The 120,142-nt window shown below is 42.7% G+C and overlaps 55 non-coding genes and 5 pseudogenes across 55 annotated transcripts; 37 read left to right on the top strand and 23 right to left on the bottom strand.

Moving 5' to 3' along the window:
* Nucleotides 1-1,290: 1,290 nt before the first annotated feature.
* Nucleotides 1,291-1,454, top strand: LOC135017724 (U1 spliceosomal RNA). The gene has a single exon (XR_010215517.1). It is a non-coding gene; the product is annotated as a U1 spliceosomal RNA (small nuclear RNA).
* A 152-nt stretch (nucleotides 1,455-1,606) lies between these two features.
* On the top strand, nucleotides 1,607-1,769 carry LOC135017885 (U1 spliceosomal RNA). Its single transcript, XR_010215664.1, has one exon. It is a non-coding gene; the product is annotated as a U1 spliceosomal RNA (small nuclear RNA).
* Nucleotides 1,770-2,424: 655 nt separating this feature from the next.
* Nucleotides 2,425-2,588, top strand: LOC135017702 (U1 spliceosomal RNA). Its single transcript, XR_010215495.1, has one exon. It is a non-coding gene; the product is annotated as a U1 spliceosomal RNA (small nuclear RNA).
* A 9,744-nt stretch (nucleotides 2,589-12,332) lies between these two features.
* On the bottom strand, nucleotides 12,333-12,495 carry LOC135017921 (U1 spliceosomal RNA). Its single transcript, XR_010215699.1, has one exon. It is a non-coding gene; the product is annotated as a U1 spliceosomal RNA (small nuclear RNA).
* Nucleotides 12,496-12,647: 152 nt separating this feature from the next.
* On the bottom strand, nucleotides 12,648-12,811 carry LOC135017774 (U1 spliceosomal RNA). The gene has a single exon (XR_010215563.1). It is a non-coding gene; the product is annotated as a U1 spliceosomal RNA (small nuclear RNA).
* A 675-nt stretch (nucleotides 12,812-13,486) lies between these two features.
* Nucleotides 13,487-13,649, bottom strand: LOC135017856 (U1 spliceosomal RNA). Its single transcript, XR_010215642.1, has one exon. It is a non-coding gene; the product is annotated as a U1 spliceosomal RNA (small nuclear RNA).
* A 152-nt stretch (nucleotides 13,650-13,801) lies between these two features.
* LOC135017728 (U1 spliceosomal RNA) lies at nucleotides 13,802-13,965 on the bottom strand. Its single transcript, XR_010215520.1, has one exon. It is a non-coding gene; the product is annotated as a U1 spliceosomal RNA (small nuclear RNA).
* Nucleotides 13,966-14,558: 593 nt separating this feature from the next.
* LOC135017986 (U1 spliceosomal RNA) lies at nucleotides 14,559-14,686 on the bottom strand (annotated as a pseudogene).
* Nucleotides 14,687-14,830: 144 nt separating this feature from the next.
* Nucleotides 14,831-14,946, top strand: LOC135018031 (U5 spliceosomal RNA). Its single transcript, XR_010215789.1, has one exon. It is a non-coding gene; the product is annotated as a U5 spliceosomal RNA (small nuclear RNA).
* Nucleotides 14,947-15,216: 270 nt separating this feature from the next.
* Nucleotides 15,217-15,332, top strand: LOC135018049 (U5 spliceosomal RNA). The gene has a single exon (XR_010215807.1). It is a non-coding gene; the product is annotated as a U5 spliceosomal RNA (small nuclear RNA).
* Nucleotides 15,333-15,596: 264 nt separating this feature from the next.
* On the top strand, nucleotides 15,597-15,712 carry LOC135018013 (U5 spliceosomal RNA). Its single transcript, XR_010215771.1, has one exon. It is a non-coding gene; the product is annotated as a U5 spliceosomal RNA (small nuclear RNA).
* A 274-nt stretch (nucleotides 15,713-15,986) lies between these two features.
* Nucleotides 15,987-16,102, top strand: LOC135018019 (U5 spliceosomal RNA). Its single transcript, XR_010215777.1, has one exon. It is a non-coding gene; the product is annotated as a U5 spliceosomal RNA (small nuclear RNA).
* Nucleotides 16,103-16,377: 275 nt separating this feature from the next.
* Nucleotides 16,378-16,493, top strand: LOC135018037 (U5 spliceosomal RNA). Its single transcript, XR_010215795.1, has one exon. It is a non-coding gene; the product is annotated as a U5 spliceosomal RNA (small nuclear RNA).
* Nucleotides 16,494-16,767: 274 nt separating this feature from the next.
* On the top strand, nucleotides 16,768-16,883 carry LOC135018063 (U5 spliceosomal RNA). The gene has a single exon (XR_010215822.1). It is a non-coding gene; the product is annotated as a U5 spliceosomal RNA (small nuclear RNA).
* Nucleotides 16,884-23,632: 6,749 nt separating this feature from the next.
* On the top strand, nucleotides 23,633-23,796 carry LOC135017956 (U1 spliceosomal RNA). Its single transcript, XR_010215728.1, has one exon. It is a non-coding gene; the product is annotated as a U1 spliceosomal RNA (small nuclear RNA).
* Nucleotides 23,797-23,948: 152 nt separating this feature from the next.
* On the top strand, nucleotides 23,949-24,090 carry LOC135017865 (U1 spliceosomal RNA; annotated as a pseudogene).
* A 692-nt stretch (nucleotides 24,091-24,782) lies between these two features.
* On the top strand, nucleotides 24,783-24,946 carry LOC135017901 (U1 spliceosomal RNA). Its single transcript, XR_010215680.1, has one exon. It is a non-coding gene; the product is annotated as a U1 spliceosomal RNA (small nuclear RNA).
* Nucleotides 24,947-25,098: 152 nt separating this feature from the next.
* LOC135017864 (U1 spliceosomal RNA) lies at nucleotides 25,099-25,240 on the top strand (annotated as a pseudogene).
* Nucleotides 25,241-25,932: 692 nt separating this feature from the next.
* On the top strand, nucleotides 25,933-26,096 carry LOC135017687 (U1 spliceosomal RNA). The gene has a single exon (XR_010215481.1). It is a non-coding gene; the product is annotated as a U1 spliceosomal RNA (small nuclear RNA).
* A 3,306-nt stretch (nucleotides 26,097-29,402) lies between these two features.
* On the bottom strand, nucleotides 29,403-29,565 carry LOC135017944 (U1 spliceosomal RNA). The gene has a single exon (XR_010215718.1). It is a non-coding gene; the product is annotated as a U1 spliceosomal RNA (small nuclear RNA).
* Nucleotides 29,566-29,717: 152 nt separating this feature from the next.
* Nucleotides 29,718-29,881, bottom strand: LOC135017800 (U1 spliceosomal RNA). The gene has a single exon (XR_010215589.1). It is a non-coding gene; the product is annotated as a U1 spliceosomal RNA (small nuclear RNA).
* Nucleotides 29,882-30,555: 674 nt separating this feature from the next.
* LOC135017992 (U1 spliceosomal RNA) lies at nucleotides 30,556-30,711 on the bottom strand. Its single transcript, XR_010215751.1, has one exon. It is a non-coding gene; the product is annotated as a U1 spliceosomal RNA (small nuclear RNA).
* A 2,361-nt stretch (nucleotides 30,712-33,072) lies between these two features.
* On the top strand, nucleotides 33,073-33,236 carry LOC135017694 (U1 spliceosomal RNA). Its single transcript, XR_010215488.1, has one exon. It is a non-coding gene; the product is annotated as a U1 spliceosomal RNA (small nuclear RNA).
* A 152-nt stretch (nucleotides 33,237-33,388) lies between these two features.
* On the top strand, nucleotides 33,389-33,523 carry LOC135017955 (U1 spliceosomal RNA; annotated as a pseudogene).
* Nucleotides 33,524-34,225: 702 nt separating this feature from the next.
* LOC135017782 (U1 spliceosomal RNA) lies at nucleotides 34,226-34,390 on the top strand. The gene has a single exon (XR_010215571.1). It is a non-coding gene; the product is annotated as a U1 spliceosomal RNA (small nuclear RNA).
* A 152-nt stretch (nucleotides 34,391-34,542) lies between these two features.
* LOC135017933 (U1 spliceosomal RNA) lies at nucleotides 34,543-34,705 on the top strand. Its single transcript, XR_010215707.1, has one exon. It is a non-coding gene; the product is annotated as a U1 spliceosomal RNA (small nuclear RNA).
* A 670-nt stretch (nucleotides 34,706-35,375) lies between these two features.
* LOC135017674 (U1 spliceosomal RNA) lies at nucleotides 35,376-35,539 on the top strand. Its single transcript, XR_010215468.1, has one exon. It is a non-coding gene; the product is annotated as a U1 spliceosomal RNA (small nuclear RNA).
* A 152-nt stretch (nucleotides 35,540-35,691) lies between these two features.
* On the top strand, nucleotides 35,692-35,855 carry LOC135017914 (U1 spliceosomal RNA). Its single transcript, XR_010215692.1, has one exon. It is a non-coding gene; the product is annotated as a U1 spliceosomal RNA (small nuclear RNA).
* Nucleotides 35,856-36,523: 668 nt separating this feature from the next.
* On the top strand, nucleotides 36,524-36,687 carry LOC135017750 (U1 spliceosomal RNA). The gene has a single exon (XR_010215540.1). It is a non-coding gene; the product is annotated as a U1 spliceosomal RNA (small nuclear RNA).
* Nucleotides 36,688-36,839: 152 nt separating this feature from the next.
* Nucleotides 36,840-37,002, top strand: LOC135017973 (U1 spliceosomal RNA). The gene has a single exon (XR_010215738.1). It is a non-coding gene; the product is annotated as a U1 spliceosomal RNA (small nuclear RNA).
* Nucleotides 37,003-37,673: 671 nt separating this feature from the next.
* Nucleotides 37,674-37,837, top strand: LOC135017664 (U1 spliceosomal RNA). The gene has a single exon (XR_010215458.1). It is a non-coding gene; the product is annotated as a U1 spliceosomal RNA (small nuclear RNA).
* A 6,628-nt stretch (nucleotides 37,838-44,465) lies between these two features.
* Nucleotides 44,466-44,581, bottom strand: LOC135018062 (U5 spliceosomal RNA). Its single transcript, XR_010215821.1, has one exon. It is a non-coding gene; the product is annotated as a U5 spliceosomal RNA (small nuclear RNA).
* Nucleotides 44,582-44,856: 275 nt separating this feature from the next.
* LOC135018009 (U5 spliceosomal RNA) lies at nucleotides 44,857-44,972 on the bottom strand. The gene has a single exon (XR_010215767.1). It is a non-coding gene; the product is annotated as a U5 spliceosomal RNA (small nuclear RNA).
* Nucleotides 44,973-45,258: 286 nt separating this feature from the next.
* On the bottom strand, nucleotides 45,259-45,374 carry LOC135018055 (U5 spliceosomal RNA). The gene has a single exon (XR_010215814.1). It is a non-coding gene; the product is annotated as a U5 spliceosomal RNA (small nuclear RNA).
* Nucleotides 45,375-45,644: 270 nt separating this feature from the next.
* Nucleotides 45,645-45,760, bottom strand: LOC135018022 (U5 spliceosomal RNA). The gene has a single exon (XR_010215780.1). It is a non-coding gene; the product is annotated as a U5 spliceosomal RNA (small nuclear RNA).
* Nucleotides 45,761-45,904: 144 nt separating this feature from the next.
* LOC135018014 (U1 spliceosomal RNA) lies at nucleotides 45,905-46,067 on the top strand. The gene has a single exon (XR_010215772.1). It is a non-coding gene; the product is annotated as a U1 spliceosomal RNA (small nuclear RNA).
* Nucleotides 46,068-50,880: 4,813 nt separating this feature from the next.
* On the bottom strand, nucleotides 50,881-50,993 carry LOC135018074 (U5 spliceosomal RNA). Its single transcript, XR_010215833.1, has one exon. It is a non-coding gene; the product is annotated as a U5 spliceosomal RNA (small nuclear RNA).
* Nucleotides 50,994-51,279: 286 nt separating this feature from the next.
* LOC135018080 (U5 spliceosomal RNA) lies at nucleotides 51,280-51,396 on the bottom strand. The gene has a single exon (XR_010215838.1). It is a non-coding gene; the product is annotated as a U5 spliceosomal RNA (small nuclear RNA).
* Nucleotides 51,397-51,666: 270 nt separating this feature from the next.
* LOC135018024 (U5 spliceosomal RNA) lies at nucleotides 51,667-51,782 on the bottom strand. Its single transcript, XR_010215782.1, has one exon. It is a non-coding gene; the product is annotated as a U5 spliceosomal RNA (small nuclear RNA).
* A 144-nt stretch (nucleotides 51,783-51,926) lies between these two features.
* Nucleotides 51,927-52,090, top strand: LOC135017701 (U1 spliceosomal RNA). Its single transcript, XR_010215494.1, has one exon. It is a non-coding gene; the product is annotated as a U1 spliceosomal RNA (small nuclear RNA).
* Nucleotides 52,091-52,242: 152 nt separating this feature from the next.
* On the top strand, nucleotides 52,243-52,405 carry LOC135017938 (U1 spliceosomal RNA). Its single transcript, XR_010215712.1, has one exon. It is a non-coding gene; the product is annotated as a U1 spliceosomal RNA (small nuclear RNA).
* Nucleotides 52,406-53,079: 674 nt separating this feature from the next.
* On the top strand, nucleotides 53,080-53,242 carry LOC135017720 (U1 spliceosomal RNA). The gene has a single exon (XR_010215513.1). It is a non-coding gene; the product is annotated as a U1 spliceosomal RNA (small nuclear RNA).
* A 972-nt stretch (nucleotides 53,243-54,214) lies between these two features.
* Nucleotides 54,215-54,378, top strand: LOC135017725 (U1 spliceosomal RNA). The gene has a single exon (XR_010215518.1). It is a non-coding gene; the product is annotated as a U1 spliceosomal RNA (small nuclear RNA).
* Nucleotides 54,379-54,530: 152 nt separating this feature from the next.
* Nucleotides 54,531-54,693, top strand: LOC135017805 (U1 spliceosomal RNA). Its single transcript, XR_010215594.1, has one exon. It is a non-coding gene; the product is annotated as a U1 spliceosomal RNA (small nuclear RNA).
* Nucleotides 54,694-55,363: 670 nt separating this feature from the next.
* LOC135017848 (U1 spliceosomal RNA) lies at nucleotides 55,364-55,528 on the top strand. Its single transcript, XR_010215634.1, has one exon. It is a non-coding gene; the product is annotated as a U1 spliceosomal RNA (small nuclear RNA).
* A 149-nt stretch (nucleotides 55,529-55,677) lies between these two features.
* On the top strand, nucleotides 55,678-55,840 carry LOC135017838 (U1 spliceosomal RNA). Its single transcript, XR_010215624.1, has one exon. It is a non-coding gene; the product is annotated as a U1 spliceosomal RNA (small nuclear RNA).
* Nucleotides 55,841-56,514: 674 nt separating this feature from the next.
* On the top strand, nucleotides 56,515-56,678 carry LOC135017734 (U1 spliceosomal RNA). Its single transcript, XR_010215525.1, has one exon. It is a non-coding gene; the product is annotated as a U1 spliceosomal RNA (small nuclear RNA).
* Nucleotides 56,679-56,830: 152 nt separating this feature from the next.
* On the top strand, nucleotides 56,831-56,993 carry LOC135017847 (U1 spliceosomal RNA). Its single transcript, XR_010215633.1, has one exon. It is a non-coding gene; the product is annotated as a U1 spliceosomal RNA (small nuclear RNA).
* Nucleotides 56,994-57,667: 674 nt separating this feature from the next.
* Nucleotides 57,668-57,831, top strand: LOC135017733 (U1 spliceosomal RNA). Its single transcript, XR_010215524.1, has one exon. It is a non-coding gene; the product is annotated as a U1 spliceosomal RNA (small nuclear RNA).
* Nucleotides 57,832-57,983: 152 nt separating this feature from the next.
* On the top strand, nucleotides 57,984-58,146 carry LOC135017825 (U1 spliceosomal RNA). The gene has a single exon (XR_010215612.1). It is a non-coding gene; the product is annotated as a U1 spliceosomal RNA (small nuclear RNA).
* Nucleotides 58,147-58,820: 674 nt separating this feature from the next.
* LOC135017791 (U1 spliceosomal RNA) lies at nucleotides 58,821-58,984 on the top strand. Its single transcript, XR_010215580.1, has one exon. It is a non-coding gene; the product is annotated as a U1 spliceosomal RNA (small nuclear RNA).
* A 152-nt stretch (nucleotides 58,985-59,136) lies between these two features.
* On the top strand, nucleotides 59,137-59,278 carry LOC135017950 (U1 spliceosomal RNA; annotated as a pseudogene).
* Nucleotides 59,279-100,136: 40,858 nt separating this feature from the next.
* Nucleotides 100,137-100,300, bottom strand: LOC135017819 (U1 spliceosomal RNA). The gene has a single exon (XR_010215606.1). It is a non-coding gene; the product is annotated as a U1 spliceosomal RNA (small nuclear RNA).
* Nucleotides 100,301-100,451: 151 nt separating this feature from the next.
* Nucleotides 100,452-100,615, bottom strand: LOC135017714 (U1 spliceosomal RNA). Its single transcript, XR_010215507.1, has one exon. It is a non-coding gene; the product is annotated as a U1 spliceosomal RNA (small nuclear RNA).
* Nucleotides 100,616-101,289: 674 nt separating this feature from the next.
* LOC135017919 (U1 spliceosomal RNA) lies at nucleotides 101,290-101,452 on the bottom strand. Its single transcript, XR_010215697.1, has one exon. It is a non-coding gene; the product is annotated as a U1 spliceosomal RNA (small nuclear RNA).
* A 152-nt stretch (nucleotides 101,453-101,604) lies between these two features.
* On the bottom strand, nucleotides 101,605-101,768 carry LOC135017678 (U1 spliceosomal RNA). Its single transcript, XR_010215472.1, has one exon. It is a non-coding gene; the product is annotated as a U1 spliceosomal RNA (small nuclear RNA).
* A 9,821-nt stretch (nucleotides 101,769-111,589) lies between these two features.
* LOC135017818 (U1 spliceosomal RNA) lies at nucleotides 111,590-111,753 on the bottom strand. The gene has a single exon (XR_010215605.1). It is a non-coding gene; the product is annotated as a U1 spliceosomal RNA (small nuclear RNA).
* Nucleotides 111,754-111,903: 150 nt separating this feature from the next.
* Nucleotides 111,904-112,067, bottom strand: LOC135017722 (U1 spliceosomal RNA). Its single transcript, XR_010215515.1, has one exon. It is a non-coding gene; the product is annotated as a U1 spliceosomal RNA (small nuclear RNA).
* Nucleotides 112,068-112,741: 674 nt separating this feature from the next.
* Nucleotides 112,742-112,904, bottom strand: LOC135017903 (U1 spliceosomal RNA). The gene has a single exon (XR_010215682.1). It is a non-coding gene; the product is annotated as a U1 spliceosomal RNA (small nuclear RNA).
* A 152-nt stretch (nucleotides 112,905-113,056) lies between these two features.
* LOC135018071 (U1 spliceosomal RNA) lies at nucleotides 113,057-113,220 on the bottom strand. The gene has a single exon (XR_010215830.1). It is a non-coding gene; the product is annotated as a U1 spliceosomal RNA (small nuclear RNA).
* Nucleotides 113,221-120,142: the final 6,922 nt, after the last annotated feature.

Below are 120,142 nucleotides of genomic sequence, written 5' to 3'. Positions count from 1 at the left end.
CGTCATGTGCTGTTTGGGGAGTGTTTTTTGGAAGGGCCATCATGCGTGACACTGCAGTGCCACTCCTAGATGGGCCAGGTGTTTGTGTCGGCCACTTGGGTCACTGAGCTTAGTCATCCAGCGACCTCGGTGCAAATTTTAGGACTAAAAATAATATTGTGAGGTGTGAGGTGTTAAGAATAGACTGAAAATTAGTGGAAATTATGGTTATTGAGGTTAATAATACTTTGGGATCAAAATGACTCCCAAATTCTATGATTTAAGCTGTTTTTTAGGGTTTTTTGAAAAAAACACCCGAATCCAAAACACACCCGAATCCGACAAAAAAAATTCGGTGAGGTTTAGCCAAAACGCGTTCGAACCCAAAACACGGCCGCGGAACCGAACCCAAAACCAAAACACAAAACCCGAAAAATTTCCGGTGCACATCTCTAGTGGCCATGCCATGTCACTGTGCAGGAGCCAGCACCGCTCACACACTAGTCCCCGGTGCAGCCCCCAACCCCCGGGACACCCGGAGCAACAAAATGTAGATTCAGGCCACCAGGCCACGCCCCTACCTATGAAACCATGCCTCCTTTTTACCATTGCGCTGCTTATCTGCGCGCACTGCATTACAATCTCCCTCGCCACCTCTCTGGGTGTCACCAGTGATAGTGACACCTCTGCCATGCTTGTAGCAGCTGGTCCTAAGATCTACACCTCAAGCCCTGAGTGTTTGCCCTTGTGACTTGTTGATCATCATAGCAAAGCAGATGCTTACAGAAAACTGCAGGGGCTTAGATTGAAAATAAAAAAAATTGATGGGTATAAGGTAGAGAGGAGCGGGTTCGGTTCTCCGAGAACCGAATTCCCCACGAACCCCACGAACTCCTCCTCCGAGGCAGGCTCGGTTGTTCCCGCCTGACTCGGAAAACCTGAACAAGGGAAAATGTCATCATCCCGCTGTCGGATTCTCGCGAGATTCGGATTTCATATAAAGAGTGCAAGCATTCCTGGGGGAAGGCCTGCAGCAGATGGATTTGCATATGGTGATGTCATCCAAGCAGTGGGTCAAAGTTGGCTTCAGAAACAAACAGGAATGCTTGCACTAGTTGTTGCATTTGGTTTGTTGTTTGGGGGTGCTTCAGTATTAGGCAGCCTTCTGCCCTCCCATGGTCATCTGAAAATATGTGTTCTCCCTGCAGTTGTTGTCCCCAGATGAGAGTTCCCTTGTGCTGCCTCAGTTGAATCTCCTTTACTTGACAGAGATGTGCCTGAGCAGCGGCCCTCCCAGCCCTATCCCAAATCATACTTATTTTGCATAGGAGATACCATGGTCATGAAGATTATTCTCCCAGGGTGAGGTTCATTCATTGCATTCTGGGTATGCTGACCCCTGTGATTTCCCCAAATGTGGGTAACTCAACTGCATTATTTGTGGTAGTGGGGGACTGTGTTTGTGTTTTCCTCTGGTCAGCTCTGGTAAAAGTCAGATTTCTTTGTTTCAGATCTTCCTCTAGCCTTGTTCTTCTTTCGAGAGTTCCCTTGTGCTGCCTCAGTTGGATCTCCTTCACTTGACAGGGGGGTGCCCGAGCAGCGACCCTCCCCAGCTCAAGCCCAACTCCTACTTACCTGCCAGGTGAGATACTATGATCATGAAGGTGCTTCTTCCAGGGCAAGGCTCACCCATTGCACTCTGGGTGTGCTGCCCCTGCGATTTCCCCAAATGTGGGAAACTTGACTGCATAATTTGTGTTTCCCCTGGTCGGCTCTCGTATAATTCAGATCTCTTTGTCTCAGGTCTCTCTCCAGCCTAGTTTGCTGTCTGTTTCCACTTCTTTTTTCTTGAGCCCCTCCCTTTTATACCCTTGTGCACTATCCTGACTTCTCCTCCTGTCTGCTTACTTTGTGCCTTCCAATGCACAATGCAAACTACACACCCTTTTACTTGCCTTACAGAGCAGCTCTGGAGCTGTTACAGTGCCAAGCTGCTGTAAGAAATCAGCTTGAATGCTTCAGGGGCTGGGGCATTGTCAACATGAGCCCCACACCGAAGGAGGGTGGGGGTGTTTAATGCGAACTAAGGGTCATCCAAGCGCCGCAAAAGGCCGCCATGCCCTGCATACCCCTTTTCTCTTTTCATATGCAGATGAGGGATCCAGCCAACTTTGGCCCACTGCTTGGATGACATCACCGTATGCAAATCCGTCTTCTGCAGAACTTCCCCCAGGAATGCTTGTACTAGTTGTTGCATTTGGTTTGTTGTTTGGGGGTGCTTCAGTATTAGGCAGCCTTCTGCCCTCCCATGTTCATCTGAAAATATGTGTTCTCCCTGCAGTTGTTGTCCCCAGATGAGAGTTCCCTTGTGCTGCCTCAGTTGAATCTCCTTTACTTGACAGAGATGTGCCTGAGCAGCGGCCCTCCCCAGCCCTATCCCAAATCATACTTATTTTGCATAGGCGATACCATGGTCATGAAGATTGTTCTCCCAGGGTGAGGTTCATTCATTGCATTCTGGGTATGCTGACCCCTGTGATTTCCCCAAATGTGGGAAACTCGACTGCATTATTTGTGGTAGTGGGGGACTGTGTTTGTGCTTTCCTCTGGTCAGCTCTGGTAAAAGTCAGATTTCTTTGTCTCAGATCTTCCTCTAGCCTTGTTCTTCTTTCGAGAGTTCCCTTGTGCTGCCTCAGTTGGATCTCCTTCATTTGACAGGGGGTGCCCGAGCAGCAATCCTCCACAGCTCTGGCCCAACTCCTACTTACCTGCCAGGTGAGATACTATGATCTTCACTGTTAGGGCAATCAGGATGTGGAATTCCCTGCCAGGGAAGGTGGTAATGGCGGACTCTGTAATTGGATTTAAAAAAGGAATGGATACATTTCTGAATGAAAAAGCTATCCAAGGTTATAATACTTAAAATATCAACATGGTTAATCCGGGGGTAACATGAGTTGTAGTAGCTAACTAGTCATAAAACATTATTCAGCAAGTATGTAGAATCATCACAACTTAAAACAGGTTGAACACGATGGGCAATTTGCCTCTATTCAACCTCAAAAACTATGTTACTATATGTTACTATATTACTATGTTACTGTAGTATACAGAACACCACAATGCAATGAGCAGTGATAGTGAGCACTGATGAGGATACTAGAACTGACACTGAGCAGCAAGATGCAGCACTGGACTATTAGTAATGTACTGTAGTATGCTGAGCACAACAATGCAGCACAAGACAATGAGCAGTGATACTGAGCACTGATGAGGATACTACTGAGAACTGACACTGAGCAGGAGAGACACACTACTAGTATTACTGAGCAGCAATAAGTATCCACTGATACTGAGCACTGATATTGAGATTTCCACTGAGAGAACATAGCCACGTCCTCTCCGCTCTCTCTTCAATGCACGAGTAAAAATGGCGGCAACGCGCAGCTCTTTATATGGAATCCGAATCTCGCGAGAATCCGACAGCGGGATGATGACATTTTCCCTTGTTCAGGTTTTCCGAGTCAGGCGGGAACAACCGAGCCTGCCTCGGAGGAGGAGTTCGTGGGGTTCGTGGGGAATTCGGTTCTCGGAGAACCGAACCCGCTCCTCTCTACCTTATACCCATCAATTTTTTTTATTTTCAATCTAAGCCCCTGCAGTTTTCTGTAAGCATCTGCTTTGCTATGATGATCAACAAGTCACAAGGGCAAACACTCAGGGCTTGAGGTGTAGATCTTAGGACCAGCTGCTACAAGCATGGCAGAGGTGTCACTATCACTGGTGACACCCAGAGAGGTGGCGAGGGAGATTGTAATGCAGTGCGCGCAGATAAGCAGCGCAATGGTAAAAAGGAGGCATGGTTTCATAGGTAGGGGCGTGGCCTGGTGGCCTGAATCTACATTTTGTTGCTCCGGGTGTCCCGGGGGTTGGGGGCTGCACCGGGGACTAGTGTGTGAGCGGTGCTGGCTCCTGCACAGTGACATGGCATGGCCACTAGAGATGTGCACCGGAAATTTTTCGGGTTTTGTGTTTTGGTTTTGGGTTCGGTTCCGCGGCCGTGTTTTGGGTTTGAACGCGTTTTGGCTAAACCTCACCGAATTTTTTTTGTCGGATTCGGGTGTGTTTTGGATTCGGGTGTTTTTTTCAAAAAACCCTAAAAAACAGCTTAAATCATAGAATTTGGGAGTCATTTTGATCCCAAAGTATTATTAACCTCAATAACCATAATTTCCACTAATTTTCAGTCTATTCTTAACACCTCACACCTCACAATATTATTTTTAGTCCTAAAATTTGCACCGAGGTCGCTGGATGACTAAGCTCAGTGACCCAAGTGGCCGACACAAACACCTGGCCCATCTAGGAGTGGCACTGCAGTGTCACGCATGATGGCCCTTCCAAAAAACACTCCCCAAACAGCACATGACGCAAAGAAAAAAAGAGGCGCAATGAGGTAGCTGTGTGACTAAGCTCAGCGACCCAAGTGGCCGACACAAACACCTGGCCCATCTAGGAGTGGCACTGCAGTGTCACGCAGGATGGCCCTTCCAAAAAACACTCCCCAAACAGCACATGACGCAAAGAAAAAAAGAGGCGCAATGAGGTAGCTGTGTGACTAAGCTCAGCGACCCAAGTGGCCGACACAAACACCTGGCCCATCTAGGAGTGGCACTGCAGTGTCACGCAGGATGGCCCTTCCAGAAACACTCCCCAAACAGCACATGACGCAAAGAAAAAAAGAGGCGCAATGAGGTAGCTGTGTGACTAAGCTCAGCGACCCAAGTGGCCGACACAAACACCTGGCCCATCTAGGAGTGGCACTCCAGTGTCACGCAGGATGGCCCTTCCAAAAAACACTCCCCAAACAGCACATGACGCAAAGAAAAAAAGTGGCGCAATGAGGTAGCTGTGTGACTAAGCTCAGCGACCCAAGTGGACGACACAAACACCTGGCCCATCTAGGAGTGTCACTGCAGTGTCACGCAGGATGGCCCTTCCAAAAAACACTCCCCAAACAGCACATGACGCAAAGAAAAAAAGAGGCGCAATGAGGTAGCTGTGTGACTAAGCTCAGCGACCCAAGTGGCCGACACAAACACCTGGCCCATCTAGGAGTGGCACTGCAGTGTCACGCAGGATGGCCCTTCCAAAAAACACTCCCCAAACAGCACATGACGCAAAGAAAAATAAAGGAAAAAAGAGGTGCAAGGTGGAATTGCCTTGGGCCCTCCCACCCACCCTTATGTTGTATAAACAGGACATGCACACTTTAACCAACCCATCATTTCAGTGACAGGGTCTGCCACACGACTGTGACTGAAATGACGGGTTGGTTTGGACCCCCACCAAAAAAGAAGCAATAAATCTCTCCTTGCACAAACTGGCTCTATAGAGGCAAGATGTCCACCTCATCATCATCCTCCGATTCATCACCGTGTACATTCCCCTCCTCACAGATTATCAATTCGTCCCCACTGGAATCCACCATCTCAGCTCCCTGTATACTTTGTGGAGGCAATTGCTGCTGGTCAATGTCTCCACGGAGCAATTGATTATAATTCATTTTAATGAACATCATCTTCTCCACATTTTCTGGAAGTAACCTCGTACGCCGATTGCTGACAAGGTGAGCGGCGGCACTAAACACTCTTTCGGAGTACACACTTGTGGGAGGGCAACTTAGGTAGAATAAAGCCAGTTTGTGCAAGGGCCTCCAAATTGCCTCTTTTTCCTGCCAGTATACGTACGGACTGTCTGACGTGCCTACTTGGATGCGGTCACTCATATAATCCTCCACCATTCTTTCAATGGTGAGAGAATCATATGCAGTGACAGTAGACGACATGTCCGTAATCGTTGGCAGGTCCTTCAGTCCGGACCAGATGTCAGCATCAGCAGTCGCTCCAGACTGCCCTGCATCACCGCCAGCGGGTGGGCTCGGAATTCTGAGCCTTTTCCTCGCACCCCCAATTGCGGGAGACTGTGAAGGAGGAGCTGTTGACCGATCAAGTTCCGCTTGACTTGATAATTTTCTCACCAGCAGGTCTTTGAACCCCTGCAGACTTGTGTCTGCCGGAAAGAGAGATACAACGTAGGTTTTAAATCTAGGATCGAGCACGGTGGCCAAAATGTAGTGCTCTGATTTCAACAGATTGACCACCCGTGAATCCTGGTTAAGCGAATGAAGGGCTCCATCCACAAGTCCCACATGCCTAGCGGAATCGCTCTGTCTTAGCTCCTCCTTCAATGTCTCCAGCTTCTTCTGCAAAAGCCTGATGACGGGAATGACCTGACTCAGGCTGGCAGTGTCTGAACTGACTTCACGTGTGGCAAGTTCAAAAGGTTGCAGAACCTTGCACAACGTTGAAATCATTCTCCACTGCGCTTGAGACAGGTGCATTCCACCTCCTATATCGTGGTCAGATGTATAGGCTTGAATGGCCTTTTGCTGCTCCTCCATCCTCTGAAGCATATAGAGGGTTGAATTCCACCTCGTTTCCACTTCTTGCTTCAGATGATGGCAGGGCAGGTTCAGGCGTTTTTGGTGTTGCTCCAGTCTTCTGTACGTGGTGCCTGTACGCCGAAAGTGTCCCGCAATTCTTGTGGCCACCGACAGCATCTCTTGCACGCCCCTGTCGTTTTTTAAATAATTCTGCACCACCAAATTCAAGGTATGTGCAAAACATGGGACGTGCTGGAATTTGCCCAGATATAATGCACGCACAATATTGCTGGCGTTGTCCGATGCCACAAATCCACAGGAGAGTCCAATTGGGGTAAGCCATTCTGTGATGATCTTCCTCAGTTGCCGTAAGAGGTTTTCATCTGTGTGCGTATTCTGGAAAGCGGTGATACAAAGCGTAGCCTGCCTAGGAAAGAGTTGGCGTTTGCGAGATGCTGCTACTGGTGCCGCCGCTGCTGTTCTTGCGGCGGGAGTCAATACATCTACCCAGTGGGCTGTCACAGTCATATAGTCCTGAGTCTGCCCTGCTCCACTTGTCCACATGTCCGTGGTTAAGTGGACATTGGGTACAACTGCATTTTTTAGGACACTGGTGAGTCTTTTTCTGAGGTCTGTGTACATTTTCGGTATCGCCTGCCTAGAGAAATGGAACCTAGATAGTATTTGGTACCGGGGACACAGTACCTCAATCAAGTCTATAGTTGGCTCTGAAGTAATGATGGATACCGGAATCACGTTTCTCACTGCCCAGGATGCCAAGGCCTCAGTTATCCGCTTTGCAGCAGGATGACTGCTGTGATATTTCATCTTCCTCGCAAAGGACTGTTGGACAGTCAATTGCTTGGTGGAAGTAGTAAAAGTGGTCTTACGACTTCCCCTCTGGGATGACCATCGACTCCCAGCAGCAACAACAGCAGCGCCAGCAGCAGTAGGCGTTACACTCAAGGATGCATCGGAGGAATCCCAGGCAGGAGAGAACTCGTCAGAATTGCCAGTGACATGGCCTGCAGGACTATTGGCATTCCTGGGGAAGGAGGAAATTGACACTGAGGGAGTTGGTGGGGTGGTTTGCGTGAGCTTGGTTACAAGAGGAAGGGATTTACTGGTCAGTGGACTGCTTCCGCTGTCGCCCAAAGTTTTTGAACTTGTCACTGACTTATGATGAATGCGCTGCAGGTGACGTATAAGGGAGGATGTTCCGAGGTGGTTAACGTCCTTACCCCTACTTATTACAGCTTGACAAAGGCAACACACGGCTTGACACCTGTTGTCCGCATTTCTGTTGAAATACTTCCACACCGAAGAGCTGATTTTTTTGGTATTTTCACCAGGCATGTCAATGGCCATATTCCTCCCACGGACAACAGGTGTCTCGCCGGGTGCCTGACTTAAACAAACCACCTCACCATCAGAATCCTCCTTGTCAATTTCCTCCCCAGTGCCAGCAACACCCATATTCTCCTCATCCTGGTGTACTTCAACACTGACATCTTCAATCTGACTATCAGGAACTGGACTGCGGGTGCTCCTTCCAGCACTTGCAGGGGGCATGCAAATGGTGGAAGGTGCATGCTCTTCACGTCCAGTGTTGGGAAGGTCAGGCATCGCAACCGACACAATTGGACTCTCCTTGTGGATTTGTGATTTTGAAGAACGCACAGTTCTTTGCTGTGCTTTTGCCAGCTTAAGTCTTTTCATTTTTCTAGCGAGAGGCTGAGTGCTTCCATCCTCATGTGAAGCTGAACCACTAGCCATGAAGATAGGCCAGGGCCTCAGCCGTTCCTTGCCACTCCGTGTGGTAAATGGCATATTGGCAAGTTTACGCTTCTCCTCCGACGATTTTTATTTAGATTTTTGAGTCATTTTTTTACTGATCTTTTGTGTTTTGGATTTTACATGCTCTGTACTATGACATTGGGCATCGGCCTTGGCAGACGACGTTGATGGAATTTCATCGTCTCGGCCATGACTAGTGGCAGCAGCTTCAGCACGAGGTGGAAGTGGATCTTGATCTTTCCCTATTTTTGGAACCTCAACATTTTTGTTCTCCATATTTTAATAGGCACAACTAAAAGGCACCTCAGGTAAACAATGGAGATGGATGGATACTAGTATACTTATGGATGACGAGTGACTGACGACACAGAGGTAGCTACAGCCGTGGACTACCGTACTGCGTCTGCTAGTATAGAGATGATAATTAATGATATAAAAAAATATATATATATAACTACTGTAGGTATATATAATATAATGACGGACCTGGTGGACACTGTCAGCAGACTGCTAAACTACTAGTATGAAGAAGATAGAAAAAAACTTCCACCACAGGTAGGTAGGTATACAATTATGGACGAGCACTGACGACACAGAGATAGCCACAGCCGTGGCCTACCGTACTGCGTCTGCTAGTATAGAGATGATAATTAATGATATAAAAAAAAATATATATAACTACTGTAGGTATATATAATATAATGACGGACCTGGTGGACACTGTCAGCAGACTGCTAAACTACTAGTATGAAGAAGATAGAAAAAAAAAACCACCACAGTTAGGTATACAATTATGGACGAGTGACGACACAGAGGTAGGTACAGCCGTGGACTACCGTACTGCGTCTGCTAGTATAGATAATATACTAAATATATTACTACTGTAGGTATATAATATAATGACGGACCTGGTGGACACTGTCAGCAGACTCCTAAACTACTAGTATGAAGAAGATAGAAAAAAAAACCCCACCACAGGTAGGTATACAATTATGGACGAGCACTGACGACACAGAGGTAGGTACAGCCGTGGACTACCGTACTGCATCTGCTAGTATAGATAATATAATAAATATATTACTACTGTAGGTATATAATATAATGACGGACCTGGTGGACACTGTCAGCAGACTGCTAAACTACTAGTATGAAGAAGATAAAAAAAAAAACCCACCACAGGTAGGTAGGTATACAATTATGGACGAGCACTGACGACACAGAGATAGCCACAGCCGTGGACTACCGTACTGCGTCTGCTAGTATAGATAATATAATAAATATATTACTACTGTAGGTATATAATATAATGATGGACCTGGTGGACACTGTCAGTAGACTCCTAAACTACTAGTATGAAGAAGATAGAAAAAAAAAAACCACCACAGGTAGGTAGGTATACAATTATGGACGAGCACTGACGACACAGAGATAGCCACAGCCGTGGACTACCGTACTGCGTCTGCTAATATAGAGATGATAAAGATGAAAAAAAAAATATAACACTACTGCAGGTAAATATTTATATAATATATGTATGACGGACCTGCTGGACACTGTCAGCAGAATGCATTTATAGAATAAAAAAAAAACACCACAGGAGTGTTTAACTTTTTCAGGCAGACAATATACTGGTGGTCACACTGGCAGCAAAAGTGTGCACTGTACTCCTGCTATAACTGCTCCCCAGTCTCCCCCACAATTAAGCTGTGTGAGCAGTGAGCACTCAGCACAGTCAGATATACATAGATGATATATCATGCAGCACACTGAGGCTGAGCACAGATATGGTATGTGTATCGTTTTTTTTCAGGCAGAGAACGGATTATAAATAATAAAACTGGTGGTCACTATCAGCAAAACTCTGCACTACTGAGTACTCCTGACAAGTTCAACTGCTCCCCAAATTAGTAGTAAATCAAATGTCACTCGTCTCTATCTTCTAATCTAAACGGAGAGGACGCCAGCCACGTCCTCTCCCTATCAATCTCAATGCACGTGTGAAAATGGCGGCGACGCGCGGCTCCTTATATAGAATCCAAGTCTCGTGAGAATCCGACAGCGGGATGATGACGTTCGGGCGCGCTCGGGTTAACCGAGCAAGGCGAGAGGATCCGAGTCTGCTCGGACCCGAGCAAAAAAGGGTGAAGTTCGGGCGGGTTCGGATTCCGAGGAACCGAACCCGCTCATCTCTTATGGCCACCCAGCATGACGCCTCCCTTCTTGACCATGCTGTAATTGCAGTCGCACTGCAGTTCAGCGTGATCATAAAAAATGGTGTAGCCTCCTGCTGGTGCAGACTGTATGTGCGCGCAGGAAGCCGCCACCATTTTTGTGATCACAGCGGCTGAATGTGATGTCATACAGCTGCTGTGACCACGCCCCCTGTGTCTCCTCCATTGCAGACCCCATTTTGAAGCCTTGCCCCCGCACCGCTCCATCCCTGACTTGGAAATGGAGTGTTGCTGACCCCCCTCTCCCCCCCTGCCCCGATTGACAGGCAGAGGCGATCGCATTCTCTGCGGGGTGCCGCAGAAAATGCAGGCACATGCGTATGCTCTTAGCAATTTTTGCAGTTGGATCACTTATTGTGATTGCAATCCAACCTGAATCAGGCCCTATTACCTATCACAATGCGCTGCGGGCAGTACAAAATTGGTTTAATATAGGAGAAAAACCCCCAGACCTGTGCTCCTTAACTGTACCTGGTGGCTAGTGGAGCGGCTGCCCAGTAATCAGTGTCCACGCCAGTGCGCACACGGTCCACCCCCTACGGCCACGCTCCCCTTCATCAGCGGCCTCGTGATCCGGAAGGGCGGTGTGTGTGTGACTGACCTTAGGAAGAAACCGGAGCCTCCGCTGCAGTGACCCAGCAACCAGGGCACGGGAGTATACAGCGCCGCTGGGAGTGATGAAGCTGCAGTAAAGATGTCTATTAGACCTAGCCTGCTGCAGCCCTTGTAGATTCTCATAAAACAAGTTCTTCTTTTCTTGTCAAAATGAATAGCTAAGAATTGGCTTCCTGAGGCAGGCCCCTGTTAAGTGGCCTGCTACTGAAGGCACCAACTACAAACTGAGCTCCCTGTTCATGGAAGCGGGGTTATAGAGGAGGATGCGCTGAGCATCTTGGGAACAGTCAAAAGCTTTGAGTCGGTTGGTGCCTCAGATCAAGATCCTACTCTACACCCCAATGTGAATCCTTGTGGAGTCCTGTGTACCCCACAGAAGAAATTAATGTGTCACACCCATTGGCAGCAACCTTAGAATAGCTGCTGATGGGCACAATTGAGAAAGGAAGGGGGGGGGGACATTTGAATCCAGCACATATATGCAATTCAAATATGTAATTTGTACCTTCCTATTTTAAAATATAATGGATGAACTTCACCCTGTGAGAACAATCTTCATGATCAAGAGATCTCATATGCAAAATAAGTATGAGTTGGGATAGGGCTGGGGAGGGTGGCTGCTCGGGCAGCCCCTCCCCCATCAAGTTAAGGAGATTCAACTGAGGAAGCACAAGGGAACTCTCGTCTGGGGACAACAACTGCAGGGAGACCACATCTTTTCAGATGAACATGGGAGGGCGGAAGGCTGCCTAATACTGAAGCACCATCAAATATCAAACCATATGCAACAACTAGTACAAGCATTCCTGGGGGAAGGTCTGCAGCAGACGGATTTGCATACGGTGATGTCATCCAAGCAGTGGGCCAAAGTTGGCTGGAACCCTCATCTGCATATGAAAAGAGAAAAGGGGCATGCAGGGCATGGCGGCCTTTTGCGGTGCTTGGATGACCCCTAGTTCGCATTAAACACCCCCACCCTCCTTTGGTGTGGGGCTCATGTTGGCTATGCCCCAGCCCCTGAAGCATTCAAGCTGATTTCTTGCAGCAGCTGGGCACTGTAACAGCTCCAGAGCTGCTCTGTAAGGCAACTAAAAGGGTGTGGGCCCTGCAGCACTACCTGTAGTTCGCATTGTGCGTTGGAAGGCACAAAGTAAGCAGACGGGAGAAGTCAGGATAGTGCGCAAGGGCATAGAAGGGAGTGGCTCCAGAAAAGAGAAGTGGAAACAGACAGCAAACTAGGCTGGAGAGAGACCTGAGACAAAGAGATCTGAATTATACGAGAGCCGACCAGGGGAAACACAAATTATGCAATCAAGTTTCCCACATTTGGGGAAATCACAGGAGCAGCACACCCAGAGTGCAATGGGTGAGCCTTGCCCTGGGAGAAGCACCTTCATGATCATAGTATCTCACCTGGCAGGTAAGTAGGAGTTGGGCTAGAGCTGGGGAGGGTCACTGCTCGGGCACCCCCCTGTCAAGTGAAGGAGATCCAACTGAGGCAGCACAAGGGAACTCTCGAAAGAAGAACAAGGCTAGAGGAATATATGAGACAAAGAAATCTGACTTTTACCAGAGCTGACCAGAGGAAAACACAAACACAGTCCCCCACTACCACAAAAAATGCAGGCGAGTTTCCCACATTTGGGGAAATCACAGGGGTCAGCATACCCAGAATGCAATGAATGAACCTCACCCTGGGTGAACAATCTTCATGACCATGGTGTCTCCTATGCAAAATAAGTATGATTTGGGATAGGGCTGGGAGGGCCGCTGCTCAGGCACATCTCTGTCAAGTAAAGGAGATTCAACTGAGGCAGCACAAGGGAACTCTCATCTGGGGACAACAACTGCAGGGAGAACACATATTTTCAGATGAACATGGGAGGGCAGAAGGCTGCCTAATACTGAAGCACCCCCAAACAACAAACCAAATGCAACAACTAGTGCAAGCATTCCTGGGGCAAGGCCTGCAGCAGATGGATTTGCATATGGTGATGTCATCCAAGCAGTGGGTCAAAGTTGGCTTCAACCCTCATCTGCATATGAAAAGAGAAAAGGGGCGTGCAGGGCATGGCGGCCTTTTGCGGTGCTTGGATTACCCCTAGTTCGCATTAAACACCCCCACCCACCTTTGGTGTGGGGCTCATGTTGGCCATGCCCCATCCCCTGAAGCATTCAAGCTGATTTCTTGCAGCAGCTGGGCACTGTAACAGCTCCAGAGCTGCTCTTTAAGGCAAGTAAAAGATTGTGTGGGCCCTGCAGCACTACCTGTAGTTTGCATTGTGCATTGGAAGGCACAAAGTAAGCAGACGGGAGGAGAAGTCAGGATAGTGCACAAGGGTATAGAAGGGAGGGGCTCAAGATAAAAGAAGTGGAAACAGACAGCAAACTAGGCTGGAGAAAGACATGAGACAAAGAGATCTGAATTATACGAGAGCCGACCAGAGGAAACACAAATTATGCAGTCAAGTGTCCCACATTTGGGGAAATCGTAGGAGCAGCACACCCAGAGTGCAATGGGTGAGCCTTGCCCTGGGAGAAGCACCTTCCTGATCATAGTATCTCACCTGGCAGGTAAGTAGGAGTTGGGCTAGAGCTGGGGAGGGTTGCTGCTCGGGCACCCCCCTGTCAAGTGAAGGAGATCCACCTGAGGCAGCACAAGGGAACTCTCGAAAGAAGAACAAGGCTAGAGGAAAATCTGAGACAAAGAAATCTGAGTTTTAACAGAGCTGACCAGAGGAAAGCACAAACACAGTCCCCCACTACCACAAATAATGCAGTCGAGTTTCCCACATTTGGGTAAATCACAGGGGTCAGCATACCCAAAATGCAATGAATGAACCTCACCCTGGGAGAACAATCTTCATGACCATGGTATCTCCTATGCAAAATAAGTATGATTTGGGATAGGGCTGGGGAGGGCCGCTGCTCATGCACATCTCTGTCAAGTAAAGGAGATTCAACTGAGGCAGCACAAGGGAACTCTCATCTGGGGACAACAACTGCAGGGAGAACACATATTTTCAGATGAACATGGGAGGGCAGAAGGCTGCCTAATACTGAAGCACCCCCAAACAACAAACCAAATGCAACAACTAGTGCAAGCATTCCTGGGGGAAGTTCTGCAGAAGACGGATTTGCATACGGTGATGTCATCCAAGCAGTGGGCCAAAGTTGGCTGGAACCCTCATCTGCATATGAAAAGAGAAAAGGGGTATGCAGGGCATGGCGGCCTTTTGCGGCGCTTGGATGACCCTTAGTTCGCATTAAACACCCCCACCCTCCTTCGGTGTGGGGCTCATGTTGGCCATGCCCCATCCCCTGAAGCATTCAAGCTGATTTCTTGCAGCAGCTTGGCACTGTATCAGCTCCTGAGCTGCTCTGTAAGGCAAGTAAAAGGGTGTGGGCCCTGCAGCACTACCTGTAGTTTGCATTGTGCATTGGAAGGCACAAAGTAAGCAGACAGGAGGAGAAGTCAGGATAGTGCACAAGGGTATAAAAGCGAGTTTCCCACATTTGGGAAAATCACAGGGGTCAGCATACCCAGAATGCAATGAATGAACCTCACCCTGGGAGAACAATCTTCATGACCATGGTATCTCCTATGCAAAATAAGTATGATTTGGGATAGGGCTGGGGAGGGCCGCTGCTCAGGCACATCTCTGTCAAGTAAAGGAGATTCAACTGAGGCAGCACAAGGGAACTCTCATCTGGGGACAACAACTGCAGGGAGAACACATATTTTCAGATAAAAATCTTGGTCATGCTCTGGTTTCTCTTCAGAACGAACAAATCTTTCGCCTTTTATTAAAGATTTCCGTGGAGAGGAGCAAAACCGAGTTTTATCTCAATTTTTGCATGCCCCATCTTTTTGGGGTTTCTTTTATCGGTTTAAAGATAGAATGAGTGTGCTTTAATGTTAGCTCATTTGCATAGAAATGACAGTAAATGTTTGTTTCTTTTCAAACAGAACTTTCTTGACCATGCTACTTGCTTGAAAGATCTGGGAGCACATGGAATACAGTACAAACCATGCTTATAGCAAGGAGAAGCCAGGTGAGAAATCTGCTTACTTTCAAGTTGGGCGCTCACTTTGATCTGAATGAGGACTGCTGGCACAGCATTTAGGCGACAGGTGGAATCTTGGTCATGCTCTGGTTTCTCTTCAGAACGAACAAATCTTTCGCCTTTTATTAAAGATTTCTGTGGAGAGGAGCAAAACTGAGTTTTATCTCAATTTTTGCATGCCCCATATTATTGGGGTTTCTTTTATCAGTTTCTTGTTAGCTTTAATGTAAGTTTATTTGCATAACAATGACTATAAATGTCTGTTTCTTTTCAAGCAGAACTTTCTTGACCATTCTAATTGCTTGAAAGATCTGGGAGCACATGGAAAAGAGTACAAACCATGCTTATAGCAAGGGGAAGCCTGGTGAGAAATCTGCTTTCTTTCTTTCAAATTGGGTGCTCACTTTGCGCTGAATGAGGACTGCTGGCATGGCACTCAGGCGACAGGTGGAATCTTAGTCATACTCTGGTTTCTCTTCAAAACGAACAGATCTTTCGCCTTTTACTAAAGATTTCCGTGGAGAGGAGCAAAACTGAGTTTTATCTCAATTTTTGCATGCTCCGTCTTATTGGGGTTTCTTTTATCGGTTTAAAGATAGAACGAGTGTGCTTTAATGTAAGCTCATTTGCATAGAAATGACAGTAAATGTTTGTTTCTTTTCAAACAGAACTTTCTTGACTATACTAAATGCTTGAAAGATCTGGGAGCACATGGAAAAGAGTACAAACCATGTTTATAGCAAGGGGAAGCCTGGTGAGAAATCTGCTTTCTTTCTTTCAAATTGGGTGCTCACTTTGAGCTGAATGAGGACTGCTGGCATGGCACTCAGGCGACAGGTGGAATCTTGGTCATGTTCTGGTTTCTCTTCAGAACGAACAAATCTTTCGCCTTTTACTAAAGATTTCCGTGGAGAGAAGCAAAACTGAGTTTTATCTCAATTTTTGCATGCCCCATCTTATTGGGATTTTATTTTATCGGTTTAAAGATAGAACGAGTGTGCTTTAATGTAAGCTCATTTGCATAGAAATGACAGTAAATGTTTGTTTCTTTTCAAACAGAACTTTCTTGACCACACTAATTGCTTGAAAGATCTGGGAGCACATGGAAAAGAGTACAAACCATGTTTATAGCAAGGGGAAGCCTGGTGAGAAATCTGCTTTCTTTCTTTCAAATTGGGTGCTCACTTTGAGCTGAATGAGGATTGCTGGCATGGCACTCAGGCGACAGGTGGAATCTTGGTCATGCTCTGGTTTCTCTTCAAAACGAACAGATCTTTCGCCTTTTACTAAAGATTTCCGTGGAGAGGAGCAAAACTGAGTTTTATCTCAATTTTTGCATGCTCCGTCTTATTGGGGTTTCTTTTATCGGTTTAAAGATAGAACGAGTGTGCTTTAATGTAAGCTCATTTGCATAGAAATGACAGTAAATGTTTGTTTCTTTTCAAACAGAACTTTCTTGACTATACTAATTGCTTGAAAGATCTGGGAGCACATGGAAAAGAGTACAAACCATGTTTATAGCAAGGGGAAGCCTGGTGAGAAATCTGCTTTCTTTCATTCAAATTGGGTGCTCACTTTCAGCTGAATGAGAACTGCTGGCATGGCACTCAGGCGACAGGTGGAATCTTGGTCATGCTCTGGTTTCTCTTCAGAACTAACAAATATTTCGCCTTTTATTAAAGATTTCCGTGGAGAGGAGCAAAACTGAGTTTTATCTCAATTTTTGCATGCCCCATATTATTGGGGTTTCTTTTATCAGTTTAAAGACAGAACGAGTGTGCTTTCTTGTTAGCTTTAATGTAAGTTTATTTGCATAACAATGACAGTAAATGTTGTTTCTTTTCAAACAGAACTTTCTTGACCATGCTACTTGCTTAAAGGTCTGGGAGCACATGGAAAACAGTACAAACCATGCAGTATCACAAGAGCCTTTATTTGATCTTTCATGAAGATAGAGCAGAATTGAGGACACGTCAACAATTTCTGCCGAAGGTGGTTCATCTTTCCACATGGTGCCTTTGGCCACTGACACCTTCGTTGAGTCAAAGTCTCTGGCTGTGGTCAGAACTTTGAAAATGTATGTCACCAGAACGGTTCAGATTAGGAAAACAGAGGCTCTGTTTGTCCTGTATGCTCCCAACAGGATTTGGTGTCCTGCTTCCATGCAGACCATTATGCGCTGGATCTGTGGTAAGATTCAGCATGCTCGTTCCACGGCAGGATTGCCGTTACTGAAGTAGGTGAAGACCCATTCTACTAGAAAGGTGGGTTCATCCTTGGCAGCTGGTCGGGGAGTCTCGGCATTGCAACTTTGCCGAGCAGCTATTTAGTAAACACTTTTGCTAAGTTTTACAAGTTTGATACCTTGGCTGATGATAACCTTAAGTTGGGTCATTCGGTGCTGCAGAGTCGTACGCACTCTCCCACCCGTTCAAGAGCTTTGGTATAACCCCATGGTTCTTAATGTGACCCCAGCATCCTCTAGGTCGTATGAGAAAATAGGATTTTAATACCTACCGGTAAATCCTTTTCTCTTAGTCTGTAGAGGATGCTGGGCACCCGTCCCAGTCCATACTGTGTCTGCAGTTATTACTTGTGGTTATACACATGTTGTGTTATGGTTCTGGTCAGCTTTTTGCTGCAATTGTTCATGCCGTTGGCTTGTGTTCTGTTGAATGCCACGTTCTGCGGCATGTTTAAGGTGTGAGCTGGTAAGATGCTCACCTTAGTTTAACAATAAATCCTTTCCTCGAAATGTCCGTCTCCCTGGGCACAGTTCCTATAACTGGAGTCTGGAGGAGGGGCATAGAGGGAGGAGCCAGTTCACACCCTTTGAAAGTCTTAAAGTGCCCATGTCTCTTGCGGATCCCGTCTATACCCCATGGTTCTTAATGTGACCCCAGCATCCTCTACGGACTAAGAGAAAAGAATGCCCTTGCGCACTATCCTGACTTCTCCTCCCGTCTGCTTACTTTGTGCCTTCCAACGCACAATGCGAACTACAGGTGGTGCTGCAGGGCCCACACCCTTTTACTTGCCTTACAGAACAGCTCTGGAGCTGTTACAGTGCCCAGCTGCTGCAAGAAATCAGCTTGAATGCTTCAGGGGATGGGGCATGGCCAACATGAGCCCCACACCAAAGGAGGGTGGGGGTGTTTAATGTGAACTAGGGGTCATCCAAGCACTGCAAAAGGCCGCCATGCCCTGCATGCCCCTTTTCTCTTTTCATATGCAGATGAGGGTTCCAGTCAACTTTGGCCCACTGCTTGGATAACATCACCGTATGCAAATCCGTCTGCTGCAGACCTTCCCCCAGGAATGCTTGTACTAGTTGTTGCATATGGTGCTTCAGTATTAGGCAGCCTTCCGCCCTCCCATGTTCATCTGAAAAGATGTGGTCTCCCTGCAGTTGTTGTCCCCAGACGAGAGTTCCCTTGTGCTTCCTCAGTTGAATCTCCTTAACTTGACGGGGGAGGTGCTGCCCGAGCAGCCCTCCCCAGCCCTATCCCAACTCATATTTATTTTGCATATGAGATCTCTTGATCATGAAGATTGTTCTCACAGGGTGAGGTTCATCCATTATATTTTAAAATAGGAAGGTACGAATTACATATTTGAATTGCATCTATGTGCTGGATTCAAATGTCCCCCCCCCCCCCCCTTCCTTTCTCAATTGTGCCCGTCAGCAGCTATTCTAAGGTTGCTGCCAATGGGTGTGACACATTAATTTCTTCTGTGGGGTACACTGGACTCCACAAGGATTCACATTGGGGTGTAGAGTAGGATCTTGATCTGAGGCACCAACCGGCTCAAAGCTTTTGACTGTTCCCAAGAAGCTCAGTGCATTCTCCTCTATAACCCCGCTTCCATGAACAGGGAGCTCAGTTTGTAGTTGGTGCCTTCAGTAGCAGGCCAATTAACAGGGGCCTGCCTCAGGCAGCCTATTCTTAGCTATTAATTTTGACAAGAAAAGAAGAACTTGTTTTATGAGAATCTACAAGGGCTGCAGCAGGCTAGGTCTAATAGACATCTTTACTGCAGCTTCATCACTCCCAGCGGCGCTGTATACTCCCGTGCCCTGGTTGCTGGGTCACTGCAGCGGAGGCTCCGGTTTCATCCTAAGGTCAGTCACACACACACCACCCTTCCGGATCACGAGGCCGCTGCTGAAGGGGAGCGAGGCCGTAGGGGGTGGGCCGTGTGCGCACTGCGGTGGACACTGATTACTGGGCAGCCGCTCCACTAGCCACCAGGTACAGTTAAGGAGCACAGGTCTGGGGGTTTTTCTCCTATATTAACCCAATTTTGTACTGCCCGCAGCGCATTGTGATAGGTAATAGGGCCTGATTCAGGTTGGATTGCAATCACAATAAGCGATCCAACTGCAAAAATTGCTAAGAGCATACGCATGTGCCTGCATTTTCTGCGGCACCCCGCAGAGAATGTGATCGCCTCTGCCTGTCAATCGGGGCGGGGAAGGGGGGGAGAGGTGGGTCAGCAACACTCCATTTCCAAGTCAGGGATGGAGCGGTGCGGGGGCAAGGCTTCAAAATGGGGTCTGCAACGGAGGAGACACAGGGGGCGTGGTCACAGCGACTGTATGACATCACATTCAGCCGCTGTGATCACAAAAATGGTGGCGGCTTCCTGCGCGCACATACAGTCTGCACCAGCAGGAGCCTACACCATTTTTTATGATCACGCTGAACTGCAGTGCGACTGCAATTACAGCATGGTCAAGAAGGGAGGCGTCATGCTGGGTGGCCATGCCCTGTCACTTTGCAGGAGCCAGCACCGCTCACACACTAGTCCCCGGGTGCAGCCCCCAACCCCCGGGACACCCGGAGCAACAAAATGTAGATTCAGGCCACCAGGCCACGCCCCTACCTATGAAACCATGCCTCCTTTTTACCATTGCACTGCTTATCTGCGCGCACTGCATTACAATCTCCCTCGCCACCTCTCTGGGTGTCACCAGTGATAGTGACACCTCTGCCATGCTTGTAGCAGCTGGTCCTAAGATCTACGCCTCAAACCCTGAGTGTTTGCCCTTGTGACTTGTTGATCATCATAGCGAAGCAGATGCTTACAGAAAACTGCAGGGGCTTAGATTGAAAATAAAAAAATTGATAGGGTATAAGGTAGAGAGGAGCGGGTTCGGTTCTCCGAGAACCGAATTCCCCACGAACTCCACGTGGTTTACACTGGTCCGAGGCAGGCTCGGTTGTTCCCGCCTGACTCGGAAAACCTGAACAAGGGAAAATGTCATCATCCCGCTGTCGGATTCTCGCGAGATTCGGATTCCATATAAAGAGCTGCGCGTTGCTGCCATTTTTACTCGTGCATTGAAGAGAGAGCGGAGAGGACGTGGCTATGTTCTCTCAGTGGAAATCTCAATATCAGTGCTCAGTATCAGTGGTTACTTATTGCTGCTCAGTAATACTAGTAGTGTGTCTCTCCTGCTCAGTGTCAGTTCTCAGTAGTATCCTCATCAGTGCTCAGTATCACTGTTCATTGTCTTGTGCTGCATTGTGTTGCTCAGCATAATACAGTACATTACTAATAGTCCAGTGCTGCATCTTGCTGCTCAGTGTCAGTTCTAGTATCCTCATCAGTGCTCACTATCACTGCTCATTGCATTGTGGTGTTCTGTATACTACAATAACATAGTAATATAGTAACATAGTTTTTGAGGTTGAATAGAGGCAAATTGCCCATCGTGTTCAACCTGTTTTAAGTTGTGATGATTCTACATACTTGCTGAATAATGTTTTATGACTAGTTAGCTACTATAACTCATGTTACCCCCGGATTAACCATGTTGATATTTTAAGTATTATAACCTTGGATAGCTTTTTCATTCAGAAATGTATCCATTCCTTTTTTAAATCCAATTACAGAGTCCGCCATTACCACCTTCCCTGGCAGGGAATTCCACATCCTGATTGCCCTAACAGTGAAGAAACCTTTCCTCCATTGCGTTCTGAACTTTCCTCCAGTCGCAGCGAGTGACCACGTGTTCTTTTAATAAATAATTCCTCTGATAACTCTTTGTTATGTATCTTTACATATTTGAAGATATTAATAATATCTCCTCTTAGGCACCTCTTTTCTAGTGTATAAATATTCAGCCTAGTAAGTCTTTCCTTATAGTCCAGTACTTTAAGGCCTTTAATCAATTTAGTCTTCAGGATCTCTGACACTTCCATGAGCAGCAGAGTAGTGCAATGGAAGCATGCTGGGCCCATAACCCAGAGGTCGATTGATCGAAACTATCCTCTGCTATGTGCATTTTTTTTTTTTATAATTAAAGTAATCAAAAACTGGGATTGATATTTTGGCACTTTTATTTTTACTTAAAGTACAATAACTTTTATCATTTTAATTTGTTTTAATAGTATATTGACAGCATTGTTTTCTTTCAAAAATCCACTTAATTTTCTTTACCCTATTACTGAAATGGTAATTGACAAAAACAAACTACATTGTCACCAGAAGAGCAATGCAAAATGTACAAGTGATATATGAAAATCATCTTCCATCTTGAATTTCAATGATGCATTGGGACAACAATTTGTGAGAAACATCTTCACCCATAAAGAAAGATTTTCTTAATTCCTTACCTGTGTGCTGATTAGATATCACCTTGTTTTCACATTAAACAGACTTCCCCATGAGGAAGCAGCAAGGATGCAGTGACGTTTCCTGGTGTCAACCTGTATTATTTCAGTAGACATTGAAATGAGGATGCATCTTTGATGCCTTTCCAATGAAGCAAGTTTAATTCAGTAATAGGTGAAAAACCATTCCTACAAAGGTGTTAATCAGAGACTTGGCTTTGTGGACACTTTTCAGAGAGCAAATTTGTTAGCATAAACATAAAATCAGAAAATGAAGAGCTGTTTAATCACTCAATTGGACTTTTCTGCCAGCATAATTTTTTTTCTCTGCAACTCACTGCTAAATTGTGCTTCCTAGCTGTTTTTTTATAAAATCCCTTAATCAAATCTAACTCTGATTACATCAGAGAAGGCCAGGTACCCTACACCATAAGGGGGGTTTTTGAAATTTTGACTTGTCTACTTAAAGATCACCAAAATCTGATTACAAGGTCAATTACATCCCTGGGTGGGATTGAACCACCAACCTTTTGGTTAATAGCCAAACATGCTAACCGATTGCGCCACAGAGACACCTTGCGAAAGTCAATACTGACAAAGGCTAATAAGCATTCATCTAGAACGTTTCCTAGAAAAACTTTAAAATGTCAATAATCTGGAGAATTTTTGTAAGAAACACATTGGTACTTTCCCATGATGAGTGAGTGCTTCAGGATTTCTTGCACTTACATGGGCTATTAACCAAAAGGTTGGTGGTTCAATCCCACCCAGGGATGTAATTGACCTTGTCATCAGATTTTGGTGATCTTTAAGTAGACAAGTCAAAATTTCAAACCCCCTCTTATGGTGTAGGGTACCTGGCCTTCTCTGACGTAATCAGAGTTAGATTTAATTAAGTGATTTTATAAAAAACAGCTAGGAAGCACAATTTAGCAGTGGGTTGCAGAGAAAAAAATAACATTTTAAACCTACCGGTAATTTTTTTTTCTCGTAGTCCGTAGAGGATGATGGGGACTCCGTAAGGACCATGGGGGATAGACGGGCTCCGCAGCAGACATGGGCACTTTAAGAAAGACTTTAGATCTGGGTGTGCACTGGCTCCTCCCTCTATGCCCCTCCTCCATACCTCAGTTAGAGAAACTGTGCCCAGAGGAGACGGACAGTACGAGGAAAGGATTTTTGTTAATCCAAGGTCAAGATTCATACCAGCCACACCAATCACACCGTATAACTTGTGATATACTACCCAGTTAACAGTATGAAAACAACATAGCATCAGTCCAAGACCGATGAAAACTAACATATAACCCTTATGTAAGCAATAACTATATACAAGTCTTGCAGAAGTAGACCGCACTTGGGACGGGCACCCAGCATCCTCTACGGACTACGAGAAAAAGATTTACCGGTAGGTTTAAAATCTTATTTTCTCTTACGTCCTAGAGGATGCTGGGGACTCCGTAAGGACCATGGGGATTATACCAAAGCTCCCAAACGGGCAGGAGAGTGCGGATGACTTTGCAGCACCGATTGAGCAAATAGGAGGTCCTCCTCAGCCAGGGTATCAAACTTATAGAACTTTGCAAAGGTGTTTGAACCAACTTTGACCCACTGCTTGGATGACATCACCATATGCAAATCCATCTGCGGCAGGCCTTCCCCCAGGAATGCTTGCACTAGTTGTTGCATTTGGTTTGTTGTTTGGGGGTGCTTCAGTTTTAGGCAGCCTTCTGCCCTCCCATGTTCATCTGAAAATATGTGTTCTCCCTGCAGTTGTTGTCCCCAGATGAGAGTTCCCTTGTGCTGCCTCAGTTGAATCTCCTTTACTTGACAGAGATGTGCCTGAGCAGCGGCCCTCCCCAGCCCTATCCCAAATCATACTTATTTTGCATAGGAGATACCATGGTCATGAAGATTGTTCTCCCAGGGTTAGGTTAATTCATTGCATTCTGGGTATGCTGACCCCTGTGATTTCCCCAAATGTGGGAAACTCAACTGCATTATTTGTGGTAGTGGGGGACTGTGTTTGTGCTTTCCTCTGGTCAGCTCTGGTAAAAGTCAGATTTCTTTGTCTCAGATCTTCCTCTAGCCTTGTTCTTCTTTCGAGAGTTCCCTTGTGCTGCCTCAGTTGGATCTCCTTCACTTGACAGGGGGGTGCCCGAGCAGCGACCCTCCCCAGCTCTAGCCCAACTCCTACTTACCTGCCAGGTGAGATACTATGATCATGAAGATGCTTCTCCCAGGGCAAGGCTCACCCATTGCACTCTGGGTGTGCTGCCCCTGCGATTTCCCCAAATGTGGGAAACTTGACTGCATAATTTGTGTTTCCCCTGGTCGGCTCTCATATAATTCAGATCTCTTTGTCTCAGGTCTCTCTCCAGCCTAGTTTGCTGTCTGTTTCCACTTCTTTTTTCTTGAGCCCCTCCCTTCTATACCCTTGTGCACTATCCTGACTTCTCCCGTCTGCTTACTTTGTGCCTTCCAACGCACAATACAAACTACAGGTAGTGCTGCAGGGCCCACACCCTTTTACTTGCTTTACAGAGCAGCTCTGGAGCTGTTACAGTGCCCAGCTGCTGCAAGAAATCAGCTTGAATGCTTCAGGGGCTGGGGCATAGCCAACATGAGCCCCACACCGAAGGAGGGTGGAGGTGTTTAATGCGAACTAGGGGTCATCCAAGCGCCGCAAAAGGCCGCCATGCCCTGCACACCCCTTTATTCTTTTCATATGCAGACGAGGGTTGAAGCCAACTTTGACCCACTGCTTGGATGACATCACCATATTCAAATCCATCTGCTGCAGGCCTTCCCCCAGGAATGCTTGCACTAGTTGTTGCATTTGGTTTGTTGTTTGGGGGTGCTTCAGTATTAGGCAGCCTTCTGCCCTCCCATGTTCATCTGAAAATATGTGTTCTCCCTGCAGTTGTTGTCCCCAGATGAGAGTTCCCTTGTGCTGCCTCAGTTGAATCTCCTTTACTTGACAGAGATGTGCCTGAGCAGCGGCCCTCCCCAGCCCTATCCCAAATCATACTTATTTTGCATAGGAGATACCATGGTCATGAAGATTGTTCTCCCAGGGTTAGGTTCATTCATTGCATTCTGGGTATGCTGACCCCTGTGATTTCCCCAAATGTGGGAAACTCAACTGCATTATTTGTGGTAGTGGGGGACTGTGTTTGTGCTTTCCTCTGGTCAGCTCTGGTAAAAGTCAGATTTCTTTGTCTCAGATCTTCCTCTAGCCTTGTTCTTCTTTCGAGAGTTCCCTTGTGCTGCCTCAGTTGGATCTCCTTCACTTGACAGGGGGGTGCCCGAGCAGCGACCCTCCCCAGCTCTAGCCCAACTCCTACTTACCTGCCAGGTGAGATACTATGATCATGAAGATGCTTCTCCCAGGGCAAGGCTCACCCATTGCACTCTGGGTGTGCTGCCCCTGCGATTTCCCCAAATGTGGGAAACTTGACTGCATAATTTGTGTTTCCCCTGGTCGGCTCTCATATAATTCAGATCTCTTTGTCTCAGGTCTCTCTCCAGCCTAGTTTGCTGTCTGTTTCCACTTCTTTTTTCTTGAGCCCCTCCCTTCTATACCCTTGTGCACTATCCTGACTTCTCCCATCTGCTTACTTTGTGCCTTCCAACGCACAATGCAAACTACAGGTAGTGCTGCAGGGCCCACACCCTTTTACTTGCTTTACAGAGCAGCTCTGGAGCTGTTACAGTGCCCAGCTGCTGCAAGAAATCAGCTTGAATGCTTCAGGGGCTGGGGCATAGCCAACATGAGCCCCACACCGAAGGAGGGTGGAGGTGTTTAATGCGAACTAGGGGTCATCCAAGCGCCGCAAAAGGCCGCCATGCCCTGCACACCCCTTTTTTCTTTTCATATGCAGACGAGGGTTGAAGCCAACTTTGACCCACTGCTTGGATGACATCACCATATGCAAATCCATCTGCTGCAGGCCTTCCCCCAGGAATGCTTGCACTAGTAGTTGCATTTGGTTCGTTGTTTGGGGGTGCTTCAGTTTTAGGCAGCCTTCTGCCCTCCCATGTTCATCTGAAAATATGTGTTCTCCCTGCAGTTGTTGTCCCCAGATGAGAGTTCCCTTGTGCTGCCTCAGTTGAATCTCCTTTACTTGACAGAGATGTGCCTGAGCAGCGGCCCTCCCCAGCCCTATCCCAAATCATACTTATTTTGCATAGGAGATACCTTGGTCATGAAGATTGTTCTCCCAGGGTGAGGTTCATTCATTGCATTCTGGGTATGCTGACCCCTGTGATTTCCCCAAATGTGGGAAACTCGACTGCATTATTTGTGGTAGTGGGGGACTGTGTTTGTGCTTTCCTCTGGTCAGCTCTGGTAAAAGTCAGATTTCTTTGTCTCAGATCTTCCTCTAGCCTTGTTCTTCTTTCGAGAGTTCCCTTGTGCTGCCTCAGTTGGATCTCCTTCACTTGACAGGGGGTGCCCAAGCAGCAATCCTCCACAGCTCTAGCCTAACTCCTACTTACCTGCCAGGTGAGATACTATGATCTTCACTGTTAGGGCAATCAGGATGTGGAATTCCCTGCCAGGGAAGGTGGTAATGGCGGACTCTGTAATTGGATTTAAAAAAGGAATGGATACATTTCTGAATGAAAAAGCTATCCAAGGTTATAATACTTAAAATATCAACATGGTTAATCCGGGGGTAACATGAGTTGTAGTAGTTAACTAGTCATAAAACATTATTCAGCAAGTATGTAGAATCATCACAACTTAAAACAGGTTGAACACGATGGGCAATTTGCCTCTTTTCAACCTCAAAAACTATATTACTATATGTTACTATATTACTATGTTACTGTAGTATACAGAACACCACAATGTAATGAGCAGTGATAGTGAGCACTGATGATGATACTAGAACTGACACTGAGCAGCAAGATGCAGCACTGGACTATTAGTAATGTACTGTAGTATGCTGAGCACCACAATGCAGCACAAGACAATGAGCAGTGATACTGAGCACTGATGAGGATACTACTGAGAACTGACACTGAGCAGGAGAGACACACTACTAGTATTACTGAGCAGCAATAAGTAACCACTGATACTGAGCACTGATATTGAGATTTCCACTGAGAGAACATAGCCACGTCCTCTCCGCTCCCTCTTCAATGCACGAGTAAAAATGGCGGCAACGCGCAGCTCTTTATATGAAATCCGAATCTCGCGAGAATCCGACAGCGGGATGATGACATTTTCCCTTGTTCAGGTTTTCCGAGTCAGGCGGGAACAACCGAGCCTGCCTCGGACCAGTGTAAACCACGTGGAGTTCGTGGGGAATTCGGTTCTCGGAGAACCGAACCCGCTCCTCTCTACCTTATACCCATATATTTTTTTATTTTCAATCTAAGCCCCTGCAGTTTTCTGTAAGCATCTGCTTCGCTATGATGATCAACAAGTCACAAGGGCAAACACTCAGGGCTTGAGGCGTAGATCTTAGGACCAGCTGCTACAAGCATGGCAGAGGTGTCACTATCACTGGTGACACCCAGAGAGGTGGCGAAGGAGATTGTAATGCAGTGCGCGCAGATAAGCAGCGCAATGGTAAAAAGGAGGCATGGTTTCATAGGTAGGGGCGTGGCCTGGTGGCCTGAATCTACATTTTGTTGCTCCGGGTGTCCCGGGGGTTGGGGGCTGCACCCGGGGACTAGTGTGTGAGCGGTGCTGGCTCCTGCACAGTGACAGGACATGGCCACCCAGCATGACGCCTCCCTTCTTGACCAATCTGTAATTGCAGTCGCACTGCAGTTCAGCGTGATCATAAAAAATGGTGTAGCCTCCTGCTGGTGCAGACTGTATGTGCGCGCAGGAAGCCGCCACCATTTTTGTGATCACAGCGGCTGAATGTGATGTCATACAGCCGCTGTGACCACGCCCCCTGTGTCTCCTCCGTTGCAGACCCCATTTTGAAGCCTTGCCCCCGCACCGCTCCATCCCTGACTTGGAAATGGAGTGTTGCTGACCCCCCTCTCCCCCCCCTGCCCCGATTGACAGGCAGAGGCGATCGCATTCTCTGCGGGGTGCCGCAGAAAATGCAGGCACATGCGTATGCTCTTAGCAATTTTTGCAGTTGGATCGCTTACTGTGATTGCAATCCAACCTGAATCAGGCCCTATTACCTATCACAATGCGCTGCGGGCAGTACAAAATTGGTTTAATATGGGAGAAAAAACCCCAGACCTGTGCTCCTTAACTGTACCTGGTGGCTCGTGGAGCGGCTGCCCAGTAATCAGTGTCCACGCCAGTGCGCACACGGTCCACCCCCTACGGCCACGCTCCCCTTTATCAGCGGCCTCGTGATCCGGAAGGGCGGTGCGTGTGTGACTGACCTTAGGAAGAAACCGGAGCCTCCGCTGCAGTGACCCAGCAACCAGGGCACGGGAGTATACAGCGCCGCTGGGAGTGATGAAGCTGCAGTAAAGATGTCTATTAGACCTAGCCTGCTGCAGCCCTTGTAGATTCTCATAAAAAAAGTTCTTATTTTCTTGTCAAAATTAATAGCTAAGAATAGGCTGCCTGAGGCAGGCCCCTGTTAAGTGGCCTGCTACTGAAGGCACCAACTACAAACTGAGCTCCCTGTTCATGGAAGCGGGGTTATAGAGGAGAATGCGCTGAGCATCTTGGGAACAGTCAAAAGCTTTGAGCCGGTTGGTGCCTCAGATCAAGATCCTACTCTACACCCCAATGTGAATCCTTGTGGAGTCCAGTGTACCCCACAGAAGAAATTAATGTGTCACACCCATTGGCAGCAACCTTAGAATAGCTGCTGACGGGCACAATTGAGAAAGGAAGGGGGGGGGGGACATTTGAATCCAGCACATAGATGCAATTCAAATATGTAATTTGAACCTTCCTATTTTAAAATATAATGGATGAACTTCACCCTGTGATAACAATCTTCATGATATAGAGATCTCATATGCAAAATAAGTATGAGTTGGGATAGGGCTGGGGAGGGTGGCTGCTCGGGCAAGCCCCTTCCCCGTCAAGTTAAGGAGATTCAACTGAGGAAGCACAAGGGAACTCTCGTCTGGGGACAACAACTGCAGGGAGACCACATTTTTTCAGATGAACATGGGAGGGCGGAAGGCTGCCTAATACTGAAGCACCATCAAATATCAAACCATATGCAATAACTAGTACAAGCATTCCTGGGGGAAGGTCTGCAGGAGACGAATTTGCATACGGTGATGTCATCCAAGCAGTGGGCCAAAGTTGGCTGGAACCCTCATCTGCATATGAAAAGAGAAAAGGGTTATGCAGGGCATGGCGGCCTTTTGCGGCGCTTGGATGACCCCTAGTTCGCATTAAACACCTCCACCCTCCTTCGGTGTGGGGCTCATGTTGGCTATGCCCCAGCCCCTGAAGCATTCAAGCTGATTTCTTGCAGCAGCTGGGCACTGTAACAGCTCCAGAGCTGCTCTGTAAGGCAAATAAAAGGGTGTGGGCCCTGCAGCACTACCTGTAGTTCGCATTGTGCGTTGGAAGGCACAAAGTAAGCAGACGGGAGAAGTCAGGATAGTGCGCAAGGGCATAGAAGGGAGCGGCTCAAGAAAAGAGAAGTGGAAACAGACAGCAAACTAGGCTGGAGAGAGACCTGAGACAAAGAGATCTGAATTATACGAGAGCCGACCAGGGGAAACACAAATTATGCAGTCAAGTTTCCCATATTTGGGGAAATCGCAGGGGCAGCACACCCAGAGTGCAATGGTTGAGCCTTGCCCTGGGAGAAGCACCTTCAAGATCATAGTATCTCACCTGGCAGGTAAGTAGGAGTTGGGCTAGAGCTGGGGAGGGTCGCTGCTCGGGCACCCCCCTGTCAAGTGAAGGAGATCCAACTGAGGCAGCACAATGGAACTCTCGAAAGAAGAACAAGGCTAGAGGAAGATCTGAGACAAAGAAATCTGACTTTTACCAGAGCTGACCAGCGGAAAACACAAACACAGTCCCCAACTACCACAAATAATGCAGGCGAGTTTCCCACATTTGGGTAAATCACAGGGGTCAGCATACCCAGAATGCAATGAATGAACCTCACCCTGGGTGAACAATTTTCATGACCATGGTGTCTCCTATGCAAAATAAGTATGATTTGGGATAGGGCTGGGGAGGGCCGCTGCTCAGGCACATCTCTGTCAAGTAAAGGAGATTCAACTGAGGCAGCACAAGGGAACTCTCATATGGGGACAACAACTGCAGGGAGAACACATATTTTCAGATGAACATGGGAGGGCAGAAGGCTGCCTAATACTGAAGCACCCCCAAACAACAAACCAAATGCAACAACTAGTGCAAGCATTCCTGGGGGAAGGCCTGCAGCAGATGGATTTGCATATGGTGATGTTATCCAAGCAGTGGGTCAAAGTTGGCTTCAACCCTCATCTGCATATGAAAAGAGAAAAGGGGCGTGCAGGGCATGGCGGCCTTTTGCGGTGCTTGGATGACCCCTAGATCGCATTAAACACCCCCACCCTCCTTTGGTGTGGGGCTCATGTTGGCCATGCCCCATCCCATGAAGCATTCAAGCTGATTTATTGCAGCAGCTGGGCACTGTAACAGCTCCAGAGCTGCTCTGTAAGGCAAGTAAAAGGGTGTGGGCCCTGCAGCACTACCTGTAGTTTGCATTGTGCATTGGAAGGCACAAAGTAAGCAGACGGGAGGAGAAGTCAGGATAGTCCACAAGGGTATAGAAGGGAGGGGCTCAAGAAAAAAGAAGTGGAAACAGAGAGCAAACTAGGCTGGAGAGAGACCTGAGACAAAGAGATCTGAATTATACGAGAGCCGACCAGAGGAAACACAAATTATGCAGTCAAGTGTCCCACATTTGGGGAAATCGTAGGAGCAGCACACCCAGTGTGCAATGGGTGAGCCTTGCCCTGGGAGAAGCACCTTCCTGATTATAGTATCTCACCTGGGTGTGCTGCCCCTGCGATTTCCCCAAATGTGGGAAACTTGACTGCATAATTTGTGTTTCCCCTGGTCGGCTCTCATATAATTCAGATCTCTTTGTCTCAGGTCTCTCTCCAGCCTAGTTTGCTGTCTGTTTCCACTTCTTTTTTCTTGAGCCCCTCCCTTCTATACCCTTGTGGACTATCCTGAATTCTCCTCCTGTCTGCTTACTTTGTGCCTTCCAATGCACAATGCAAACTACAGGTAGTGCTGCAGGGCCCACACCCTTTTACTTGCCTTACAGAGCAGCTCTGGAGCTGTTACAGTGCCAAGCTGCTGCAAGAAATCAGCTTGAATGCTTCAGGGGCTGGGGCATGGCCAACATGAGCCCCACACCGAAGGAGGGTGGGGGTGTTTAATGCGAACTAAGGGTCATCCAAGCGCCGCAAAAGGCCGCCATGCCCTGCATACCCCTTTTCTCTTTTCATATGCAGATGAGGGTTCCAGCCAACTTTGGCCCACTGCTTGGATGACATCACTATATGCATATCCGTCTTCTGCAGACCTTCCCCCAGGAATGCTTGTACTAGTTGTTGCATTTGGTTTGTTGTTTGGGGGTGCTTCAGTATTAGGCAGCCTTCTGCCCTCCCATGTTCATCTGAAAATATGTGTTCTCACTGCAGTTGTTGTCCCCAGATGAGAGTTCCCTTGTGCTGCCTCAGTTGAATCTCCTTTACTCTAAAACTTGTAAAACTTAGCAAAAGTGTTTACTAAATAGCTGCTCGGCAAAGTTGCAATGCCGAGACTCCCCGACCAGCTGCCCAGGATGAACCCACCTTTCTAGTAGAATGGGTCTTCACCTAATTCAGTAACGGCAATCCTGCCGTGGAATGAGCATGCTGAATCTTACCACAGATCCAGCGCATAATTGTCTACATGGAAGCAGGACACCCAATCCTGTTGGGAGCATACAGGACAAACAGAGCCTCTGTTTTCCTAATCTGAACCGTTCTGGTGACATAAATTTTCAAAGTTCTGACCACAGCCAGAGACTTTGACTCAACGAAGGTGTCAGTGGCCAAAGGCACCATGTGGAAAGATGAACCACCTTCGGCAGAAATAGTTGACGTGTCCTCAATTCTGCTCTATCTTCATGAAATATCAAATAAAGGCTCTTGTGATACTGCATGGTTTGTACTGTTTTCCATGTGCTCCCAGATCTTTCAAGCAAGAAGCATGGTCAAGAAAGTTCTGTTTGAAAAGAAACAACATTTACTGTCATTGTTATAGAATTTGGGAGAAAATACAAGAAGAAATCTGCACTGTTGACGCACTGGACAGAATGAATGAATCATAAAATATAACCTTTATTAAGTATGTATTAAAATTGGATAAATATTAATATTATTATCCCAAACTGCAGTGAAACATAAAGGTTAAAATCACAGAACTAACATACATGTGCATAAGAAGAATAAAGAGATGTGAAAAAAAGGTTTAAAAAGCGTGTCCGTGTGTGATTATTTTTGAAGGCACAACCCTGGCGGGGTTGTTTATATAGATTTATATGTTGCTAATAATCACTTTCTAGCGTAATGTTATTAAATAGCTGTTAGTATCTATGTCGTCAGGTACCACTGGGTCGTATCCTATATACTCCTGTGGGAAACTTGACTGCATAATTTGTGTTTCCCCTGGTCGGCTCTCGTATAATTCAGATCTCTTTGTCTCAGGTCTCTCTCCAGCCTAGTTTGCTGTCTGTTTCCACTTCTCTTTTCTTGAGCCGCTGCCTTCTATGCCCTTGTGCACTCTCCAGACTTCTCCTGTCTGCTTACTTTGTGCCTTCCAACGCACAATGCAAACTACAGGTAGTGCTGCAGGGCCCACACCCTTTTACTTGCCTTACAGAGCAGCTCTGGAGCTGTTACAGTGCCCAGCTGCAGCAAGAAATCAGCTTGAATGCTTCAGGGGCTGGGGCATAGCCAACATGAGCCCCACACCGTCGGAGGGTGGAGGTGTTTAATGCAAACTAGGGGTCAGCCAAGCGCCGCAAAAGGCCGCCATGCCCTGCATGCCCCTTTTCTCTTTTCATATGCAGACGAGGGTTGAAGCCAACTTTGACCCACTGCTTGGATGACATCACCATATGCAAATCCATCTGCGGCAGGCCTTCCCCCAGGAATGCTTGCACTAGTTGTTGCATTTGGTTTGTTGTTTGGGGGTGCTTCAGTATTAGGCAGCCTTCTGCCCTCCCATGTTCATCTGAAAATATGTGTTCTCCCTGCAGTTGTTGTCCCCAGATGAGAGTTCCCTTGTGCTGCCTCAGTTGAATCTCCTTTACTTGACAGAGATGTGCCTGAGCAGCGGCCCTCCCCAGCCCTATCCCAAATCATACTTATTTTGCATAGGAGATACCATGGTCATGAAGATTGTTCTCCCAGGGTTAGGTTCATTCATTGCGTTCTGGGTATGCTGACCTCTGTGATTTCCCCAAATGTGGGAAACTCAAATGCATTATTTGTGGTAGTGGGGGACTGTGTTTGTGCTTTCCTCTGGTCAGCTCTGGTAAAAGTCAGATTTCTTTGTCTCAGATCTTCCTCTAGCCTTGTTCTTCTTTCAAGAGTTCCCTTGTGCTGCCTCAGTTGGATCTCCTTCACTTGACAGGGGGGTGCCCGAGCAGCGACCCTCCCCAGCTCTAGCCCAACTCCTACTTACCTGCCAGGTGAGATACTATGATCATGAAGTTGCTTCTCCCAGGGCAAGGCTCACCCATTGCACTCTGGGTGTGCTGCCCCTGCGATTTCCCCAAATATGGGAAACTTGATTGCATAATTTGTGTTTCCCCTAGTCGGCTCTCATATAATTCAGATCTCTTTGTCTCAGGTCTCTCTCCAGCCTAGTTTGCTGTCTGTTTCCACTTCTTTTTTCTTGAGCCCCTCCCTTCTATACCCTTGTGCACTATCCTGACTTCTCCTCCTGTCTGCTTACTTTGTGCCTTCCGATGCACAATGCAAACTACAGGTAGTGCTGCAGGGCCCACACCCTTTTACTTGCCTTACAGAGCAGCTCTGGAGCTGTTACAGTGCCAAGCTGCTGCAAGAAATCAGCTTGAATGCTTCAGGGGCTGGGGCATGGCCAACATGAGCCCCACACCGAAGTAGGGTGGGGGTGTTTAATGCGAACTAAGGGTCATCCAAGCGCCGCAAAAGGCCGCCATGCCCTGCATACCCCTTTTCTCTTTTCATATGCAGATGAGGGTTCCAGCCAACTTTGGCCCACTGCTTGGATGACATCACTGTATGCAAATCCGTCTTCTGCAGACCTTCCCCCAGGAATGCTTGTACTAGTTGTTGCATTTGGTTTGTTGTTTGGGGGTGCTTCAGTATTAGGCAGCCTTCTGCCCTCCCATGTTCATCTGAAAATATGTGTTCTCCCGGCAGTTGTTGTCCCCAGATGAGAGTTCCCTTGTGCTGCCTCAGTTGAATCTCCTTTACTTGACAGAGATGTGCCTGAGCAGCGGCCCTCCCCAGCCCTATCCCAAATCATACTTATTTTGCATAGGAGATACCATGGTCATAAAGATTGTTCTCCCAGGGTGAGGTTCATTTAATTGCATTCTGGGTATGCTGACCCCTGTGATTTCCCCAAATGTGGGAAACTCAACTGCATTATTTGTGGTAGTGGGGGACTGTGTTTGTGTTTTCCTCTGGTCAGCTCTGGTAAAAGTCAGATTTCTTTGTCTCAGATCTTCCTCTAGCCTTGTTCTTCTTTCGAGAGTTCCATTGTGCTGCCTCAGTTTGATCTCCTTCACTTGACAGGGGGGTACCCGAGCAGCGACCCTCCCCAGCTCTAGCCCAACTCCTACATAACTGCCAGGTGAGATACTATGATCATGAAGGTGCTTCTCCCAGGGCAAGGCTCACCCATTGCACTCTGGGTGTGCTGCTCCTGCGATTTCCCCAAATGTGGGAAACTTGACTGCATAATTTGTGTTTCCCCTGGTCGGCTCTCGTATAATTCAGATCTCTTTGTCTCAGGTCTCTCTCCAGCCTAGTTTGCTGTCTGTTTCCACTTCTCTTTTCTTGAGCCGCTGCCTTCTATGCCCTTGTGCACTCTCCTGACTTCTCCTGTCTGCTTACTTTGTGCCTTCCAACGCACAATGCAAACTACAGGTAGTGCTGCAGGGCCCACACCCTTTTACTTGCCTTTCAGAGCAGCTCTGGAGCTGTTACAGTGCCCAGCTGCTGCAAGAAATCAGCTTGAATGCTTCAGGGGCTGGGGCATAGCCAACATGAGCCCCACACCGACGGAGGGTGGAGGTGTTTAATGCGAACTAAGGGTCATCCAAGCGCCGCAAAAGGCCGCCATGCCCTGCATACCCCTTTTCTCTTTTCATATGCAGATGAGGGTTCCAGCCAACTTTGGCCCACTGCTTGGATGACATCACCGTATGCAAATACGTCTTCTGCAGACCTTCCCCCAGGAATGCTTGTACTAGTTGTTGCATTTGGTTTGTTGTTTGGGGTGCTTCAGTATTAGGCAGCCTTCTGCTCTCCCATGTTCATCTGAAAATATGTGTTCTCCCTGCAGTTGTTGTCCCCAGATGAGAGTTCTCTTCTGCTGCCTCAGTTGAATCTCCTTTACTTGACAGAGATGTGCCTGAGCAGCGGCCCTCCCCAGCCCTATCCCAAATCATACTTATTTTGCATAGGAGATACCATGGTCATGAAGATTGTTCTTCCAGGGTGAGGTTCATTCATTGCATTCTGGGTATGCTGACCCCTGTGATTTCCCCAAATGTGGGAAACTCGACTGCATTATTTGTGGTAGTGGGGGACTGTGTTTGTGCTTTCCTCTGGTCAGCTCTGGTAAAAGTCAGATTTCTTTGTCTCAGATCTTCCTCTAGCCTTGTTCTTTTTTTGAGAGTTTCCTTGTGCTGCCTCAGTTGGATTTCCTTCACTTGACAGGGGGGTGCCCGAGCAGCGACCCTCCCCAGCTCTAGCCCAACTCCTACTTACCTGCCAGGTGAGATACTATGATCAGGAAGGTGCTTCTCCCAGGGCAAGGCTCACCCATTGCACTCTGGGTGTGCTGCTCCTACGATTTCCCCAAATGTGGGACACTTGACTACATAATTTGTGTTTCCTCTGGTCGGCTACTCGTATAATTCAGATCTCTTTGTCTCAGGTCTCTCTCCAGCCTAGTTTGCTGTCTGTTTCCACTTCTCTTTTCTTGAGCCCCTGCCCTTGCCCTTGTGCACTCTCCTGACTTCTCCTGTCTGCTTACTTTGTGCCTTCCAACGCACAATGCAAACTACAGGTAGTGCTGCAGGGCCAACACCCTTTTACTTGCCTTACAGAGCAGCTCTGGAGCTGTTACAGTGCCCAGCTGCTGCAAAAAATCAGCTTGAATGCTTCAGGGGCTGGGGCATAGCCAACATGAGCCCCACACCGACGGAGGGTGGAGGTGTTTAATGCGAACTAAGGGTCATCCAAACGCCGCAAAAGGCCGCCATGCCCTGCATACCCCTTTTCTCTTTTCATATGCAGATGAGGGTTCCAGCCAACTTTGGCCCACTGCTTGGATGACATCACCGTATGCAAATCCGTCTTCTGCAGACCTTTTCCCAGGAATGCTTGTACTAGTTGTTGCATTTGGTTTGTTGTTTGGGGGTGCTTCAGTATTAGGCAGCCTTCTGCTCTCCCATGTTCATCTGAAAATATGTGTTCTCCCTGCAGTTGTTGTCCCCAGATGAGAGTTCCCTTGTGCTGCCTCAGTTGAATCTCCTTTACTTGACAGAGATGTGCCTGAGCAGCGGCCCTCCCCAGCCCTATCCCAAATCATACTTATTTTGCATAGGAGATACCATTGTCATGAAGATTGTTCTCCCAGGGTGAGGTTCATTCATTGCATTCTGGGTATGCTGACCCCTGTCATTTCCCCAAATGTGGGAAACTCGACTGCATTATTTGTGGTAGTGGGGGACTGTGTTTGTGCTTTCCTCTGGTCAGCTCTGGTAAAAGTCAGATTTCTTTGTCTCAGATCTTCCTCTAGCCTTGTTCTTTTTTCGAGAGTTTCCTTGTGCTGCCTCAGTTGGATCTCCTTCACTTGACAGGGGGGTGCCCGAACAGCGACCCTCCCCAGCTCTAGCCCAACTCCTACTTACCTGCCAGGTGAGATACTATGATCAGGAAGGTGCTTCTCCCAGGGCAAGGCTCACCCAATGCACTCTGGGTGTGCTGCTCCTACGATTTCCCCAAATGTGGGACACTTGATTACATAATTTGTGTTTCCTCTGGTCGGCTCTCGTATAATTCAGATCTCTTTGTCTCAGGTCTCTCTCCAGCCTAGTTTGCTGTCTGTTTCCACTTCTCTTTTCTTGAGCCGCTCCCTTCTATGCCCTTGTGCACTATCCTGACTTCTCCCGTCTGCTTACTTTGTGCCTTCCAACGCACAATGCAAACTACAGGTAGTGCTGCAGGGCCCACACCCTTTTACTTGCTTTACAGAGCAGCTCTGGAGCTGTTACAGTGCCCAGCTGCTGCAAGAAATCAGCTTGAATGCTTCAGGGGCTGGGGCATAGCCAACATGAGCCCCACACCGAAGGAAGGTGGAGGTGTTTAATGCAAACTAGGGGTCATCCAAGCGCCGCAAAAGGCCGCCATGCCCTGCACACCCCTTTTTTATTTTCATATGCAGACGAGGGTTGAAGCCAACTTTGACCCACTGCTTGGATGACATCACCATATGCAAATCCATCTGCTGCAGGCCTTCCCCCAGGAATGCTTGCACTAGTAGTTGCATTTGGTTTGTTGTTTGGGGGTGCTTCAGTGTTAGGCAGCCTTCTGCCCTCCCATGTTCATCTGAAAATATGTGTTCTCCCTGCAGTTGTTGTCCCCAGATGAGAGTTCCCTTGTGTTGCCTCAGTTGAATCTCCTTTACTTGACAGAGATGTGCCTGAGCAGCGGCCCTCCCCAGCCCTATCCCAAATCATACTTATTTTGCATAGGAGATACCATGGTCATGAAGATTGTTCTCCCAGGGTGAGGTTCATTCATTGCACTCTGGGTATGCTGACCCCTGTGATTTCCCCAAATGTGGGAAACTCGACTGCATTATTTGTGGTAGTGGGGGACTGCGTTTGTGCTTTCCTCTGGTCAGCTCTGGTAAAAGTCAGATTTCTTTGTCTCAGATCTTCCTCTAGCCTTGTTCTTCTTTCGAGAGTTCCCTTGTGCTGCCTCAGTTGGATCTCCTTCACTTGACAGGGGGTGCCCGAGCAGCAATCCTCCACAGCTCTAGCCCAACTCCTACTTACCTGCCAGGTGAGATACTATGATGTTCACTGTTAGGGCAATCAGGATGTGGAATTCCCTGCCAGGGAAGGTGGTAATGGCGGACTCTGTAATTGGATTTAAAAAAGGAATGGATACATTTCTGAATGAAAAAGCTATCCAATGTTATAATACTTAAAATATCAACATGGTTAATCCGGGGGTAACATGAGTTATAGTAGCTAACTAGTCATAAAACATTATTCAGCAAGTATGTAGAATCATCACAACTTAAAACAGGTTGAACACGATGGGCAATTTGCCTCTATTCAACCTCAAAAACTATGTTACTATATGTTACTATATTACTATGTTACTGTAGTATACAGAACACCACAATGTAATGAGCAGTGATAGTGAGCACTGATGAGGATACTAGAACTGACACTGAGCAGCAAGATGCAGCACTGGACTATTAGTAATGTACTGTAGTATGCTGAGCACCACAATGCAGCACAAGACAATGAGCAGTGATACTGAGCACTGATGAGGATACTACTGAGAACTGACACTGAGCAGGAGAGACACACTACTAGTATTACTGAGCAGCAATAAGTAACCACTGATACTGAGCACTGATATTGAGATTTCCACTGAGAGAACATAGCCACGTCCTCTCCGCTCTCTCTTCAATGCACGAGTAAAAATGGCGGCAACGCGCAGCTCTTTATATGGAATCCGAATCTCGAGAGAATCCGACAGCGGGATGATGACATTTTCCCTTGTTCAGGTTTTCCGAGTCAGGCGGGAACAACCGAGCCTGCCTCGGACCAGTGTAAACCACGTGGAGTTCGTCGGGAATTCGGTTCTCGGAGAACCGAACCCGCTCCTCTCTACCTTATACCCATCAATTTTTTTATTTTCAATCTAAGCCCCTGCAGTTTTCTGTAAGCATCTGCTTCGCTATGATGATCAACAAGTCACAAGGGCAAACACTCAGGGCTTGAGGCGTAGATCTTAGGACCAGCTGCTACAAGCATGGCAGAGGTGTCACTATCACTGGTGACACCCAGACAGGTGGCGAAGGAGATTGTAATGCAGTGCGCGCAGATAAGCAGCGCAATGGTAAAAAGGAGGCATGGTTTCATAGGTAGGGGCGTGGCCTGGTGGCCTGAATCTACATTTTGTTGCTCCGGGTGTCCCGGGGGTTGGGGGCTGCACCCAGGGACTAGTGTGTGTGCGGTGCTGGCTCCTGCACAGTGACAGGGCATGGCCACCCAGCATGACGCCTCCATTCTTGACCATGCTGTAATTGCAGTCGCACTGCAGTTCAGCGTGATCATAAAAAATGGTGTAGCCTCCTGCTGGTGCAGACTGTATGTGCGCGCAGGAAGCCGCCACCATTTTTGTGATCACAGCGGCTGAATGTGATGTCATACAGCCGCTGTGACCACGCCCCCTGTGTCTCCTCCGTTGCAGACCCCATTTTGAAGCCTTGCCCCCGCACCGCTCCATCCCTGACTTGGAAATGGAGTGTTGCTGACCCCCCTCTCCCCCCCCCCGCCCCGATTGACAGGCAGAGGCGATCGCATTCTCTGCGGGGTGCCGCAGAAAATGCAGGCACATGCGTATGCTGTTAGCAATTTTTGCAGTTGGATCGCTTATTGTGATTGCATTCCAACCTGAATCAGGCCCTATTACCTATCACAATGCGCTGCGGGCAGTACAAAATTGGGTTAATATAGGAGTAAAACTCCCAGACCTGTGCTCCTTAACTGTACCTGGTGGCTAGTGGAGCGGCTGCCCAGTAATCAGTGTCCACGCCAGTGCGCACACGGTCCACCCCCTACGGCCACGCTCCCCTTCATCAGCGGCCTCGTGATCCGGAAGGGCGGTGTGTGTGTGACTGACCTTAGGAAGAAACTGGAGCCTCCGCTGCAGTGACCCAGCAACCAGGGCACGGGAGTATACAGCGCCGCTGGGAGTGATGAAGCTGCAGTAAAGATGTCTATTAGACCTAGCCTGCTGCAGCCCTTGTAGATTCTCATAAAACAAGTTCTTCTTTTCTTGTCAAAATTAATAGCTAAGAATAGGCTGCCTGAGGCAGGCCCCTGTTAAGTGGCCTGCTACTGAAGGCACCAACTACAAACTGAGCTCCCTGTTCATGGAAGCGGGGTTATAGAGGAGGATGCGCTGAGCATCTTGGGAACAGTCAAAAGCTTTGAGCCGGTTGGTGCCTCAGATCAAGATCCTACTCTACACCCCAATGTGAATCCTTGTGGAGTCCAGTGTACCCCACAGAAGAAATTAATGTGTCACACCCATTGGCAGCAACCTTAGAATAGCTGCTGACGGGCACAATTGAGAAAGGAAGGGGGGGGGGGGACATTTGAATCCAGCACATAGATGCAATTCAAATATGTAATTTGTACCTTCCTATTTTAAAATATAATGGATGAACCTCACCCTGTGAGAACAATCTTCATGATCAAGAGATCTCATATGCAAAATAAGTATGAGTTGGGATAGGGCTGGGGAGGGTGGCTGCTCGGGCAGCCCCTCCCCCGTCAAGTTAAGGAGATTCAACTGAGGACGCACAAGGGAACTCTCGTCTGGGGACAACAACTGCAGGGAGACCACATCTGTTCAGATGAACATGGGAGGGTGGAAGGCTGCCTAATATTGAAGCACCATCAAATATCAAACCATATGCAACAACTAGTACAAGCATTCCTGGGGGAAGGTCTGCAGAAGACGGATTTGCATACGGTGATGTCATCCAAGATGTGGGCCAAAGTTGGCTGGAACCCTCATCTGCATATGAAAAGAGAAAAGGGGCATGCAGGGCATGGCGGCCTTTTGCGGTGCTTGGATGACCCCTAGTTCGCATTAAACACCCCCACCCTCCTTTGGTGTGGGGCTCATGTTGGCCATGCCCCATCCCCTGAAGCATTCAAGCTGATTTCTTGCAGCAGCTGGGCACTGTAACAGCTCCAGAGCTGTTCTGTAAGGCAAGTAAAAGGGTGTGGGCCCTGCAGCACCACCTGTAGTTCGCATTGTGCGTTGGAAGGCACAAAGTAAGCAGACGGGAGGAGAAGTCAGGATAGTGCGCAAGGGCATCCTTTTCTCTTAGTCCGTAGAGGATGCTGGGGTCACATTAAGAACCATGGGGTATAGACGGGATCCGCAAGAGACATGGGCACTTTAAGACTTTCAAAGGGTGTGAACTGGCTCCTCCCTCTATGCCCCTCCTCCAGACTCCAGTTATAGGAACTGTGCCCAGGGAGACGGACATTTCGAGGAAAGGATTTATTGTTAAACTAAGGTGAGCATCTTACCAGCTCACACCTTAAGCATGCCGCAGAACGTGGCATTCAACAGAACACAAGCCAACGGCATGAACAATTGCAGCAAAAAGCTGACCAGAACCATAACATAACATGTGTATAACCACAAGTAATAACTGCAGACACAGTATGGACTGGGACGGGTACCCAGCATCCTCTACGGACTAAGAGAAAAGGATTTACCGGTAGGTATTAAAATCCTATTTTCTCATACGACCTAGAGGATGCTGGGGTCACATTAAGAACCATGGGGTTATACCAAAGCTCTTGAACGGGTGGGAGAGTGCGTACGACTCTGCAGCACCGAATGACCCAACTTGAGGTTATCATCAGCCAAGGTATCAAACTTGTAAAACTTAGCAAAAGTGTTTACTAAATAGCTGCTCGGCAAAGTTGCAATGCCGAGACTCCCCGACCAGCTGCCCAGGATGAACCCACCTTTCTAGTAGAATGGGTCTTCACCTAATTCAGTAACGGCAATCCTGCCATGGAATGAGCATGCTGAATCTTACCACAGATCCAGCGCATAATGGTCTACATGGAAGCAGGACACCCAATCCTGTTGGGAGCATACAGGACAAACAGAGCCTCTGTTTTCCTAATCTGAACCGTTCTGGTGACATAAATTTTCAAAGTTCTGACCACAGCCAGAGACTTTGACTCAACGAAGGTGTCAGTGGCCAAAGGCACCATGTGGAAAGATGAACCACCTTCGGCAGAAATTGTTGACGTGTCCTCAATTCTGCTCTATCTTCATGAAAGATCAAATAAAGGCTCTTGTGATACTGCATGGTTTGTACTGTTTTCCATGTGCTCCCAGATCTTTCAAGCAAGTAGCATGGTCAAGAAAGTTCTGTTTGAAAAGAAACAACATTTACTGTCATTGTTATAGAATTTGGGAGAAAAAACAAGAAGAAATCTGCACTGTTGACGCACTGGACAGAATGAATGAATCATAAAATATAACCTTTATTAAGTATGTATTAAAATTGGATAAATATTAATATTATTATCCCAAACTGCAGTGAAACATAAAGGTTAAAATCACAGAACTAACATACATGTGCATAAGAAGAATAAAGAGATGTGAAAAAAAGGTTTAAAAAGCGTGTCCGTGTGTGATTATTTTTGAAGGCACAACCCTGGCGGGGTTGTTTATATAGATATATATGTTGCTAATAATCACTTTCTAGCGTAATGTTATTAAATAGCTGTTAGTATCTATGTCGTCAGGTACCACTGGGTCGTATCCTATATACTCCCTTCACTCAATAGGGGTTACCTCCCGGGAAGCTATCCCCATTGGCGAATTTGTGGGGGTGATTGAGTATAACCGGTAAGCTAACCTCCAATTTGTGGGGTGCTTAGGTAGATGGGGATCACTTATTTCTCTGTGTCCCCTAAGACTATATTCCTAAATTCAATACCACAGGGGGATAGCTTTCTATATCGGATAAGGAATCACTTGATAGGGAAATCTCTATGCATCATGGAAAGATCATATTTATTAATATCCAAACTAAAAAAATGATGAATAGCTTTAATTTAGCTGTTTAGATATAGTTAATTGGCGAGATATACCAACAGGTGCGGTTGCCTTAAGGAATATGGCAATTCCAATATAAATAGCAGCCCTCCTTCATATAATCAGCCAGATCTTATTAAATCTGGTCCAGATATAGCCGTTCAGATATACTTAATTGACAACATATATCAATCGGTGGGGTTGCCTTAAGGAATATAGCAATTCCAATTCTCATATAAATAGCAACCTTCCTTCATATATTCAGCCAGATCTTATTTAATCTGATCTAGGCGTAGGCAATAATGCTTTCCTTAGAGGTATAGCCACCTCAATTCTTATTAGGAAGCAAAGTGTCTGTCATAATGGTTTATCCAATTCATCTAAGAAATAATATATTCCATGTGTCAGAGATTCATTACTCTCTATTTACACTGTTAAAGAGTTAATTCTTATTATGTTACAGTGTAATGAAATTATCATATAGGGAGATGTGGCAATTCCATGTGCTATATATATAATAACCCTTAGTGGTCCAGATTCCACAATGAGGAATTTTCTTATAAACCGCTGAAACACACAGCTGTTTGACTGACTTCCAAATATATCTATCTCACTTTGTAACAGTCTTATGATAGAGAAACTGTTACATATTCGGTCACTTAGTTATCTAAAGGTAAACAGACTCAGTGTGAGGGTAATATAATATATCAAATGCGCTGTCAATAATCGTGGTAACTGGTGTAATAATGTGGTATATTGAGTATGCTAGTAAGGCATATAACTGCTCTCCAGCCTTTAAGTGTTACCAATCAATTTGTTACACTGTAAAGGATTTATGGTGTCCTGTTAGGACATGCAGCTGCTAGGCTGACTCAAAGATTTATCCATTTGTAACAATTATGTAACAGTTATATACATGTTACTGGTATTACATAGAAATAGTATGACACAGGCCAGCAGTCCCATGTGTCTAGATTCCACAATAGGAGATTTTCTTTGTCTTATAAACTGCTGGAACACACAGCTGCTAGACTGACTTCAAATATATATATTACTTTGTAACAGTCTTATAGTAAAGAGACTGTTACACACTGTCATTTAGTTATCTCAAGGTTAGCAGATTCTGTGTGAGGATAGTGTTCTGTTAGAACATGCAGCTGCTAGGCTGACTCATAGAAAATGTATCCATTTGTAACAAATGACACATACAGCATTAAATTAATATCTATAGCAGCCCATGTGACATCTCTACTCTTATCATAATTGTCTGGTTATTGCCAATCTGGACAGCAGGAGTGATATATATTCACTAGTCCCAATATCCCATCATATAAATATACCCACACTGATATACTTTCTTATCAAGAGTTATTAGTAGCTATCTGTATGCACTTTAGACATTGTATCTGCTAAGTGACATCATATCTAGTGTATTCCTTTCTTATAGCTCAGCTTCTATTCCCTATTAGTGGAGACTAACAGCTAACATCATAATCATATATTTTTGTTTTATAACATTTCACATGAGTCAAATACACGCGGACACGCCGTGCCCTACACGTGTGTTTCACTGCATCTATGGCAACTTACATTAAAGCTAACAAGAAAGCACACTCGTTCTGTCTTTAAACTGATAAAAGAAACCCCAATAATATGGGGCATGCAAAAATTGAGATAAAACTCAGTTTTGCTCCTCTCCACGGAAATCTTTAATAAAAGGCGAAATATTTGTTAGTTCTGAAGAGAAACCAGAGCATGACCAAGATTCCACCTGTCGCCTGAGTGCCATGCCAGCAGTTCTCATTGAGCTCAAAGTGAGCACCCAATTTGAAAGAAAGATAGCAGATTTCTCACCAGGCTTCCCCTAGCTATAAACATGGTTTGTACTCTTTTCCATGTGTTCCCAGATCTTTCAAGCAATTAGTATAGTCAAGAAAGTTCTGTTTGAAAAGAAACAAACATTTACTGTCATTTCTATGCAAATGAGCTTACATTAAAGCACACTCGTTCTATCTTTAAACAGATAAAATAAAACCCCAATAAGATGGGGAATGCAAAATTTGAGATAAAACTCAGTTTTGCTCCTCTCCACGGAAATCTTTAGTAAAAGGCGAAAGATTTGTTCGTTCTGAAGAGAAACCAGAGCATGACCAAGATTCCACCTGTCGCCTGAGTGCCATGCCAGCAGTCCTCATTCAGCTCAAAGTGAGCACCCAATTTGAAAGAAAGAAAGCAGATTTCTCACCAGGCTTCCCCTTGCTATAAGCATGGTTTGTACTCTTTTCCATGTGCTCCCAGATCTTTCAAGCAAGTAGCATGGTCAAGAAAGTTCTGTTTGAAAAGAAACAGACATTTACTGTCATTGTTATACAAATAAACTTACATTAAAGCCAACAAGAAAGCACACTCATTCTGTCCTTAAACTGATAAAAGAAACCCCAATAATATGGGGCATGCAAAAATTGAGATAAAACTCAGTTTTGCTCCTCTCCACGGAAATCTTTAATAAATGGCGAAAGATTTGTTCATTCTGAAGAGAAACCAGAGCATGACCAAGATTCCACCTGTCGCCTGAGTGCCATGCCAGCAGTCCTCATTCAGATCAAAGTGAGCGCCCAATTTGAAAGAAAGCAGATTTCTCACCTGGCTTCTCCTTGCTATAAGCATGGTTTGTACTGTATTCCATGTGCTCCCAGATCTTTCAAGCAAGTAGCATGGTCAAGAAAGTTCTGTTTGAAAAGAAACAAACATTTACTGTAATTTCTATGCAAATGAGCTTTCATTAAAGCACACTCATTCTATCTTTAAACCGATAAAAGAAAATCCAAAAAGATGGGGCATGCAAAAATTGAGGTAAAACTCAGTTTTGCTCCTCTCCACGGAAATCTTTAGTAAAAGGCGAAAGATTTGTTCGTTCTGAAGAGAAGCCAGAGCATGACCAAGATTTTCATCTGAAAATATGTGTTCTCCCTGCAGTTGTTGTCCCCAGATGAGAGTTCCCTTGTGCTGCCTCAGTTGAATCTCCTTTACTTGACAGAGATGTGCCTGAGCAGCGGCCCTCCCCAGCCCTATCCCAAATCATACTTATTTTGCATAGGAGATACCATGGTCATGAAGATTGTTCTCCCAGGGTGAGGTTCATTCATTGCATTCTGGGTATGCTGACCCCTGTGATTTCCCCAATGTGGGAAACTCGACTGCATTATTTGTGGTAGTGGGGGACTGTGTTTGTGCTTTCCTCTGGTCAGCTCTGGTAAAAGTCAGATTTCTTTGTCTCAGATCTTCCTCTAGCCTTGTTCTTCTTTCGAGAGTTCCCTTGTGCTGCCTCAGTTGGATCTCCTTCACTTGACAGGGGGTGCCCGAGCAGCAATCCTCCACAGCTCTAGCCCAACTCCTACTTACCTGCCAGGTGAGATACTATGATCTTCACTGTTAGGGCAATCAGGATGTGGAATTCCCTGCCAGGGAAGGTGGTAATGGCGGACTCTGTAATTGGATTTAAAAAAGGAATGGATACATTTCTGAATGAAAAAGCTATCTAAGGTTATAATACTTAAAATATCAACATGGTTAATCCGGGGGTAACATGAGTTATAGTAGCTAACTAGTCATAAAACATTATTCAGCAAGTATGTAGAATCATCACAACTTAAAACAGGTTGAACACGATGGGCAATTTGCCTCTATTCAACCTCAAAAACTATGTTACTATATGTTACTATATTACTATGTTACTGTAGTATACAGAAAACCAAAATGCAATGAACAGTGATAGTGAGCACTGATGAGGATACTAGAACTGACACTGAGCAGCAAGATGCAGCACTGGACTATTAGTAATGTACTGTAGTATGCTGAGCACCACAATGCAGCACAAGACAATGAGCAGTGATACTGAGCACTGATGAGGATACTACTGAGAACTGACACTGAGCAGGAGAGACACACTACTAGTATTACTGAGCAGCAATAAGTAACCACTGATACTGAGCACTGATATTGAGATTTCCACTGAGAGAACATAGCCACGTCCATTCCGCTCTCTCTTCAATGCACGAGTAAAAATGGCGGCAACGCGCAGCTCTTTATATGGAATCCGAATCTCGCGAGAATCCGACAGCGGGATGATGACATTTTCCCTTGTTCAGGTTTTGCGAGTCAGGCGGGAACAACCGAGCCTGCCTCGGACCAGTGTAAACAACGTGGAGTTCGTGGGGAATTCGGTTCTCGGAGAACCGAACCCGCTCCTCTCTACCTTATACCAATCAATTTTTTTATTTTCAATCTAAGCCCCTGCAGTTTTCTGTAAGCATCTGCTTCGCTATGATGATCAACAAGTCACAAGGGCAAACACTCAGGGCTTGAGGCGTAGATCTTAGGACCAGCTGCTACAAGCATGGCAGAGGTGTCACTATCACTGGTGACACCCAGAGAGGTGGCGAGGGAGATTGTAATGCAGTGCGCGCAGATAAGCAGCGCAATGGTAAAAAGGAGGCATGGTTTCATAGGTAGGGGCGTGGCCTGGTGGCCTGAATCTACATTTTGTTGCTCCGGGTGTCCCGGGGGTTGGGGGCTGCACCCGGGGACTAGTGTGTGAGCGGTGCTGGCTCCTGCACAGTGAAAGGGCATGGCCACCCAGCATGACGCCTCCCTTCTTGACCATGCTGTAATTGCAGTCGCACTGCAGTTCAGCGTGATCATAAAAAATGGTGTAGCCTCCTGCTGGTGCAGACTGTATGTGCGCGCAGGAAGCCGCCACCATTTTTGTGATCACAGCGGCTGAATGTGATGTCATACAGCCGCTGTGACCACGCCCCCTGTGTCTACTCCGTTGCAGACCCCATTTTGAAGCCTTGCCCCCGCACCGCTCCATCCCTGACTTGGAAATGGAGTGTTGCTGACCCACCTATCCCCCCCCGCCCCGATTGACAGGCAGAGGCGATCGCATTCTCTGCGGGGTGCCGCAGAAAATGCAGGCACATGCGTATGCTCTTAGCAATTTTTGCAGTTGGATCGCTTATTGTGATTGCAATCCAACCTGAATCAGGCCCTATTACCTATCACAATGCGCTGCGGGCAGTACAAAATTGGGTTAATATAGGAGAAAAACCCCCAGACCTGTGCTCCTTAACTGTACCTGGTGGCTAGTGGAGCGGCTGCCCAGTAATCAGTGTCCACGCCAGTGCGCACACGGTCCACCCCCTACAGCCACGCTCCCCTTCATCAGCGGCCTCGTGATCCGGAAGGGTGGTGTGTGTGTGACTGACCTTAGGATGAAACCGGACCCTCCGCTGCAGTGACCCAGCAACCAGGGCACGGGAGTATACAGCGCCGCTGGGAGTGATGAAGCTGCAGTAAAGATGTCTATTAGACCTAGCCTGCTGCAGCCCTTGTAGATTCTCATAAAACAAGTTCTTCTTTTCTTGTCAAAATTTATAGCTAAGAATAGGCTGCCTGAGGCAGGCCCCTGTTAAGTGGCCTGCTACTGAAGGCACCAACTACAAACTGAGCTCCCTGTTCATGGAAGCGGGGTTATAGAGGAGAATGCACTGAGCATCTTGGGAACAGTCAAAAGCTTTGAGCCGGTTGGTGCCTCAGATCAAGATCCTACTCTACACCCCAATGTGAATCCTTGTGGAGTCCAGTGTACCCCACAGAAGAAATTAATGTGTCACACCCATTGGCAGCAACCTTAGAATAGCTGCTGACGGGCACAATTGAGAAAGGAAGGGGGGGGGGGGACATTTGAATCCAGCACATAAATGCAATTCAAATATGTAATTTGTACCTTCCTATTTTAAAATATAATGGATGAACCTCACCCTGTGAGAACAATCTTCATGATCAAGAGATCTCATATGCAAAATAAGTATGAGTTGGGATAGGGCTGGGGAGGGTGGCTGCTCGGGCAGCCCCTCCCCCGTCAAGTTAAGGAGATTCAACTGAGGAAGCACAAGGGAACTCTCGTCTGGGGACAACAACTGCAGGGAGACCACATCTTTTCAGATGAACATGGGAGGGCGGAAGGCTGCCTAATACTGAAGCACCATCAAATATCAAACCATATGCAACATCTAGTACAAGCCTTCCTGGGGGAAGGTCTGCAGCAGACGGATTTGCATACAGTGATGTTATTCAAGCAGTGGGCCAAAGTTGGCTGGAACCCTCATCTGCATATGAAAAGAGAAAAGGGGCGTGCAGGGCATGGCGGCCTTTTGCAGTGCTTGGATGACCCCTAGTTCTCATTAAACACCCCCACCCTCCTTTGGTGTGGGGCTCATGTTGGCCATGCCCCATCCCCTGAAGCATTCAAGCTGATTTCTTGCAGCAGCTGGGCACTGTAACAGCTCCAGAGCTGTTCTGTAAGGCAAGTAAAAGGGTGTGGGCCCTGCAGCACCACCTGTAGTTTGCATTGTGCGTTGGAAGGCACAAAGTAAGCAGACGGGAGGAGAAGTCAGGATAGTGCGCAAGGGCATCCTTTTCTCTTAGTCCGTAGAGGATGCTGGGGTCACATTAAGAACCATGGGGTATAGACGGGATCCGCAAGAGACATGGGCACTTTAAGACTATCAAAGGGTGTGAACTGGCTCCTCCCTCTATGCCCCTCCTCCAGACTCCAGTTATAGGAACTGTGCCCATGGAGACGGACATTTCGAGGAAAGGATTTATTGTTAAACTAAGGTGAGCATCTTACCAGCTCACACCTTAAGCATGCCGCAGAACGTGGCATTCAACAGAACACAAGCCAACGGCATGAATAATTGCAGCAAAAAGCTGACCAGAACCATAACACAACATGTGTATAACCACAAGTAATAACTGCAGACACAGTATGGACTGGGACGGGTGCCCAGCATCCTCTACAGACTAAGAGAAAAGGATTTACCGGTAGGTATTAAAATCCTATTTTCTCATACGACCTAGAGGATGCTGGGGTCACATTAAGAACCATGGGGTTATACCAAAGCTCTTGAACGGGTGGAAGAGTGCGTACGACTCTGCAGCACCGAATGACCCAACTTGAGGTTATCATCGGCCAAGGTATCAAACTTGTAAAACTTAGCAAAAGTGTTTACTAAATAGCTGCTCGGCAAAGTTGCAATGCCGAGACTCCCCGACCAGCTGCCCAGGATGAACCCACCTTTCTAGTAGAATGGGTCTTCACCTAATTCAGTAACGGCAATCCTGCCATGGAATGAGCATGCTGAATCTTACCACAGATCCAGCGCATAATGGTCTACATGGAAGCAGGACACCCAATCCTGTTGGGAGCATACAGGACAAACAGAGCCTCTGTTTTCCTAATCTGAACCGTTCTGGTGACATAAATTTTCAAAGTTCTGACCACAGCCAGAGACTTTGACTCAACGAAGGTGTCAGTGGCCAAAGGCACCATGTGGAAAGATGAACCACCTTCGGCAGAAATTGTTGACGTGTCCTCAATTCTGCTCTATCTTCATGAAAGATCAAATAAAGGCTCTTGTGATACTGCATGGTTTGTACTGTTTTCCATGTGCTCCCAGATCTTTCAAGCAAGTAGCATGGTCAAGAAAGTTCTGTTTGAAAAGAATCAAACATTTACTGTCATTGTTATGCAAATAAACTTACATTAAAGCTAACCAGAAAGCACACTCGTTCTGTCTTTAAACTGATAAAAGAAACCCCAATAATATGGGCATACCTCCCAACTTTGTCGGCTCGCAAAGAGGGACACACGCGCGGCAAAGTCGCACGCGCTCCCAAAAAGGGCATGGCCTAAGTAAAAAGGGGCATGGCTTCGCGGGAGGACCCGCGATCGCGAGTCACGCCCCCGTTTTCGGCACTGAGGGGGCATGCCCAGCGCTCTGTGAGCCGCTGGCATGCCACCTCTCCCTCTGACTTCAGTGAATAGACGCTGTGCGCACAGCGACTATTCACCGCTGCTCTGCTAAGCAGGGCAGCGACAGACAGAGCCTCCCAACTGTCCTCCCCACCGCGGGACACTGCGGCCCGCAGGTGGGACAGCGGGACAGTCCCCAAAAAACGGGACTGTCCCGCGAAAATCGGGACAGTTGGGAGGTATGATATGGGGCATGCAAAAATTGAGATAAAACTCAGTTTTGCTCCTCTCCACGGAAATCTTTAGTAAAAGGCGAAAGATTTGTTCGTTCTGAAGAGAAACCAGAGCATGACCAAGATTCCACCTGTCGCCTGAGTGCCATGCCAGCAGTCCTCATTCAGCTCAAAGTGAGCACCCAATTTGAAAGAAAGAAAGCAGATTTCTCACCAGGCTTCCCCTTGCTATAAACATGGTTTGTACTCTTTTCCATGTGCTCCCAGATCTTTCAAGCAATTAGTATGGTCAAGAAAGTTCTGCTTGAAAAGAAACAGACATTTATTGTCATTGTTATGCAAATAAACTTACATTAAAGCTAACAAGAAAGCACACTCGTTCTGTCTTTAAACTGATAAAAGAAACCCCAATAATATGGGGCATGCAAAAATTGAGATAAAACTCAGTTTTGCTCCTCTCCACGGATAATCTTTAATAAAAGGCGAAAGATTTGTTCATTCTGAAGAGAAACCAGAGCATGACCAAGATTCCACCTGTCGCCTGAGTGCTGTGCCAGCAGTCCTCATTCAGATCAAAGTGAGCGCCCAATTTGAAAGAAAGCAGATTTCTCACCTGGCTTCTCCTTGCTATAAGCATGGTTTGTACTGTATTCCATGTGCTCCCAGATCTTTAAAGCAAGTAGCATGGTCAAGAAAGTTCTGTTTGAACATAAATAAACATTTACTGTCATTTCTATGCAAATGAGCTTACATTAAAGCACACTCATTCTATCTTTAAACCGGTAAATGAAACCCCAAAAAGATGGGGCATGCAAAAATTGAGATAAAACTCGGTTTTGCTCCTCTCCACGGAAATCTTTAGTAAGAGGCGAAAGATTTGTTCGTTCTGAAGAGAAACCAGAGCATGACCAAGATTTTTATATGAAAATATGTGTTCTCCCTGCAGTTGTTGTCCCCAGATGAGAGTTCCCTTGTGCTGCCTCAGCTGAATCTCCTTTACTTGACAGAGATGTGCCTGAGCAGCGGCCCTCCCCAGCCCTATCCCAAATCATACTTATTTTGCATAGGCGATACCATGGTCATGAAGATTGTTCTCCCAGGGTGAGGTTCATTCATTGCATTCTGGGTATGCTGACCCCTGTGATTTCCCCAAATGTGGGAAACTCGACTGCATTATTTGTGGTAGTGGGGGACTGTGTTTGTGCTTTCCTCTGGTCAGCTCTGGTAAAAGTCAGATTTATTTGTCTCAGATCTTCCTCTAGCCTTGTTCTTCTTTCGAGAGTTCCCTTGTGCTGCCTCAGTTGGATCTCTTTCACTTGACAGGGGGGTGCCCGAGTAGCGACCCTCCCCAGCTCTAGCCCAACTCCTACTTACCTGCCAGGTGAGATACTATGATCATGAAGGTGCTTCTCCCAGGGCAAGGCTCACCCATTGCACTCTGGGTGTGGTGCCCCTGCGATTTCCCCAAATGTGGGAAGCTTGACTGCATAATTTGTGTTTCCCCTGGTCGGCTCTCGTATAATTCAGATCTCTTTGTCTCAGGTCTCTCTCCAGCCTAGTTTGCTGTCTGTTTCCACTTCTTTTTTCATGAGCCCCTCCCTTTTATACCCTTGTGCACTATCCTGACTTCTCCTCCTGTCTGCTTACTTTGTGCCTTCCAATGCACAATGCAAACTACAGGTAGTGCTGTAGGGCCCACACCCTTTTACTTGCCGTACAGAGCAGCTCTGGAGCTGTTACAGTGCCCAGCTACTGCAAGAAATCAGCTCGAATGCTTTAGGGGCTGGGGCACAGCCAACATGAGCCCCACACCGAAGGAGGGTGGAGGTGTTTAATGTGAACTAGGGGTCATCCAAGCGCCGCAAAAGGCCGCCATGCCCTGCACGCCCCTTTTCTCTTTTCATATGCAGACGAGGGTTGAAGCCAACTTTGACCCACTGCTTGGATGACATCACCGTATGCAAATCCATCTGCTGCAGGCCTTCCCCCAGGAATGCTTGCACTAGTTGTTGCATTTGGTTTGTTGTTTGGGGGTGCTTCAGTATTAGGCAGCCTTCTGCCCTCCCATGTTCATCTGAAAATATGTGTTCTCCCTGCAGTTGTTGTCCCCAGATGAGAGTTCCCTTGTGCTGCCTCAGTTGAATCTCCTTTACTTGACAGAGATGTGCCTGAGCAGCGGCCCTCCCCAGCCCTATCCCAAATCATACTTATTTTGCATAGGAGATACCATGGTCATGAAGATTGTTCTCCCAGGGTGAGGTTCATTCATTGCATTCTGGGTATGCTGACCCCTGTGATTTCCAAAATGTGGGAAACTCGACTGCATTATTTGTGGTAGTGGGGGACTGTGTTTGTGCTTTCCTCTGGTCAGCTCTGGTAAAAGTCAGATTTATTTGTCTCAGATCTTCCTCTAGCCTTGTTCTTCTTTCGAGAGTTTCCTTGTGCTGCCTCAGTTGGATCTCTTTCACTTGACAGAGGGGTGCCCGAGCAGCGACCCTCCCCAGCTCTAGCCCAACTCCTACTTACCTGCCAGGTGAGATACTATGATCATGAAGGTGCTTCTCCCAGGGCAAGGCTCACCCATTGCACTATGATTTCCCCAAATGTGGGAAGCTTGACTGCATAATTTGTGTTTCCCCTGGTCGGCTCTCGTATAATTCAGATCTCTTTGTCTCAGGTCTCTCTCCAGCCTAGTTTGCTGTCTGTTTCCACTTCTTTTTTCATGAGCCCCTCCCTTTTATACCCTTGTGCACTATCCTGACTTCTCCTCCTGTCTGCTTACTTTGTGCCTTCCAATGCACAATGCAAACTACAGGTAGTGCTGCAGGGCCCACACCCTTTTACTTGCCGTACAGAGCAGCTCTGGAGCTGTTACAGTGCCCAGCTGCTGCAAGAAATCAGCTTGAATGCTTCAGGGGCTGGGGCATAGCCAACATGAGCCCCACACCGAAGGAGGGTGGAGGTGTTTAATGCGAACTAGGGGTCATCCAAGCGCCGCAAAAGGCCGCCATGCCCTGCACGCCCCTTTTCTCTTTTCATATGCAGACGAGGGTTGAAGCCAACTTTGACCCACTGCTTGGATGACATCACCGTATGCAAATCCATCTGCTGCAGGCCTTCCCCCAGGAATGCTTGCACTAGTTGTTGCATTTGGTTTGTTGTTTGGGGGTGCTTCAGTATTAGGCAGCCTTCTGCCCTCCCATGTTCATCTGAAAATATGTGTTCTCCCTGCAGTTGTTGTCCCCAGATGAGAGTTCCCTTGTGCTGCCTCAGTTGAATCTCCTTTACTTGACAGAGATGTGCCTGAGCAGCGGCCCTCCCCAGCCCTATCCCAAATCATACTTATTTTGCATAGGAGATACCATGGTCATGAAGATTGTTCTCCCACGGTGAGGTTCATTCATTGCATTCTGGGTATGCTGACCCCTGTGATTTCCCCAAATGTGGGAAACTCGACTGCTTTATTTGTGGTAGTGGGGGACTGTGTTTGTGCTTTCCTCTGGTCAGCTCTGGTAAAAGTCAGATTTCTTTGTCTCAGATCTTCCTTTAGCCTTGTTCTTCTTTCGAGAGTTCCCTTGTGCTGCCTCAGTTGGATCTCCTTCACTTGACAGGGGGGTACCCGAGCAGCGACCCTCCCCAGCTCTAGCCCAACTTCTACTTACCTGGCAGGTGAGATACTATGATCATGTAGGTGCTTCTCCCAGGGCAAGGCTCACCCATTGCACTCTGGGTGTGCTGCTCCTGCGATTTCCCCAAATGTGGGAAACTTGACTGCATAATTTGTGTTTCCCCTGGTCGGCTCTCGTATAATTCAGATCTCTTTGTCTCAGGTCTCTCTCCAGCCTAGTTTGCTGTCTGTTTCAACTTCTCTTTTCTTGAGCCGCTCCCTTCTATGCCCTTGCGCACTATCCTGACTTCTCCCGTCTGCTTACTTTGTGCCTTCCAATGCACAATGCAAACTACAGGTAGTGCTGCAGGGCCCACACCCTTTTACTTGCCGTTCAGAGCAGCTCTGGAGCTGTTACAGTGCCCAGCTGCTGCAATAAATCAGCTTGAATGCTTCAGGGGATGGGGCATGGCCAACATGAGCCCCACACCAAAGGAGGGTGGGGTGTTTAATGCGAACTAGGGGTCATCCAAGCACCGCAAAAGGCCGCCATGCCCTGCACGCCCCTTTTCTCTTTTCATATGCAGATGAGGGTTGAAGCCAACTTTGACCCACTGCTTGGATGACATCACCGTATGCAAATCCGTCTTCTGCAGAACTTCCCCCAGGAATGCTTGCACTAGTTGTTGCATTTGGTTTGTTGTTTGGGGGTGCTTCAGTATTAGGCAGCCTTCTGCCCTCCCATGTTCATCTGAAAATATGTGTTCTCCCTGCAGTTGTTGTCCCCAGATGAGAGTTCCCTTGTGCTGCCTCAGTTGAATCTCCTTTACTTGACAGAGATGTGCATGAGCAGCGGCCCTCCCCAGCCCTATCCCAAATCATACTTATTTTGCATAGGAGATACCATGGTCATGAAGATTACTCTCCCAGGGTGAGGTTCATTCATTGCATTCTGGGTATGCTGACCCCTGTGATTTCCCCAAATGTGGGAAACGCGACTGCTTTATTTGTTGGTAGTGGGGGACTGTGTTTGTGTTTTCCTCTGATCTCTGGTAAAAGTCAGATTTCTTTGTTTCAGATCTTCCTCTAGCCTTGTTCTTCTTTCGAGAGTTTCCTTGTGCTGCCTCAGTTGGATCTCCTTCACTTGACAGGGGGGTGCCCGAGCAGCGACCCTCCCCAGCTCTAGCCCAACTCCTACTTACCTGCCAGGTGAGATACTATGATCATGAAGGTGCTTCTCCCAGGGCAAGGCTCACCCATTGCACTCTGGGTGTGCTGCCCCTGCGATTTCCCCAAATGTGGGAAACTTGACTGCATAATTTGTGTTTCCCCTGGTCAGGTCTCGTATAATTCAGATCTCTTTGTCTCAGGTCTCTCTCCAGCCTAGTTTGCTGTCTGTTTCCACTTCTCTTTTCTTGAGCCGCTCCCTTCTATGCCCTTGCGCACTATCCTGACTTCTCCTCCTTTCTGCTTACTTTGTGCCTTCCAACGCACAATGCGAACTACAGGTAGTGCTGCAGGGCCCACACCCTTTTACTTGCCTTACAGAGCAGCTCTGGAGCTGTTACAGTGCCCAGCTGCTGCAAGAAATCAGCTTGAATGCTTCAGGGGCTGGGGCATAGCCAACATGAGCCCTACACCGAAGGAGGGTGGAGGTGTTTAATGCAAACTAGGGGTCAGCCAAGTGCCGCAAAAGGCCACCATGCCCTGCACGCCCCTTTTCTCTTTTCATATGCAGACGAGGGTTGAAGCCAACTTTGACCCACTGCTTGGATGACATCACCATATGCAAATCTATCTGCTGCAGGCCTTCCCCCAGGAATGCTTGCACTAGTTGTTGCATTTGGTTTGTTGTTTGGGGGTGCTTCAGTATTAGGCAGCCTTCTGCCCTCCCATGTTCATCTGAAAATATGTGTTCTCCCTGCAGTTGTTGTCCCCAGATGAGAGTTCCCTTGTGCTGCCTCAGTTGAATCTCCTTTACTTGACAGAGATGTGCCTGAGCAGCGGCCCTCCCCAGCCATATCCCAAATCATACTTATTTTGCATAGGAGATACCATTGTTATGAAGATTGTTCTCCCAGGGTGCGGTTCATTCATTGCACTCTGGGTATGCTGACCCCTGTGATTTCCCCAAATGTGGGAAACTCGACTGCATTATTTGTGGTAGTGGTGGACTGTGTTTGTGCTTTCCTCTGGTCAGCTCTGGTAAAAGTCAGATTTCTTTGTCTCAGATCTTCCTCTAGCCTTGTTCTTCTTTCGAGAGTTCCTTTGTGCTGCCTCAGTTGGATCTCCTTCACTTGACAGGGGGGTGCCCGAGCAGCGACCCTCCCCAGCTCTAGCCCAACTCCTACTTACCTGCCAGGTGAGATACTATGATCATGAAGGTGCTTCTCCCAGGGCAAGGCTCACCCATTGCACTCTGGGTGTGCTGCTCCTGCGATTTCCCCAAATGTGGGAAACTTGACTGCATAATTTGTGTTTCCCCTGGTCAGGTCTCGTATAATTCAGATCTCTTTGTCTCAGGTCTCTCTCCAGCCTAGTTTGCTGTCTGTTTCCACTTCTCTTTTCTTCAGCAGCTCCCTTCTATGCCCTTGCGCACTATCCTGACTTCTCCTCCTTTCTGCTTACTTTGTGCCTTCCAACGCACAATGCGAACTACAGGTAGTGCTGCAGGGCCCACAACCTTTTACTTGCCTTACAGAGCAGCTCTGGAGCTGTTACAGTGCCCAGCTGCTGCAAGAAATCAGCTTGAATGCTTCAGGGGCTGGGGCATAGCCAACATGAGCCCCACACCGAAGGAGGGTGGAGGTGTTTAATGCAAACTAGGGGTCAGCCAAGTGCCGCAAAAGGCCACCATGCCCTGCACGCCCCTTTTCTCTTTTCATATGCAGACGAGGGTTGAAGCCAACTTTGACCCACTGCTTGGATGACATCACCATATGCAAATCTATCTGCTGCAGGCCTTCCCCCAGGAATGCTTGCACTAGTTGTTGCATTTGGTTTGTTGTTTGGGGGTGCTTCAGTATTAGGCAGCCTTCTGCCCTCCCATGTTCATCTGAAAATATGTGTTCTCCCTGCAGTTGTTGTCCCCAGATGAGAGTTCCCTTGTGCTGCCTCAGTTGAATCTCCTTTACTTGACAGAGATGTGCCTGAGCAGCGGCCCTCCCCAGCCATATCCCAAATCATACTTATTTTGCATAGGAGATACCATTGTTATGAAGATTGTTCTCCCAGGGTGCGGTTCATTCATTGCACTCTGGGTATGCTGACCCCTGTGATTTCCCCAAATGTGGGAAACTCGACTGCATTATTTGTGGTAGTGGTGGACTGTGTTTGTGCTTTCCTCTGGTCAGCTCTGGTAAAAGTCAGATTTCTTTGTCTCAGATCTTCCTCTAGCCTTGTTCTTCTTTCGAGAGTTCCTTTGTGCTGCCTCAGTTGGATCTCCTTCACTTGACAGGGGGGTGTCCGAGCAGCGACCCTCCCCAGCTCTAGCCCAACTCCTACTTACCTGCCAGGTGAGATACTATGATCATGAAGGTGCTTCTCCCAGGGCAAGGCTCACCCATTGCACTCTGGGTGTGCTGCCCCTGCAATTTCCCCAAATGTGGGAAACTTGACTGCATAATTTGTGTTTCCCCTGGTCGGCTCTCGTATAATTCAGATCTCTTTGTCTCAGGTCTCTCTCCAGCCTAGTTTGCTGTCTGTTTCCACTTCTCTTTTCTTGAGCCCCTCCCTTCTATACCCTTGTGCACTATCCTGACTTCTCCTCCCGTCTGCTTACTTTGTGCCTTCCAATGCACAATGCAAACTACAGGTAGTGCTGCAGGGCCCACACCCTTTTACTTGCCTTACAGAGCAGCTCTGGAGCTGTTACAGTGCCCAGCTGCTGCAAGAAATCAGCTTGAATGCTTCATGGGATGGGGCATGGCCAACATGAGCCCCACACCAAAGGAGGGTGGGGGTGTTTAATGCGATCTAGGGGTCATCCAAGCAGCGCAAAAGGCCGCCATGCCCTGCACGCCCCTTTTCTCTTTTCATATGCAGATGAGGGTTGAAGCCAACTTTGACCCACTGCTTGGATAACATCACCATATGCAAATCCATCTGCTGCAGGCCTTCCCCCAGGAATGCTTGCACTAGTTGTTGCATTTGGTTTGTTGTTTGGGGGTGCTTCAGTATTAGGCAGCCTTCTGCCCTCCCATGTTCATCTGAAAATATGTGTTCTCCCTGCAGTTGTTGTCCCCAGATGAGAGTTCCCTTGTGCTGCCTCAGTTGAATTAACTTTACTTGACAGAGATGTGCCTGAGCAGCGGCCCTCCCCAGCCCTATCCCAAATCATACTTATTTTGCATAGGAGACACCATGGTCATGAAGATTGTTCACCCAGGGTGAGGTTCATTCATTGCATTCTGGGTATGCTGACCCCTGTGATTTCCCCAAATGTGGGAAACTCGCCTGCATTATTTGTGGTAGTGGGGGACTGTGTTTGTGTTTTCCGCTGGTCAGCTCTGGTAAAAGTCAGATTTCTTTGTCTCAGATCTTCCTCTAGCCTTGTTCTTCTTTCGAGAGTTCCATTGTGCTGCCTCAGTTGGATCTCCTTCACTTGACAGGGGGGTGCCCGAGCAGCGACCCTCCCCAGCTCTAGCCCAACTCCTACTTACCTGCCAGGTGAGATACTATGATCTTGAAGGTGCTTCTCCCAGGGCAAGGCTCACCCATTGCACTCTGGCTGTGCTGCCCCTGCGATTTCCCCAAATGTGGGAAACTTGACTGCATAATTTGTGTTTCCCCTGGTCGGCTCTCAATGCTCAATGCTTCATGGGATGGGGCATGGCCAACATGAGCCCCACACCGAAGGAGGGTGGAGGTGTTTAATGCGAACTAGTGGTCATCCAAGCGCCGCAAAAGGCCGCCAAGCCCTGCATAACCCTTTTCTCTTTTCATATGCAGATGAGGGTTCCAGCCAACTTTGGCCCACTGCTTGGATGACATCACCGTATGCAAATTCGTCTCCTGCAGACCTTCCCCCAGGAATACTTGTACTAGTTATTGCATATGGTTTGATATTTGATGGTGCTTCAGTATTAGGCAGCCTTCCGCCCTCCCATGTTCATCTGAAAAGATGTGGTCTCCCTGCAGTTGTTGTCCCCAGACGAGAGTTCCCTTGTGCTTCCTCAGTTGAATCTCCTTAACTTGACGGGGGAGGGGCTGCCCGAGCAGCCACCCTCCCCAGCCCTATCCCAACTCATACTTATTTTGCATATGAGATCTCTATATCATGAAGATTGTTCTCACAGGGTGAGGTTCATCCATTATATTTTAAAATAGGAAGGTTCAAATTACATATTTGAATTGCATCTATGTGCTGGATTCAAATGTCCCCCCCCCCTTCCTTTCTCAATTGTGCCCGTCAGCAGCTATTCTAAGGTTGCTGCCAATGGGTGTGACACATTAATTTCTTCTGTGGGGTACACTGGACTCCACAAGGATTCACATTGGGGTGTAGAGTAGGATCTTGATCTGAGGCACCAACCGGCTCAAAGCTTTTGACTGTTCCCAAGATGCTCAGCGCATTCTCCTCTATAACCCCGCTTCCATGAACAGGGAGCTCAGTTTGTAGTTGTTGCCTTCAGTAGCAGGCCACTTAACAGGGGCCTGCCTCAAGCAGCCTATTCTTAGCTATTAATTTTGACAAGAAAAGAAGAACTTTTTTTATGAGAATCTACAAGGGCTGCAGCAGGCTAGGTCTAATAGACATCTTTACTGCAGCTTCATCACTCCCAGCGGCACTGTATACTCCCGTGCCCTGGTTGCTGGGTCACTGCAGCGGAGGCTCCGGTTTCTTCCTAAGGTCAGTCACACACAATGTAACACCCCGGTATAACAAGTGTGTAAACTATGTGGAACAGGTCAGGGATACCTTGATGGACTATTCCTCCTTCAGCAGCAGCTCTTCTCTATTCCTGGCAGAGAGGCAAGGTTTCCCCAGACACAAAGAAAGGCAGGCAGGGCTTTGTATGAAAGAATAAATGGTTTACCACATAACTCAGAAAAGGAACTGATTACAGTAGGGAAGGGAAAGATTTGATTCAAGCAACTTAAACACAGACACCATATACACTTTAAGTCATTACACAAATGGTAATATAACTAAATCTGAGATTAATACTATGTTGCTTAGTAATAGAAATCAACTTATGCAGACAATATTTAAGTCCCAGATAACATTGGTGTCACTGCAGGGAGTCTCTATGTGCACGTTGGGGCCCGGTTATGTTGTTACATAGTTATATGCAGCTATTGTCTTCTTTAGCTGTGAACAAAATATTGTAGCTCTGTGTAGTAAAGATGATTGTTTAAAACAAACTGGAGCTGCTTCCCATGTAAATCGCTGCATAGGTATAGTAAATATAGGATAATGTCCTTTGCAGTGGAGTAGGTTTCAGTATAAATATGGATTTATCTCACCCAGTCAATAGATGTTTCTGAGGCAGTTTCCCCTCAGATGTAGGCCAGTCAGCATTGGTATAAAGGCTTTATACTCTCCTGTCTCTGACACTTGCTGTGCACTCTCTTGGCTGAGAGTGTCATGGCGTTCTTACTTGTTAATTGCTGCACTTCCACTGCTGTATTTTGCACTACTGCTTACTCTCTCATGCAATTTTCAGCTTATTTGTCTCCCCTCTCTCAGCTGCTCATCTCTGCGTAATGGCGTCGCCAGCTCTTTCCTCACCATGGCTCCAACTGACTTCTCAAACTGCTGTTCAATTTTCTTTTAAATAAACTTTATTTAAAATGGCACAGGCAACTACACTGTTGTCAAAAATGTCCTTGTTGTTATGGGATATCACACGTGCCCCCCCCCAAAACATGCGTGTCCTCACGCATTTTGGTTTTATCCCTATATAAACTTCTCACTATATCCAGTCACATTCATTAGTGAACACAGATTATGTCTGAAACATTAACATTTATCAACATTTTTAACATCAGTATCTGATAGGTATAATTCCTTTTGTGCTATAGTACATTAACACATGCTCCTGGAGCAATCGGTTGAAATCTGGACAGTATATGGTCTTGAAAAGTTTGTCTAGGAAACCTCAACCCCCCTGCCATGGATGAGTATTGAACTCTTTCTAAACTGTCTTTGGGACATGCTGTACAAAACTGCAGCTGACTATGGTGGTTTTCTGTTTTGCAAGCCCTAGTCTTCTTGCCTCCTTGTCGGTGACAAACCACCTTAGTCTGCTGTAAATACATTTTATGAGCCTCTTCCATTCCATCTTGGGATTCAGTATCACAGCTGGTTTGGGACAATGGATTCTGGAGAGAAAGAGGCAGCAAGGTTCTTCTTACAGAACAGGTTGGACAGTTTCGGCACCATCTCTTGATGTCTTCCCTCATTTCAACCCAAAAGAACTTTTTCCAGATGCTTGTTTCCATCCTTTTGCACCCAGGGTGACCTGACTTGTCGTGATATTCTTCAAGCACATAACAAGCACTTTGTCTTGGAATTACAAGTTGACTGATCCTATAATGAGTATTAGGATCCACACTACATCGAACCAACTGTCCTTTCTCTTCAAACAGCCTTTCTCGCTGTCTCAACAACTTCAGGAGTTCTGGCGAGGATTCTTGCCTTTGTCGCTTGGTCAGGTATTTCCCAATCTTCAGTAAGGCTTTGAGGTGTCTTATCATCTGACTTTTATCTTGCAGGTGGTCAAAACTGGTTCCTTGAATAGGTTGCTCACAGTTTCTAGAACTGGATGCTATATTATTCATGCCTAACATTGAAGCATTCTTTCGGATAATCTGGACACTGGAGATGGGCATTTCTATCATTATTTGGCTAGCCTTATTTTTTTCATGTTCCTCTCTTACAGATAATTCTGTTATCATTCTTCCCTTTTGTTTGGCTATCCCAGGTTGAAGGCCTTGTTTCTCCTGGAGCTTGTCAGTTTGAAACTCTCCTTGGAGTGCTGCTACGAGCTCCTCACAGCAGTTCCGCAACACATTCATGCCCACTATCACTGGAGGCAATCCATCATCTTGGGCAGTGGTGATGATGAAGCCTTGCTGTGGTAGCACTGTTCGTCCGATTTGAATTTCAGCTTCCGAGTATCCTTTGCAAGGGATGCAGTGCCCATTGCTTGCAATCGGGTTTATCAATGTGGAAGTTGACGGAAACATCTGTTCCTCAGTCCAATGCTGCTCAAACTGTGTTGCTTGTATTGTGGTCACTTGTGATCCAGTGTCTAAGAGAGCGGGCATTGAGACTCCATTGATGCAAACTTGAACCACCGGGCTTTGGCTAACATAACGGGTTAACCACATGAATTTGGAGTTTAAATGATCTGGCTGCTCAAATTCTCTCTTAATTTGTCCGCTTCCTTCACAGCTTTGAAAAATGGGTCGCCTTTGGGAGGCAAAGTGGTTGGAAAAAAGTGTCTCCCTGTTTCTATGTAGGTCCCATTGGGAACTGTTCAGTGGTCTCCTCTCCTGGCACCATTCCATTTCTTCATGGAGCAGTGCCTGCTGTCTCTTCAGAATCTGCAGGTCTCTGCGCATCTCTGTCACACCACGTGTCAGTTCAGCCAGCAGACTTCGTAACTCACTAGAAGAGTCAAATATGCATGTCTTTGAACATGGCACTGTCACTCCTTTTACTGTAGGTGGGTAAGTAGCTCCTTTAAAACTTGACTCCTGGGCATCAGAATTCTCTTGATACCGTGGCATCTCTGGAATAGACTCTTGTGGAACAGCCCCTGAAGTAAGACTGGAGCCTAGAACTTTAATCGCAGCCTCTTTAAAATCCAGGAATGTGCTTCCAGGCTTCTGCAATCTCAATAGTCGCAGCTGAGTTTTACAAATTCGCCCCTTGCACCTTCAGTGAACTGGTCCAATAACATTTTCTCTTTGTCATGCACTTGCTCAGGGTCTGCTTGCTGAACATCTCTGAGTGCTTCCTGCAAGCTGAGGGCATAGCCCCGTAGTGACTCTCCTGGTTGTTGCTTTCGAGCAAAGAAGTGCATTTTAAGTTCTGACACTGTCCTTGTGTCAAATGTGGTAGCAAGCCTGTTGAGGATCTGGTCCACAGTCTTCTTCTCTTCAGTAGGCCAGGAAGTAACCTCTCTAAGTGCAAGCCCTTTCAACTGTCCCATCAAGATCTCCACCTTTTGCTGCTCTTTCAGCGGGTACAGACGAAACAAAGACTGCAGTAGTATCCTCATCAGTTTATTTTTGTCAATTACCATTTTAATAATCGGGTAAAGAAAATTAAGTGGATTTTTGAAAGAAAACAATACTGTCAATATACTATTAAAACAAATTAAAATGGTAAAAGTTATTGTACTTTAAGTAAAAATAAAAGAGCAAAAATATCAATCCCAGTTTTGGATTACTTTAATTAACAAAAAAAAATGCATATAGCAGAGGATAGTTTCAATCTGCCTACCTCTGGGCTATGGACCCAGCATGCTTCCATTACAGTACTCTGCTGCACATGTAATTGCAAGAGATCCTGAAGCACTCACTCATCATGGGAAAGTACCAATGTGTTTCTTCATTGGTTGATGGAAGAAACATCTTACAAAAACTCTCCAGATTATTGACTATTTAAAGTTTTTCTTGGAAACGTTCTAGATGAATGCTTATCAGCCTTTGTCAGTATGTACTTTTGCAAAGTGTCGCTGTGGCGCAATCAGTTAGTGTGTACGGCTATTAACCAAAAGGTTGGTGGTTCAATCCCACCCAGGGACGTAATTGACCTTGTTATCAGATTTTGGTGATCTTTAAGTAGACAAGTCAAAATTTCAAAAACCCCTGTTATGGTGTAGGGTACCTGGCCTTCTCTGATGTAATCAGAGTTAGATTTGATTCAGTGATTTTATAAAAACAGCTAGGAAGCACAATTTAGCAGTGGTTTGCAGAGAAAAAGAAATATGCTGGCAAAAAAATCCAATTGAGTGATTAAACAGCTCTTCATTTTCTGGCTTTACTTTTATGCTAACAAATTTGTACTCTGAAAAGTGTCCACAAAGCCAAATATCTGATTAACATCTTTGTAGGAATGGTTTTTCACCTATTACTAAATTAAACTTGCTTCATTGGAAAGGCAGCAAGATGCATCCTCATTTCAATATCTACTGAAATAATACAGGTTGACACCAGGAAACATTAACGCCACTGCATCCTTGCTGCTTTCTCATGTGGAAGTCTGTTTAATGTGAAAACAAGGTGATATCTAATTAGCACACAGGTAAGGAATTAAGAAAATCTTTATTTAAGGGTGAAGATGTTTCTCACAAAATCGTTGCCCCAATGCATCATTGAAATTCAAGCTGGAAAGATGATTTTAATACATCACTTGTACATTTTGTATTGCTCTTCTGGTGACAATGTAGTTTGTTTTTGTCAATTACCATTTTAATAATCGGGTAAAGAAAATTAAGTGGATTTTTGAAAGAAAACAATACTGTCAATATACTATTAAAACAAATTAAAATGGTAAAAGTTATTGTACTTTAAGTAAAAATAAAAGCTAAAATATCAATCCCAGTTTTGGATTACTTTAATGAACAAAAAAAAATGCATATAGCAAAGGATAGTTTCAATCTGCCTACCTCTGGGTTATGGACCCAGCATGCTTCCATTACAGTACTCTGCTGCACATGTAAGTGCAAGAGATCCTGAAGCACTCACTCATCATGCGAAAGTACCAATGTGTTTCTTCATTGGTTGCTGGAAGAAACATCTTACAAAAACTCTCCAGATTATTGACTTTTTAAAGTTTTTCTAGGAAACGTTCTAGATGAATGCTTATTAGTCTTTGTCAGTATTTACTTTTTGCAAAGTGTCTCTGTGGCGCAATCGGTTAGTGTGTTCAGCTATTAATCAAAAGGTTGGTGGTTCAATCCCACCCAGGGACGTGATTGACCTTGTGATCAGATTTTGGTGATATTTAAGTAGACAAGTCAAAATTGCAAACCCCCTCTTATGGTGTAGGGTACCTGGCCTTCTCTGATGTAATCAGAGTTAGATTTAATTAAGTGATTTTATAAAAAAAACAGCTAGGAAGCACAATTTAGCAGTGGGTTGCAGAGAAAAAGAAAAATGCTGGCAGAAAAATCCAATTGAGTGATTAAACAGCTCTTCATTTTCTGGCTTTATTTTTATGATAACAAATTTGTTCTCTGAAAAGTGTCCACAAAGCCAAGTATCTGATTAACATCTTTGTAGGGATGGTTTTTCACCTATTACTAAATTAAACTTGCTTCATTGGAAAGGCAGCAAGATGTATCCTCATTTCAATATCTACGGAAATAATACAGGTTGACACCATGAAACATTAACGCCACTGCATCTTTGCTGTTTTCTCATGTGGAAGTCTGTTTAATGTGAAAACAAGGTGATCTCTAATTAGCACACAGGTAAGGAATTAAGAAAATCTTTATTTAAGGGTGAAGATGTTTCTCACAAAATCGTTGCCCCAATGCATCATTGAAATCCAAGCTGGAAAGATGATTTTAATATATTACTTGAACATTTTATATTGCTCTTCTGGTGATAATGTAGTTTGTTTTTGTCAATTACCATTTTAATAATCGGGTAAAGAAAATTAAGTGGATTTTTGAAAGAAAACAATACTGTCAATATACTATTAAAACAAATTAAAATGGTAAAAGTTATTGTACTTTAAGTAAAAATAAAAGAGCAAAAATATCAATCCCAGTTTTGGATTACTTTAATTAACAAAAAAAAAATGCATATAGCAGAGGATAGTTTCAATCTGCCTACCTCTGGGTTATGGACCCAGCATGCTTCCATTACAGTACTCTGCTGCACATGTAAGTGCAAGAGATCCTGAAGCACTCACTCATCATGGGAAAGTACCAATGTGTTTCTTCATTGGTTGATGGAAGAAACATCTTACAAAAACTCTCCACATTATTGACTTTTTAAAATGTTTCTAGGAATCGTTCTAGATGAATGCTTATTAGCCTTTGTCAGTATGGACTTTTGCAAAGTGTTGCTGTGGTGCAATCAGTTACTGCGTAAGGCTATTAACCAAAAGGTTGGTGGTTCAATCCCACCCAGGGACGTAATTGACCTTGTTATCAGATTTTGGTGATCTTTATGTAGACAAGTCAAAATTTCGAAAACCCCTGTTATGGTGTAGGGTACCTGGCCTTCTCTGATGTAATCAGAGTTAGATTTGATTCAGTGATTTTATAAAAACAGCTAGGAAGCACAATTTAGCAGTGGGTTGCAGAGAAAAAGAAATATGCTGGCAAAAAAATCCAATTGAGTGATTAAATAGCTCTTCATTTTCTGGCTTTATTTTTATGCTAACAAATTTGTTCTCTGAAAAGTGTCCACAAAGCCAAGTATCTGATTAACATCTTTGTAGGGATGGTTTTTCACCTATTACTAAATTAAACTTGCTTCATTGGAAAGGCAGCAAGGTGCATCCTCATTTCAATATCTACTGAAATAATACAGGTTGACACCAGGAAACATTAACGCCACTGCATCCTTGCTGCTTTCTCATGTGGAAGTCTGTTTAATGTGAAATCAAGGTGATATCTAATTAGCACACAGGTAAGGAATTAAGAAAATCTTTATTTAAGGGTGAAGATGTTTCTCACAAAATCGTTGCCCCAATGCATCATTGAAATTCAAGCTGGAAAGATGATTTTAATATATCATTTGTACATTTTGTATTGCTCTTCTGGTGACAATGTAGTTTGTTTTTGTCAATTACCATTTTAATAATCGGGTAAAGAAAATTAATTGGATTTTTGAAAGAAAACAATACTGTCAATATACTATTAAAACAAATTAAAATGGTAAAAGTTATTGTACTTTAAGTAAAAATAAAAGAGCAAAAATATCAATCCCAGTTTTGGATTACTTTAATTAACAAAAAAAAATGCATATAGCAGAGGATAGTTTCAATCTGCCTACCTCTGGGTTATGGACCCAGCATGCTTCCATTACAGTACTCTGCTGCACATGTAAGTGCAAGAGATCCTGAAGCACTCACTCATCATGGGAAAGTACCAATGTGTTTCTTCATTGGTTGATGGAAGAAACATCTTACAAAAACTCTCCACATTATTGACTTTTTAAAATGTTTCTAGGAATCGTTCTAGATGAATGCTTATTAGCCTTTGTCAGTATGGACTTTTGCAAAGTGTTGCTGTGGCGCAATCAGTTACTGTGTAAGGCTAATAACCAAAAGGTTGGTGGTTCAATCCCACCCAGGGACGTAATTGACCTTGTTATCAGATTTTGGTGATCTTTATGTAGACAAGTCAAAATTTCAAACCCCCTCTTATGGTGTAGGGTACCTGGCCTTCTCTGATGTAATCAGAGTTAGATTTGATTCAGTGATTTTATAAAAACAGCTAGGAAGCACAATTTAGCAGTGGGTTGCAGAGAAAAAGAAATATGCTGGCAAAAAAATCCAATTGAGTGATTAAACAGCTCTTCATTTTCTGGCTTTATTTTTATGCTAACCAATTTGTTCTCTGAAAAGTGTCCACAAAGCCAAGTTTCTGATTAACACCTTTGTAGGGATGGTTTTTCACCTATTACTAAATTAAACTTGCTTCATTGGAAAGGCTGCAAGATGCATCCTCATTTGAATATCTACTGAAATAATACAGGTTGACACCAGGAAACATTAACGCCACTGCATCCTTGCTGCTTTCTCATGTGGAAGTCTGTTTAATGTGAAAACAAGGTGATATCTAATTAGCACACAGGTAAGGAATTAAGAAAATCTTTATTTAAGGGTGAAGATGTTTCTCACAAAATCGTTGCCCCAATGCATCATTGAAATTCAAGCTGGAAAGATTATTTTAATATATCACTTGTACATTTTGTATTGCTCTTCTGGTGACAATGTAGTTTGTTTTTGTCAATTACCATTTTAATAATCGGGTAAAGAAAATTAAGTGGATTTTTGAAAGAAAACAATACTGTCAATATACTATTAAAACAAATTAAAATGGTAAAAGTTATTGTACTTTAAGTAAAAATAAAAGCTAAAATATCAATCCCAGTTTTGGATTACTTTAATGAACAAAAAAAAATGCATATAGCAAAGGATAGTTTCAATCTGCCTACCTCTGGGTTATGGACCCAGCATGCTTCCATTACAGTACTCTGCTGCACATGTAAGTGCAAGAGATCCTGAAGCACTCACTCATCATGCGAAAGTACCAATGTGTTTCTTCATTGGTTGCTGGAAGAAACATTTTACAAAAACTCTCCAGATTATTGACTTTTTAAAGTTTTTCTAGGAAACGTTCTAGATGAATGCTTATTAGTCTTTGTCAGTATTTACTTTTTGCAAAGTGTCTCTGTGGCGCAATCGGTTAGTGTGTTCAGCTATTAATCAAAAGGTTGGTGGTTCAATCCCACCCAGGGACGTGATTGACCTTGTGATCAGATTTTGGTGATGTTTAAGTAGACAAGTCAAAATTGCAAAACCCCTCTTATGGTGTAGGGTACCTGGCCTTCTCTGATGTAATCAGAGTTAGATTTAATTAAGTGATTTTATAAAAAAAAACAGCTAGGAAGCACAATTTAGCAGTGGGTTGCAGAGAAAAAGAAAAATGCTGGCAGAAAAATCCAATTGAGTGATTAAACAGCTCTTCATTTTCTGGCTTTATTTTTATGATAACAAATTTGTTCTCTGAAAAGTGTCCACAAAGCCAAGTTTCTGATTAACACCTTTGTAGGGATGGTTTTTCACCTATTACTAAATTAAACTTGCTTCATTGGAAAGGCTGCAAGATGCATCCTCATTTGAATATCTACTGAAATAATACAGGTTGACACCAGGAAACATTAACGCCACTGCATCCTTGCTGCTTTCTCATGTGGAAGTCTGTTTAATGTGAAAACAAGGTGATATCTAATTAGCACACAGGTAAGGAATTAAGAAAATCTTTATTTAAGGGTGAAGATGTTTCTCACAAAATCGTTGCCCCAATGCATCATTGAAATTCAAGCTGGAAAGATGATTTTAATACATCACTTGTACATTTTGTATTGCTCTTCTGGTGACAATGTAGTTTGTTTTTGTCAATTACCATTTTAATAATCGGGTAAAGAAAATTAAGTGGATTTTTGAAAGAAAACAATACTGTCAATATACTATTAAAACAAATTAAAATGGTAAAAGTTATTGTACTTTAAGTAAAAATAAAAGCTAAAATATCAATCCCAGTTTTGGATTACTTTAATGAACAAAAAAAAATGCATATAGCAAAGGATAGTTTCAATCTGCCTACCTCTGGGTTATGGACCCAGCATGCTTCCATTACAGTACTCTGCTGCACATGTAAGTGCAAGAGATCCTGAAGCACTCACTCATCATGCGAAAGTACCAATGTGTTTCTTCATTGGTTGCTGGAAGAAACATCTTACAAAAACTCTCCAGATTATTGACTTTTTAAAGTTTTTCTAGGAAACGTTCTAGATGAATGCTTATTAGTCTTTGTCAGTATTTACTTTTTGCAAAGTGTTTCTGTGGCGCAATCGGTTAGTGTGTTCAGCTATTAATCAAAAGGTTGGTGGTTCAATCCCACCCAGGGACGTGATTGACCTTGTGATCAGATTTTGGTGATATTTAAGTAGACAAGTCAAAATTGCAAACCCCCTCTTATGGTGTAGGGTACCTGGCCTTCTCTGATGTAATCAGAGTTAGATTTAATTAAGTGATTTTATAAAAAAAACAGCTAGGAAGCACAATTTAGCAGTGGGTTGCAGAGAAAAAGAAAAATGCTGGCAGAAAAATCCAATTGAGTGATTAAACAGCTCTTCATTTTCTGGCTTTATTTTTATGATAACAAATTTGTTCTCTGAAAAGTGTCCACAAAGCCAAGTATCTGATTAACATCTTTGTAGGGATGGTTTTTCACCTATTACTAAATTAAACTTGCTTCATTGGAAAGGCAGCAAGATGTATCCTCATTTCAATATCTACGGAAATAATACAGGTTGACACCATGAAACATTAACGCCACTGCATCTTTGCTGTTTTCTCATGTGGAAGTCTGTTTAATGTGAAAACAAGGTGATCTCTAATTAGCACACAGGTAAGGAATTAAGAAAATCTTTATTTAAGGGTGAAGATGTTTCTCACAAAATCGTTGCCCCAATGCATCATTGAAATCCAAGCTGGAAAGATGATTTTAATATATTACTTGAACATTTTATATTGCTCTTCTGGTGATAATGTAGTTTGTTTTTGTCAATTACCATTTTAATAATCGGGTAAAGAAAATTAAGTGGATTTTTGAAAGAAAACAATACTGTCAATATACTATTAAAACAAATTAAAATGGTAAAAGTTATTGTACTTTAAGTAAAAATAAAAGAGCAAAAATATCAATCCCAGTTTTGGATTACTTTAATTAACAAAAAAAAAAATGCATATAGCAGAGGATAGTTTCAATCTGCCTACCTCTGGGTTATGGACCCAGCATGCTTCCATTACAGTACTCTGCTGCACATGTAAGTGCAAGAGATCCTGAAGCACTCACTCATCATGGGAAAGTACCAATGTGTTTCTTCATTGGTTGATGGAAGAAACATCTTACAAAAACTCTCCACATTATTGACTTTTTAAAATGTTTCTAGGAATCGTTCTAGATGAATGCTTATTAGCCTTTGTCAGTATGGACTTTTGCAAAGTGTTGCTGTGGTGCAATCAGTTACTGCGTAAGGCTATTAACCAAAAGGTTGGTGGTTCAATCCCACCCAGGGACGTAATTGACCTTGTTATCAGATTTTGGTGATCTTTATGTAGACAAGTCAAAATTTCGAAAACCCCTGTTATGGTGTAGGGTACCTGGCCTTCTCTGATGTAATCAGAGTTAGATTTGATTCAGTGATTTTATAAAAACAGCTAGGAAGCACAATTTAGCAGTGGGTTGCAGAGAAAAAGAAATATGCTGGCAAAAAAATCCAATTGAGTGATTAAATAGCTCTTCATTTTCTGGCTTTATTTTTATGCTAACAAATTTGTTCTCTGAAAAGTGTCCACAAAGCCAAGTATCTGATTAACATCTTTGTAGGGATGGTTTTTCACCTATTACTAAATTAAACTTGCTTCATTGGAAAGGCAGCAAGGTGCATCCTCATTTCAATATCTACTGAAATAATACAGGTTGACACCAGGAAACATTAACGCCACTGCATCCTTGCTGCTTTCTCATGTGGAAGTCTGTTTAATGTGAAAACAAGGTGATATCTAATTAGCACACAGGTAAGGAATTAAGAAAATCTTTATTTAAGGGTGAAGATGTTTCTCACAAAATCGTTGCCCCAATGCATCATTGAAATTCAAGCTGGAAAGATGATTTTAATATATCATTTGTACATTTTGTATTGCTCTTCTGGTGACAATGTAGTTTGTTTTTGTCAATTACCATTTTAATAATCGGGTAAAGAAAATTAATTGGATTTTTGAAAGAAAACAATACTGTCAATATACTATTAAAACAAATTAAAATGGTAAAAGTTATTGTACTTTAAGTAAAAATAAAAGAGCAAAAATATCAATCCCAGTTTTGGATTACTTTAATTAACAAAAAAAAATGCATATAGCAGAGGATAGTTTCAATCTGCCTACCTCTGGGTTATGGACCCAGCATGCTTCCATTACAGTACTCTGCTGCACATGTAAGTGCAAGAGATCCTGAAGCACTCACTCATCATGGGAAAGTACCAATGTGTTTCTTCATTGGTTGATGGAAGAAACATCTTACAAAAACTCTCCACATTATTGACTTTTTAAAATGTTTCTAGGAATCGTTCTAGATGAATGCTTATTAGCCTTTGTCAGTATGGACTTTTGCAAAGTGTTGCTGTGGCGCAATCAGTTACTGTGTAAGGCTAATAACCAAAAGGTTGGTGGTTCAATCCCACCCAGGGACGTAATTGACCTTGTTATCAGATTTTGGTGATCTTTATGTAGACAAGTCAAAATTTCAAACCCCCTCTTATGGTGTAGGGTACCTGGCCTTCTCTGATGTAATCAGAGTTAGATTTGATTCAGTGATTTTATAAAAACAGCTAGGAAGCACAATTTAGCAGTGGGTTGCAGAGAAAAAGAAATATGCTGGCAAAAAAATCCAATTGAGTGATTAAACAGCTCTTCATTTTCTGGCTTTATTTTTATGCTAACCAATTTGTTCTCTGAAAAGTGTCCACAAAGCCAAGTTTCTGATTAACACCTTTGTAGGGATGGTTTTTCACCTATTACTAAATTAAACTTGCTTCATTGGAAAGGCTGCAAGATGCATCCTCATTTGAATATCTACTGAAATAATACAGGTTGACACCAGGAAACATTAACGCCACTGCATCCTTGCTGCTTTCTCATGTGGAAGTCTGTTTAATGTGAAAACAAGGTGATATCTAATTAGCACACAGGTAAGGAATTAAGAAAATCTTTATTTAAGGGTGAAGATGTTTCTCACAAAATCGTTGCCCCAATGCATCATTGAAATTCAAGCTGGAAAGATTATTTTAATATATCACTTGTACATTTTGTATTGCTCTTCTGGTGACAATGTAGTTTGTTTTTGTCAATTACCATTTTAATAATCGGGTAAAGAAAATTAAGTGGATTTTTGAAAGAAAACAATACTGTCAATATACTATTAAAACAAATGAAAATGGTAAAAGTTATTGTACTTTAAGTAAAAATAAAAGAGCAAAAATATCAATCCCAGTTTTGGATTACTTTAATTAACAAAAAAAAACGCATATAGCAGAGGATAGTTTCAATCTGCCTACCTCTGGGCTATGGACCCAGCATGCTTCCATTACAGTACTCTGCTGCACATGTAATTGCAAGAGATCCTGAAGTACTCACTCATCATGGGAAAGTACCAATGTGTTTCTTCATTGGTTGATGGAAGAAACATCTTACAAAAACTCTCCAGATTATTGACTACTTAAAGTTTTTCTAGGAAACGTTCTAGATGAATGCTTATTAGCCTTTGTCAGTATGTACTTTTGCAAAGTGTCGCTGTGGCGCAATCAGTTAGTGTGTACGGCTATTAACCAAAAGGTTGGTGGTTCAATCCCACCCAGGGATGTAATTGACCTTGTTATCAGATTTTGGTGATCTTTAAGTAGACAAGTCAAAATTTCAAAAACCCCTGTTATGGTGTTGGGTACCTGGCCTTCTCTGATGTAATCAGAGTTAGATTTGATTCAGTGATTTTATAAAAACAGCTAGGAAGCACAATTTAGCAGTGGTTTGCAGAGAAAAAGAAATATGCTGGCAAAAAAATCCAATTGAGTGATTAAACAGCTCTTCATTTTCTGGCTTTATTTTTATGCTAACAAATTTGTTCTCTGAAAAGTGTCCACAAAGCCAAGTATCTGATTAACATCTTTGTAGGGATGGTTTTTCACCTATTACTAAATTAAACTTGCTTCATTGGAAAGGCAGCAAGATGCATCCTCATTTCAATATCTACTGAAATAATACAGGTTGACACCAGGAAACATTAACGCCACTGCATCCTTGCTGCTTTCTCATGTGGAAGTCTGTTTAATGTGAAAACAAGGTGATATCTAATTAGCACACAGGTAAGGAATTAAGAAAATCTTTATTTAAGGGTGAAGATGTTTCTCACAAAATCGTTGCCCCAATGCATCATTGAAATTCAAGCTGGAAAGATGATTTTAATATATCATTTGTACATTTTGTATTGCTCTTCTGGTGACAATGTAGTTTGTTTTTGTCAATTACCATTTTAATAATCGGGTAAAGAAAATTAATTGGATTTTTGAAAGAAAACAATACTGTCAATATACTATTAAAACAAATTAAAATGGTAAAAGTTATTGTACTTTAAGTAAAAATAAAAGAGCAAAAATATCAATCCCAGTTTTGGATTACTTTAATTAACAAAAAAAAATGCATATAGCAGAGGATAGTTTCAATCTGCCTACCTCTGGGTTATGGACCCAGCATGCTTCCATTACAGTACTCTGCTGCACATGTAAGTGCAAGAGATCCTGAAGCACTCACTCATCATGGGAAAGTACCAATGTGTTTCTTCATTGGTTGATGGAAGAAACATCTTACAAAAACTCTCCACATTATTGACTTTTTAAAATGTTTCTAGGAATCGTTCTAGATGAATGCTTATTAGCCTTTGTCAGTATGGACTTTCGCAAAGTGTTGCTGTGGCGCAATCAGTTACTGTGTAAGGCTAATAACCAAAAGGTTGGTGGTTCAATCCCACCCAGGGACGTAATTGACCTTGTTATCAGATTTTGGTGATCTTTATGTAGACAAGTCAAAATTTCAAACCCCCTCTTATGGTGTAGGGTACCTGGCCTTCTCTGATGTAATCAGAGTTAGATTTGATTCAGTGATTTTATAAAAACAGCTAGGAAGCACAATTTAGCAGTGGGTTGCAGAGAAAAAGAAATATGCTGGCAAAAAAATCCAATTGAGTGATTAAACAGCTCTTCATTTTCTGGCTTTATTTTTATGCTAACCAATTTGTTCTCTGAAAAGTGTCCACAAAGCCAAGTTTCTGATTAACACCTTTGTAGGGATGGTTTTTCACCTATTACTAAATTAAACTTGCTTCATTGGAAAGGCTGCAAGATGCATCCTCATTTGAATATCTACTGAAATAATACAGGTTGACACCAGGAAACATTAACGCCACTGCATCCTTGCTGCTTTCTCATGTGGAAGTCTGTTTAATGTGAAAACAAGGTGATATCTAATTAGCACACAGGTAAGGAATTAAGAAAATCTTTATTTAAGGGTGAAGATGTTTCTCACAAAATCGTTGCCCCAATGCATCATTGAAATTCAAGCTGGAAAGATTATTTTAATATATCACTTGTACATTTTGTATTGCTCTTCTGGTGACAATGTAGTTTGTTTTTGTCAATTACCATTTTAATAATCGGGTAAAGAAAATTAAGTGGATTTTTGAAAGAAAACAATACTGTCAATATACTATTAAAACAAATTAAAATGGTAAAAGTTATTGTACTTTAAGTAAAAATAAAAGCTAAAATATCAATCCCAGTTTTGGATTACTTTAATGAACAAAAAAAAAATGCATATAGCAAAGGATAGTTTCAATCTGCCTACCTCTGGGTTATGGACCCAGCATGCTTCCATTACAGTACTCTGCTGCACATGTAAGTGCAAGAGATCCTGAAGCACTCACTCATCATGCGAAAGTACCAATGTGTTTCTTCATTGGTTGCTGGAAGAAACATCTTACAAAAACTCTCCAGATTATTGACTTTTTAAAGTTTTTCTAGGAAACGTTCTAGATGAATGCTTATTAGTCTTTGTCAGTATTTACTTTTTGCAAAGTGTCTCTGTGGCGCAATCGGTTAGTGTGTTCAGCTATTAATCAAAAGGTTGGTGGTTCAATCCCACCCCGGGACGTGATTGACCTTGTGATCAGATTTTGGTGATATTTAAGTAGACAAGTCAAAATTGCAAACCCCCTCTTATGGTGTAGGGTACCTGGCCTTCTCTGATGTAATCAGAGTTAGATTTAATTAAGTGATTTTATAAAAAAAAACAGCTAGGAAGCACAATTTAGCAGTGGGTTGCAGAGAAAAAGAAAAATGCTGGCAGAAAAATCCAATTGAGTGATTAAACAGCTCTTCATTTTCTGGCTTTATTTTTATGATAACAAATTTGTTCTCTGAAAAGTGTCCACAAAGCCAAGTTTCTGATTAACACCTTTGTAGGGATGGTTTTTCACCTATTACTAAATTAAACTTGCTTCATTGGAAAGGCTGCAAGATGCATCCTCATTTGAATATCTACTGAAATAATACAGGTTGACACCAGGAAACATTAACGCCACTGCATCCTTGCTGCTTTCTCATGTGGAAGTCTGTTTAATGTGAAAACAAGGTGATATCTAATTAGCACACAGGTAAGGAATTAAGAAAATCTTTATTTAAGGGTGAAGATGTTTCTCACAAAATCGTTGCCCCAATGCATCATTGAAATTCAAGCTGGAAAGATGATTTTAATACATCACTTGTACATTTTGTATTGCTCTTCTGGTGACAATGTAGTTTGTTTTTGTCAATTACCATTTTAATAATCGGGTAAAGAAAATTAAGTGGATTTTTGAAAGAAAACAATACTGTCAATATACTATTAAAACAAATTAAAATGGTAAAAGTTATTGTACTTTAAGTAAAAATAAAAGCTAAAATATCAATCCCAGTTTTGGATTACTTTAATGAACAAAAAAAAATGCATATAGCAAAGGATAGTTTCAATCTGTCTACCTCTGGGTTATGGACCCAGCATGCTTCCATTACAGTACTCTGCTGCACATGTAAGTGCAAGAGATCCTGAAGCACTCACTCATCATGCGAAAGTACCAATGTGTTTCTTCATTGGTTGCTGGAAGAAACATCTTACAAAAACTCTCCAGATTATTGACTTTTTAAAGTTTTTCTAGGAAACGTTCTAGATGAATGCTTATTAGTCTTTGTCAGTATTTACTTTTTGCAAAGTGTCTCTGTGGCGCAATCGGTTAGTGTGTTCAGCTATTAATCAAAAGGTTGGTGGTTCAATCCCACCCAGGGACGTGATTGACCTTGTGATCAGATTTTGGTGATATTTAAGTAGACAAGTCAAAATTGCAAACCCCCTCTTATGGTGTAGGGTACCTGGCCTTCTCTGATGTAATCAGAGTTAGATTTAATTAAGTGATTTTATAAAAAAAACAGCTAGGAAGCACAATTTAGCAGTGGGTTGCAGAGAAAAAGAAAAATGCTGGCAGAAAAATCCAATTGAGTGATTAAACAGCTCTTCATTTTCTGGCTTTATTTTTATGATAACAAATTTGTTCTCTGAAAAGTGTCCACAAAGCCAAGTATCTGATTAACATCTTTGTAGGGATGGTTTTTCACCTATTACTAAATTAAACTTGCTTCATTGGAAAGGCAGCAAGATGTATCCTCATTTCAATATCTACGGAAATAATACAGGTTGACACCATGAAACATTAACGCCACTGCATCTTTGCTGTTTTCTCATGTGGAAGTCTGTTTAATGTGAAAACAAGGTGATCTCTAATTAGCACACAGGTAAGGAATTAAGAAAATCTTTATTTAAGGGTGAAGATGTTTCTCACAAAATCGTTGCCCCAATGCATCATTGAAATCCAAGCTGGAAAGATGATTTTAATATATTACTTGAACATTTTATATTGCTCTTCTGGTGATAATGTAGTTTGTTTTTGTCAATTACCATTTTAATAATCGGGTAAAGAAAATTAAGTGGATTTTTGAAAGAAAACAATACTGTCAATATACTATTAAAACAAATTAAAATGGTAAAAGTTATTGTACTTTAAGTAAAAATAAAAGCTAAAATATCAATCCCAGTTTTGGATTACTTTAATGAACAAAAAAAAATGCATATAGCAAAGGATAGTTTCAATCTGTCTACCTCTGGGTTATGGACCCAGCATGCTTCCATTACAGTACTCTGCTGCACATGTAAGTGCAAGAGATCCTGAAGCACTCACTCATCATGCGAAAGTACCAATGTGTTTCTTCATTGGTTGCTGGAAGAAACATCTTACAAAAACTCTCCAGATTATTGACTTTTTAAAGTTTTTCTAGGAAACGTTCTAGATGAATGCTTATTAGTCTTTGTCAGTATTTACTTTTTGCAAAGTGTCTCTGTGGCGCAATCGGTTAGTGTGTTCAGCTATTAATCAAAAGGTTGGTGGTTCAATCCCACCCAGGGACGTGATTGACCTTGTGATCAGATTTTGGTGATATTTAAGTAGACAAGTCAAAATTGCAAACCCCCTCTTATGGTGTAGGGTACCTGGCCTTCTCTGATGTAATCAGAGTTAGATTTAATTAAGTGATTTTATAAAAAAAACAGCTAGGAAGCACAATTTAGCAGTGGGTTGCAGAGAAAAAGAAAAATGCTGGCAGAAAAATCCAATTGAGTGATTAAACAGCTCTTCATTTTCTGGCTTTATTTTTATGATAACAAATTTGTTCTCTGAAAAGTGTCCACAAAGCCAAGTATCTGATTAACATCTTTGTAGGGATGGTTTTTCACCTATTACTAAATTAAACTTGCTTCATTGGAAAGGCAGCAAGATGTATCCTCATTTCAATATCTACGGAAATAATACAGGTTGACACCATGAAACATTAACGCCACTGCATCTTTGCTGTTTTCTCATGTGGAAGTCTGTTTAATGTGAAAACAAGGTGATCTCTAATTAGCACACAGGTAAGGAATTAAGAAAATCTTTATTTAAGGGTGAAGATGTTTCTCACAAAATCGTTGCCCCAATGCATCATTGAAATCCAAGCTGGAAAGATGATTTTAATATATTACTTGAACATTTTATATTGCTCTTCTGGTGATAATGTAGTTTGTTTTTGTCAATTACCATTTTAATAATCGGGTAAAGAAAATTAAGTGGATTTTTGAAAGAAAACAATACTGTCAATATACTATTAAAACAAATTAAAATGGTAAAAGTTATTGTACTTTAAGTAAAAATAAAAGAGCAAAAATATCAATCCCAGTTTTGGATTACTTTAATTAACAAAAAAAAAATGCATATAGCAGAGGATAGTTTCAATCTGCCTACCTCTGGGTTATGGACCCAGCATGCTTCCATTACAGTACTCTGCTGCACATGTAAGTGCAAGAGATCCTGAAGCACTCACTCATCATGGGAAAGTACCAATGTGTTTCTTCATTGGTTGATGGAAGAAACATCTTACAAAAACTCTCCACATTATTGACTTTTTAAAATGTTTCTAGGAATCGTTCTAGATGAATGCTTATTAGCCTTTGTCAGTATGGACTTTTGCAAAGTGTTGCTGTGGTGCAATCAGTTACTGCGTAAGGCTATTAACCAAAAGGTTGGTGGTTCAATCCCACCCAGGGACGTAATTGACCTTGTTATCAGATTTTGGTGATCTTTATGTAGACAAGTCAAAATTTCGAAAACCCCTGTTATGGTGTAGGGTACCTGGCCTTCTCTGATGTAATCAGAGTTAGATTTGATTCAGTGATTTTATAAAAACAGCTAGGAAGCACAATTTAGCAGTGGGTTGCAGAGAAAAAGAAATATGCTGGCAAAAAAATCCAATTGAGTGATTAAATAGCTCTTCATTTTCTGGCTTTATTTTTATGCTAACAAATTTGTTCTCTGAAAAGTGTCCACAAAGCCAAGTATCTGATTAACATCTTTGTAGGGATGGTTTTTCACCTATTACTAAATTAAACTTGCTTCATTGGAAAGGCAGCAAGGTGCATCCTCATTTCAATATCTACTGAAATAATACAGGTTGACACCAGGAAACATTAACGCCACTGCATCCTTGCTGCTTTCTCATGTGGAAGTCTGTTTAATGTGAAAACAAGGTGATATCTAATTAGCACACAGGTAAGGAATTAAGAAAATCTTTATTTAAGGGTGAAGATGTTTCTCACAAAATCGTTGCCCCAATGCATCATTGAAATTCAAGCTGGAAAGATTATTTTAATATATCACTTGTACATTTTGTATTGCTCTTCTGGTGACAATGTAGTTTGTTTTTGTCAATTACCATTTTAATAATCGGGTAAAAAAAATTAAGTGGATTTTTGAAAGAAAACAATACTGTCAATATACTATTAAAACAAATGAAAATGGTAAAAGTTATTGTACTTTAAGTAAAAATAAAAGAGCAAAAATATCAATCCCAGTTTTGGATTACTTTAATTAACAAAAAAAAACGCATATAGCAGAGGATAGTTTCAATCTGCCTACCTCTGGGCTATGGACCCAGCATGCTTCCATTACAGTACTCTGCTGCACATGTAATTGCAAGAGATCCTGAAGTACTCACTCATCATGGGAAAGTACCAATGTGTTTCTTCATTGGTTGATGGAAGAAACATCTTACAAAAACTCTCCAGATTATTGACTACTTAAAGTTTTTCTAGGAAACGTTCTAGATGAATGCTTATTAGCCTTTGTCAGTATGTACTTTTGCAAAGTGTCGCTGTGGCGCAATCAGTTAGTGTGTACGGCTATTAACCAAAAGGTTGGTGGTTCAATCCCACCCAGGGATGTAATTGACCTTGTTATCAGATTTTGGTGATCTTTAAGTAGACAAGTCAAAATTTCAAAAACTCCTGTTATGGTGTTGGGTACCTGGCCTTCTCTGATGTAATCAGAGTTAGATTTGATTCAGTGATTTTATAAAAACAGCTAGGAAGCACAATTTAGCAGTGGTTTGCAGAGAAAAAGAAATATGCTGGCAAAAAAATCCAATTGAGTGATTAAACAGCTCTTCATTTTCTGGCTTTATTTTTATGCTAACAAATTTGTTCTCTGAAAAGTGTCCACAAAGCCAAGTATCTGATTAACATCTTTGTAGGGATGGTTTTTCACCTATTACTAAATTAAACTTGCTTCATTGGAAAGGCAGCAAGATGCATCCTCATTTCAATATCTACTGAAATAATACAGGTTGACACCAGGAAACATTAACGCCACTGCATCCTTGCTGCTTTCTCATGTGGAAGTCTGTTTAATGTGAAAACAAGGTGATATCTAATTAGCACACAGGTAAGGAATTAAGAAAATCTTTATTTAAGGGTGAAGATGTTTCTCACAAAATCGTTGCCCCAATGCATCATTGAAATTCAAGCTGGAAAGATGATTTTAATATATCATTTGTACATTTTGTATTGCTCTTCTGGTGACAATGTAGTTTGTTTTTGTCAATTACCATTTTAATAATCGGGTAAAGAAAATTAATTGGATTTTTGAAAGAAAACAATACTGTCAATATACTATTAAAACAAATTAAAATGGTAAAAGTTATTGTACTTTAAGTAAAAATAAAAGAGCAAAAATATCAATCCCAGTTTTGGATTACTTTAATTAACAAAAAAAAATGCATATAGCAGAGGATAGTTTCAATCTGCCTACCTCTGGGTTATGGACCCAGCATGCTTCCATTACAGTACTCTGCTGCACATGTAAGTGCAAGAGATCCTGAAGCACTCACTCATCATGGGAAAGTACCAATGTGTTTCTTCATTGGTTGATGGAAGAAACATCTTACAAAAACTCTCCACATTATTGACTTTTTAAAATGTTTCTAGGAATCGTTCTAGATGAATGCTTATTAGCCTTTGTCAGTATGGACTTTTGCAAAGTGTTGCTGTGGCGCAATCAGTTACTGTGTAAGGCTAATAACCAAAAGGTTGGTGGTTCAATCCCACCCAGGGACGTAATTGACCTTGTTATCAGATTTTGGTGATCTTTATGTAGACAAGTCAAAATTTCAAACCCCCTCTTATGGTGTAGGGTACCTGGCCTTCTCTGATGTAATCAGAGTTAGATTTGATTCAGTGATTTTATAAAAACAGCTAGGAAGCACAATTTAGCAGTGGGTTGCAGAGAAAAAGAAATATGCTGGCAAAAAAATCCAATTGAGTGATTAAACAGCTCTTCATTTTCTGGCTTTATTTTTATGCTAACCAATTTGTTCTCTGAAAAGTGTCCACAAAGCCAAGTTTCTGATTAACACCTTTGTAGGGATGGTTTTTCACCTATTACTAAATTAAACTTGCTTCATTGGAAAGGCTGCAAGATGCATCCTCATTTGAATATCTACTGAAATAATACAGGTTGACACCAGGAAACATTAACGCCACTGCATCCTTGCTGCTTTCTCATGTGGAAGTCTGTTTAATGTGAAAACAAGGTGATATCTAATTAGCACACAGGTAAGGAATTAAGAAAATCTTTATTTAAGGGTGAAGATGTTTCTCACAAAATCGTTGCCCCAATGCATCATTGAAATTCAAGCTGGAAAGATTATTTTAATATATCACTTGTACATTTTGTATTGCTCTTCTGGTGACAATGTAGTTTGTTTTTGTCAATTACCATTTTAATAATCGGGTAAAGAAAATTAAGTGGATTTTTGAAAGAAAACAATACTGTCAATATACTATTAAAACAAATGAAAATGGTAAAAGTTATTGTACTTTAAGTAAAAATAAAAGAGCAAAAATATCAATCCCAGTTTTGGATTACTTTAATTAACAAAAAAAAACGCATATAGCAGAGGATAGTTTCAATCTGCCTACCTCTGGGCTATGGACCCAGCATGCTTCCATTACAGTACTCTGCTGCACATGTAATTGCAAGAGATCCTGAAGTACTCACTCATCATGGGAAAGTACCAATGTGTTTCTTCATTGGTTGATGGAAGAAACATCTTACAAAAACTCTCCAGATTATTGACTACTTAAAGTTTTTCTAGGAAACGTTCTAGATGAATGCTTATTAGCCTTTGTCAGTATGTACTTTTGCAAAGTGTCGCTGTGGCGCAATCAGTTAGTGTGTACGGCTATTAACCAAAAGGTTGGTGGTTCAATACCACCCAGGGATGTAATTGACCTTGTTATCAGATTTTGGTGATCTTTAAGTAGACAAGTCAAAATTTCAAAAACCCCTGTTATGGTGTTGGGTACCTGGCCTTCTCTGATGTAATCAGAGTTAGATTTGATTCAGTGATTTTATAAAAACAGCTAGGAAGCACAATTTAGCAGTGGTTTGCAGAGAAAAAGAAATATGCTGGCAAAAAAATCCAATTGAGTGATTAAACAGCTCTTCATTTTCTGGCTTTATTTTTATGCTAACAAATTTGTTCTCTGAAAAGTGTCCACAAAGCCAAGTATCTGATTAACATCTTTGTAGGGATGGTTTTTCACCTATTACTAAATTAAACTTGCTTCATTGGAAAGGCAGCAAGATGCATCCTCATTTCAATATCTACTGAAATAATACAGGTTGACACCAGGAAACATTAACGCCACTGCATCCTTGCTGCTTTCTCATGTGGAAGTCTGTTTAATGTGAAAACAGGGTTATATCTAATTAGCACACAGGTAAGGAATTAAGAAAATCTTTATTTAAGGGTGAAGATGTTTCTCACAAAATCGTTGCCCCAATGCATCATTGAAATTCAAGCTGGAAAGATGATTTTAATATATCACTTGTACATTTTGTATTGCTCTTCTGGTGACAATGTAGTTTGTTTTTGTCAATTACCATTTTAATAATAGGGTAAAGAAAATTAAGTGGATTTTTGAAAGAAAACAATACTGTCAATATACTATTAAAACAAATTAAAATGGTAAAAGTTATTGTACTTTAAGTAAAAATAAAAGAGCAAAAATATCAATCCCAGTTTTGGATTACTTTAATTAACAAAAAAAAATGCATATAGCAGAGGATAGTTTCAATCTGCCTACCTCTGGGTTAAGGGGCCCAGCATGCTTCCATTGCAGTACTCTGCTGCACATGTAAGTGCAAGAGAACCTGAAGCACTCACTCATCATGGGAAAGTACCAATGCGTTTCTTCATTGGTTGATGGAAGAAACATCTTACAAAAACTCTCCAGATTATTGACTTTTTAAAGTTTTCTAGGAAACGTTCTAGATGAATGCTTATTAGCCTTTGTCAGTATGTACTTTTGCAAAGTGTCTCTGTGGTGCAATCGGTTAGTGTGTTTGGTTATTAACCAAAGGGTTGGTGGTTCAATCCCACCCAGGGATGTTATTGACCTTGTCATCAGATTTTGGTGATCTTTAAGTAGACAAGTCAAAATTTCAAACCCCCTCTTATGGTGTAGGGTACCTGGCCTACTCTGATGTAATCAGAGTTAGATTTGATTAAGTGATTTTATCAAAAAACAGCTAGGAAGCACAATTTAGCAGTGGTTTGCAGAGAAAATGAAATATGCTGGCAGAAAAATCCAATTGAGTGATTAAACAGCTCTTCATTTTCTGGCTTTATTTTTATGCTAACTAATTTGTTCTCTGAAAAGTGTCCACAAAGCCAAGTATCGGATTAACATCTTTGTAGGGATGGTTTTTCACCTATTACTAAATTAAACTTGCTTCATTGGAAAGGCAGCAAGATGCATCCTCATTTCAATATCTACTGAAATAATACAGGTTGACACCAGGAAACATTAACGCCACTGTATCCTTGCTGCTTTCTCATGTGGAAGTCTGTTTAATGTGAAAACAAGGTGATATCTAATTAGCACACAGGTAAGGAATTAAGAAAATCTTTATTTAAGGGTAAGATGTTTCTCACAAAATCGTTGCCCCAATGCATCATTGAAATTCAAGCTGGAAAGATAATTTTAATATATCATTTGTACATTTTGTATTGCTCTTCTGGTGACAATGTAGTTTGTTTTTGTCAATTACCATTTTAATAATCGGGTAAAGAAAATTAATTGGATTTTTGAAAGAAAACAATACTGTCAATATACTATTAAAACAAATTAAAATGGTAAAAGTTATTGTACTTTAAGTAAAAATAAAAGAGCAAAAATATCAATCCCAGTTTTGGATTACTTTAATTAACAAAAAAAAATGCATATAGCAGAGGATAGTTTCAATCTGCCTACCTCTGGGTTATGGACCCAGCATGCTTCCATTACAGTACTCTGCTGCACATGTAAGTGCAAGAGATCCTGAAGCACTCACTCATCATGGGAAAGTACCAATGTGTTTCTTCATTGGTTGATGGAAGAAACATCTTACAAAAACTCTCCACATTATTGACTTTTTAAAATGTTTCTAGGAATCGTTCTAGATGAATGCTTATTAGCCTTTGTCAGTATGGACTTTTGCAAAGTGTTGCTGTGGCGCAATCAGTTACTGTGTAAGGCTATTAACCAAAAGGTTGGTGGTTCAATCCCACCCAGGGACGTAATTGACCTTGTTAGCAGATTTTGGTGATCTTTATGTAGACAAGTCAAAATTTCAAACCCCCTCTTATGGTGTAGGGTACCTGGCCTTCTCTGATGTAATCAGAGTTAGATTTGATTCAGTGATTTTATAAAAACAGCTAGGAAGCACAATTTAGCAGTGGGTTGCAGAGAAAAAGAAATATGCTGGCAAAAAAATCCAATTGAGTGATTAAACAGCTCTTCATTTTCTGGCTTTATTTTTATGCTAACAAATTTGTTCTCTGAAAAGTGTCCACAAAGCCAAGTTTCTGATTAACACCTTTGTAGGGATGGTTTTTCACCTATTACTAAATTAAACTTGCTTCATTGGAAAGGCAGCAAGATGCATCCTCATTTGAATATCTACTGAAATAATACAGGTTGACACCAGGAAACATTAACGCCACTGCATCCTTGCTGCTTTCTCATGTGGAAGTCTGTTTAATGTGAAAACAAGGTGATATCTAATTAGCACACAGGTAAGGAATTAAGAAAATCTTTATTTAAGGGTGAAGATGTTTCTCACAAAATCGTTGCCCCAATGCATCATTGAAATTCAAGCTGGAAAGATGATTTTAATATATCACTTGTACATTTTGTATTGCTCTTCTGGTGACAATGTAGTTTGTTTTTGTCAATTACCATTTTAATAATCGGGTAAAGAAAATTAAGTGGATTTTTGAAAGAAAACAATACTGTCAATATACTATTAAAACAAATGAAAATGGTAAAAGTTATTGTACTTTAAGTAAAAATAAAAGAGCAAAAATATCAATCCCAGTTTTGGATTACTTTAATTAACAAAAAAAAAACGCATATAGCAGAGGATAGTTTCAATCTGCCTACCTCTGGGCTATGGACCCAGCATGCTTCCATTACAGTACTCTGCTGCACATGTAATTGCAAGAGATCCTGAAGTACTCACTCATCATGGGAAAGTACCAATGTGTTTCTTCATTGGTTGATGGAAGAAACATCTTACAAAAACTCTCCAGATTATTGACTACTTAAAGTTTTTCTAGGAAACGTTCTAGATGAATGCTTATTAGCCTTTGTTAGTATGTACTTTTGCAAAGTGTCGCTGTGGCGCAATCAGTTAGTGTGTACGGCTATTAACCAAAAGGTTGGTGGTTCAATCCCACCCAAGGATGTAATTGACCTTGTTATCAGATTTTGGTGATCTTTAAGTAGACAAGTCAAAATTTCAAAAACCCCTGTTATGGTGTAGGGTACCTGGCCTTCTCTGATGTAATCAGAGTTAGATTTGATTCAGTGATTTTATAAAAACAGCTAGGAAGCACAATTTAGCAGTGGTTTGCAGAGAAAAAGAAATATGCTGGCAAAAAAATCCAATTGAGTGATTAAACAGCTCTTCATTTTCTGGCTTTATTTTTATGCTAACAAATTTGTTCTCTGAAAAGTGTCCACAAAGCCAAGTATCTGATTAACATCTTTGTAGGGATGGTTTTTCACCTATTACTAAATTAAACTTGCTTCATTGGAAAGGCAGCAAGATGCATCCTCATTTCAATATCTACTGAAATAATACAGGTTGACACCAGGAAACATTAACGCCACTGCATCCTTGCTGCTTTCTCATGTGGAAGTCTGTTTAATGTGAAAACAAGGTGATATCTAATTAGCACACAGGTAAGGAATTAAGAAAATCTTTATTTAAGGGTGAAGATGTTTCTCACAAAATCGTTGCCCCAATGCATCATTGAAATTCAAGCTGGAAAGATGATTTTAATATATCACTTGTACATTTTGTATTGCTCTTCTGGTGACAATGTAGTTTGTTTTTGTCAATTACCATTTTAATAATAGGGTAAAGAAAATTAAGTGGATTTTTGAAAGAAAACAATACTGTCAATATACTATTAAAACAAATTAAAATGGTAAAAGTTATTGTACTTTAAGTAAAAATAAAAGAGCAAAAATATCAATACCAGTTTTGGATTACTTTAATTAACAAAAAAAAATGCATATAGCAGAGGATAGTTTCAATCTGCCTACCTCTGGGTTATGGACCTAGCATGCTTCCATTACAGTCCTCTGCTGCACATGTAAGTGCAAGAGATCCTGAAGCACTCACTCATCATGGGAAAGTACCAATGTGTTTCTTCATTGGTTGATGGAAGAAACATCTTACAAAAACTCTCCACATTATTGACTTTTTAAAATGTTTCTAGGAATCGTTCTAGATGAATGCTTATTAGCCTTTGTCAGTATGGACTTTTGCAAAGTGTTGCTGTGGCGCAATCAGTTACTGTGTAAGGCTATTAACCAAAAGGTTGGTGGTTCAATCCCACCCAGGGACGTAATTGACCTTGTTATCAGATTTTGGTGATCTTTATGTAGACAAGTCAAAATTTCGAAAACCCCTGTTATGGTGTAGGGTACCTGGCCTTCTCTGATGTAATCAGAGTTAGATTTGATTCAGTGATTTTATAAAAACAGCTAGGAAGCACAATTTAGCAGTGGGTTGCAGAGAAAAAGAAATATGCTGGCAAAAAAATCCAATTGAGTGATTAAATAGCTCTTCATTTTCTGGCTTTATTTTTATGCTAACAAATTTGTTCTCTGAAAAGTGTCCACACAGCCAAGTATCTGATTAACATCTTTGTAGGGATGGTTTTTCACCTATTACTAAATTAAACTTGCTTCATTGGAAAGGCAGCAAGATGCATCCTCATTTCAATATCTACTGAAATAATACAGGTTGACACCAGGAAACATTAACGCCACTGCATCCTTGCTGCTTTCTCATGTGGAAGTCTGTTTAATGTGAAAACAAGGTGATATCTAATTAGCACACAGGTAAGGAATTAAGAAAATCTTTATTTAAGGGTGAAGATGTTTCTCACAAAATCGTTGCCCCAATGCATCATTGAAATTCAAGCTGGAAAGATGATTTTAATATATCATTTGTACATTTTGTATTGCTCTTCTGGTGACAATGTAGTTTGTTTTTGTCAATTACCATTTTAATAATCGGGTAAAGAAAATTAATTGGATTTTTGAAAGAAAACAATACTGTCAATATACTATTAAAACAAATTAAAATGGTAAAAGTTATTGTACTTTAAGTAAAAATAAAAGAGCAAAAATATCAATCCCAGTTTTGGATTACTTTAATTAACAAAAAAAATGCATATAGCAGAGGATAGTTTCAATCTGCCTACCTCTGGGTTATGGACCCAGCATGCTTCCATTACAGTACTCTGCTGCACATGTAAGTGCAAGAGATCCTGAAGCACTCACTCATCATGGGAAAGTACCAATGTGTTTCTTCATTGGTTGATGGAAGAAACATCTTACAAAAACTCTCCACATTATTGACTTTTTAAAATGTTTCTAGGAATCGTTCTAGATGAATGCTTATTAGCCTTTGTCAGTATGGACTTTCGCAAAGTGTTGCTGTGGCGCAATCAGTTACTGTGTAAGACTATTAACCAAAAGGTTGGTGGTTCAATCCCACCCAGGGACGTAATTGACCTTGTTATCAGATTTTGGTGATCTTTATGTAGACAAGTCAAAATTTCAAACCCCCTCTTATGGTGTAGGGTACCTGGCCTTCTCTGATGTAATCAGAGTTAGATTTGATTCAGTGATTTTATAAAAACAGCTAGGAAGCACAATTTAGCAGTGGGTTGCAGAGAAAAAGAAATATGCTGGCAAAAAAATCCAATTGAGTGATTAAACAGCTCTTCATTTTCTGGCTTTATTTTTATGCTAACAAATTTGTTCTCTGAAAAGTGTCCACAAAGCCAAGTTTCTGATTAACACCTTTGTAGGGATGGTTTTTCACCTATTACTAAATTAAACTTGCTTCATTGGAAAGGCAGCAAGATGCATCCTCATTTGAATATCTACTGAAATAATACAGGTTGACACCAGGAAACATTAACGCCACTGCATCCTTGCTGCTTTCTCATGTGGAAGTCTGTTTAATGTGAAAACAAGGTGATATCTAATTAGCACACAGGTAAGGAATTAAGAAAATCTTTATTTAAGGGTGAAGATGTTTCTCACAAAATCGTTGCCCCAATGCATCATTGAAATTCAAGCTGGAAAGATGATTTTAATATAACACTTGTACATTTTGTATTGCTCTTCTGGTGACAATGTAGTTTGTTTTTGTCAATTACCATTTTAATAATCGGGTAAAGAAAATTAAGTGGATTTTTGAAAGAAAACAATACTGTCAATATACTATTAAAACAAATGAAAATGGTAAAAGTTATTGTACTTTAAGTAAAAATAAAAGAGCAAAAATATCAATCCCAGTTTTGGATTACTTTAATTAACAAAAAAAAAACGCATATAGCAGAGGATAGTTTCAATCTGCCTACCTCTGGGCTATGGACCCAGCATGCTTCCATTACAGTACTCTGCTGCACATGTAATTGCAAGAGATCCTGAAGTACTTACTCATCATGGGAAAGTACCAATGTGTTTCTTCATTGGTTGATGGAAGAAACATCTTACAAAAACTCTCCAGATTATTGACTATTTAAAGTTTTTCTAGGAAACGTTCTAGATGAATGCTTATTAGCCTTTGTCAGTATGTACTTTTGCAAAGTGTCGCTGTGGCGCAATCAGTTAGCGTGTACGGCTATTAACCAAAAGGTTGGTGGTTCAATCCCACCCAGGGATGTAATTGACCTTGTTATCAGATTTTGGTGATCTTTAAGTAGACAAGTCAAAATTTCAAAAACCCCTGTTATGGTGTAGGGTACCTGGCCTTCTCTGATGTAATCAGAGTTAGATTTGATTCAGTGATTTTATAAAAACAGCTAGGAAGCACAATTTAGCAGTGGTTTGCAGAGAAAAAGAAATATGCTGGCAAAAAAATCCAATTGAGTGATTAAACAGCTCTTCATTTTCTGGCTTTATTTTTATGCTAACAAATTTGTTCTCTGAAAAGTGTCCACAAAGCCAAGTATCTGATTAACATCTTTGTAGGGATGGTTTTTCACCTATTACTAAATTAAACTTGCTTCATTGGAAAGGCAGCAAGATGCATCCTCATTTCAATATCTACTGAAATAATACAGGTTGACACCAGGAAACATTAACGCCACTGCATCCTTGCTGCTTTCTCATGTGGAAGTCTGTTTAATGTGAAAACAAGGTGATATCTAATTAGCACACAGGTAAGGAATTAAGAAAATCTTTATTTAAGGGTGAAGATGTTTCTCACAAAATCGTTGCCCCAATGCATCATTGAAATTCAAGCTGGAAAGATGATTTTAATATATCATTTGTACATTTTGTATTGCTCTTCTGGTGACAATGTAGTTTGTTTTTGTCAATTACCATTTTAATAATCGGGTAAAGAAAATTAATTGGATTTTTGAAAGAAAACAATACTGTCAATATACTATTAAAACAAATTAAAATGGTAAAAGTTATTGTACTTTAAGTAAAAATAAAAGAGCAAAAATATCAATCCCAGTTTTGGATTACTTTAATTAACAAAAAAAATGCATATAGCAGAGGATAGTTTCAATCTGCCTACCTCTGGGTTATGGACCCAGCATGCTTCCATTACAGTACTCTGCTGCACATGTAAGTGCAAGAGATCCTGAAGCACTCACTCATCATGGGAAAGTACCAATGTGTTTCTTCATTGGTTGATGGAAGAAACATCTTACAAAAACTCTCCACATTATTGACTTTTTAAAATGTTTCTAGGAATCGTTCTAGATGAATGCTTATTAGCCTTTGTTAGTATGGACTTTCGCAAAGTGTTGCTGTGGCGCAATCAGTTACTGTGTAAGACTATTAACCAAAAGGTTGGTGGTTCAATCCCACCCAGGGACGTAATTGACCTTGTTATCAGATTTTGGTGATCTTTATGTAGACAAGTCAAAATTTCAAACCCCCTCTTATGGTGTAGGGTACCTGGCCTTCTCTGATGTAATCAGAGTTAGATTTGATTCAGTGATTTTATAAAAACAGCTAGGAAGCACAATTTAGCAGTGGGTTGCAGAGAAAAAGAAATATGCTGGCAAAAAAATCCAATTGAGTGATTAAACAGCTCTTCATTTTCTGGCTTTATTTTTATGCTAACAAATTTGTTCTCTGAAAAGTGTCCACAAAGCCAAGTTTCTGATTAACACCTTTGTAGGGATGGTTTTTCACCTATTACTAAATTAAACTTGCTTCATTGGAAAGGCAGCAAGATGCATCCTCATTTGAATATCTACTGAAATAATACAGGTTGACACCAGGAAACATTAACGCCACTGCATCCTTGCTGCTTTCTCATGTGGAAGTCTGTTTAATGTGAAAACAAGGTGATATCTAATTAGCACACAGGTAAGGAATTAAGAAAATCTTTATTTAAGGGTGAAGATGTTTCTCACAAAATCGTTGCCCCAATGCATCATTGAAATTCAAGCTGGAAAGATGATTTTAATATAACACTTGTACATTTTGTATTGCTCTTCTGGTGACAATGTAGTTTGTTTTTGTCAATTACCATTTTAATAATCGGGTAAAGAAAATTAAGTGGATTTTTGAAAGAAAACAATACTGTCAATATACTATTAAAACAAATGAAAATGGTAAAAGTTATTGTACTTTAAGTAAAAATAAAAGAGCAAAAATATAAATCTTTTTTTGGATTACTTTAATTAACAAAAAAAAACGCATATAGCAGAGGATAGTTTCAATCTGCCTACCTCTGGGCTATGGACCCAGCATGCTTCCATTACAGTACTCTGCTGCACATGTAATTGCAAGAGATCCTGAAGTACTTACTCATCATGGGAAAGTACCAATGTGTTTCTTCATTGGTTGATGGAAGAAACATCTTACAAAAACTCTCCAGATTATTGACTATTTAAAGTTTTTCTAGGAAACGTTCTAGATGAATGCTTATTAGCCTTTGTCAGTATGTACTTTTGCAAAGTGTCGCTGTGGCGCAATCAGTTAGTGTGTACGGCTATTAACCAAAAGGTTGGTGGTTCAATCCCACCCAGGGATGTAATTGACCTTGTTATCAGATTTTGGTGATCTTTAAGTAGACAAGTCAAAATTTCAAAAACCCCTGTTATGGTGTAGGGTACCTGGCCTTCTCTGATGTAATCAGAGTTAGATTTGATTCAGTGATTTTATAAAAACAGCTAGGAAGCACAATTTAGCAGTGGTTTGCAGAGAAAAATAAATATGCTGGCAAAAAAATCCAATTGAGTGATTAAACAGCTCTTCATTTTCTGGCTTTATTTTTATGCTAACAAATTTGTTCTCTGAAAAGTGTCCACAAAGCCAAGTATCTGATTAACATCTTTGTAGGGATGGTTTTTCACCTATTACTAAATTAAACTTGCTTCATTGGAAAGGCAGCAAGATGCATCCTCATTTCAATATCTACTGAAATAATACAGGTTGACACCAGGAAACATTAACGCCACTGCATCCTTGCTGCTTTCTCATGTGGAAGTCTGTTTAATGTGAAAACAAGGTGATATCTAATTAGCACACAGGTAAGGAATTAAGAAAATCTTTATTTAAGGGTAAGATGTTTCTCACAAAATCGTTGCCCCAATGCATCATTGAAATTCAAGCTGGAAAGATGATTTTAATATATCACTTGTACATTTTGTATTGCTCTTCTGGTGACAATGTAGTTTGTTTTTGTCAATTACCATTTTAATAATCGGGTAAAGAAAATTAAGTGGATTTTTGAAAGAAAACAATACTGTCAATATACTATTAAAACAAATTAAAATGGTAAAAGTTATTGTACTTTAAGTAAAAATAAAAGAGCAAAAATATCAATACCAGTTTTGGATTACTTTAATTAACAAAAAAAAAATGCATATAGCAGAGGATAGTTTCAATCTGCCTACCTCTGGGTTATGGACCCAGCATGCTTCCATTACAGTCCTCTGCTGCACATGTAAGTGCAAGAGATCCTGAAGCACTCACTCATCATGGGAAAGTACCAATGTGTTTCTTCATTGGTTGATGGAAGAAACATCTTACAAAAACTCTCCACATTATTGACTTTTTAAAATGTTTCTAGGAATCGTTCTAGATGAATGCTTATTAGCCTTTGTCAGTATGGACTTTTGCAGTGTTGCTGTGGCGCAATCAGTTACTGTGTAAGGCTATTAACCAAAAGGTTGGTGGTTCAATCCCACCCAGGGATGTAATTGACCTTGTTATCCGATTTTGGTGATCTTTATGTAGACAAGTCAAAATTTCGAAAACCCCTGTTATGGTGTAGGGTACCTGGCCTTCTCTGATGTAATCAGAGTTAGATTTGATTCAGTGATTTTATAAAAACAGCTAGGAAGCACAATTTAGCAGTGGGTTGCAGAGAAAAAGAAATATGCTGGCAAAAAAATCCAATTGAGTGATTAAATAGCTCTTCATTTTCTGGCTTTATTTTTATGCTAACAAATTTGTTCTCTGAAAAGTGTCCACAAAGCCAAGTTTCTGATTAACATCTTTGTAGGGATGGTTTTTCACCTATTACTAAATTAAACTTGCTTCATTGGAAAGGCAGCAAGATGCATCCTCATTTCAATATCTACTGAAATAATACAGGTTGACACCAGGAAACATTAACGCCACTGCATCCTTGCTGCTTTCTCATGTGGAAGTCTGTTTAATGTGAAAACAAGGTGATATCTAATTAGCACACAGGTAAGGAATTAAGAAAATCTTTATTTAAGGGTGAAGATGTTTCTCACAAAATCGTTGCCCCAATGCATCATTGAAATTCAAGCTGGAAAGATGATTTTAATATATCATTTGTACATTTTGTATTGCTCTTCTGGTGACAATGTAGTTTGTTTTTGTCAATTACCATTTTAATAATCGGGTAAAGAAAATTAATTGGATTTTTGAAAGAAAACAATACTGTCAATATACTATTAAAACAAATTAAAATGGTAAAAGTTATTGTACTTTAAGTAAAAATAAAAGAGCAAAAATATCAATCCCAGTTTTGGATTACTTTAATTAACAAAAAAAAATGCATATAGCAGAGGATAGTTTCAATCTGCCTACCTCTGGGTTATGGACCCAGCATGCTTCCATTACAGTACTCTGCTGCACATGTAAGTGCAAGAGATCCTGAAGCACTCACTCATCATGGGAAAGTACCAATGTGTTTCTTCATTGGTTGATGGAAGAAACATCTTACAAAAACTCTCCACATTATTGACTTTTTAAAATGTTTCTAGGAATCGTTCTAGATGAATGCTTATTAGCCTTTGTCAGTAAGGACTTTTGCAAAGTGTTGCTGTGGCGCAATCAGTTACTGTGTAAGGCTATTAACCAAAAGGTTGGTGGTTCAATCCCACCCAGGGACGTAATTGACCTTGTTATCAGATTTTGGTGATCTTTATGTAGACAAGTCAAAATTTCAAACCCCCTCTTATGGTGTAGGGTACCTGACCTTCTCTGATGTAATCAGAGTTAGATTTGATTCAGTGATTTTATAAAAACAGCTAGGAAGCACAATTTAGCAGTGGGTTGCAGAGAAAAAGAAATATGCTGGCAAAAAAATCCAATTGAGTGATTAAACAGCTCTTCATTTTCTGGCTTTATTTTTATGCTAACAAATTTGTTCTCTGAAAAGTGTCCACAAAGCCAAGTTTCTGATTAACACCTTTGTAGGGATGGTTTTTCACCTATTACTAAATTAAACTTGCTTCATTGGAAAGGCAGCAAGATGCATCCTCATTTGAATATCTACTGAAATAATACAGGTTGACACCAGGAAACATTAACGCCACTGCATCCTTGCTGCTTTCTCATGTGGAAGTCTGTTTAATGTGAAAACAAGGTGATATCTAATTAGCACACAGGTAAGGAATTAAGAAAATCTTTATTTAAGGGTGAAGATGTTTCTCACAAAATCGTTGCCCCAATGCATCATTGAAATTCAAGCTGGAAAGATGATTTTAATATATCACTTGTACATTTTGTATTGCTCTTCTGGTGACAATGTAGTTTGTTTTTGTCAATTACCATTTTAATAATCGGGTAAAGAAAATTAAGTGGATTTTTGAAAGAAAACAATACTGTCAATATACTATTAAAACAAATGAAAATGGTAAAAGTTATTGTACTTTAAGTAAAAATAAAAGAGCAAAAATATCAATCCCAGTTTTGGATTACTTTAATTAACAAAAAAAAACGCATTTAGCAGAGGATAGTTTCAATCTGCCTACCTCTGGGCTATGGACCCAGCATGCTTCCATTACAGTACTCTGCTGCACATGTAATTGCAAGAGATCCTGAAGTACTCACTCATCATGGGAAAGTACCAATGTGTTTCTTCATTGGTTGATGGAAGAAACATCTTACAAAAACTCTCCAGATTATTGACTATTTAAAGTTTTTCTAGGAAACGTTCTAGATGAATGCTTATTAGCCTTTGTCAGTATGTACTTTTGCAAAGTGTCGCTGTGGCGCAATCAGTTAGTGTGTACGGCTATTAACCAAAAGGTTGGTGGTTCAATCCCACCCAGGGATGTAATTGACCTTGTTATCAGATTTTGGTGATCTTTAAGTAGACAAGTCAAAATTTCAAAAACCCCTGTTATGGTGTAGGGTACCTGGCCTTCTCTGATGTAATCAGAGTTAGATTTGATTCAGTGATTTTATAAAAACAGCTAGGAAGCACAATTTAGCAGTGGTTTGCAGAGAAAAAGAAATATGCTGGCAAAAAAATCCAATTGAGTGATTAAACAGCTCTTCATTTTCTGGCTTTATTTTTATGCTAACAAATTTGTTCTCTGAAAAGTGTCCACAAAGCCAAGTATCTGATTAACATCTTTGTAGGGATGGTTTTTCACCTATTACTAAATTAAACTTGCTTCATTGGAAAGGCAGCAAGATGCATCCTCATTTCAATATCTACTGAAATAATACAGGTTGACACCAGGAAACATTAACGCCACTGCATCCTTGCTGCTTTCTCATGTGGAAGTCTGTTTAATGTGAAAACAAGGTGATATCTAATTAGCACACAGGTAAGGAATTAAGAAAATCTTTATTTAAGGGTGAAGATGTTTCTCACAAAATCGTTGCCCCAATGCATCATTGAAATTCAAGCTGGAAAGATGATTTTAATATATCACTTGTACATTTTGTATTGCTCTTCTGGTGACAATGTAGTTTGTTTTTGTCAATTACCATTTTAATAATAGGGTAAAGAAAATTAAGTGGATTTTTGAAAGAAAACAATACTGTCAATATACTATTAAAACAAATTAAAATGGTAAAAGTTATTGTACTTTAAGTAAAAATAAAAGAGCAAAAATATCAATCCCAGTTTTGGATTACTTTAATTAACAAAAAAAAATGCATATAGCAGAGGATAGTTTCAATCTGCCTACCTCTGGGTTAAGGGGCCCAGCATGCTTCCATTGCAGTACTCTGCTGCACATGTAAGTGCAAGAGATCCTGAAGCACTCACTCATCATGGGAAAGTACCAATGCGTTTCTTCATTGGTTGATGGAAGAAACATCTTACAAAAACTCTCCAGATTATTGACTTTTTAAAGTTTTCTAGGAAACGTTCTAGATGAATGCTTATTAGCCTTTGTCAGTATGTACTTTTGCAAAGTGTCTCTGTGGTGTAATCGGTTAGTGTGTTTGGTTATTAACCAAAGGGTTGGTGGTTCAATCCCACCCAGGGATGTTATTGACCTTGTCATCAGATTTTGGTGATCTTTAAGTAGACAAGTCAAAATTTCAAACCCCCTCTTATGGTGTAGGGTACCTGGCCTACTCTGATGTAATCAGAGTTAGATTTGATTAAGTGATTTTATCAAAAAACAGCTAGGAAGCACAATTTAGCAGTGGTTTGCAGAGAAAATGAAATATGCTGGCAGAAAAATCCAATTGAGTGATTAAACAGCTCTTCATTTTCTGGCTTTATTTTTATGCTAACTAATTTGTTCTCTGAAAAGTGTCCACAAAGCCAAGTATCGGATTAACATCTTTGTAGGGATGGTTTTTCACCTATTACTAAATTAAACTTGCTTCATTGGAAAGGCAGCAAGATGCATCCTCATTTCAATATCTACTGAAATAATACAGGTTGACACCAGGAAACATTAACGCCACTGCATCCTTGCTGCTTTCTCATGTGGAAGTCTGTTTAATGTGAAAACAAGGTGATATCTAATTAGCACACAGGTAAGGAATTAAGAAAATCTTTATTTAAGGGTAAGATGTTTCTCACAAAATCGTTGCCCCAATGCATCATTGAAATTCAAGCTGGAAAGATGATTTTAATATATCACTTGTACATTTTGTATTGCTCTTCTGGTGACAATGTAGTTTGTTTTTGTCAATTACCATTTTAATAATCGGGTAAAGAAAATTAAGTGGATTTTTGAAAGAAAACAATACTGTCTATATACTATTAAAACAAATTAAAAAGGTAAAAGTTATTGTACTTTAAGTAAAATAAAAAGAGCAAAAATATCAATCCCAGTTTTGGATTACTTTAATTAACAAAAAAAATGCATATAGCAGAGGATAATTTCAATCTGCCTACCTCTGGGTTATGGACCCAGCATGCTTCCATTACAGTACTCTGCTGCACATGTAAGTGCAAGAGATCCTGAAGCACTCACTCATCATGGGAAAGTACCAATGTGTTTCTTCATTGGTTGATGGAAGAAACATCTTACAAAAACTCTCCAGATTATTGACTATTTAAAGTTTTTCTAGGAAACGTTCTAGATGAATGCTTATTAGCCTTTGTCAGTATGTACTTTCACAAAGTGTCGCTGTAGCGCAATCAGTTAGTGTGTACGGCTATTAACCAAAAAGTTGGTGGTTCAATCCCACCCAGGGACGTAATTGACCTTGTGATCAGATTTTGGTGATATTTAAGTAGACAAGTCAAAATTTCAAACCCTCTCTTATGGTGTAGGGTACCTGGCCTACTCTGATGTAATCAGTTAGATTTGATTAAGTGATTTTATGAAAAAAAACAGCTAGGAAACACAATTTAGCAGTGGGTTGCAGAGAAAAAGAAATATGCTGGCAGAAAAATCCAATTGAGTGATTAAACAGCTCTTCATTTTCTGGCTTTATTTTTATGCTAACAAATTTGTTCTCTGAAAAGAGTCCACAAAGCCAAGTATCTGATTAACACCTTTGTAGGGATGGTTTTTCACCTATTACTAAATTAAACATGCTTCATTGGAAAGGCAGCAATATGCATCCTCATTTCAATATCTACTGAAATAATACAGGTTGACACCAGGAAACATTAACGCCACTGCATCCTTGCTGCTTTCTCATGTGGAAGTCTGTTTAATGTGAAAACAAGGTGATATCTAATTAGCACACAGGTAAGGAATTAAGAAAATCTTTATTTAAGGGTGAAGAGGTTTCTCACAAAATCGTTGCCCCAATGCATCATTGAAATTCAAGCTGGAAAGATGATTTTAATATATCACTTGTACATTTTGTATTGCTCTTCTGGTGACAATGTAGTTTGTTTTTGTCAATTACCATTTGAATAATAGGGTAAAGAAAATTAAGTGGATTTTTGAAAGAAAACAATACTGTCAATATACTATTAAAACAAATTAAAATAATAAAAGTTATTGTACTTTAAGTAAAAATAAAAGAGCAAAAATATCAATCCCAGTTTTGGATTACTTTAATTAACAAAAAAAAATGCATATAGCAGAGGATAGTTTCAATCTGCCTACCTCTGGGTTATGGGCCCAGCATGCTTCCATTGCAGTACTCTGCTGCACATGTAAGTGCAAGAGATCCTGAAGCACTCACTCATCATGGGAAAGTACCAATGTGTTTCTTCATTGGTTGATGGAAGAAACATCTTACAAAAACTCTCCAGATTATTGACTTTTTAAAGTTTTTCTAGGAAACGTTCTAGATGAATGCTTATTAGCCTTTGTCAGTATATAATTTTGCAATGTGTCTCTGTGGCGCAATCAGTTAGCGTGTTCGGTTATTAACCAAAAGGTTGGTGGTTCAATCCTACCCAGGGACGTAATTTACCTTGTTATCAGATTTTGGTGATCTTTAAGTAGACAAGTCAAAATTTCAAACCCCCTCTTATGGTGTAGGGTACCTGGCCTTCTCTGATGTAATCAGAGTTAGATTTGATTAAGTGATTTTATAAAAGAACAGCTAGGAAGCACAACTTAGCAGTGGGTTGCAGAGAAAAAGAAATACGCTTGCAGAAAAATCCAATTGAGTGATTAAACAGCTCTTCATTTTCTGGCTTTATTTTTATGCTAACAAATTTGTTCTCTGAAAAGTGTCCACAAAGCCAAGTATCTGATTAACACCTTTGTAGGGATGGTTTTTCACCTATTACTAAATTAAACTTGCTTCATTGGAAAGGCAGCAAGTGATGTCATCCAAGCAGTGGGTCAAAGTTGGCTTCATCCCTCGTCTGCTTATGAAAAGAGAAAAGGGATATGCAGGGCATGGCGGCCTTTTGCGACGCTTGGATGACCCCTAGTTCGCATTAAACACCCCCACCCTCCTTCGGTGTGGGGCTTATGTTGGCCATGCCCCAGCCCCTAAAGCATTCAAGCTGATTTCTTGCAGCAGCTGGGTACTGTAACAGCTCCAGAGCTGCTCTGTAAGGCAAGTAAAAGGGTGTGGGCCCTGCAGCACTACCTGTAGTTTGCATTGTGCATTGGAAGGCACAAAGTAAGCAGACGGGAGGAGAAGTCAGGATAGTGCACAAGGTTATAGAAGGGATGGGCTCAAGAAAAGAGAAGTGGAAACAGACAGCATACTAGGCTGGAGAGAGACCTGAGACAAAGAGATCTGAATTATACGAGAGCCGTCCAGGGGAAACACAAATTATGCAGTCAAGTTTCCCACATTTGGGGAAATCGCAAGGGGCAGCACACCCAGAGTGCAATGGGTGAGCCTTGCCCTGGGAGAAGCACCTTCATGATCATAGTATCTCACCTGGCAGGTTAGTAGGAGTTGGGCTAGAGCTGGGGAGGGTCGCTGCTCGGGCACTACCTTTCAAGTGAAGGAGATCCAACTGAGGCAGCACAAGGGAACTCTCAAAAGAAGAACAAGGCTAGAGGAAGATCTGAGACAAAGAAATCTGACTTTTACCAGAGCTGACCAGAGGAAAGCACAAACACAGTCCACCACTACCACAAATAATGCAGTCGAGTTTCCCACATTTGGGGAAATCACAGGGGTCAGCATACCCAGAATGCAATGAATGAACCTCACCCTGGGAGAACAATCTTCATGACAATAGTATCTCCTATGCAAAATAAGTATGATTTGGGATAGGGCTGGGGAGGGCCGTTGCTCAGGCACATCTCTGTCAAGTAAAGGAGATTCAACTGAGGCAGCACAAGGGAACTCTCATCTGGGGACAACAACTGCAGGGAGAACACATATTTTCAGATGAACATGGGGTGGCAGAAAGCTGCCTAATACTGAAGCACCCCCAAACAACAAACCAAATGCAACAACTAGTGCAAGCATTCCTGGGGGATGGCCTGCAGCAGATGGATTTGAATATGGTGATGTCATCCAAGCAGTGGGTCAAAGTTGGCTTCAACCCTCGTCTGCATATGAAAAGAGAAAAGGAGCGTGCAGGGCATGGAGGCCTTTTGTGGTGCTTGGATGACCCCTAGTTCGCATTAAGCACCCCCACCCTCCTTCGGTGTGGGGCTCATGTTGGCCATTCCCCAGCCCCTGAAGCATTCAAGCTGATTTCTTGCAGCAGCTGGGCACTGTAACAGCTCCAGAGCTGCTCTGTAAAGCAAGTAAAAGGGTGTGGGCCCTGCAGCACTACCCGTAGTTTGCATTGTGCATTGGGAGGCACAAAGTAAGCAGACGGGAGGAGAAGTCAGGATAGTGCACAAGGGTATAGAAGGGAGGGGCTCAAGAAAAAAGAAGTGGAACCAGACAGCAAACTAGGCTGGAGAGAGACCTGAGACAAAGAGATCTGAATTACATGAGAGCCGACCAGGGAAAACTCAAATTATGCAGTCAAGTTTCCCACATTTGGGGAAATCGCAGGGGCAGCACACCCAGAGTGCAATGGGTGAGCCTTGCCCTGGGAGAAGAAACTTCATGATCATAGTATCTCACCTGGCAGGTAAGTAGGAGTTGGGCTAGAGCTGGGGAGGGTCGCTGCTCGGGCACCCCCCTGTCAAGTGAAGGAGATCCAACTGAGGCAGCACAAGGGAACTCTCGAAAGAAGACAAAGGCTAGAGGAAGATCTGAGACAAAGAAATCTGACTTTTACCAGAGCTGACCAGAGGAAAGCACAAACACAGTCCCCCACTACCACAAATAATGCAGTCGAGTTTCCCACATTTGGGGAAATCACAGGGGTCAGCATACCCAGAATGCAATGAATGAACCTAACCCTGGGAGAACAATCTTCATGACCATGGTATCTCCTATGCAAAATAAGTATGATTTGGGATAGGGCTGGGGAGGGCCGTTGCTCAGGCACATCTCTGTCAAGTAAGTTGCATTTGATTTGTTGTTTGGGGGTGCTTCAGTATTAGGCAGCCTTCTGCCCTACCATGTTCATCTGAAAATATGTGTTCTCCCTGCAGTTGTTGTCCCCAGATGAGAGTTCCCTTGTGCTGCCTCAGTTGAATCTCCTTTTGGAGAAGACCTCAATAAGATTGTAGCTGATCTGGCTACTGCTAAAACAGCTTGCCTACCTAGTATGACTCCTACCACGCAGAAGGCTAAAAGTACTTTTCTTGGCCCTTTCATCCTCCAGGTAAAGCGTACCCAAGGTCAGGCATACCCAAAGCAAGCTCATGTTTCCAGACCTGCCAAGCCCAGACTGAAGCAATCCTGGGCTGCCCATCAGCCTGCTTCCAAAACGGACAAGCCTGCCGCATGACGGTGCAGGCCTCCCTCTGGGGGATCCCAGGGTGGGGGGCCCGACTTCTAGGTTTGGCAAAGAAAGGTATAATTCTAAGCTAGAGAATTCTGTTTGGAGCTCACCTTGTACTTTGTGAAGAAATAATCAGCATTGTGGCTGAGCAGATACATGTAGTGTGTGGCTGCAAACTGCATGGATCTGCTGCGTTGTAATGCTGATTCTTTTTTTTTGCAAAGTACCAATAGCTTCATATAATGTTCACAATTTTTATGCAGGATCAAATAGCTCAATAGGTAGGGTGTTTGATTAGAATTCAACAGGTTATAGGTTTGAATCCTGGGTATGGTAGTTTGAGATGTGTTATTTAATAAAGTATGTTGTTCTGACTGCCGGCATCCTATCACCTGGGATATCATACTAAATAAATGGAGTTGATAAAATTTTTTTTTTTTTTTTTTAACTAGGGACAATTTCCAGATACTTCTCTTTATAACTGAGATTGCCCCCTGGAACTTCACATCAGTTGACAACTATGCATGAGTGGGCAGTGCTTGCCCTGGATCTGTCCACCCATTTATGTGCCGCCATAAAATAAAGCATGACTAACAGTTATCCTGGGCGTACACTACACAATTATCTGTCAGGCTATCTATCCAGTCTGGATGGATGGAATGAAAATCTGGTAATGTATAGGAGCAAATGTCAATTAACCATTTGCTCCCAAACACTAGAAAAGTGGTCAAAAATGGTCATTACACAAATTGGTTAAACCCAAAATTTAACCAATTTGTTTAGGGGACCATTTTTGTCCATTTTTTAGTGTTTGAGAGTAAATCGTTGATGGTCATTTGCTCACATAGATAACCGGATTTCTATTCCAACCAGCCAGTGTTGGAGAGATGGTCTGCCAGATTACATAATGCATACCAGAGCCATAACTAGACTTTTTGGTGCCCTGTGACAGAGAATTATATGCCCTCCCCCCCATTTTTGCAATATGGACAAAAGGCGCATGCCTTGTGGGGAAGGGGCATAACAAGATTGGTCTCAGAGAAAGCACATGAGATATGAAGATATATCTAGTATACTTGACACTCAATGGTTTGTGGTATTGCAGGGGTGCCCTCCTTAAATGCATATACAGTCACACATGGCATGTTTGTGTAAATGGCATATCAGCAGTCAGCACTAACTGGTGACATGCCATTTGTACAAGTAAGCCATGTGTGACTAATATATAAACATACTTTATTAAATAACACCTCAAACTATCATACCCAGGATTCAAACCTATAACCTGTTAAATTCTAATCAAACACCCTACCCATTGAGCTACTTGATCCTGCATCTATTCTAACCTCCAAAAACAGATTCAGTTGCATTTTCCAGCGTGTTTTGTTTGCGCCTTTGCAAATGTCTTACATCGACAAACTTATTTAGTACTATTTTGCAAATAGGGTTACATTGTCGCAACATTGTGTTCCCTAATTGCTTGATTTTTTAAATGCAAAAATTGATAAAGACACCTGATAATTGCTCTGTGGAGTCTTCTTTTGTGTCTACTTCTTATCTACATTTAATTCCCTACCTATAATCAAGGCATTTTTAAATGCTGGGTGCTGCCAGGACGTGAGGCCTACCTAGTCTTTAGATCTGAATTTGAATGTACTTGTGAACTAACTTAATTTCCTACTTCTAAACTCATTCCTAAATTCACTACTTACATTAATCCTGTAGTTGGGCATTTTGAGCCTTCAATTGTGGGCATTGTTTTGTGTCCAGACCAGCAGCTGGTGGTGTGCATTTGCTGGAAAGGCATCGAAGACCTCCGATATGCTGCATCTCCTGATGTGTGTCTGCCTCAAGTGGCTGTCAGCAAATGCATGCTAGACACCCCATTCCAAGCTGATTGTGACATCACGGAACATGCATCATAGAACAGGCATGCTAGAACATGGGTCTTCAACCTGCGACCCTCCAGCTGCTGTGGAACTACATATCCCAGCATGCCCTGCCTCAGTTTTAGCATACCTTAATAGCAAAACTGTGGCAGGGCATGCTGGGATGTGTAGTTTCACAGCAGCTGGAGGGCCACAGGATGAAGACCCATGTGCTAGAACCAAACCGCAGGTACATTGAATGCTAGCAAGCTGAATGTTTAAATCCTTTTTGTTCCGCAGCATTCCAATGCGGAAGATTCCATGGAACCAGAGATTATTCCATTGAGAAGGACATGCTGCCTGGATGACTGCACTGTGCAAATTAAATCACGGAGCCAGTTGGCTTGTGGGTGGCTCTGGTGACTGGGTGGTTGGGTGGGCGGTGTGTCGGAGGTGGAGCACATGCAAATGAATGTGTATCATCCAGCTAGTGAGAGAGAAAACTCATGCAGGAGTGTGCCTGCTTGTCAGTGAGTTATGCACCTTGCCAGACGTCAAATCTACATGGAGCAACTGGAGGGGACAAGAGCAGGTTTGGAAAATATACACAGAAGAGCATATATGCTGGCGCATTCTCCATGATTGTGTCAGCTTATGTTTTGGTGCACTGCACTTTCCTCCACTAAGTTTTAGCCATTTTGTTTAAACGCAAGTGTAGTTGCTTCTCGCTCTTTTGGCTGTGATATTGTATTGTGGTTGAAGAGTCTGCTGGAGGGATTGTTTTCTTCATTGGCGAGAGACTGAAGATATTCCAGGATGGAAGGCTTGGGAACACTATCCGTTTTTCAGTTGTGGAAGAGTTGAAAGACTGGATTGGACTACATTCTATAGTAAAGGGTATCTTTGTATTTATTAATCCTCCCTTTATATGTGTCTGTCTTTCAATAAAGCTTTGGGCTTGTGATTCCGTCACCCTCTTACACTCCACACCCATAGCCTTATTAACTATTGTATTGTTTAAATGTATAGTGCAGTTCATGATTTATAGTGTAGGCTGACCTGTACTGTAGTTCTTGAACTGTACTATACCGACAGCATTTGTATTGTGTTTTGGCTGTGCTGCAACACAGTACTTATGTGTGTAATGTTTATGTATGTTTTTTTGCTTCTTTATGTCAATAAAGACTGCTTTTTCAATCCAATATCTGAAAACAATCAATGTTTATCTTTGATGGCAATAGAAGTGGTATGATATTTGCTGCTTTTGAAAGGCAATATCTGATATGTCCCCTATCTGGGAACCATATATTAAATGGCTTTTCAGAAAAGGGAGATGGGAGAAGAGCTTTCAGTACTTGTAGGACCGATGCACATTTCCTATTCTAGCCTCCAAAAACAGATTCAGTTGCATTTTCCAGCGTGTTTTGGATGCGCCTTTGCAAATGTCTTACATCGACAAACTTATTTAGTACTATTTTGCAAATAGGGTTACATTGTTGCAACATTGTGTTCCCTAATTGCTTGATTTTTTAAATGCAACAATTGATAAAAACACCTGATAACTGCTCTGCGGAGTCTTATTTTGTGTCTACTTCTTATCTACATTTAATTCCGTACCTCTAATCAAGGCATTTTTAAATGCTGGCGGCTGCCAGGACGTGAGGCCTACCTAGACTTTAGATCTGAATTTGAATGTACTTGTGAACTAACTTAATTTCCTACTTCTAAATTCATTCCTAAATTCACTACTTACATGAATCCTGTAGTTGGGCATTTTGGGACTTCGATTGTGGGCATTGTTTTGTGTCCAGACCAGCAGCAGGTGGTGTGCATTTGCTGGAAAGGCATCAAAGACCTCCGATATGCTGCATCTCCTGATGTGTGTCTCCCTCAAGTGGCTGTCAGCAAATGCCTGCTAGACACCCCATTCCAAGCTGATTGTGACATCACGGAACATGCATCATAGAACAGGCATGCTAAAACATGGGTCTTCAACCTGCGACCCTCCAGCTGCTGTGGAACTACACATCCCAGCATGCCCTGCCTCAGTTTTAGCATACCTTATAGCAAAACTGTGGCAGGGCGTGCTGGGATGTGTAGTTTCACAGCAGCTGGAGGGCCACAGGATGAAGACCCATGTGCTAGAGCCAAGCCGCAGGTACATTGAATGCTAGCAAGCTGAATATTTAAATCCTTTTTGTTCCGCAGCATTCCAATGCGGAAGATTCCATGGAACCAGAGATCCTTCCATTGAGAAGGACATGCTGCCTGGATGACTACACTGTGCAAATTAAATCACGGAGCCAGTTGGTTTGTGGGTGGCTCTGGTGACTGGGTGGTTGGGTGGGTGGTGTGTCGGAGGTGGAGCACATGCAAATGATTGTGTATCATCCAGCTAGTGAGAGTGAAAACTCATGCAGGAGTGTGCCTGCTTGTCAGTGGGTTATGCACCTTGCCAGACGTTAAATCTACATAGAGCAGCTGGAGGGGACAAGAGCATGTTTGCAAAATATAGATAGAAGAGCATATATGCTGGCGCATTCTCCATGATTGTGTCAGCTTATGTTTTGGTGCACTGCACTTTCCTCCACTAAGTTTTAGCCATTTTTGTTAAGCTCAAGTGTAGTTGCTTCTCGGCCTTTTGGCTGTGATCTTGTATTGTGGTTGAAGGGTCTGCTGGAGGGAGGGATTGCTTTCTTCATTGGCGAAAGACCAAAGATATTCCAGGATGGAAGGCTTGGGAACACTATCTGTTTTTCAGTTGTGGAAGAGCACAGAGGTCGGATTGGACTACATTCTATAGTAAAGGATGTCTTTCTATTTATTAAACCTCCCCTTATATGTGTCAGTCTTTCAATAAAGCTTTCGGCTTGTGATTCCCTCACCCTCTTACACTCCACACCCATAGCCTTATTAACTGTTGTATTATTGTACAGTTTAAATGTATAGTGCAGTTCATGATTTATAGTGTAGGCTGGCCTGTGCTGTAGTTCTTGAACTGTACTATACCATCAGCATTTCTATTGTGTTTTGGCTGTGCCGCAACGCGGTACTTATGTGTGTAATGTTTATGTATGTTTTTTTGCTTCTTTATGTGCATCGGTCCTACAAGTAATGAAAGCTCTTCTCCCATCTCCCTTTTCTGAAAAGCCATTTAATATATGGTTCCCAGATAGGGGACATATCAGATATTGGATTTCAAAAGCATCAAATATCATACCACTTTTATTGCCATCAAAGATAAACATTGATTGTTTTCAGATATTGGCTTGAAAAAGCAGTCTTTATTGACATAAAAAAAAAACATACATAAACATTGCACACATAAATACAGTGTTGCAGCACAGCCAAAACACAATACAAATGCTGACGGTATAGTACAGTTCAAGAACTACAGCACAGGCCAGTCTACACTATAAATCATGAACTGCACTATACATTTAAAGTATACAATAATACAACAGTTAATAAGGCTATGGGTGTGGAGTGTAAGAGGGTGAGGGATTCACAAAACCGAAGCTTTATTGTAACACAGACACATATAAGGGGAGGGTCAATAAATAGAAAGATATCCTTTACTATAGAATGTAGTCCAATCCGACCTCTGTGCTCTTCCACAACTGAAAAACAGATAGTGTTCCCAAGCCTTCCATCCTGGAATATCTTTGGTCTTTCGCCAATGAAGAAAACAATCCCTCCCTCCAGCAGACCCTTCAACCACGATACAAGATCACAGCCAAAAGGCCGAGAAGCAACTACACTTGAGCTTAACAAAAATGGCTAAAACTTAGTGGAGGAAAGTGCAGTGCACCAAAACATAAGCTGACACAATCATGGAGAATGCGCCAGCATATATGCTCTTCTATCTATATTTTGCAAACCTGCTCTTGTCCCCTCCAGCTGCTCTATGTAGATTTAACGTCTGGCAAGGTGCATAACCCACTGACAAGCAGGAACACTCCTGCATGAGTTTTCTCTCTCACTAGCTGGATGATACACAATCATTTGCATGCGCTCCACTTCCGACACACCACCCACCCAACCACCCAGTCACCAGAGCCACCCACAAGCCAACTGGCTCCGTGATTTAATTTGCACAGTGTAGTCATCCAGGCAGCATGTCCTTCTCAATGGAAGGATCTCTGGTTCCATGGAATCTTCCGCATTGGAATGCTGCGGAACAAAAAGGATTTAAATATTCAGCTTGCTAGCATTCAATGTACCTGCGGCTTGGCTCTAGCACATGGGTCTTCATCCTGTGGCCCTCCAGCTGCTGTGAAACTACACATCCCAGCATGCCCTGCCACAGTTTTGCTATTAAGGTATGCTAAAACTGAGGCAGGGCATGCTGGGATGTGTAGTTCCACAGCAGCTGGAGGGTCGCAGGTTGAAGACCCATGTTTTAGCATGCCTGTTCTATGATGCATGTTCCATGATGTCACAATCAGCTTGGAATGGGGTGTCTAGCAGGCATTTGCTGACAGCCACTTGAGGGAGACACACATCAGGAGATGCAGCATATCGGAGGTCTTCGATGCCTTTCCAGCAAATGCACACCACCTGCTGCTGGTCTGGACACAAAACAATGCCCACAATCGAAGTCCCAAAATGCCCAACTACAGGATTCATGTAAGTAGTGAATTTAGGAATGAATTTAGAAGTAGGAAATTAAGTTAGTTCACAAGTACATTCAAATTCAGATCTAAAGACTAAACACAAAACACAAAATAAGACTCCACAGAGCAATTATCAGGTGTCTTTATCAATTGTTGCATTTAAAAAATCAAGCAATTAGGGAACACAATGTTGCGACAATGTAACCCTATTTGCAAAATAGTACTAAATAAGTTTGTCGATGTAAGACATTTGCAAAGGCGCAAACAAAACACGCTGGAAAATGCAACTGAATCTGTTTTTGGAGGTTAGAAAAGATGCAGGATCAAGTAGCTCCATGGGTAGGGTGTTTGATTAGAATTCAACAGGTTATAGGTTTGAATCCTGGGTATGATAGTTTGAGGTGTTATTTAATAAAGCATGTTTATATATTAGTCACACATGGCTTACTTGTACAAATGGCATGTCACCAGTTAGTGCTGACTGCTGATATGCCATTTGCACTAAAACAAATTAAAATGGTAAAAGTTATTGTACTTTAAGTAAAAATAAAAGCTAAAATATCAATCCCAGTTTTGGATTACTTTAATGAACAAAAAAAAAATGCATATAGCAAAGGATAGTTTCAATCTGCCTACCTCTGGGTTATGGACCCAGCATGCTTCCATTACAGTACTCTGCTGCACATGTAAGTGCAAGAGATCCTGAAGCACTCACTCATCATGGGAAAGTACCAATGTGTTTCTTCATTGGTTGATGGAAGAAACATCTTACAAAAACTCTCCACATTATTGACTTTTTAAAATGTTTCTAGGAATCGTTCTAGATGAATGCTTATTAGCCTTTGTCAGTATGGACTTTTACAAAGTGTTGCTGTGGCGCAATCAGTTACTGTGTAAGGCTATTAACCAAAAGGTTGGTGGTTCAATCCCACCCAGGGATGTAATTGACCTTGTTATCAGATTTTGGTGATCTTTATGTAGACAAGTGAAAATTTCAAACCCCCTCTTATGGTGTAGGGTACCTGGCCTTCTCTGATGTAATCAGAGTTAGATTTGATTCAGTGATTTTATAAAAACAGCTAGGAAGCACAATTTAGCAGTGGGTTGCAGAGAAAAAGAAATATGCTGGCAAAAAAATCCAATTGAGTGATTAAACAGCTTTTCATTTTCTGGCTTTATTTTTATGCTAACAAATTTGTTCTCTGAAAAGTGTCCACAAAGCCAAGTTTCTGATTAACACATTTGTAGGGATGGTTTTTAACCTATTACTAAATTAAACTTGCTTCATTGGAAAGGCAGCAAGATGCATCCTCATTTCAATATCTACTGAAATAATACAGGTTGACACCAGGAAACATTAACGCCACTGCATCCTTTGTGCTTTCTCATGTGGAAGTCTGTTTAATGTGAAAACAAGGTGATATCTAATTAGCACACAGGTAAGGAATTAAGAAAATCTTTATTTAAGGGTGAAGATGTTTCTCACAAAATCGTTGCCCCAATGCATCATTGAAATTCAAGCTGGAAAGATGATTTTAATATATCACTTGTACATTTTGTATTGCTCTTCTGGTGACAATGTAGTTTGTTTTTGTCAATTACCATTTTAATAATCGGGTAAAGAAAATTAAGTGGATTTTTGAAAGAAAACAATACTGTCAATATACTATTAAAACAAATGAAAATGGTAAAAGTTATTGTACTTTAAGTAAAAATAAAAGAGCAAAAATATCAATCCCAGTTTTGGATTACTTTAATTAACAAAAAAAAAACGCATATAGCAGAGGATAGTTTCAATCTGCCTACCTCTGGGCTATGGACCCAGCATGCTTCCATTGCAGTACTCTGCTGCACATGTAAGTGCAAGAGATCCTGAAGCACTCACTCATCATGGGAAAGTACCAATGCGTTTCTTCATTGGTTGATGGAAGAAACATCTTACAAAAACTCTCCAGATTATTGACTTTTTAAAGTTTTCTAGGAAACGTTCTAGATGAATGCTTATTAACCTTTGTCAGTATGTACTTTTGCAAAGTGTCTCGGTGGTGCAATCGGTTAGTGTGTTTGGTTATTAACCAAAGGGTTGGTGGTTCAATCCCACCCTGGGATGTTATTGACCTTGTCATCAGATTTTGGTGATCTTTAAGTAGACAAGTCAAAATTTCAAACCCCCTCTTATGGTGTAGGGTACCTGGCCTTCTCTGATGTAATCAGAGTTAGATTTGATTAAGTGATTTTATAAAAGAACAGCTAGGAAGCACAACTTAGCAGTGGGTTGCAGAGAAAAAGAAATACGCTTGCAGAAAAATCCAATTGAGTGATTAAACAGCTCTTCATTTTCTGGCTTTATTTTTATGCTAACTAATTTGTTCTCTGAAAAGTGTCCACAAAGCCAAGTATCTGATTAACACCTTTGTAGGGATGGTTTTTCACCTATTACTAAATTAAACTTGCTTCATTGGAAAGGCAGCAAGTGATGTCATCCAAGCAGTGGGTCAAAGTTGGCTTCAACCCTCGTCTGCTTATGAAAAGAGAAAAGGGATATGCAGGGCATGGCGGCCTTTTGCGACGCTTGGATGACCCCTAGTTCGCATTAAACACCCCCACCCTCCTTCGGTGTGGGGCTCATGTTGGCCATGCCCCAGCCCCTGAAGCATTCAAGCTGATTTCTTGCAGCAGCTGGGTACTGTAACAGCTCCAGAGCTGCTCTGTAAGGCAAGTAAAAGGGTGTGGGCCCTGCAGCACTACCTGTAGTTTGCATTGTGCATTGGAAGGCACAAAGTAAGCAGACGGGAGGAGAAGTCAGGATAGTGCACAAGGTTATAGAAGGGAGGGGCTCAAGAAAAGAGAAGTGGAAACAGACAGCATACTAGGCTGGAGAGAGACCTGAGACAAAGAGATCTGAATTATACGAGAGCCGTCCAGGGGAAACACAAATTATGCAGTCAAGTTTCCCACATTTGGGGAAATCGCAAGGGGCAGCACACCCAGAGTGCAATGGGTGAGCCTTGCCCTGGGAGAAGCACCTTCATGATCATAGTATCTCACCTGGCAGGTTAGTAGGAGTTGGGCTAGAGCTGGGGAGGGTCGCTGCTCGGGCACTACCTTTCAAGTGAAGGAGATCCAACTGAGGCAGCACAAGGGAACTCTCAAAAGAAGAACAAGGCTAGAGGAAGATCTGAGACAAAGAAATCTGACTTTACCAGAGCTGACCAGAGGAAAGCACAAACACAGTCCACCACTACCACAAATAATGCAGTCGAGTTTCCCACATTTGGGGAAATCACAGGGGTCAGCATACCCAGAATGCAATGAATGAACCTCACCCTGGGAAAACAATCTTCATGACAATAGTATCTCCTATGCAAAATAAGTATGATTTGGGATAGGGCTGGGGAGGGCCGCTGCTCAGGCACATCTCTGTCAAGTAAAGGAGATTCAACTGAGGCAGCACAAGGGAACTCTCATCTGGGGACAACAACTGCAGGGAGAACACATATTTTCAGATGAACATGGGGTGGCAGAAGGCTGCCTAATACTGAAGCACCCCCAAACAACAAACCAAATGCAACAACTAGTGCAAGCATTCCTGGGGGATGGCCTGCAGCAGATGGATTTGAATATGGTGATGTCATCCAAGCAGTGGGTCAAAGTTGGCTTCAACCCTTGTCTGCATATGAAAAGAGAAAAGGAGCGTGCAGGGCATGGAGGCCTTTTGTGGTGCTTGGATGACCCCTAGTTCGCATTAAGCACCCCCACCCTCCTTCGGTGTGGGGCTCATGTTGGCCATTCCCCAGCCCCTGAAGCATTCAAGCTGATTTCTTGCAGCAGCTGGGCACTGTAACAGCTCCAGAGCTGCTCTGTAAAGCAAGTAAAAGGGTGTGGGCCCTGCAGCACTACCCGTAGTTTGCATTGTGCATTGGGAGGCACAAAGTAAGCAGACGGGAGGAGAAGTCAGGATAGTGCACAAGGGTATAGAAGGGAGGGGCTCAAGAAAAAAGAAGTGGAACCAGACAGCAAACTAGGCTGGAGAGAGACCTGAGACAAAGAGATCTGAATTACATGAGAGCCGACCAGGGAAAACTCAAATTATGCAGTCAAGTTTCCCACATTTGGGGAAATCGCAGGGGCAGCACACCCAGAGTGCAATGGGTGAGCCTTGCCCTGGGAGAAGCAACTTCATGATCATAGTATCTCACCTGGCAGGTAAGTAGGAGTTGGGCTAGAGCTGGGGAGGGTCGCTGCTCGGGCACCCCCCTGTCAAGTGAAGGAGATCCAACTGAGGCAGCACAAGGGAACTCTCGAAAGAAGAACAAGGCTAGAGGAAGATCTGAGACAAAGAAATCTGAATTTTACCAGAGCTGACCAGAGGAAAGCACAAATACAGTCCCCCACTACCACAAATAATGCAGTCGAGTTTCCCACATTTGGGGAAATCACAGGGGTCAGCATACCCAGAATGCAATGAATGAACCTAACCCTGGGAGAACAATCTTCATGACCATGGTATCTCCTATGCAAAATAAGTATGATTTGGGATAGGGCTGGGGAGGGCCGTTGCTCAGGCACATCTCTGTCAAGTAAGTTGCATTTGATTTGTTGTTTGGGGGTGCTTCAGTATTAGGCAGCCTTCTGCCCTACCATGTTCATCTGAAAATATGTGTTCTCCCTGCAGTTGTTGTCCCCAGATGAGAGTTCCCTTGTGCTGCCTCAGTTGAATCTCCTTTTGGAGAAGACCTCAATAAGATTGTAGCTGATCTGGCTACTGCTAAAACAGCTTGCCTACCTAGTATGACTCCTACCACGCAGAAGGCTAAAAGTACTTTTCTTGGCCCTTTCATCCTCCAGGTAAAGCGTACCCAAGGTCAGGCATACCCAAAGCAAGCTCATGTTTCCAGACCTGCCAAGCCCAGACTGAAGCAATCCTGGGCTGCCCATCAGCCTGCTTCCAAAACGGACAAGCCTGCCGCATGACGGTGCAGGCCTCCCTCTGGGGGATCCCAGGGTGGGGGGCCCGACTTCTAGGTTTGGCAAAGAAAGGTATAATTCTAAGCTAGAGAATTCTGTTTGGAGCTCACCTTGTACTTTGTGAAGAAATAATCAGCATTGTGGCTGAGCAGATACATGTAGTGTGTGGCTGCAAACTGCATGGATCTGCTGCGTTGTAATGCTGATTCTTTTTTTTTTGCAAAGTACCAATAGCTTCATATAATGTTCACAATTTTTATGCAGGATCAAATAGCTCAATAGGTAGGGTGTTTGATTAGAATTCAACAGGTTATAGGTTTGAATCCTGGGTATGGTAGTTTGAGATGTGTTATTTAATAAAGTATGTTGTTCTGACTGCCGGCATCCTATCACCTGGGATATCATACTAAATAAATGGAGATGATCAAATTTTTTTTTTTTTTTTAACTAGGGACAATTTCCAGATACTTCCCTTTATAACTGAGATTGCCCCCTGGAACTTCACATCAGTTGACAACTATGCATGAGTGGGCAGTGCTTGCCCTGGATCTGTCCACCCATTTATGTGCCGCCATAAAATAAAGCATGACTAACAGTTATCCTGGGCGTACACTACACAATTATCTGTCAGGCTATCTATCCAGTCTGGATGGTTGGAATGAAAATCTGGTAATGTATAGGAGCAAATGTCAATTAACCATTTGCTCCCAAACACTAGAAAAGTGGTCAAAAATGGTCATTACACAAATTGGTTAAACCCAAAATTTAACCAATTTGTTTAGGGGACCATTTTTGTCCATTTTTTAGTGTTTGAGAGTAAATCGTTGATGGTCATTTGCTCACATAGATAACCGGATTTCTATTCCAACCAGCCAGTGTTGGAGAGATGGTCTGCCAGATTACATAATGCATACCAGAGCCATAACTAGACTTTTTGGTGCCCTGTGACAGAGAATTATATGCCCTCCCCCCCATTTTTGCAATATGGACAAAAGGCGCATGCCTTGTGGGGAAGGGGCATAACAAGATTGGTCTCAGAGAAAGCACATGAGATATGAAGATATATCTAGTATACTTGACACTCAATGGTTTGTGGTATTGCAGGGGTGCCCTCCTTAAATGCATATACAGTCACACATGGCATGTTTGTGTAAATGGCATATCAGCAGTCAGCACTAACTGGTGACATGCCATTTGTACAAGTAAGCCATGTGTGACTAATATATAAACATACTTTATTAAATAACACCTCAAACTATCATACCCAGGATTCAAACCTAAAACCTGTTAAATTCTAATCAAACACCCTACCCATTGAGCTACTTGATCCTGCATCTATTCTAACCTCCAAAAACAGATTCAGTTGCATTTTCCAGCGTGTTTTGTTTGCGCCTTTGCAAATGTCTTACATCGACAAACTTATTTAGTACTATTTTGCAAATAGGGTTACATTGTCGCAACATTGTGTTCCCTAATTGCTTGATTTTTTAAATGCAAAAATTGATAAAGACACCTGATAATTGCTCTGTGGAGTCTTCTTTTGTGTCTACTTCTTATCTACATTTAATTCCCTACCTATAATCAAGGCATTTTTAAATGCTGGGTGCTGCCAGGACGTGAGGCCTACCTAGTCTTTAGATCTGAATTTGAATGTACTTGTGAACTAACTTAATTTCCTACTTCTAAATTCATTCCTAAATTCACTACTTACATTAATCCTGTAGTTGGGCATTTTGAGCCTTCAATTGTGGGCATTGTTTTGTGTCCAGACCAGCAGCTGGTGGTGTGCATTTGCTGGAAAGGCATCGAAGACCTCCGATATGCTGCATCTCCTGATGTGTGTCTGCCTCAAGTGGCTGTCAGCAAATGCATGCTAGACACCCCATTCCAAGCTGATTGTGACATCACGGAACATGCATCATAGAACAGGCATGCTAGAACATGGGTCTTCAACCTGCGACCCTCCAGCTGCTGTGGAACTACATATCCCAGCATGCCCTGCCTCAGTTTTAGCATACCTTAAAAGCAAAACTGTGGCAGGGCATGCTGGGATGTGTAGTTTCACAGCAGCTGGAGGGCCACAGGATGAAGACCCATGTGCTAGAACCAAACCGCAGGTACATTGAATGCTAGCAAGCTGAATGTTTAAATCCTTTTTGTTCCGCAGCATTCCAATGCGGAAGATTCCATGGAACCAGAGATTATTCCATTGAGAAGGACATGCTGCCTGGATGACTGCACTGTGCAAATTAAATCACGGAGCCAGTTGGCTTGTGGGTGGCTCTGGTGACTGGGTGGTTGGGTGGGCGGTGTGTCGGAGGTGGAGCACATGCAAATGAATGTGTATCATCCAGCTAGTGAGAGAGAAAACTCATGTAGGAGTGTGCCTGCTTGTCAGTGAGTTATGCACCTTGCCAGACGTCAAATCTACATGGAGCAACTGGAGGGGACAAGAGCAGGTTTGGAAAATATAGACAGAAGAGCATATATGCTGGCGCATTCTCCATGATTGTGTCAGCTTATGTTTTGGTGCACTGCACTTTCCTCCACTAAGTTTTAGCCATTTTGTTTAAACGCAAGTGTAGTTGCTTCTCGCTCTTTTGGCTGTGATATTGTATTGTGGTTGAAGAGTCTGCTGGAGGGATTGTTTTCTTCATTGGCGAGAGACTGAAGATATTCCAGGATGGAAGGCTTGGGAACACTATCCGTTTTTCAGTTGTGGAAGAGTTGAAAGACCGGATTGGACTACATTCTATAGTAAAGGGTATCTTTGTATTTATTAATCCTCCCTTTATATGTGTCTGTCTTTCAATAAAGCTTTGGGCTTGTGATTCCGTCACCCTCTTACACTCCACACCCATAGCCTTATTAACTATTGTATTGTTTAAATGTATAGTGCAGTTCATGATTTATAGTGTAGGCTGACCTGTGCTGTAGTTCTTGAACTGTACTATACCGACAGCATTTGTATTGTGTTTTGGCTGTGCTGCAACACAGTACTTATGTGTGTAATGTTTATGTATGTTTTTTTGCTTCTTTATGTCAATAAAGACTGCTTTTTTAATCCAATATCTGAAAACAATCAATGTTTATCTTTGATGGCAATAGAAGTGGTATGATATTTGCTGCTTTTGAAAGGCAATATCTGATATGTCCCCTATCTGGGAACCATATATTAAATGGCTTTTCAGAAAAGGGAGATGGGAGAAGAGCTTTCAGTACTTGTAGGACCGATGCACATTTCCTATTCTAGCCTCCAAAAACAGATTCAGTTGCATTTTCCAGCGTGTTTTGGATGCGCCTTTGCAAATGTCTTACATCGACAAACTTATTTAGTACTATTTTGCAAATAGGGTTACATTGTTGCAACATTGTGTTCCCTAATTGCTTGATTTTTTAAATGCAACAATTGATAAAAACACCTGATAACTGCTCTGCGGAGTCTTATTTTGTGTCTACTTCTTATCTACATTTAATTCCGTACCTCTAATCAAGGCATTTTTAAATGCTGGCGGCTGCCAGGACGTGAGGCCTACCTAGACTTTAGATCTGAATTTGAATGTACTTGTGAACTAACTTAATTTCCTACTTCTAAATTCATTCCTAAATTCACTACTTACATGAATCCTGTAGTTGGGCATTTTGGGACTTCGATTGTGGGCATTGTTTTGTGTCCAGACCAGCAGCAGGTGGTGTGCATTTGCTGGAAAGGCATCGAAGACCTCCGATATGCTGCATCTCCTGATGTGTGTCTCCCTCAAGTGGCTGTCAGCAAATGCCTGCTAGACACCCCATTCCAAGCTGATTGTGACATCACGGAACATGCATCATAGAACAGGCATGCTAAAACATGGGTCTTCAACCTGCGACCCTCCAGCTGCTGTGGAACTACACATCCCAGCATGCCCTGCCTCAGTTTTAGCATACCTTATAGCAAAACTGTGGCAGGGCATGCTGGGATGTGTAGTTTCACAGCAGCTGGAGGGCCACAGGATGAAGACCCATGTGCTAGAGCCAAGCCGCAGGTACATTGAATGCTAGCAAGCTGAATATTTAAATCCTTTTTGTTCCGCAGCATTCCAATGCGGAAGATTCCATGGAACCAGAGATCCTTCCATTGAGAAGGACATGCTGCCTGGATGACTACACTGTGCAAATTAAATCACGGAGCCAGTTGGTTTGTGGGTGGCTCTGGTGACTGGGTGGTTGGGTGGGTGGTGTGTCGGAGGTGGAGCACATGCAAATGATTGTGTATCATCCAGCTAGTGAGAGTGAAAACTCATGCAGGAGTGTGCCTGCTTGTCAGTGGGTTATGCACCTTGCCAGACGTTAAATCTACATAGAGCAGCTGGAGGGGACAAGAGCAGGTTTGCAAAATATAGATAGAAGAGCATATATGCTGGCGCATTCTCCATGATTGTGTCAGCTTATGTTTTGGTGCACTGCACTTTCCTCCACTAAGTTTTAGCCATTTTTGTTAAGCTCAAGTGTAGTTGCTTCTCGGCCTTTTGGCTGTGATCTTGTATTGTGGTTGAAGGGTCTGCTGGAGGGAGGGATTGCTTTCTTCATTGGCGAAAGACCAAAGATATTCCAGGATGGAAGGCTTGGGAACACTATCCGTTTTTCAATTGTGGAAGAGTTGAAAGACCGGATTGGACTACATTCTATAGTAAAGGATGTCTTTCTATTTATTAATCCTCCCCTTATATGTGTCAGTCTTTCAATAAAGCTTCGGGCTTGTGATTCCCTCACCCTCTTACACTCCACACCCATAGCCTTATTAACTGTTGTATTATTGTACAGTTTAAATGTATAGTGCAGTTCATGATTTATAGTGTAGGCTGGCCTGTGCTGTAGTTCTTGAACTGTACTATACCGTCAGCATTTCTATTGTGTTTTGGCATTGCCGCAACGCGGTACTTATGTGTGTAATGTTTATGTATGTTTTTTTGCTTCTTTATGTGCATCGGTCCTACAAGTACTGAAAGCTCTTCTCCCATCTCCCTTTTCTGAAAAGCCATTTAATATATGGTTCCCAGATAGGGGACATATCAGATATTGCCTTTCAAAAGCATCAAATATCATACCACTTTTATTGCCATCAAAGATAAACATTGATTGTTTTCAGATATTGGCTTGAAAAAGCAGTTTTTATTGACATTAAAAAAACATACATAAACATTACACACATAAGTACAGTGTTGCAGCACAGCCAAAACACAATACAAATGCTGACGGTATAGTACAGTTCCAGAACTACAGCACAGGCCAGCCTACACTATAAATCATGAACTGCACTATACATTTAAACTATACAATAATACAACAGTTAATAAGGCTATGGGTGTGGAGTGTAAGAGGGTGAGGGATTCACAAAACCGAAGCTTTATTGTAACACAGACACATATAAGGGGAGGGTCAATAAATAGAAAGATATCCTTTACTATAGAATGTAGTCCAATCCGACCTCTGTGCTCTTCCACAACTGAAAAACAGATAGTGTTCCCAAGCCTTCCATCCTGGAATATCTTTGGTCTTTCGCCAATGAAGAAAACAATCCCTCCCTCCAGCAGACCCTTCAACCACGATACAAGATCACAGCCAAAAGGCCGAGAAGCAACTACACTTGAGCTTAACAAAAATGGCTAAAACTTAGTGGAGGAAAGTGCAGTGCACCAAAACATAAGCTGACACAATCATGGAGAATGCGCCAGCATATATGCTCTTCTATCTATATTTTGCAAACCTGCTCTTGTCCCCTCCAGCTGCTCTATGTAGATTTAACGTCTGGCAAGGTGCATAACCCACTGACAAGCAGGCACACTCCTGCATGAGTTTTCTCTCTCACTAGCTGGATGATACACAATCATTTGCATGCGCTCCACTTCCGACACACCACCCACCCAACCACCCAGTCACCAGAGCCACCCACAAGCCAACTGGCTCCGTGATTTAATTTGCACAGTGTAGTCATCCAGGCAGCATGTCCTTCTCAATGGAAGGATCTCTGGTTCCATGGAATCTTCAGCATTGGAATGCTGCGGAACAAAAAGGATTTAAATATTCAGCTTGCTAGCATTCAATGTACCTGCGGCTTGGCTCTAGCACATGGGTCTTCATCCTGTGGCCCTCCAGCTGCTGTGAAACTACACATCCCAGCATGCCCTGCCACAGTTTTGCTATTAAGGTATGCTAAAACTGAGGCAGGGCATGCTGGGATGTGTAGTTCCACAGCAGCTGGAGGGTCGCAGGTTGAAGACCCATGTTTTAGCATGCCTGTTCTATGATGCATGTTCCATGATGTCACAATCAGCTTGGAATGGGGTGTCTAGCAGGCATTTGCTGACAGCCACTTGAGGGAGACACACATCAGGAGATGCAGCATATCGGAGGTCTTCGATGCCTTTCCAGCAAATGCACACCACCTGCTGCTGGTCTGGACACAAAACAATGCCCACAATCGAAGTCCCAAAATGCCCAACTA

Source organism: Pseudophryne corroboree, unplaced genomic scaffold (genome assembly GCF_028390025.1).
Source record: "Pseudophryne corroboree isolate aPseCor3 unplaced genomic scaffold, aPseCor3.hap2 scaffold_320, whole genome shotgun sequence".
Lineage (NCBI taxonomy): Eukaryota > Metazoa > Chordata > Amphibia > Anura > Myobatrachidae > Pseudophryne > Pseudophryne corroboree.
This window is presented reverse-complemented; position numbering and strand designations above follow the sequence as displayed.